This window comes from Hemicordylus capensis, chromosome 6 (assembly GCF_027244095.1).
Source record: "Hemicordylus capensis ecotype Gifberg chromosome 6, rHemCap1.1.pri, whole genome shotgun sequence".
NCBI lineage: Eukaryota > Metazoa > Chordata > Lepidosauria > Squamata > Cordylidae > Hemicordylus > Hemicordylus capensis.
In genome coordinates, this window is record NC_069662.1 from 166,499,458 (window position 1) to 166,642,324 (window position 142,867).

General features: G+C 47.7%; 3 protein-coding genes across 12 annotated transcripts; 1 reads left to right on the forward strand and 2 right to left on the reverse strand.

Moving 5' to 3' along the window:
- Nucleotides 1-6,923: 6,923 nt before the first annotated feature.
- Nucleotides 6,924-35,024, reverse strand: SNAP47 (synaptosome associated protein 47). Of its 2 annotated transcripts, none has more exons than XM_053262350.1 (6): nucleotides 34,938-35,024; nucleotides 34,688-34,788; nucleotides 25,797-26,346; nucleotides 22,026-22,513; nucleotides 11,744-11,880; nucleotides 6,924-8,205 (listed from the first exon to the last, which is right to left on the reverse strand). In XM_053262350.1, exons 3-6 carry the CDS (start codon nucleotides 26,297-26,299, stop codon nucleotides 8,059-8,061), a joined length of 1,275 nt encoding a protein of 424 aa, XP_053118325.1. In that variant the 5' UTR covers nucleotides 26,300-26,346; nucleotides 34,688-34,788; nucleotides 34,938-35,024; the 3' UTR covers nucleotides 6,924-8,058. The 2 variants fall into 2 exon arrangements, with proteins under 2 accessions (XP_053118325.1, XP_053118326.1); XM_053262351.1 differs by lacking the exon at nucleotides 34,938-35,024 and adding an exon at nucleotides 34,898-34,922.
- Nucleotides 34,771-49,192, forward strand: JMJD4 (jumonji domain containing 4). Of its 2 annotated transcripts, none has more exons than XM_053262347.1 (7): nucleotides 34,771-35,095; nucleotides 37,969-38,668; nucleotides 40,878-41,043; nucleotides 43,034-43,159; nucleotides 44,541-44,808; nucleotides 45,652-45,798; nucleotides 46,778-49,192. In XM_053262347.1, exons 2-7 carry the CDS (start codon nucleotides 38,404-38,406, stop codon nucleotides 47,087-47,089), a joined length of 1,284 nt encoding a protein of 427 aa, XP_053118322.1. In that variant the 5' UTR covers nucleotides 34,771-35,095; nucleotides 37,969-38,403; the 3' UTR covers nucleotides 47,090-49,192. The 2 variants fall into 2 exon arrangements, with proteins under 2 accessions (XP_053118322.1, XP_053118324.1); XM_053262349.1 differs by lacking the exon at nucleotides 34,771-35,095 and adding an exon at nucleotides 35,158-35,312.
- A 1,430-nt stretch (nucleotides 49,193-50,622) lies between these two features.
- On the reverse strand, nucleotides 50,623-120,933 carry ALS2CL (ALS2 C-terminal like). Of its 8 annotated transcripts, none has more exons than XM_053265393.1 (26): nucleotides 120,913-120,933; nucleotides 89,173-89,281; nucleotides 88,905-89,082; nucleotides 86,611-86,676; nucleotides 81,964-82,129; nucleotides 80,709-80,837; nucleotides 78,920-79,039; nucleotides 78,564-78,631; nucleotides 76,849-76,915; nucleotides 75,775-75,971; nucleotides 74,445-74,510; nucleotides 73,822-73,920; nucleotides 73,128-73,289; nucleotides 71,911-72,022; nucleotides 69,847-69,924; nucleotides 69,558-69,685; nucleotides 67,662-67,835; nucleotides 65,684-65,774; nucleotides 65,089-65,246; nucleotides 63,143-63,205; nucleotides 60,291-60,464; nucleotides 58,578-58,620; nucleotides 57,058-57,119; nucleotides 55,448-55,597; nucleotides 52,764-52,860; nucleotides 50,623-52,173 (listed from the first exon to the last, which is right to left on the reverse strand). In XM_053265393.1, the coding sequence occupies exons 1-26, from the start codon at nucleotides 120,916-120,918 to the stop codon at nucleotides 52,105-52,107; spliced, it is 2,832 nt and encodes a 943-aa protein (XP_053121368.1). In that variant the 5' UTR covers nucleotides 120,919-120,933; the 3' UTR covers nucleotides 50,623-52,104. The 8 variants fall into 8 exon arrangements, with proteins under 8 accessions (XP_053121368.1, XP_053121369.1, XP_053121371.1 ...); XM_053265394.1 differs by lacking the exon at nucleotides 120,913-120,933 and adding an exon at nucleotides 115,556-115,571; XM_053265396.1 differs by lacking the exon at nucleotides 120,913-120,933 and adding an exon at nucleotides 114,332-114,516.
- Between the last annotated feature and the right edge of the window lie 21,934 nt (nucleotides 120,934-142,867).

Below are 142,867 nucleotides of genomic sequence, written 5' to 3' on the forward strand. Positions count from 1 at the left end.
ATCCCTTCCATTTCCCAACACGCCATCCATTAGTATGCCGTCTGCGTTCCTGGGACATCTCTGAGCCACTGAGGTACAGCTGGTTCGTATTAAGACCGTCTCAGCCTGTTGATGAGAGCCAGCTTCAGATCTCGTTCCTCATGTGCAGCATCTCCCTTCACTCGGCTCCAGTGTCACATCTCCTGCTCTTCTGAAACTAACACCTTGGTGTCTTCTTTGGACAGGTCCATATGGCAGCTTCCCATGCTCTCTTGTACAGTTCTAAACTGGAAGAGTGGAAAGCCTCATGGAAACCGGTGTGGTGTAGTGGTTAGAGTGCTGCACTAGGACTGGGGAGACCCGAGTTCAAATCCCTGTTCAGTCATGAGACTTGCTGGGTGACTCTGGGCCAGTCACTTCTCTCTCAGCCTAACCTACTTCGCAGGGTTGTTGTGAGGGCTCCTTGGAGGAAGAGTGGGCTATAAATGTAATAAAAATAAAAATAAATAAATAAATAGTTTGTGCAGATTCCCCTTCTGAGGTTTTCCTCTAGGCAGGTTTCTTAATCTTGGGCCCCCAGATGTTGTTAGACTACAACTCCCATCATCCTCAGCCACAATGGCCATGTCTGGGGATGATGGGAGTTGTAGCCCAACAACATCTGGGGGCCCAAGGCTAAGAAACCCTGATCTAGGGACCATGCTGTTTGCATGCAAGGAGGCAGTCCTTAAGATACTCTGGGCCCAAACCATTTGGGGCTGCAAATGTTCCCTGCTACACATTTCATATGATCACATATAGCCAGCAGTGATATGTTTTGTTTTTTAAGCACCAAGGTAGTAATTCTGCTACAAGAAAAGAATTTTGCAATTTGCATACTTTTGCTGCGCAATTCATTCTGATTAGGATAGTCATGGACAACAATAAACTGTGTGGGACACCCAAACCCTGCCGCTGGTCAATGGAATAATTATTCAGTTGCCAAAGACCTCATGAGGCATTGCCAATTTAGGGAAAGGACTGTTGTTCAGTGGTAAAACTACCATTGCTTTGCATGAAGGTTCAGTCCTTGGGAGCATCTCTAGGTAGGGCTGGGAAAGACTCCTACCTGAAACCTTGGAAAGTTGCTGCCAGTCAGTGAAGATGACTTGATGGGCCATGGGTCTGGCTCAGTATAAGGGAGCTTTTAATGTCATCTATATGTCTACATATATAGTTTATCTTCACAGCCATTAAGGACTATCAAGTTGCTTTTAAAAAAGAAGTTTTATAGATCCTGAATTCTCCATCCAGAGTCCCACATTCTGCAACTTTTCCTGCAGAATAATGGCATTCCCTTACCAGTGCTTGTGCGCCATCTATGGTGGGAAGTGTGGAGGACGAGGGTGTGCACTTTATGGCTCAGAAGCACAACCCGTGAACAGTTCAGTCAGCAAGGATCCTCCCAGCCTGATTACACCGAGTAATTCAAGTCATACCTTTAAGCCTCGGGACGTGGTTAGCTGAAAGACTGCCTGGCACTAAATCTGATGGCTTTCTGGTACCAGGAGACCTTTTTCTGGGCCCAAGCCATTTCGTTTTTATCTAATACTGCTGCTTGGTGAAGTTTTAGATGTAATTTTATCTGCTGCTCTGTTACATTTCAAGGATTTTTCCTTTTAATAGTGTTGTCTTCTGCAAAACTGTGCGCCACCTTGAAAACTCATTAAATCCTACGGCAAGACAGAAATTCTCGAAACAAGAGAACAATTCATTGCTGAGCTTTGCTCACTGGCAGACGTTGGACAGGGAAAGCCCTGCATAAGCTGTTTGGAGAACATCGGCCCCTTCCGTTACATTTTGCATGACACTCGTGGTGTACATTCTGTCAGAGGGCTGTGGCTAGGGATACCGACAGTCCTCCAATCCCTGCGAGCACTCCCATGAGAAAGAAAGAATCCACTCTTCTTCCAAAGACATTTAGCCATTTTAATAACAAGAAAGAACATGTTACCATGGGCCAACCGCATACCCAAATACAAACCTGGAAAATAGTACATAATTCTTTTGAACACATTCTAATTTCGATTTGTCTGGCAAGCTCAGGCCACCCCCAAAAGTCAAGAAATCCAAATTGAATCACACACATGGTAAAAAAACAAATGCAATGATACAAAAAAGAAAAGCGAAAAAGACCCTTTTAAAGAACAAAGGTCAGCTATCTAGTAAAAGTGCAATTGAAAGGTCACCCCTCCTATAATGGGTGTGCCAATGCAATCTGATTTCATGCAAGGACTTTGGAAGCTGCCTTATCCCATGACAGCCCCTTGGTCCAGCTAACTCAGTACTGCCTACTCTGACAGGCAGCAGCTCTCAGGTCTCATTTCCCAGCTGTACCTGGAGATGCTGCCAGGAATTGAACCCAGGACTTCTCCATGCAAAGCAGATGCTCTACCACTGAGCTATGGTCTCAAAATAGAAGAGAGAGACTAAGCCTTCATCTCTAATGCAAAAGTATGTCTATATATTTCTATTTAGCATCATTACCAAGAGGCTTAGAAACATGCATTGTATTGCTGTAACACACTTATTAGGGAGATTTGTTTACATACAATTTTGCTAATTATTTCAATTGCGAAATGTGAACGCTTATTTTATTTTTTACATTTTATATCCCACTCTTCCTCCAAGGAGCCCAGAGCGGTGTACTACATACTTAGGTTTCTCCTTACAACAACCCTGTGAAGTAGGTTAGGCTGAGAGAGAAGTGACTGGCCCAGAGTCACCCAGCAAGTCTCATGAGGCTGAAGGGGGATTTGAACTCAGGTCTTCCTGGTCCTAGTTCAGCACTCTAACCTTTTGGTTTTGCAATTCAGTACTTCTTCCTTTTAAAAAATCCCTAAATAAGCAATTCGTTGATACTTTTAAAACTTATTAAATTTACTGCTGATTTAATGTTAATTTAAGTAAATGTTCAATTTAATCTACTGTTATGAGTGATAGACCATGTACACACCCAATTCTTCATATAAACATCCTCATCTCTCTTAAGATCTTCAGGGGAGGTCCGTCTGAGGGTGCCACCAGCTTGTCTGGTGGCAACTCAAAGGCGGGCCTTCTCTGTGGTTGCCCCAGGACTATGGAATGCATTTCCTGCCGAGATTAGAGCTGCTCCATCCCTGTTGGCTTTTAGGTTACATCTCTTCAGCCAAGCTTTTTATTTAGCTGGTGTTTTTATGGATATTTTAATCTGGTTTTATGTTTTAACTGTTAAATTCTTGATTTGTTTTATGCTGAAAACCACTTAGAGATTCCATTAGCAGGCAGTATACAAATTTATTAAATAAATAAATATAATAAGAGGGCAACAATTGTATATTGAGTAGAAAGTCCCAGGGATTTCAACTTTTATTTATTCCTGGATGTAAGTTTGTGAAGCTCAGACCTATGTTTTGTATCTTTAAGAGTGAATTTCCTGATTGATTACTTGCATTTATCTGGACTGAGAAACTACTACTACTACGAACATTTATATGCCGCTTTTCAACAAGAGTTCCCAAAGTGGTTTGCATACTGTAATAATTAATAAATAAGATGGCTGCCTGTCCGCAAAGGGCTCATAATCTAAAAAAGAAACTTGATAGATGCCAGCAACAGCCAATGGAGGGATGTTGTGCTGGGGATGGATAGGGCCAGTTGCTCTCCCCCTGCTAAATAAAGAGAATCATCACTTTAAAAAGTAGTTTGAGCACTACGCATATCACTTCTCTGTATTTTGGCACTCAGTTATGTTTGTTCTCCAGTCATCATTCATTGTATTTTTTCCCACTAGCATCTTTGTTCTTCCTTTTTGTTCAAGATACATTTCTTTTATGAAGCTGTACCTCAAATTACATTGCATATAAATTTTATAATACTGGTACTCATTGTTTCTCGTTCTTGTGCCGCCTTGTTTGGGTGCCACCCCTCTTTTGCATTCATTGCATGCAAAAGATCAAAGGTTCAGTCCCTGGCAGCATCTCCAGGTAGGCCTGGGAGAGACTTCTGCCTGGAACCTTGGAGAGCTGCTGCCACTCAGAGTAGACAGTACTGAACTGAATGAACTGATGGTCTAATTCGGTATTCATTTGAACAGCTTCACGTGTTCAAATTCCTGGAAGAATGTACCGAGTGAGTTTCTTCAAGTATTTCTTACAGAAATACAGGTGAATGTTTTATCCAAAAAAACAAAAACAACAACAACAAAAAGGCCTTTCCTCCCCAAACCCTACAACTGGTTGGGAAACTTAAGAACAAAGCTTGGATGGTACTCTCATTGTTCCACAGGTATCTTAAGTACCCTGCTGTTTTCTAGGAAACCTCAAGCCATTTCTATATTTGGCAAATGTTTAACTGTTTTTGACCTCTCTGTAGCAAGCACACACCACGGTATCAGTGAAAGGCCTCCTTCATTTTGGCAATTTCAATCTGTGCTCATTCAAGGACCAAAAAAGCAATTCATCATCTTAACCGTATACCGCATGGCAGAATTTCCCATCAGTGACTCGTAGAACTCCTCTTCAGATTTCTTGTTTGTATTTTGTACAAGCCACTGGAAAATGTGGCATGGCTTCTCTGATCTCCTTACAAAACACACTCAGCTCTATTCAGGATGGCCCTCCGGTCTGCAGAATCACACCACAGCTGCCACACATTGAGAGTGGTGAGCAAAATGGCTAGTCTGGGCTGGGTTTGCACACTCTCATCAGAACTAACTGGCTAGTAGCCACAATTAGGGTGATTACTGGCATGAGGGTAGAGGTGCCTAAACAACATAATTAAATCCTATGAAAATCTGGCCCATCCTTATTTAACACATTTGCATGAGCCATACACTAAATATTCCCAGTAAAGAACCTTGTAAACAGACATACTTCTCACATTAAGACAAAAGTGACTTTATGGAGTACAAAGCACCAATGAAGTACTTAAATGGCATCACCGACCACGCTGTATATAAACGTATATTTACTATGTATAGGAGAATGTTCCAGGTTACCAAATGCATGCCAAAAGGCTCATTATGTGGCATACAAAAGCCTGACAAACCAAAAGTCAAAAAGGTTTGGAAAGCCAGAATGGATATTGCCACCACTTAAAGCATTGACAAGTTTAGGCTATGACTTGGGGTCATTATGTGGTTTGACTTATGAGCAACAATCACCCACCACTAACGCGTGGAGGATGTCATGGTTGTTGCGTTCCCAGATATCCCACTCAATGATAAGTGTCTGACATTTCTTCGAAGAATGGAAGAAATTCACTTTTCCTTGACCAAATGAAGGCAGAATCCCCAAAAGATCCTACTGTATACTTGCAGAAGAGAAATTCCACAGTTAGCCTTTCTTCTTCTTCTTGCAATCAAGTGAGCATGATGTCGTGGGATCAAATGGCATCTGTGCAAGTTGAGAGTTAGCTCTACAGCTAATGAACTGGGTGCTGGTCAATGAAAACACATGCCAGAGTGACTTAATCTCTAATGTGCCTAAGCACTTTTTTCAAGTGCTCAGCCAAAGTATGTCACCAAGACTTTTGCTTCTGGTTTTGGGGGGCATAACTTTGCAAAAGAAGGTAAAACTGTCCGCAAGGGGGCAGAGGATGGGAGGGAGAAAGGGAACATGGTTCTTCTGCCAAGGCAACCAGGCCAGTTTTCTTTGATCCCAATCCTGGAGTGTGTAGCTAAGGCAGAACATGGATGGGACCATGGCTCTGTGGCAGAGCATCTCCTCCCATGCAGAAGGTCCCAAGGTCCACTCCCTGGCAGCCTCTCCAGGTAGGGCTGGACAAATCCCCTGCCTGAAACCTTGGAGAACTGCTGCCAGGCAGTGTAGACCATACTGAGCTAGATGGAACAAGGATCTGACTTGGTATAAGGCAGCTTATACCATCCACAACCGGGCATGCATCCAAGGTCACCCTTTCATATGGAATTACTTTCCATGGGATGTCTACATTCCTCCTCATCCTTGCCATGCATTGCTTCATGTGACTAGAGCTGATGTGAAGGTGCTGACGATCCATGAAGCCCTCAGTACAACCAGGCATGGAGCATCAGCCAAATTGCCTCGGCAAGGGAGAGGGAGGTGTCCCCTCTTTCCCCCACCCCACATTCTGAGGGATGGAAACAAGAGGGCTTCATTTGCTAATGATGTTGTCGTCACTTAGCCAAACCTGATTTGTTACATGGCTGTGATGGCACACAATGGAAAAGCTTTTCCAAGTTGGTTGGTTTGTTTTAATGGCACCGAAGCAGCAGCAACAAATTAGGGCAGGGGTTCCCAAACGGGTCACCAGATGTTGCTGGACTTCAACTCCCATCATCCCCAGCCTGGCTGGGGATGATGGGAGTTGAAGTCCAGCAACATCTGGGGATCCAAGTTTGAGAGCCCCTGGATTAGGGCAACAACGGTTGTGAAAAATGCACCAGTAATGTAAAAGATAGGGTTCTTCACAAATACTTTTGCCCTCCTGAAATGGAAGTTTTTGCACTGAAAACCAAAGCCTCATGAATATTCAGCCTAGCACTAATTTCCCTTTTAAACCACCCTTCTGAAGTTTGCTGTACAACTGCAGTTAGAAGACAATGCCCTAGGTTAATAAGAACAAAAAATAGGATTTTGTCCATGATCAGAATTCAGTGATTCTCCCAAGTAGAAATGCAAACAACTTAAACTTCCATTGCACCTAAACTTGAATTCTGTTCCCTAATCACTTAATCCAGGACTAGGATCCAAATCTTGCTCCTTGATTCCAAATTTCTCATCAAGTGTTTCTGTTGCTAATAGTTCTAAATCTGAAAAGTTTATCTGCAGCCTGACCCTCAACATATGGTCATGACAAGTTAGATACAGTAAGATAGCACAGAACTGCCACGTTCAACACTATAGAGACAGATGAAATAATGGGATCCTTCAAGGGCACTATGCTACGTGATATCATGATGTTTAATCATATTTAGTTATATATGTTCTAACACAACAAGACCCATGAAGTTCAGGTATTATTTATAGTCATTCCTTTTTCAACCATTTTAAATATGTTCTCAAACTTGGGTCCCCAAATGATGTTGGACTACAATTCTCATCACCCCCTGACACAATGAGATGGGAGTTGTAGCCCAACAATACCTGGGGACCCAAGTTCAAGAACCCCTGTGTTAAGGTGCAACCTAGGCATAAGACTGGCTTTCTCACTCCATTTCTTAAATGTCTGTACAGAAAAAGCAGTAGTGCTAGAAGAGGATTTCAGTTCTGGGTTACCAGATGGAGTTGACCAGTCAGCCCAATTACGTTAACAAACAATTTGAACAAGTGCAGAAGGCTTTGAAACGAGAGGAGGCAAAATGGTCCATCAGAGGCTGTGGACCGTATTTGCCAAACGGAACCTCCACGTTCAGAGGACCATGGTCTTCGCCCAACTGATGAGTCTTCCAGGAACTCCTTGATGGTCACTGCTGGCAACAGAATGCTGGACTAAGTGGGCTCCGGCAGGACTGCTCTTAGGACTAAATTGGGTTTTGGTGGTTTGTTAATCACATGCGATTAAAGCTGGAACATGCCAGCCACTCCCTCCCTAGAACTGTGTAAACAAAAAGTGCTATTTGAATGATTTGAATTATTAAAGCAGTCAGGCCAGTTAAGGATGAGAACTGCAAATCACAGTTTGCCTCCATTTCTGGGAGTGGGCTTCAGAAGACCCTCCGATGTGCCATGGTCTAATCCAGTACTGCATGCGACTAAATTGCTTGTGCTGCAGGACACAATTTCTTTCCAAAGCTCCCAACGAGCATGCAGCATGGTGGTCTCAAGTCTTTCATTCACATTATTGGACAGTTTAGCAGGAAAGATGATGCTTTTACCATCACCATATTGTAAGAGAGCATTCCCTTCATCCAGAAACAGTCTCCCAAAATGGCCTCCATTGTGGAATCTTTTCTCCTTCTAACCACGAGCCCCTTTCAAGAGCTTTACGGCAGCTGGCGCAATTAACATGAGGCCACACGGCTTGCGTGCCAATCTGCCATTTGTGCGTGCGTGGCTGCAACCAGCTTCTTGTGGAGGGCTACGTCAGCCTCTTCATTCGGCGGTTCTGCTTGCCAATGTTCATGGTGGCTCGGTCCACCGAAGAGGTGATGACATCAAGGGATTCATCTTGCCTTTCCAGTTCCGTTTCAGTTTCCAAGGCCAGGCCCTTGAGTTTCCGCAGAATCTGACAGGAAAAGGAACTCAGAGGTGAATTTCCAAGACTAAGCACATCAGAATCACACGATTAAGTTCTCATTAGCAACTTAACACAAATTCTGCATTCTCCCTAACCCCTCCTGAAAAATCTTCCAGATTCTCTACTCAGGATAAAAAGCAAAAAAATAATATAGCTGGAAGACAGTAACACTCACCTAGCTACTAGGTTGCATATCCCAAGGACTCCTACTCTGGGAGGAAGGATAGCACAACCCATTTGGAATACTATGATTAATTGATATAAACATTTTCCCCCTGTGGTGGGTGAGTGTATGCAAATCAATCTGTTGCTTGATTAATGTTTTGTGCTGGATGGTAGCATAGATTGGTTGATTCTGTTGATTAAAAATTAAGATCGTAGGACTAGAACCATCATCATATGTATCCAAAGGCCATCTAGTTCAACCCGTCTGTTGAATTTTAAAGTATGACACAAAGGAACAAGACATGGTCTACTGCATGATGGATTCTGGAGAGAGCACCCATGGAACTTTTCCCCAAACTTGGCTCCTAGAAGATCTGGCTTGCTTCTAATATATTGACACGAACAGACCACACACACTTGCAAACTGGTGGTCTTATTACTTCTACCCAAGTGCAATTAAAACATATTTCAGTCTTCTAAAGACAAACTTTCAGATTAAAGAGTCACTAAAGCATCACTTCCCTTTGCTATGCTTATTTTTCCATCAGCACCATAAAGGCAACTGAGGCACAGCCATAAAAGGGGGAAAACACATACAAACTGGCTGTAAATCCCTGTATTTTTCCAGCAAGCGGTCTGACAGCATCAAGATTAACTTGTGCTTTCCCAACAGTTCTGCAAATGGGGACCATTTTGTGCGTGAATGAGGTCTGCCTTCTGCAGAGGGCTGAGCCGGTCCTACAGACTGCTGCATCTCAGAGGTCTATCCATCTTTGAGATACTTGGAGACATGACTGGGATTCTGAGGTCAGGCCAAGCCTTAAGCTGGGAGGAGGGAGGCCAAGGGAGATGGCTATTTTGGCGGAGCAAAACGATGACAAGATGTCTAGTCACTGATGTTTGGGTTCTGCCAACTTGCTAAAAAGTTCTTCTTCTTCTTTGGCTAAGCTTTACATTTGGGCATCATATTGAGGGATTAGAAGTCAAACCCTCATTTTCCTGAGCAACATGATAGCATTCATCAGTCTTGCTTCTCAGAACCAGATTATTCACTGTTATCCACGGCAGCAAATTTCAGCTGTCCAAGGCAGCTAATTATTTGGATATACCACGTGGCCCTAGTAACAAGTGTAACCCAATGAAAAATAAACTCAGCTTTATCCTCACGCTGTGCACCCCACCACAAACAGCCCCCAAATCTTCTGGACTCTGCTCTATTACACCAAATTATTTGCCAAGTCCAGAACTTTGGAGCTGAAAAACAAATTTTGCTAGAAGAACTTCCAATGTGCTTTGATATTTGTCCAAATATTTCAGGAGACAAAAACCACTGAAAAACTGATGCGTCCATAGGTGCAAGCTGAAAAAGGGGAAAGGTATGGTCTCCTAGAAGGTCCAAGACTAGAGGTGAGGCTTCAAATGGCCGGCAGGGAGGGTAGTCTTTTCCAGAAACCTAAACTTTCCTCCAGTATCTCACGAGCTCCGACTACATTTTAACTATTTTAAAATTAGACCCGATTAGCTAGCCCAACATTGGTGGCATCCTCTGTTTAAAACCACCGCCATTTCTGCTGCAGCTGTATACAGTCCAAGCCCACAATCTAACATGCTACTTTCACCTTTATCCTGGCAAGTGAAGATTGCACTCTGCAAGCACAGACCCGGGTTCCTGGCTCCTAAAGGATCCCCCCCACCAACCAGTGTTCCCTGCAACATGGATGCCCAGATGTTGACTACAACTCCCTGCATCCCCAGCTGCAATGGCTCTTGGCTGGGGATTATGGGAGTGGTAGTCAACAGCATCGGGGAATCCCCGTTACAGGAAACACCACCTGCCACCCCTGCTGTTTCAACTCCCAACATTCAGGGTTCTAAGCTTCAGGCGGTTTTGCTGGGTCTACACCAGTGCTTTTCCCTCTACTGGGAGGCAAATTCTGTTGGAGATGCAGTTCCTGATGGCATCGACTCCTTAGCAGCAGCAACCCTATTGTCCACTAGGGGCACTATGGGTTGAGATAGTGAGCAAGGGAATCCCCCCTCTGATTGTTTCATTCTCTCACCTGGAGAGAGAGTCTTTTCCCTTCCCCTCTTCCTGTATGTAGCTAGCAGCAAGGCATGTAGGCCTTGTTTATCTCCCTGATGGGTTTCCTAAACAAAACTGCTTTATTGAGAACCTGAACTCCGTGCCTTAGTTAGCAGTGTTCTCCTGACCTGTGCACTTGGGGCAGATAAAGAAACCTCCCTTCCAAAGCTCTTTATCCAATTTGACATCCTAGAATTGAGGGAGGGGAAACTGTGGTGGGGAAAGCGTCACTTGGGCTCTATGGACAGGAGAGGCTGCTGGCAGGGAGGGAGTGAATGGGGAAGGGAGTGCTGGTGCCTGGAGGAACAGAGGAAGCTGCCATAGACTGAGTCAGACCCTTGGTCCATCTAGCTCAGGACTGCCTGCCCAGACTGGCAGCGGCTTCTCCAAGGTTCCAAGCAGGAGACTTGGAGATGCCAGGGAGGGAACTTGGAACCTTCTGCTCTTCTTACAGTGCTCACACATGCAGTCATAGGAACACAGGAAGCTGCCATAGACTGAGTCAGACCCTTGGTCCATCTAGCTCAGTATTGTCTACCCAGACTGGCAGCGGCTTCTCCCAGGTTGCAGGCAGGAGCTCAGCCCTATCTTGGAGATGCTGCCAGGCAGGGAACTTGGACCCTTCTGCATGCAGGTGCTCTTCCCAGAGCAGCCCCATCCCCTAAGGGGGATATCTTCCAGTGCTCACACACGGAATCTCAGCAGTGCTCACTATGCAAATGCAAACCAGGGCAGACCCTGCTTAGCAAAGGGGACAATTCTTGCTTCCTACCAGAAGGCCAGCAATCCTCCAGTTATGAGCCTGGGAAGGCAAGAGGCAGGACCGCCAGAGATACAAGAATACCCAAGAGGCAGTGTGTGCAACACAGTAGCAATGAACTGGGGTTTATATGCGTCCAGGTGAGACCTTTGGGTACAGCTTGCATGTACTTCTCTCTCTCGCCTGTGTGTGTACACATTCTGATGCCTTAGGGTGGGGTTCTGCAGTTCCAACTTCCCATCAACAAGGGCCTCTACTTCCCATCCCCACGGCCCAGGCGTTAGAGCTGGCTAGATCCTCCCTGAGCAATGCAGGCCGGCGGGACAATCCCTGTCTGCCACCCAGGTGTGTTCATGCCGGGCTCTGCAGAGCCAGAAAAGGCAAAGCTTCTAGACGGAAGACGGGGCCACCGTTAGCCATGACGCTGACGTATGGGCCAGGCTGGCATTAAGGAACCGATCCCAGGCCGAGCAGGCCGGCTGGCCAACCTGCTCCGGCCACCCTCTCCCTCGAGGTACCTGTTTCAGTTCTTGAGCCTCGGAGTCAGAGACGACCGGCTCTTGCATCTGCACCTGAGCCTGCTGGCCAGCTCCCGCTCCTCGAGAGGACGAGGGTGCCGATCCACTTTGCACCATGCTTCCTATCAGTCCGGTTGCTGAAAGAGGGAGGGGAGAGGGGAAACAAGGTTAGAAGCCCGGAAGTCCCCGCTGGCTATGGCTGCAGCTACATTTCCGGGGAAACACAGGAGCCCTCTGCCGATGGACTTTGTCAGTGGCTGTACTGGAGTACAGCAGTCAAAAGCAGGGCCAGGAGCCCTGCCCCAGCACTCACTGCCTCTTCCGTGCCACGCATTCAGCTGAAGAGGCAGGCGCTTCTGTGATTGGGAAGAGAGCTGGTCTTGTGGTAGCAAGCGCGAATTGTCCCCTTTCCTAAGCAAGGCCCACTCTGGTTTGCATTTGAATGGGAGTCTACATGTGTGAGCACTGGAAGATCTTCCCCTCAGGGGATGGAGCTGCCACTCTGGGAAGAACATCTGCCTGCTTGCATGGAGAAGATTCCAAGTTCCCTCCCTGGCAGCATCTCCAAGACAGGGCTGAGAGAGAGAGACTCCTGCCTGCAACCTTGGAGAAGCCGCTGCCAGTCTGTGCAGACAATACTGAGCTAGATGCACCAGTGGTCTAACTTGGTATATGGCAACTTCCTATGTTCTTATAAGGCTCGAGTACCCCAGCCCCCTGATCATGCAAGTGCCCACCATCACGGGTTCAGCGGTCCCCTCAGCAGATAAACACCGGCGTATCCATGAGCAGCGCGGAGGAGGCTTGTGCACGATGGGCTGGGACGAGATTTCTGGCCCCACATTGGACCGCTGTAGGCAAGTGCAGCCTTTTACAAAGAACGTCTGGATAAGACTAGGGTTGCCATCAGTGTCCCCTCAGAGAGGGATTCCCAGCCGTTGTGGACTACAACTCCCAGAATCCCCAGCTGCAATGGCTTTTGCTTGGGGATCATGGGAGTTGTCGTCAACAACATCTGGGAATCCCTCTTAAGAGGTGACAATGGTTGCCATCCAAACCTGCAGCTGCCTGTTGAGTCCTCCCCGCCTCTTCTCAACATCCCGGAGAACTTCCCTTGTATTCCAACATCATTTTGTCTCTCAGCTCCTGCTCGACATCACTGAGTGCTTTGGAGGGGGAAGGCAGGGAAATGCTCAGCGTAGCCATGCCAGGATATGGAGTGAGCGGTGCGACACTTTACAGAGGGGGAGCTCCTGCCACGGGGCTGAACAGGCTTGTGCCCCACCGAAGGTGCCATCCTGTAGGCTCCAACTGGGTCCTCTTGCACAGGGAAGGAGGAAAAAAGGCCACACAGTGACACCTGCTGGGAGATACCATTAACTGCAGAATAAGCCGTCTTGGGCAGCCAGGGGGACATGAAGGCAAGTCAGTCACTCCCATCACCAATCCAGGTAATGGTCAGCGGCTTAGAATGGGCGAGATCCGCCATGCATGGGAGAGGCTTCCTTCTTGACCTCTTTGAGCATTTCAAAAGCCCTGGGACTGGTCACTGCTGGAGACAGAATGCTCCACTATTAGGGACCTTTGATCTGATCCAGGAAAGCTGGTGAGGGGACTTGTGTTCTTAGTCACAGATGGCAAGGACTGGCAGCCACTCCCTCACATCACTTAGGGAAAACATGGGAGTACTCTGGATGCACACCTGTCTAGGACAGACACACATTTCAGTCTGAAAGAGGAAGGACACAGCTTCTTCTTTAACCTCCACAGTGTGCATCAGCTCTGCACAGAACACAAAACTGGCATAGGGACATAGAATATAGGCAGCTGCCATATACTGAGTCAGACCCTTGGTCTATCCAGCTCAGTATTGTCTACACGGACTGGCAGCAGCTTCTCCAAGGTTGCAGGCAGGAGTCTCTCTCAGCCCTATCTTGGAGATGCTGTCAGGGAGGGAACTTGGAACCTTCTGCTCTTCCCAGAGTGGCTCCATCCCCCTGAGGGGAATAACTTGCAGTGCTCACACATCAAGTCTCCCATTCAGATGCAACCAGGGCAGACCCTGCTTAGCTAAGGGGACATGTCATGCTTGCTACCACAAGACCAGCTCTCCTCCCTAAGTATTCCCCACCCAGCGGCTTATGCATTCGAGCAGTGGTCCCCCACCTGGAGGCCTCCAGAGGTTGCTGAACTACAACTCCCATCATCCCCAACCACAATTAATTCCAGCTGGGGGTGATGGGAGTTGTAGTTCAGCAACCTCTGGAGGCCCCCAGGTGGGGAAGCACTGCCTTCGAGGCCAGGAACTAAGGAGGAGGAGGGAGGGGAGAACATGAGGGAGTCCAAACCACCCAAAACAGAGCCTCAGAGGCTCTCATAGTTTCTCACATGCCAGAAAAACAAGTGAGCTGCAGCACGATTCTCACGGGGAGCTGGCCAGCTCTCGCTCTGCACTCCCATCCCTGCCGTGCATGGACAGGGCCTGGAGCAAACAAGCAAGCTCAAAGTCCAGGAGCCTGAGGAGGAGGAGAGTGGCACTGTCCTCCCTGGAGGCAGGAAAGCAGGGAAAAGCTCAGCTCCCATCCAGGTAGAAATCCAACCGAACAGCCTTGCCGCCTCCTGCTGAGGACTGGGGAAGGACGAGGCACATGTTGCCAGAGACCTGTGGCATCTCTCAGCTTTCGGTGCACCATGGAAGGCTGCATTTCTTTCCCCGAGGTGCCCATGCCGATGCCCTTCCTCCCCTCTCCCACTGTGCCGATTAATCAAACCAAACAACAGCTTGCAGATGCCCTGGGAAGCACCCACAAATGCAGTCACCAGCCGGCCTCGGGACAAAAACACGAGCCGGACGATCCCGGGGCACCCGGAGCGAAGCGAGGCGGTGGCAGCGCCCGGCTGGCGACTCCCGAAACAGCAAGCCACCTGTGGTTTATTTAAAGCCCTGGCTCCGGCCGCTGCACCCGATCCCGGCTAAGTGTGGCAATTAAAGGCCATTATTTGCAAGGCGGAGAGTGGTGGGTGCTTAGCACCAGGCCTCTCTCGTGCTTGGGATGCTCCAGACGCTCTCCCTGCGGTCCCGGCTGGAAGGGGAGCGGCCGGGAGGGGAAGCGGCCACGGCTCGGTGGCACGCCCCACCCCTGCGACAGCTGTGGGGCACCGGGCCAGGAAGCCGGAGCTTGCTGAGGGCTTCGGGGGCGCTGTGCCAAAGCGCCTGGCCCTCTGACAGCGCCTGCTCCACTGCTCTGGATTGGGTTACTTCCTGTAAAAGGCAGACACAAAAGCAAAAGCTAAAAATACCAGGCTCTAAATCCCCACAGGAGTAATTACTGCAAACTCTTAATCCCCGGGAATTATTTGGTTAGCGCAGCCCGAGCGAGGAGGCAGGCAGCTTGGCTACAAGAGGACTATCCGAGCGGGGAGAAGTCGAACGGGGTCTGAAATCATCAGCTGGTGCCCAGCGACTCAGACTGGGGGAACCAGTGCCGTGGGGGACGACGCTACTGGTGCCTGGAACAGGAGGGCTCTGTAACCACCCCTTGGGGAAGCACCTCCTCTAACCCCCCCCCCCATCTGCACTGTACACAGTCCACAGTGGGATGCTAGAAGCAGGCATGGTCATGAGCCCAGCGCAAGAGGAAATGGTGGCCCAGAGTGAGCTGCTCAGCGCCTTAAGAACGTAAGAACAGCCTGCTGGATCAGGACCGAGGAGGCCCATCTAGTCCAGCATCCAGTTTCACACACTGATGATTATTATTGTTGTTACATTTATATCCCTCTCTTCCTCCAAGGAGCCCAGAGCGGTGTGCTACATACTTGAGTTTCTCTTTCACAACAACCCTGTGAAGTAGGCTAGGCTGAGAGAGCAGTGACTGGCCCAGAGTCACCCAGCTAGTCTCATGGCTGAATGGGGATTTGAACTCGGGTCTCCCCGGTCCTAGTCCAGCACTCTAGCCACTACACCACACTGGTTCACTCCACCAGTGCTGCTGAGAAGCCCACAGGCAAGTGCTGAGGGGCATGCCCGTTCCCCTGCAACTGGGATTCAGTGGCATCCTGCCTCTGAGGCTAAAGCCTCGGACCCCCACCTTGTGGTGGTCAACTGGACTACTGGCTTAGGTTGGTGCTGATCCCACGCGGCCAGGTGGCCAAGTTAAAGCCCCTGCTCTCAACAGAAAAGTTGCCGTAAAAGGAACTTGTCCCCAGTCTGCAAAGGCAGAAGGGAAGGATGCGCTGCCCCGAGGCAGTTTCCAGCCGCCTTCTTCCGTTGGGCTCCTGCCAGCAGAGTCTGGAACAGGCCTGAAGAAAACGGAAGACATCCAGCCCTGGCCGGACCCCTAGAGGCATTGCTCCCGCCACACTTGGTTACCAGCACACCTCAAACAGTCAGTATGCATATCGGGCGGCCTGCCGTTTACATGTACATGCTCCAGGGAACCAGGGTTGACTGTGGCTGCCCAACACGTGTCCGTGCAGGACCAAACACACATTTGCCAATTGTGCGAACATGTTGCGCTTGCTGAAGAGGTGCTTGTTCACACAACGCATAATTAACCTATGGAATTCTCTGCCACCAGCTGTGGTCCTGGCCACCAGCCTAGATGGCTTTAAAAGGGGCTTCAATAAGTTTATGGATGACAGGTCTATCGATGGCTACTAGTCTGCGGGCTATAGGCCACCTCCAGCCTTGGAGGCAAGGTGCCTCTCAATAGCAGTTGCAGGGGAGTAACAGCAGGAGAGAGGGCATGCCCTTAGCTCTTGCCTGTGGGCTTCTCAGAGGCATCTGGTGGGCCACTGTGGGAAACAAGATGCTGGACTGGATGGGCCCTGGGCCTGATCCAGCAGGGCTATTCTGATGTGACTCCTTAGGCATCCACTCTCAGCACCAATAACTCCTACAGACCACTGGGGACATTAGGGGTAGAGGCAGAGAGTGCAGGACCGTTCCCTTGGTCTCTCTTCTTTCTAGGATCTCTGCCCTAAGACTCTTGGGATCAGTAGACTGATATTCTTAAGACACTGCCTTCTCTCTGCTTCTTTCTTCTTCCTTTCACCATGAGGCAGCTGGTGCAGGCTTTCTATCTGACTTTCTAATCTCTGAAAATAAATATTTACTTATTTTTGACCTTAAGCAAATATGCAGAAACACAGGAAGCTGCCATATACCGAGTCAGACCCTTGGTCCACTTAGCTCAGTATTGTCTACCCAGACTGGCAGCGGCTTCTCCAAGGTAGCAGGCAGGAGTCTCTCTCTCAGCCCTATCTTAGAGATGTTGCCAGGGAAGGAACTTGAAACCTAGATGCTCTTCTCAGAGCGGCTCCATCCCCTGAGGGGAATCTCTTCCAGTGCTCACACATCAAGTCTCTCATTCAGATGCAACCAGGGCAGATAGGAACATAAGAAGCTGCCATATACTGAGTCAGACCCTTGGTCTATCTAGCTCAGTACTGTCTTCACAGACTGGCAGCAGCTCCTCCAAGGTTGCAGGCAGGAATCTCTCTCAGCCCTATCTTGGAGATGCTGCCAGGGAGGGAACCTGGGACCTTCTGCAGGCAAAGCAGATGCTCTAGGGAATGTACTAAAATGAACGACAGGGAATGCCCACTGGAAAGCCCCGGTTCCTTCCCAAGGGCCACAGGGATGTATGCAACTTCTGAATGGCCGTTGGAAGGAGGAACACGGGACTTCTAAGCTGCCTTCTCCCGAGCCAGACCCTGGGTCCATCCCACTCAGTAGTGTCTACACAGACTGGCAGGCGGCAGTCTCTCCCAGGGAGGGAGATGCCAGGGAAGGAACTTGGAACCTTCTGCTCTCCCCACCCCCTCAGGGGAATATCAGACAGTGCTCACACTTCTAGTCTCCCATTCAAATGCAAACCAGGGCAGATGCCACTTAGCAAAGGCAACAATCCATGCTTGCCACAAGAAGACCTGCCCTCCTCCCATCCAACTTTTCCTCAGCCCATGGATGCTGCGGGGAATGGTGCAAGGCTATCCATTAGGGGAGCACAAGAGCCTGAACCACTTTGCGCATCCACTCACCCCCGTGATCTCCGGGCATCTTTCTTTGTGGCCCTCGTGCAGCAGGGATGCCAGCCAATACATGTCGATGTCCTTTCCCTGGCCTGCATGTCTTGTACATCTTGGGGGCCTGCCGGCAAAACCCTCTGACTGGCTTTCAGAATCATGCCAAGGCCCACGGCTCCTCCGTGGCAGGACATCTGCGTTGCAGGGAGAAGAGCCCAGCTTCCGTCCCAGGGCCGGAAATCTCAAAAAGACGCTGCCAAGCCAAGTGGACCGTGCTGGGCTAGATGGATCTGTGGTCTGACTCTCCCTATGACAGCTCCATTTGTCCATGGGGCCTTTCCTTAAATAAACTTTAAAAGGATGCCATTTACGTGCAATGTTGCCTTAGGCAGCTCTGACGAATCCCGCGTGGCGGAGGCTACCCGAGCAAATCCTGGCCTGCATGGGGCCGAAAACATCCCTGGCAGGACAGATGGTGGCTGGACAGCAAACGGAGCTGCCAAGAGCAATTGTGGGCATGCCCTAGATTAGCATCTGTCAGGCATTACCCAGTCCCAGGGAACTGTACTTTGGGACAGAGGTGGAATCAGAGAGCCCACGAAGCCACAGTCTGGTGCAGCAGGGAGGCCGACTTTCAACTCTGGAGAGCCAGGATCAAAGCCTTGCTCAGTAGGTGGCCATCAGCAGCCCCCACCCCACCCGCCCCACAGTCTTTATGCATCCGTACTGTGCTACGGGTCCCTTCAGCAAGCTCTGAACTGTTTTATGGTGGCAGCAATGCGGAGATGTTACAAAGCAGCACCGCAGAGCACAGTATTATCGGAGAAAAAAGAAAGCCCATCTTAGCATCCCAACACCTTTAACATGAATCAAATGGGGACAATCCCACAGCATCTCAGCTCACAGGCTCTGCCTCAAGAGCCTTCCAGCTCCACGCCCGAATGCTGCAGGTCTCTGTTGCTTCCCATGTGAAACTGAGAGCTTGACACACCCGAGGGCTTGACACAAAGCGGGGCCATGGTCTATTTCAGCTAACTGTGGCTAGTGTGTATGTCTGGATACATGCCAGCCAAAAAAAACCCCCCATCGTTTATCTCAGGCTGACAAGCCACAACCGGGAGAGGCTCAGACAACATGTGGAACACAGGTTAGATCTTGGTTCCATGAGACATCAACTAGCCTCAGGAAGACACAGGCCCCAACCTCAGCCTGCACGCAAGTCACAATAATTCATGGTTCATAGGAGAACATCAGAATAATAATTGCCTCCTAGAAAGAAATTAAGATCAGTCATGACATCTGAACTGACCAAACATGGTCTATTGTAACTGAACTGAGATATGAAACCCACTTCAAACCCTGGGTTCAGAATGAGGTTTTCTTAAAACACTTGGGGGGTGGGTGGGGGGTGGACATCAATTGATTCAGATGTCACAACTAGTCACAGCTGGAGCTGGATCTCTTCCAATCCACATGCAGACGGGGAGAGGCAGGCGTGCACTCCTCCCAAGGCTAATCCCAGAATCACAACCCCCCCCCCCCCAGTTTTGCATGATGTCTGCATCCATGATTTGGAGTTGGTTTGCAACCCATTGTTAGTGCTAACTGTGAATTCACAACCCACTGATAAATGACAGAACGGTTGCACCTTGCACCAGAGCCTCAGGAGTGAATTTATGACTATATGAAGCAGACTCCTAGCAGATGGGAGACAAAACCAGGCAAGCAGCTCTAAATCCTAGCTCACTTGCTGTGTATCTGGAGGCTCAAACCATGGTTTGGATTCTCGACTATAGTGAGCCAAGCCATGCTTCGCATGATGCCTGAAGCCAGCCACAGGGATTGTAAATACTACCAGATACTGTTCAATACCAAATACTTTGAGATGGCAAGACTTTCGGGGGTGGGTAGATAGCCACCTTCTAAGCTACAGGCCTTCAGCTTGGAGGCTGTGATTCACAACCTGAAGCACCACTGCCAATTTCCTGTTTAATAGATAGGCAAAAGAAAGACTAACATATACTGCAACCCCCCCCCCCCGCCCCAAGAGGGTCCTGTGTTGCAAGGTTGCCGAGAGAAGATGCTCCCAGGACTGGAAAGATTTAAAACTACTGTAGAATATGGATCTCTGTCAAAAGTGACAGCACTTATTATTATTATTATTTACATTTATATTCCTCCAAGGAGCCCAGAGTGGTGTGCTACATACTTGAGTTTCTCTTTCACAACAACCCTGTGAAGTAGGTTAGGCTGAGAGAGAAGTGACTGGCCCAGAGTCACCCAGCTAGTCTTATGAGGCTGAATGGGGATTTGAACTCGGGTCTCCCTGGTCCTAGTCCGGCACTCTAACCACTACACCACGCTGGCTTTACACCTAAACTTGTGGATCTCTCACTGACAGCCAAACAGAACTCGTGAGTACAGTACTATGAACTACCCTTTTAGGTTATTCAAGTAAGAAGTCTGTGCTCACAACCCATGGCTGCCAATCACGGTTTTCGGTTCCAGAACGGTAGGCTAAAATCCATCTGCAATACCCAAAAGCGCATCACCAAGAAGCAACACTCCAATATCCAGTCTTTGGGCTCAGCCATGACTTTATTTCGAGTCTTTCTTTTACTTTGTTCCATGAATCAAAATCAGGCACATGCACCCAAGAGACATTTGCTTGCTTCCTGGAACAAGACGGGGAAGAAGCGACGCTGTCCGAGAAAGCGCGGTGGCCTAGCGCCATCTAGTGGCAGAAGCATTCGTGAAACTGGACACACAGAATGAAAGGACAAGGCAAGTAACTGGAGAAACTTTTGGTGGAGCTGCAGAAGTCAGTGTTTCCACCACCTCCTGTTTTCTTTTACGGATGTTTCCTACTTAAACAGTAAAAACTCCAGTGGGGGCAGGACATCAAACCCTTCAGCTCCCAGGCTCAGAAGTAAAAGCCCCGTGTGGCAAGGAGGAAGGAGTCCAAAACAGGACCACAAAGGCAGTGCTTTATGTAAGTGGCAGTTAAGTCACATCAGGCACTGAGTACCGGTTGGCCTCAATCTAAGGCAGTGCTTAAAAACCAGCAGGCTGTTTTTCCTCCAAGCTGTTACGCTAACATTTTACCACCAGGCGCCTCGGAGTTATTTCCTTGAAAATTAACAAGCTTTTCCAAGCACCGGACCTCAGCAACCGGTCAACAGGAGAACATCTTAATCCCTGCTGGAATCTAATTTTAGCAGGGAGCAGAACAGAACACCGTTTCTTAAGAGGCTGGCTTGTGATTGCATTGTAGGTGTTCATGTGTGCTAGAAGATGACATGCAAAATCTGCATCCTCCCATACAGACCCTCATCTAGACTGGATGCTAAAACATCCAGAGGCTGAGGCAGTGGAACTCCAAGGCAAGCAAATGCCAAGCTGAATTTCACAAAGTAACATGCATAATTTGTACGCATTTGGGGATTTTTACAGAACATTTTTGGCAGGAGCAGTAGAAGAAAGAGAGAGAGAAAACTCGCAGGAAGCGCAGCAGATAGACAGAAGCAGGGGGGAACTAAGGCAGGAAGTTCAAAGGAGAGGCGTCTAGCACAGACAGATATCGTTGACTTCTGACAAATGGAGGTCCACTAACTCCTAACCCAAAGAGGTGAAATGAAGAGTACACCAGAAGTTCACAGGCCTAGAAGAAAGAATACCAGTTGCAATACGGAGACAGAAGGGTGGAGACACAGATTGCGATTTTGCACGCACTTGGGCGGGGTGTATATGTATCTCCATACTGGAAAGCAGAGTCCCCAATTTAGCCAGGCTATTGAACACAACACACTCATCCAGAAAGATTATGACCACAGAACCAAGTTCTCTGTTTCAAGAAGTCCTCAGTGCCCCTGCCCCATCTAGAGTTATAAGCTAACCCTTTTGCCACAGTGAAAAGGTAACTACCAAAAGACAGTTCTTGACAAGGGTAAGCGTTTGACCACTCTAAGTCTAGAAGCCCATAGACCAAATCTCACTGCAGCCACAAACTCATTAGGAAGTCTTAGACAAACTGCCTTATTCGCCCCTAGGGCTGTGGCTGAAATAATACTACAGATCAGCCTCTCAGAACAGCCTTCTGATTACTGAGATAACGTCCACTGAATACTCTAACGTGCATTCTCAATGCCAATTAGCATTGAACCATTCATAAATAAGTGTCCTTTATCAATGTGGTGCAGGGAGTGAGTTCTGATTACTCAGCATGACGAGAGGTAATTTTCGTTCTGCCCTTTACCTGCTTGCCAAATGGAAGTCCCCACTGAGTCTTCCCGCTGAGACTTCCTTGCCCCAACAAACCCCAGAGCATCCTCCATGAACTGTATTTTCTTGCTGAACTGCATCTCCAAGATGGGGATGGTTTCCGGCATCTTTGCCGACAACAGTCGGTAGCTGATGTCTGGCTTCCCGATGAACCTCTGGCGGATGCTGATTTCATACGGCGTGTGAACCTTGACATCATCAACATCCTTCTTGTCAAACCGGTGAAGGAGCTGAGAACTGGAGTCGTTGATCTCCAGACCAGAAGCCAGGAGGGTGAGTTTTCCTGGCTTGACGTTAGAGTCTGTCCTTTCAGTGATAATAACCGGGATGCACATGATGACTCCATCCTTGTTTCCAGAAACTGAAACTGATGGAGCCTCCTTTGGCTTGACCTCTATTGGTCCCTTCAGCTGCTTGCCACCAAATGGCCACCAAGCTGGTGATTCCAGTTCCGACAACAGCCTAACAAGAAAAGAGATGCAGGAGGTTCAGAAGCAGAAAACAAGTATTTTTTCATTCAACACACTGTGGACTCGCCCTGGAAAAGCCAAGCTTCATCTCAGCATCTTAAGAACACAACATGGTCTTGCTGTTATCAGACCAAAGTCTGGCTGAACAGCAGGCAACCAAATGCCTTTGGAAGGCTACAAACAGACACAAAGATACAGCCATCCCCTATTTGTCCTCAGCATGTCGGTGTCAGAGGTTTACTACTTATGAATGTGGAGGCTTCACTTTATCATAAAGGTCCTGGAACACAATCTAACTTAAGGGCATATTCATGATACAGCCACCTCACTGAAGCTAAGCAGGCCTTGGTGTGGAACATAAGAACATAGGCAGCTGCCATATACTGAATCAGAACATAGGTCCATCTAGCTCAGTATTGTCTTAACAGACTGGCAGTGGTTTCTCCAAGCTTGCAGGCAGGAATCTCTCTCAGCCCTATCTTGGAGATGCTGCCAGGGAAGGAACTTGGAACCTTCTGCTCTCCCCAGAGCGGCTCCATCCCCTGAGGGGAATCTCTTCCAGTGCTCCCACTTCTAGTCTCCCATTCGTATGCAACCAGGGTGGACCATGCTTAGCTAAGGGGACAAGTCATGCTTGCTACCAGACCAGCTCTCCTCTCCTGGTTAGCAATAGCACTTAGCAATAGCAATAGCACTTACATTTATATACCGCTCTATAGCCGAAGCTCTCTAAGCGGTTTACAATGATTTTAGCATATTGCCCCCAACATTCTGGGTACTCATTTTACCGACCTCGGAAGGATAGAAGGCTGAATCAACCTTGAGCCCCTGGTCAGGATCGAATTTGTAACCTTCTGGTTACAGGGCGGCTGTTTTACCACTGTACGACCAGGGGCTCCGGTTAGTGCCTGGGTGAGAGACCCATTTATGCCACCTTTTGGAATGGGGCCGTAGCTCAGTGACAGAGCATCTGCTTTGCACGCCGAAAGTCCCCAATTCAATTTCTGGCATCATCTCCAGGTAGGGCTGAGAAAGATCCCTGCCTGAAACCTTGGACAGCCACTGCCAGTCGGGGTAGACAACACTGAACTAGATGGACCAAGGGTCTGACTCAGTAGAAGGCAGCTTCCTATGATCCTGAGCTAATAGCTGTTAAAAGACACCACAAAATGAATGTGTCTACCTCATGTTTAAAGCCATTGACACTAGTGTCCATCAGCACCACTGGTGATAACCTTTTATTTCAACAGCCTATTGCGGACACCTTCACTCTCAGAAACCAGAGTGTTTTTTAATATTCCATGATATCAAAGATACTCAGCCAACAGCTGGAGAGCAGAGGGTCTGTTCACAACAACCCTTGTTGGTCCCTGTTATGTTCATTTTACCAGTGATGAACCAAAGCTAAGACGTTATTTGTCCAGGGCCCAAGTTACATAATATTCTAGCAAAGTTCCCATTTGAAAGTCAGCAAAAGGAGGAAGCTTGCCAAAAAAAGATGAAACCAAGTATTTCTTTCATCTTGAAGAATCTAAATTAATTCATAGCACCACTGTTAAACTCAAATCATAATAGAACTAACTGATCTGAAGCTTGGAGACTGTTCAAGAACACACAGGAAATAAAGGTGCACTCACTGTAAAACATATCTGACTTCCGCTTAACAGAATGTGCCAGCAGTTTCCAGTTTCAAAAGCCAATTAAAAATCTCACTCGGACAGGAGCTTGAAAAAATAAATCTAGCAAGCTACCAAGTCAAACCATAGGGCAGACGAATGCTTCTGCAAACAGAACCCTTGGGCATATTTCTGGAGGGAGCAGCAGAGGAAAGGGAGATCTCTTCTCCCACCTCATGCAAGCAAAACATTGTCCGAATGTAAAAGGAACTGATATGAATGTGCCCATAAAGCAAGGGTTCTCAAGGCTTGGTCCCCAGATATTGCTGGACTTCAACTCCCATCCTCTCAAGGGAGCCTTTGAGAAACTCTGCCATAAAGGAATTGCTTTCGAGGCCATTTGCGAAGTGATACAGTCATTCCAAGCTTCTGTGAAGGAAATGGAATGAAATTTTGTGTTTGTATACACACCTGTTAACATCATACTCCCTGGCCAAAAAGTCACTTCCATATATGTTCTCCCCTGACCTACATACCCTTGGAAAACATATACACACCCTGTGACACCATGGTGAAGTCATTGCCGTAAGAATGCCAGCCGACAACCATTTCAGTGGAGGCAAGCAATTCTTGCATGTGTATGCCATCACCTGTTTCATTCAGGTGACTCTTTGGCCTGTCATGAACGCCCATCCCTCCTTTAGGAACCAGTATAATCCAGCAGAAAGTGCTTTGGATTTGGGAAATCCTGGGTTCAAAACCAAAGAAGAGGGGAAACATTCCCAAAGATTCTGGTCAATTATTAATAAATAGTTTATTCAAAATTGTCTAACACGTTTGGAGTGTAACACAAAAATTGTCTAACACGTTTTGATGATCTTCTTCAGAGGCAACTATAAAAATGTATGAAATGTGTTTATGCACACACACAAGTACGTGTGTGTGTGTGTGTGTGTACAAACACAAAAATATATATGAGCTAAAACTTCAACAATATAAACACATCATTATCCAATGTAAGTTAAAATTGAATATTTTACACATTTTTTGTATAGTTGCCTTTGAAAAAGAGCGTCTGCTTCGCATTCAGAAGATCACAGGTTCAATCCCTGATCGCATATCCAGACAGGGCTGGGAGAGATACTCTGGTCTGAAACCTTGGAGAAGCCTCTGCCGGTCAACATAGACAATACTGAGCTGGAGGAATCAAGGGTCCAACTCAGTTTCTTATGTACCATTCACTGATATTTGTCCTCCAGAAACAGCTATCCAAACCTAATAGCTATGAGATTCTATTGAGCTATCAGACTAAAAATCAATCGCTCACCATAAATTTGCTCAATCCCCTTTAAAAAAAATTTAGGCCAGGGCTGCACAACTTCAGCCCTCCAATTGTTCTTAGACTACAACTCCCATACTCCTCAGCCAATAGTCAGGAATGATGGGAGTTGTAGTCCGACATCTGCAGAAGGGCTGAAGTTGTGGAGCCCTGACCTAAGCCACGGCCATCACCACACCTCATGGCAGCAAAAGCTGTAAGTGGATTGTGTGAAGAATACCACCAGGTCTCCCGCTGAGCTTTGCCATCACCTCCCTGCAGATGTCCACATCCCATTCCAGTTACAATCATGGCAAAATCAGCCCCGCGTGTTGCTGTACCTGTCTGCAACATCCATCTCTGACTCAATCTTGTTCAGTCCCTTCATGATGTTATCGAACTGTTCACCCTGGTGCTCCAGCACCTTTGCAGTGTCTTCCAAGCGTTTCTGAGATCCTGCCAGCAAGCCTGTGAGCTCCTTCCCCTTGGATGTCTGGGTAGAAGAACAGGCCTGAGATCCAGCCCCATCAGAGGCAAACAGCTGCTCCCTCCAAAAGTGTTCCAGGATGTTGAAGACCACATTGCGGTTCGGCTGAAGAGAACTGAACCAGTGCTTGGTGTTCTCCTTCTCCAGAATAGTGAGGGAACTGAAGATGAAGTTGGAGGACTCCTTCTTGATCTCGCTGATGCTTGTAAGAGGGAAGCTGGCCAGGAGCTCCCCAGATTTGTCAGCTGTGAATCTGACGGAAACGGGCGTCAGTGAGAGCTTGCCGGAAATCCATCGTCTCTCCGCGGTAAGGTAGTAGGAGCAGGGCCACGTGTGGATACGGATGTCCTCATTCATCACCTCCTTGCTTGGTTTCTTAAGGCCAACAGAACTTTGAAGCAAGCCTTTGAAACAAGGAGCAAATCATGCAGTCAACAATTAGCAACTATTTTAAAGAAACCTTTGGAAGTTGTTACGCATGGTTTTTAAGCACAACCTTTTCTAAGCTCAAATTGAGACTTTTACTGTGTTTCCCTTGCTCTCATGCAGTTTTAATCAGAAGATATTAGGAGTCAGTCGTAATATATAAAATATGTAAGCATTTGTTACATAGGCTTAAAAAGATTCTTAAGAAGAAGGGTTGTCTTTCCCCAGCCTCCCAGAAAGGCGAATGTCTTTCACAAGCTAAATTTAACAGTCTTTGACAAGGTGACACAATTCTGACTTCCTAACTTCAAAACCTCGAGCTCCCCACGCTTAGCTCATAAAGTCACAGCAATCTCAAAGCTTAATATCTTTACGATCAGATATACGATCTTGACCAGAGATCGCTATCTGATGGCTTGAATTCCTGGAGAGAGCTTTTGACCAATCAGCTGCACGCACAGGATCTCTTTGTTGCCATGGTGGGCTGAGAGGCAACTTCTGAGAAGACCCTCAACCATTTACACTCCAAATTCCAAAGGGGAGTGAGCGCTTTGGGCAATTGTGAGCCTCGCCCTGGTTTCATCCATCTTGGGTAATTTGGGGCCCTGCAGAAAGGGATTGAGGGGAAACAACCTTCTTACCCTAAAAGGTTCTCTTGGATTTCTTAACAATTCCTCCTTGCACCCTGCTTCTAGCCGCACACTCCCTTCAGGTGCACAAGTCATGTTAGCTAATGGTGGTCACACTCTCAGCTTCATAAAATGTCAACCATCTCTGACCATAAACAGATCGTTTCAGCTCACAGAGAGTTGTGTGTCAAACAAGGCTAACTTGGAATCGTTTTCATAGCAACACCAAGTTGCTATAAACAGGTCATTTCAGTTCATCATCCATACAATTTGCAAAAAGCCCCCACAAATTCAAAACCATATCACAGCAAAGTATACTAATTATACCAACCATATCCCTGGGGAACAAGCTCCTCATGGATGTAAGGGGACTGTCTTCCTTGGAGGCCTTCAGGAGAGCCTTAAAGACCCATCTCTTCAGCCTGGCTTTTAATACTATCTAGTTTTAACCTTAATTTTAATGATAGTTAATCTGGTTTAATTGTTTCTTGATTTTAATTGTTTTATTCTGTGTTTTTGATTTTAATGTAAACCTCCCTGAGCTACTTCTGGAAGGGCAGTATATAAATTGAATGAATAAATATAAATAAATAAAAATTGCTTTATAACCAGCTTTTGTCCCCAAAACAATGCTAGGAAATTAGTCTCTATCACCTCTGTTTTATGAACCAGGGAACACTTTGTACATCACTGCACTCCAATGTGGAGTTAAGACTATACTTGTTAAATATTGCCAGGTGTCTAATCACACATTACAGAACTTAGTGATCTAAGTTGAATTGGTGAATTGTTTTAGTCACAAACTCTCCCACAGGGATGCAACAACAACAACAAAAATTGAACTGCAGACTTCATCAGCATGAACATATGCTCACTACAGCACACACAGAGAGAGAGATTATCCCTATACTCATGATTCGTTCTACCATGTATACATGTAAATAAGGACTATTTTAGAGTTTTTGGAAGCTGGAAGGGCTGTTTGAACACAAACCGGCTTGTTAAGCAGGAAAGAGTCTAGACAGTCTAGACCCAGGAAGGAAATCAGGCAGTGCCATCACCCCGGTTTCTGCCAAGTTATAAGCAGATATGTGTGTGAAGGGTAGTTCCTAGGATCTTGAATGGGTGTCTAGGATCCCAAAACAGGGCCGTCACCTAAGATGGCTTTACAGATGGCCACCTTTTGGAGGAAAGAAGATAGAGGGATCAGGAGAGAGAGAAGGATGAAGACTGTCAAAGAAAGAGGAAGAAAAGGGAAAGGAGAAATGGTCTAGAAAGACAAGATACAATTAGTGCAGACTAAGACAGAAAAATTAATTGCATCCCATCTTGCAGATGAGAGTTAAAAGTGGTAGTACAGGCAAGGGACAAGGGAGTAGCTGAAAAGTTCTAACTTAAATATAATGGGACTGAGCTTGTACATGGGCTGGAAACTTTTCAGTCACCTCTTGTCATATAAGTCTTTTCCATTCCTTCTTATTACTACTTCTAACAGGTTTTTAACATGGTTTTTATATCGCCAAATGACTAATTAATAACCGTATTCATTTATTCATAATATAAGAGCACAGAAGAAGCACTTCCTTTTATCTGACCTGAATCTACTGGGAATCAATTTCACTGGGCTACTTTGGCGCAGCAGGGAAGTAACTTGCCTAGGGACCAACGCGTTGCTGGTTCGAATCCCCGCTGGTATGTTTCCCAGACTAGGTTTCCCAGACCATGGGACACACCTATATCGGGCAGCAGCGATATAGGGAGATGCTGAAAGGCATAATCTCATACTGCGTGGGAGGAGGCAATCGTAAACCCCTCCTGGATTCTACCAAAGACAGCCACAGGGTGCTGTGGTCACCAGGAGTCGAAGCCAACCCAATGGAACAACTTTACCTTTACTTATACTATCAGTCTCTCTCTTTCCACTATGGTAAGCATTTTCCCAATGGTCTGTATTATCCCTCTCACCACACAAAACTTGAATTTGCAATAAATCTTTGTGGGTCTGTAAATGCAAATTAAAACTCTAATTGCAACTTGATAACAATTTCCCAAGAAACCTCAAGGTTCTTGTCTCTGCTTGCAGAATGTCCTTGTTAAATATGTCCAATATTTAACACTGAATAATTGTGCTGTGAAACTTTATAAGCCCTTTTAAATCTATTATAAGCCCTTTGACGAATCATCACAAAAGGCTGTGATTTACATGCTGTACTGGCTGAAGACCCACATGCCATGTATGTTCCACACATTCCTAAGTTAATTTCATTTATTTAGCAATTGCAATAGCAATTTAGCTATTATGGGTAACCTGAGCTGACAACAGGAGTTAATCATATGCATTTTAATTGGCTAAATCTACATATTTGCAAATGAACAAGGCAATGAATCTGACAAAAGCCGATAAAAGCAGATTGATGATGTTGGTTGGCAAATGTTGCAGTAGGCAACAGCTCAGAAAAAAATTCTGCCCTGCAGGAGAGGAGGCTGCTGCCTGCCTCTAGGGCTGACACATGAAACAGCTGGCTGCCAATTATCTGACCAGAGTCCAATATTCCATGAAAGCACGATATGCTGTTGCTTGAAGGACTGGCCTGCTGCCTACTTGGCACGGTTGCCTTTGAAGACTGGCTTTTGTTTTTAATACGGCTACTTTGTCTGTTTCTGCTTTTTGTTGTTCAATTTTGTAACTGTGGGCTGCCTCTTTATGTTCCAGGATCAAAGCCAAAGACAATTACTGCTCAGTGACTCATTCACATTGACAGACACCTTATCTAACATTGCTAACAATTATAAAAGTTCCTTATAATTTTAGGCTACTTTGTTCTAGAAATCAGCATTTTAATGTAAAGGATTCACATTCTGCCTTGTGACTGAATGGTTTTCAAGGTGGACCATTCCACAATGGATTGCAATAAACTAATTTTTTAAACAAACAAAAAGCTTTTTACACACACACAACCCTTATGGCAGGGAAGGGCAGAAGTATCAAATCTGTTGATGATTAAAGTATTTTAGCTGTTGTTCTAATACATACTTACATACATAAATACTTGACTGGTCAATTGACCAAATGGGGAAAGCAAGGGAAGAACTACAGTTCCCAGATGTCCCTGGGCACTTTCCCAACATCCTGTTTGTGTCTTCTTGGTGAACCCCTCACACCTTCCTCATGACCTTTGTCTGCAGAGAAAACAACCCACCCACCCCCAGCATGGGAACCTGCAGATACTGTGTGCAACTGGCCGCACAGGGAGCACCCACCTCCGCATGGCAGACACCAGGGCTTGGGCACGTATTTGTCAGAATCAGGGATTCTGGGACACACAGGCCGAACACATATAACGCCACATAAGTTCTTTAGCACCACTTCCAGTTCTTGACTCTCGCTTTTTAAAATTTTATTGGTTTTTACAATATCTTAACAATCCCATTACATCTAATTAAGTAAATATTGACTTCCCGCTCACCAATCTGTGCAATTCATTAACTATACAAATCAACCATTGCTATAATAATTCAAAGTTCTTGACTCTCCAGTAGAGTCACTTCACATATTCAGCTACTGACCATCAAAAGCCCATGTGATGTAAACTCACGTGTGAACTAGGTCCAAGACGCATAAAACCAGAAACACTGCCATTTTGTCCTCTACAAACAGCATCCATTTATATTTTCCAGATGTTTCTCAATTTACCTTCTCTGTCTGTAGCTTCAGGCTCTTCAAATAACCTGCCTGAGGTTGCCATCTTTGAAATTTTCACAAAGTTACGGATTGAGGCCTCTCTTGATTTGATAGTAAATTTTAAAAAGGCTCACTCTCTGTCAACACACTAGATACCAAAGAAATGCAGAACATGCAGCACAACCTCCCTCACACAAATCTAAAAATAAATAAAATCTATTTTATTGCAAAACAGATACATGCTAGCCTGTCCATAACAAAAGAAAGCCAACACTCACAGGAAACTACTGGACTTTATGTACTCTTGGATCACATGATTTACGACACACCTGTGAGCCACGCAGTTACTATTCTATTAGTAATTTTCTCATCACAGAACTTAGGATGTTATAATTATTGAGGAGTCACATGCTGAACAATCCACTATATTCATGACCAAGTTACGAAACTGCATCTTACACCAGAAGAGAAGCCCCAATCACCCTCTCCCCACATACAGGAGAAGGCCACTGAGACTGCACCCAGCACACAACTTAAAAAAGGAAAGACGCACCAAAATAGAAAGACAGAATTCTCCCCCACTGCCACCCACTGCATTTGCATGTTTCCCAGGACACCGGATGAGAGGGATGTTTCATGTCTGGCATTCATTTTAACTCTATTTACCTAAAGGCACTTCATATTTTCATCTCACTCACTCCAAACTGAACCCCAAAGGGAAACTAGCAAAGAAGCTATATCAACAGCATCTCAGTATTTTGGTACTTTATTGGTTCCTTCCTTCTACCAAATGCAATAAAACTCCAGATGATATACCAATATGAGTAACAGTGACCAAACAGCATGCATAGATCTGGAAAAAGCTGTTCCTGGTGGGAGAGAGGGAGCAGCAGCAAGAGGAGAAACATATAACCCTAGAGCAGTTGAAGGCAGAGGACACAAGGCTCCCACCATCAGCCTGCTGGGTCTACCAGCTATCTGGTCCTTCCCATTTTGGGCTCCTTCAAGGTCCACCAATAGACTCAGACTCTTTTGGGTATACCAAGATTTCCTGAAGCCATGCAAGTTGCCCATTTTTATTACATTTTTTAAAAGGCGGCGAGTCCCTTGGGAACAGGACTATTAACATTTATGGGGAAATGCTGTAGGCCACTCTGAGCCAATGGAATAGAGCAGGATATAAATAAATGGGCTATCAAGTGGAGGACATATATGTGCAAGCAACATGTAGCTTGGACCCAACTCCCACCCTGCCCCAGATTCTCTAAGCACCAATTGCCTTTATTTTTAACCTCTGCAAGGACACTGCTCCTTGAATGCCAGAGTACCAGCTATGTTAGTCTGCTGTGGCAAAAACACACAGTAGTCCTGGAGCTATTGTGACATGAGCTTCTGTAAGCAAGGCTCTGCATCATCAGATGCATCACAGAAACCACTTATGAAGCACATACCACAAGGAGTTTGTCAGCTTTTGAGCTGCCACAGGGCACTTCGTTGTGGCAACCAGAATGGACAACTAAGAGCCAGCTTGTTCCAGGGCAATTAGGAAGAAACTTCTTCACAAACAGTTCAGTACTGGAACTATCACTAAAGTGGCTTGCCATTCACACACCTATGGTAGTTTTAGTCATTGCTGGAAGTTCAACCATAGATCCAAAAATGCCAAGAGAGCCACTGTTTAAATGGCAAAGAGGGACAGTCCCAAATTCAGATCCCAGAAAAGCAGTGGTGGGCTATCCTTTGCTAGAGGTTTTCGAAGAGACACTCAGCTACCATCTGTCAGGGATGCTGTAGCAGCTGCCTGCCCTGGACGAGGCTTGGTCTAGAAGACCTTCAAGAAGACACTTCCAGTTCTAAAATTCTACAATAAGCCCTGCCCATCAGAAAAGGGTGGCTACAGCTTAAGACAGGACTGCAGAACTTCAACCTTCCTGCAGATGTTGAACTACAACTCCCACAAACCCTTATTGGCCACTGTGGTGGGGGATGATGGGAGTTGTCAAAAAACAGCTGGAGGGCCAGTTGTACAGCCATGACAAGTCTAATCCTCTTGATACTCACTCTCACTCTCTCTCTCTCTCTCTCTCACACACACACACACACACACACACACACACACACACACACAAAGAATGGGACTGTCAATGCCTGTCAGTCATGACAGCTACGTGGGCCCTCCAGATGCCTGTTAACAACCTTCAGCCAGAGAACAACAGCAAGGAGAAGGCTGTTGACCCCATGCCCATGTCCCATGCTTTCAAAAGCTGGCCAATGTAAGGGGAAAGAAAGCTGGACCAGATGAGCCTTTGAGCTGATCCTTCAGGCCTCTCCTTATAGAAGAACATAAGAAGCTGCCAGATATTGAGTCAGACCATTGGTCTGTCTAAGTATTGTCTATCCAGACTGGCAGCAGCTTCTCCAAGGTTGCAGGCAGGAATCTCTCTCAGCCCTATCTTGGAGATGCTGCCAGGGAGGGAACTTGGAACCTTCTAATGCTCTTCCCAGAGCAGCTCCATCCCTTAAAGGGAATCTCTCCCAGTGCTCACACATCAAGTCTACAATTCATATGCAACCAGGGTGGACCCTGCTTAGCTAAGGGGGCAAGTCATGCTTGCTGCCACAAGACCAGCTTTCCTCTCCTGGACCCTTGGTCCATCTAGCTCAGTATTGTCTACACGGACTGGCAGCAGCTTCTCCAAGGTTGCAGGCAGGAGTCTCGCTCAGCCCTATCTTGGAGATGCTGCCAGGGAGGGAACTTGGAACCTTCTAATGCTCTTCCCAGAGCAGCTCCATCCCTTAAAGGGAATCTCTCCCAGTGCTCACACATCAAGTCTACAATTCATATGCAACCAGGGTGGACCCTGCTTAGCTAAGGGGGCAAGTCATGCTTGCTGCCACAAGACCAGCTTTCCTCTCCTGGACCCTTGGTCCATCTAGCTCAGTATTGTCTACACGGACTGGCAGCAGCTTCTCCAAGGTTGCAGGCAGGAGTCTCGCTCAGCCCTATCTTGGAGATGCTGCCAGGGAGGGAACTTGGAACCTTCTAATGCTCTTCCCAGAGCAGCTCCATCCCTTAAAGGGAATCTCTCCCAGTGCTCACACATCAAGTCTCCAATTCATATGCAACCAGGGTGGACCCTGCTTAGCTAAGGGGGCAAGTCATGCTTGCTGCCACAAGACCAGCTTTCCTCTCCTGGACCCTTGGTCCATCTAGCTCAGTATTGTCTACACGGACTGGCAGCAGCTTCTCCAAGGTTGCAGGCAGGAGTCTCGCTCAGCCCTATCTTGGAGATGCTGCCAGGGAGGGAACTTGAAACCTTCTGCTCTTTCCAGAGTGGCTCCATCCCCTGAGAGGAATATCTTGCAGTGCTCACACATCAAGTCTCCCATTCATATGCAACCAGGGCAGAGCCTGCTTAGCTAAGGGGACAAGTCATGCTTGCTACCACAAGACCAGCTCTCTACAGGGCTAGAATTCAGAGTATGCTTTGCGTATGTGAGTAAGCATGACATACAGGGCTGCGGACTCTCACAAGTGCTGAACCAGGGGTGGCCAACCTGAGGCTCTCCAGCTTTCGACTACAACTCCCATCCTCCCCAACCCCCATTTACTAAAACTAGGGATGATGGGAGCTGTAGTCTCACAACAGCTGGAGGGTTTTCAGCTCAGTCAGCCGTGTGCCATGGAAGCGTCAAGGGCTCTCGCCCAGGGGCTCCCATCCAGACGTACTACAGATGTTGCTGCTGTTGTGGCGGGGGGTGATGGGAGTTGTAGTTCAGCAGCGTCTGAGCACGGCAGCTTTAGCAAGCCCTGGGCTGGTCAAGCCCCTTTAGCCGCTCGCCATGGACGATCGGGAGCTCAGGCCAGGGGCGCAAGGGAGGGCTGGACTCGGGCTGCTGCCCCTTCGGCTTTCTAAGGCTGGGGGGCTCACACCTCCCTCCAGGCACGGCCACCTGGCCCCACTGCAGCGCCAGCCCGGTGTGTGTGGTGGGGTGGGGGACGCTCACCTGGGCGGCGCAGCGGCTCCTCCTCCTCCTCGCGCTCCCCCCGCCCCTTAGCGTCGGCGCACTTCCGGTGTCTCCTTCCGGCGCCGTTGCGATGATGCCGCCTGAGGGAGGGAAGGAAAATAAAGTTGACCAACAGCTTCCGTCACCCGGCCAGAGCCAAACCGGCTCCTGCGCCCTTCCTGGGAGACACAGCGCCGTAGCGGTGCTTACAAGAGCGGAGCTCAGCCCGTCCCCGGCCTCACTCACTCACTCATTCACTGCGCAGGCGCCAGCTCCTAACAGGCTCCCGGCGGCGGGCGGCTCGCTGCTCCCCGCCCACCGAGCGGCGACGCACTTCCGGCGCCTCCACGATGACGTCAACTGAGGAACGCGCCTTCTTCTGTAGCCCGCAGGCCGGGAAGAGTCCGGGTGAGTTTCGGGTGGCAGCGCTGCGGGAAGGAGGCAGGGGAGCCCCTGCGGGCGGGCGAGGGAGGAGAAGAAGAAGGAAGCGGTCCTCGCCCAGCTCCCTTGGGCTCTCCTTCAGAATGGTTGCCCGTGGCAACCGAGGCAGTCCTCGAGGAGCAGGCGAGCCCTCGCTTTTATTTATGTATTTTCCTATTGAGTCTCCTCACCACAACCCTGCGAGGTAGGTTAGGCTGAGAGAGAGAAGACCGGCCTAGAGCCACCCAAGGAGTTCCCTGGCCGAGCAGGGGCTTGAACCCTTGTCTCTGGTCATCAGGACAGTCCTGCGGCAGGATCAGGCGCCAGGAAGCCCGATGAAGCCATCCAGGTTGTTGGCTGTCACCACATCTCGTGGCAGAGAATTCCGCAAGTGGATTATGCGTTGTGTGAAAAAGTACCTGTTTCCTGGTCCTAGATTTCCCGGCAGTCAATTTCATGGGATGACCCCTGGTTCTAGTGTTATGGGAGAGGGAGAAGAATGTCTCTCTATCCACTTTCTCCACACCATGCATGGTTTTATATAGACTTCTATCATGTCTCCCCACAGTTGTCTTTTTTCTAAACTAAATGGCCCCAGGTGTTGTAGCCTTGCCTCGTAAGGAAGGTCCACACATCCATTTAATCGGGTCATCCCAAGTTCTAGTAATGGGCAAGAAAGAAGCCCTGTTCACACATTGTGCTCAACACATGTACAGTCTGCTTACGGTGTACTCAGGCATGCAGATTTGGAAGCAGTCCCCTTCCTATCTGTAGCCAGCATTAGAGGGGGCCTGTACCCAGGTTCCCCTATGAGCTGGGCACAGGTATAGTCATTCACACAAGAACATGCATCAGCCTGCAGGACTTGTTCGCAGTTCCTCAGCTGAGCCCCCCACAGTGCAGCTGTTGAGTTTCTTAGGGGAGCATTTGCTCAGGGGAGTTTCAAGGGGGTGGAGGACTGGGGCTGTGGGAGGGTGGTGGATGTGGAGGGCATGAGGGGCATGCTTGCCCTGCCCTCTGCCTTGCTTTTCAATTGAGTTGCTGCACCTGCTGTTTGCTTCCGAAGGAGACTTCCGTGCCTGGGAGCGTCTAAAGCAGGGGTGGCCACCTTGAGGCTCTGCAGTCATCACTGTGGCTAGGATTGGTGGAAGTTGTAGCCGAACAAACAGCTGGAGAGCCTCCAGTTGGTTGTGTCTGGTCTGAACCTTCCTTTTCTGTTGGTGATAGTTTGAGGCCACCCTTTGCCAAATCAGAAGTCAAGGTGGGAGGGAAGCCCTGGACTATATCTGCGCTAAACCAAAAAAAAAAAGTGTTTGGATCTCCCACGGTTCTCCCCTCTGCAGAGGGGGAAAAATTGAGTAATTCAGGTTGGGAAAGTGGCATGTAAGGGCAGGGGATGTGCACAAATTGATTTTTTCATTTCAATTTGTACCCAAATTGAATCCTCCCCTATTTGTTTTGGGTCCAAATCTGCCCCACCCGAATCACCCCAGATTTGATTTGTACCTGAATTTTCTGAATCTGAATCAATTTGGGGCAAAATTTGGGGTCATGGGGGCTAAAGAGTGGGGTGAGTGGTAGTGCCCAATGGGTGGAAGCTCCCACCCAAATTTCAAAGAGATTGGGCAAAGGGGTGATTTTTAAAGAATTTCTAAAGTTGGTGCATCTTTAAGCTTTCAGCAGCCCCATAACTCTACTTGGGGGGGCACCAGGGGGCCCAGAGCAAGTGGTGGTGTAGTGCACATAGGTTGCCAACCATCTGCAAACCCACAAGCCCATGGGGCATTGGGTTTTGTTGTTTCTGAGGTGTTCTTCTGAGAGTAGATTCTCTGGTAGGAATGAGAGTGGATTCACTGTTTGTCAGTCCAGTGCCCCATGGGTTTGGGAGTGGTTGGCACCCTATGTGCACTACACCACACCCTGCTCTGGGCTACTCTGGTGCCCCCCACATGGAGCTATAAGGCTGCTGAAATCCCCATTATTCCCTATAGGGAAAAAGCTTAAAGACGTGCAAACTTCAGAAATTTTTTAGAAATCACCCCTTTCGCCAATTTATTAGAAATCTGGGTGGTGGCAGGCACCCATTAGGGCACTGCCACTTGACACACTCTTCTGCCCTTGAAATCCCCTTTCTGCCCCAAAGATGTGCCATCCTCAAAAATTATTTAAAATCACCCCTTTGCCCAATTTCTTTGAAATTTGGGTGGTAGCTTCCACCCATTGGGCGCTACCACCCAACCCACTTTGGCCACAAAATGGAGGTCCAAATCTCCGAATTTTGGGGGTATGAATCTGGGGTGATTTGTTTTGTACCCGAATTTGGGCAATGGAGGACAGGGGTGATTTGTTTTGTGCCTGAATTTGGGCAATGGAGGACAGGGGTGATTTGTTTTGTCTACAAATCACCCAAATCGGCCAGATTTGGGTACAAATTGTTTTGTACCCAAATTGTTTTGCACATCCCTAGTAACTTCCGCTCCCCCTTCCCCAGCACAGCCTCTTCAGTTGAGTCCTAGAACTGCTGTAACCCAATAAAAAGTTGTCAGGAGATCCGGCCATGGTTTGCCCACTTCACTTTGAATGACTCATGCTTTGCCATCTCTCAGCCAGCACAGCATGAGCAGCTGTGTGTCCTCTACCTGTGGTGTGATGATCCCTACAACGCAGCTGCTTTTAAAAATCTTTCTTTTGTAAAGAGTTGGATCATGGCTGCCTGACTCGTGCTACTTGACACAATTCTGTTGCTATTCATAGCGATTAAAAATGTCAAAGGGCTCAGGGTTTTCTAAAATGGGGAGCTATTTCAATCAACACATTTGGGAGATGATGTTTGAAATGAACATGTATCCATTTGTTTCTAGAAACCAGGAAGAGGCTGTTCTCTCCTGCTACTCTCCATGAAATGCCCAAGAGGAGCGTGGAAGCAAATTAGCCCAGTGGTGTTTCCAGATGGTGCAGTGCTGAAGAGTAACAACTTTGTGGGGGTAAATAGGCTTTAGTTACTGCCCTTTCATATAGCCTTTCAAGCATTCTTGTCCTTAAGAACCAACAGCAACAAAAACAGTATTAGCCATATAGAGTACAAGCCAAATGGGAAGATTTTCCAGCAAAATTTGGAACTGGACTTTTGTATACTATTGTCTTCATCTTTCCTGACTCTTCCCTCCTTTTTTTTCCTTTTCTTTCCCTCCTTTAAAAAAAATCTGCTGGCCGTATCATCCAGCTATTTATTTTAGAATAGTTTAATTTTGTCTGTCACCTGCTAAGTTAGGTGTTGGACACTTGCTGTCGCCTGAATGGACAGGGACACTTTTGCCTACTCCACTAAGTTTTTTCGCGATTATAGTGCCCCACCTCGGGGTGCAAGCTGCCAAGCCCACGAACATGTTGACTACATCGAAAAGCCAGAAACATTCACTTATGCAGACTTTTTCAAGGATTACTTGATTCCCAACGACCCCTGTGTTTTCTCAGCTAAGTTCACCGAAGGCTGGGGCAGCAGGAGGAAATGGGTGACTCCGGATGGGAAGCCTAACTTTGACTACCTGCTGAGGACTTTTGGTAAGTCAGCTTTAAATTACAAATGCTAGATATTGGCCGTGATCTGGCTCCTGTTGAAGTTAGGCACTTTCGGTTTGGCTTTCACACAAGATCTAATTTGCAGTCACTCCCCTCAAGTACCAATAGCTTGCTTGCTTTCTTCTTTTTTAGCTCAACCTCTAATCAAGTTATGTTGTGCCCTCGACTGACATCCCAGATGCATTGTTCCATGTTAAAAACTCGGGGAACTAGTACAACTTTCTGTGTCTCACATTCACAGACTCAGCCTTGATGAGCTGGAAGTTTTCCATAGGATTTTAGAATGGGAAGGGGTCTTGGAGGTCATCTAGTCCAGCCCCCTGCTCAGTGCAGAAAACTCCGACAGCATCCCAGGTTAGGGATGTGCACAGAACCGGTGGGGACCGGTTTGATGGCCGGGGTCGGGGTGGTGGTGGCTTTAAGTGTGGGGGGTGGGTGCACCCCCCCAACGGTGTTTTCCCCGCTGGTGCACACACAAGTCCTTAAGAACCCATAGGGGTGGCAGCGTACTTCCCTGATGCCCTGTGCTGCCGTTTACCAGAAGTAGGAACAGCGTGCGACATGCACAGTTGCCATTCTGGGTACATCCGGTAAACGGCGGCACAGTGCAGCAGGGAGGTACGTTGCCACCTCGATAGGCTCTTGAGGATTCGCACGCCAGTGGGAGAAACACGGCGGGAGGGGGTAAGTGCACCCACCCCCGCCCTTAAATCCATCCCCACCCCCTGCTGTTGAACCTTCGAGCCGGTGGGGGTTCGAACGGGTTCGGAGGCCCGTAAAAGGCTCCGGTTCATGCACATCCCCATCCCTGGTATGTGACTCTCCAGCCTCTGTTTAAAAACTTCCATCCAAGGAGAGCCCGCCGTTGCCCAAGGCAGCCTGTCCAGCTGTCGAACAGCTCCTGCAATTAGGCAATTGTCCAGCCTAAATCTTCTGCCTTGTATTTTCAACTCATTAGTTGTCCTCAGGAGCAGCAGAGACCAAGTCTCCATGTTATATGTGACAGCCCTTCAGGTTTTTAAAGACTGCTCCTACAGCTTCCCTTCTTGTTTGTCTTTTTTGCAATTTCTTCTGAAGCTTTCCAGAGAAAGTTGAACAAGCCTCTGTTGAGTGTGCCTTAGTTATAGCCACAAATCATATACATTTGCTTCTTTCACAGTCTTTCACAGTATGCATGTAGTGTTGTACCCTACTATTGAGTAAAAAGTAAATTATAATCTGTGAAGCAGATTTAAGTCATTAGTACTTCTGGTTTCATTCGAATTAATGATGTCCACCCCCCCCATACCATGGGGTATTGGGGGAGGGGGTTAATAGAAATTATTGGCATTTATATAGCACTTGTGAATGTTGAAGATGCTTCACAGATGCTGTCTTGTTGTTGTTATCCTTATAACAATCCTGTAAAGTCCGTATTACTCCTATACCATTATTATGAAAAGAGAAGTATATAATGCTTTTCAAGTACTGTATATACCATACTTGATAGTTGTACTTGAAACTTGTCAGAGCAGTTTACATAACAAAAAGTCTGAGAAGAAGAAAAAACAATTCCCTATCCCAGAAGGGCTCACAGTCTTAAAAACGCACAAACATGCAGATACACAAGGAGACAACAGCAACACTAACTAAAGAGAGACGATTCTGGGCTGAATAGGGACAGTAGCTCTCCCCCAGCTGTGCGAGAGAGACTCACCACTTCCAAAGGTGCCTCTTTGCCCAGCTAGCAGGGAATACCTTTACCTTTCACTTTAAAGTTAAGCAGGCTTCAGACTTAAAAGCTAAGCATCCATGCTTAATGTAAAATGTCCCACAATAATGCTTTCTCCATGAGGAAGAGAGACTAAGAGATCTGAGAACTTAATGCAAATGATAGTATTATACAAACCGTAATGGTAAGTCGTCCTGGTTACAAACTGGCAGTTGTAACAAACCAGTGTGAAAACAATTGCACTAGCTATTGTGTTCTGGTCCGTTTCTCTGTGATTCAGGTCTCCCAGCACTGAATCAATTGAGCAGTGGTAGAAGGCATCCCCTTCTGTGTTTCTGTGGGCACCCTGCACAGCACTTAACAGACCCACATAGATGAATGCTCAAGCTGACGGGCTCAAGGCCCTTCTGCTCTTCTATTGGTAACCCCAACAGTGCACCAGTTAATCTCCCAAATGGGCTCAAAGAGTTTATATTTCAGGGGAGGCTGTAGTACCTGTTGCCAACTGTGATGTCAAGGAATACAATTCTAACCCAAAGGAACATCTCAAACTCAAGGAGTACATAAGTTATTGGAAAGAGCACATTAAAAAGAGCTACCGCTCACCCCGGGGGTGCCTTTACCTCAAGGACTGGCACTTGCACAGGTAAGCAAAGCCTTGGAACTCCTCAGCATGCTCCTATGAAGCCCTGGCATGCTGCTGCCTTGCACCCCTTTTACTCTTTGGGAAGTGTCTCCCGCTGCTCTGGTCACTGCCTGTTTCAGAACTATGCATTGTAAGAGCCTAAGGCTTCGACTGCATGGTAGGAGGTCCTGGTGCTGCGCAGTGCTGGGTTTGGTCTGCATTTCTTACAGTGCATTTGGCTGGCATTGTCTCTTCCTTCTGATGTCAAATGCACATGTTTCCTTTCCCCCCATGTCTGCACGCATTTGAGTTATCAAAGAGTTATACTTTGGGCTGCATGGGAGGGGTTTCCTTCTTGGTCACCTTATGTTGGTCTTTGTTATGATATGGTTGCATAGTTACACTGTGGCTATCAAAGACGCTGCTGGAATCAAAGACATGGCTGCTTTCACTCACACCTGGCAGGTGCAGTAATACAGTGGATAGGGTATATGCCTTCCAGCATCTCTCTCTCAGAGCAGGTTGAAACAGGAATGTTGGTCTATTTTAAAACGTGTTTGGCTTGATGATATAGTGTCTACACCAATTCTTGGTTTTAGAGAGCCTAAGGTGCTTTAAAAACAGCATGGATGCCATTAAATACCTAGTAGAGGTAAGGCTTAAGAAGGCCTGGGCAAATAACTCTGTGCAGGCTTATAATCTTGCTTTCCTGCCAGTGGGTCTGCCATGTTCCTTAAAACAACCTGGTGGATATTGGCTTTTGTTTGTGGTGTTGGGGTCCCATTTTAATCGGGAGCAGCTTGTCCTATTGAGTAGGGCGAGGGAGAAGGTGCAGTTGCCTCTGCTTCCCTGCAGCAGCTTGGGTTGCTCCTCTCTCTCTCCCCCTCTCCCACTGCCTGCAGGCTGGCCACTTGCCAGGTAGAGCTGTGCAGTTAGCCTCTCAAACAGGCAGTAGAGAGAGGAACAACCTGAGCTGCTGGGAAGCAGAGGCAGCTGGGTCTCCTTTGGTCCCCCCCACCCCACCCAGCCTGGCTCACTAGAACAAGCCACTACTGTTTTAAATGTAGTCTGCAAGTTAGTGCACTTAGTATATCTGCATGCCTTGAAGTTTCTGTCATAGACCCGTGCCCCTTCACACTAATTCAGGATTGTTTGCATACTGCAGTTTTGCCGTACATCAGTGTGGTTCCGCAAAAGAGTTTCTCCTTCCTCACCTTCAGTTTCTTGTGGATCAGCTTTGAACCACTTCAGACTGTCAGTCAGGCATTTTGTTGATCTAGTTCAGTGCTGCTGCCCTGGCTCTCCAGGGTCTTGAGAGTAGAAGTAGGTTTCACTCTGCTGTAGGAGATCCTTTAGACAGAGGTGCCAGTGATTACTCTTGCACATGTTCTTCCACTAAGTTGTTGTTCCTACATGCATATGCATAAAAGCAAAGCATGATGAAGCTCCTTTTTGCATTACAATATCTTGACACACAGCTCCCACAGCTGGTGGCAAGTGGAGATAAGAGAAGCCATTGGATCGTGTGGCTCCCGCCCCCCCCATCCCCCCCCCACCACCCTGAACCCAGCATTTCAGGCTTAGGAACAGAGCCTAAGGGCCAGGCCAGGTGTTACTTTAGGCAGCTCCTTGTACCTCTGGTTGGCTATCTGACTTCTCCATTTGTGTGAGCAGTGTAATCATAAATCAGGAATACATAGGTCTCAACTGTGCCATTTCCCATGATTTCCAGATCCACAACACTGATCTCAAAAGGTCTTCTTTTAAAGAAGCTACCATGGCTCAGGTTCTTGAGCTCTTGAAGCCTTGGCTTGACTCCCAAGACAGTAACGTCTGGCCCAGCCCTGAGATTATTTCATTAGTGGCAGGTGATGTGGTAACAAGATCCTGTGTTTCAGACTAGCGATGTTAGGCCATGATCCAGCCTTTGGCATGCTGCTGGGCAAATGCTGAATGAGCCTTGAGTATCTCTTGATGTCTGAGCTGCCTCTTCCAATGCTTTCTCCTGAAGGGCTTTCCCAGAGCAAGATGTTTACTCCACCCCTATCTATTTTTCATCCGACTGGCTGAACGAATACTGGGATGCCATCGCAGTGGATGACTATCGTTTTGTCTACATGGGACCCAAAGGCTCATGGTAAAGCCAGCCGGATGCTTCCATACATTCTCCTAGGGATTCTCATGCGTAAGATGGAGAAGGTGCACCTCGGCTCACTGGGATTTGCTGCCAAATAAACATGCATATGAGTCGGCTGTAAGTGGGGTGCATGTCTTAGAGGAAGGAGAGGCTATGCACCAACTTGGGAAAACAACATTCTCTAGCTTTAAACATGGCACCTTTTTCTACCTTTGGAGAAGTGATGAGATCAGGCAGGGTGTAATTCTCTGTGTTGTAGATTATATAGTCCGTCCATACCATGGTAAGGGAGCCAGTTACAAAGATGCTTGGAGCCTCCTGGCTCTGGGGAATTGTCCCCCAAGAATGTGAAGGTACCAAGGAAATTCTGAGCTTCTCTCAAGAAAAGCCAGTCTGAGTTTGGGATCTGTTTGTAGAAAGCTGTAGATGTGTGCACCTGTTGCTATCTTGGAATTACAGTGTGCATGCGTGTACCTGCAGATGAATTTGGTTAGAGACAGCAAAGCATTGCTTCAGCCAAAGAGTGAGTGCGTGTAAGGGACAAATGGAGTGACAGCTGCTGCAGACTAACATCTTGACCTCAGCTACCCCCTGAGTCTATCTAGCTAGATTTGCATAAACACCTCTACAGGGCCCCCACCCTCCCTGTGGGTGCACACTGCTTCCCCCTCCAGAGACTACAGTTTTAGCTTTCCCAGCAATGGACACCACAGGGGGCCAGCAGGTACCCAGCTGATCACAACAGAGGGCAGCAGCAGTGGATCACCTCCTCCTCCAGTGTATGTGGGGCATTTTAGATTTTCCAGATGCCCTGGTCCCCTGATGTAGCATCCAGCGTGAAGCATCAGAAATTGAAAATGGCCCTGTGCTCTAAAGGAGGAAAATGTTGTTGTTGTCGGCTGCTGCTGCCCCCCACCATCACCTGGTAAGATTCCCATGGCAGGGTTCAGTAGGGAGGCTAACCGGTTGACAGTGAGCAGCAGTGGATACTGGGGCTTTAGGGGTCAACCAGGTGGGGCTGTGCACCTTCAAGCCTGTGCTCACCTGGCTTGAAGATGCACAGATGAAGCTGCCTCTGAAGTCTTCCGTGTTTAAATTGTTTGCTGCTTTGGGAGCCTCTCCTGGTTTAAAAGCAGGGTATGCATATAATGGTCTGTGTGGATGGCCAGCTCGGAGCACCTGATGGGTCTCAGTGCTGGAAAACAAGTGGATTCCATTCTTGGGTTTGATCTGTGTTTCCTTGAAGTAAAACAGCAATCTCTTATGACACTGAATGTTTGGGCACCCTGAGGCAGTGGTGGGAGGGTGAGCCTAGACCTTCTGTCGGAACAGTCCTGCATCTCTCTGGCTGCATGCTCCTAACTCCTGGTTTTTCTCGCAGGACTCCGTTTCATGCAGATGTCTTCCGCTCCTACAGCTGGTCAGCCAACATCTGTGGGAAAAAGAAATGGCTGGTCTTCCCCCCAGGGCAAGAGGAGTTCCTCAGAGATCGCCACGGTCACTTGCCATTTGACATCACTGCGCCTGACCTGAAGAAGAGCAACCTTTACCCTCGTTATGCCCAAAGCAGCCCCCCTGTGGAAATCATACAGGAAGCTGGGGAGATCGTCTTCATCCCGAGTGGGTGGCACCATCAGGTTTACAATCTGGTGAGATGTTTTGGAGAACTTCAACTCCTGGGTACTTGTGGATATTCCTGGCTCAGCTGCCTTAATACATGGACTTGTGGAGCTGAGTTGGACTGATGTACAGATACATGCATGAATACCCATTGTTCAGTGGTAGAGCCCATTAGGGGTGTGCATGGAACCTTCTGGCCTGGTTCAGTTCGAGGCCGAACCTCCAGGCCGGACCGGTTCACACATCCCTAGAGCCCATGCTTTCCAAACAGAAGGGCAAGACGGATTCTCCAGTCTCTCACGTAGTGGGGCCTCTTGCCTGAGACACCTCGGGAAGCCCCCAGATAGTACTGGGCTAATAGAACCTTCGATCTGACTGGGGGTAAGGCAGGTCTTTATATTTGAATAAGGGAAGTCCTGCAGAGGTGAGAGAACAGGTCAATTTGCTTATGAAAGATCAGAACTGAATTAGCAGGTGGAACAGCCGTATGCTAGATAGGTGGCTGACGAGTTCAACTCTGACTCTTCAGAATCCAGCTCAGACAGCCAGTCTATCTCCAGGTTTCCTGATGTTCACATTCCATCCCCTGCCCTGGTCTGGCTTTCCTCTGAGCAGCTGGAATGTTTGCTACTATTCCGTGGCATTGCATCAGCTCAGCTAATGGCTAGGGAGGATGGCACAGTAGCTGACGGACCATAGCTGTGTTTCTGTGGTGTTAAAGATAAAAATTTGGAGAGCATTCCGGATCACATACAGGTTCGTTGTAGGAGTCCAATCGTATAGCTCAGCCGAAGATGACCATTGTGTTCTTCCAGCCCTCTGCTGGTTATGGTTGGAGGGTTAACCATTTGGGCTGTCTCTCCTTCTTTCAGGAAGATACCATCTCCATCAACCACAACTGGGTGAATGGCTGCAATGTGGCCATCATGTGGAGCTTCCTCCAGGATGAGCTAGCTGCCGTCCAGCGGGAGATTAGAGAATGGAAAGACACCATGGAGGATTGGCACCTCCAGTGCCAGGTATAGTAGCCAGACAACAAGGAGGTTCATCCTGGAGGTCGACCCTCTCTCGCCTCTCCAATAAGACACCGCAGCAATTTGAGTAAAGCAGCAGGGACTAAAGGCAAACTGCTTGCACAGCTGGGATGGCATATCTGGTTACTGCAAGCCTAGCTGCAGCTCACATGAGGTTTTGCAGCACATCAGCTGACTGACTGCAGTGGCCAGGAAGGAGACAGGACAAATAGGAGTGCATTCCACCGGGGTGTGTGTGTCTGTGTGTGTGTCTGTGTGTGTGTGCGTGCTGTGGTGAGCAGCCAAAGGCTGACTGTGCAGGAGCTGTTCTTCCCTACTGCGTCTTGGGAGGAACATGCATATTCTGTGGTGCTCTTCAAGAACAGTGAGTTCACATGAGCGGCATCCTCCTCCACTCTTATGGTCAGCACTCTTCCCATCATAAAAAAACCATTATACAGGAAGAATTTAGTCACCTTCCTCACCCCTTCAGCTCAAATCTTAGTCATGACTTTGCTTAGTGTTTCAGTACTTGTGAACATAAGAACAGTTCTCCTGGATCAGGCCCAAGACACATCTATTCCAGCACCCTGTTTCACACAGTGGCCCACCAGTTGCGTCTGAGAAGCCCATAGGCAAGATCTGAAGGCACATCCTCTCCTGCTGTTGCTCCCCTGCAACTGGTATTCAGAGGCATGTTGCCTCTAAGGCTGGAGGTGGCCTATCGCCACCAACTAGTAGCCAACCTGTCCTCCATGAATTTGAGCCCCTTTTAAAGCCATCCGCGCTAGTGGCCACATCCCATAGATTAATTATGTGGTGTGTGAAAAAAGGACTTCCTTTTGTTGGTCCTAAATTTCCTGGCCTTCAGTTTCATGGACGTGAAGTTAAATACTCTCATTTCATCTAACACAGACACTTGTGTTGTTTGCCAGAAATTTAGTGGAATAGCTATGACGCTTGACCTGTTCTCTCACCTGTGCAGGTGTTGATGAAATCTTACACAGGCATAGACTACAAGGAGTTCTACAACTTCCTCAAGATCATTGCAGAAAACCGGATTTTTGTCCTTGAAAAGCATCATTCGGAGGAAGATGCCTCCAAGCATTCGTACAGGGCTGCCATCTCTGGTTTGGGGATGCTGCACGCTGTCTTTGATCTGAAAAGGACAGTGAAGGTGTTGACCTCTTTGAACGCCAATGAGGAATTCAAGAAGCTGAGGCCAGAGTCCCTTTCTCCCCCTCCTCAGGCACTTCTGCACCGCCTGAAAGCAGCGATCGATACAGCCCTCCTCTAGTTCCCTCTCTTATTTTGACCAGGTGCGAAAGTGCTTCATTTGCAACCTGGGTGCATGCAGACGAGTTATGTCTATCACCCCATTTAGAAGTCTTAAACACTGTTAATTTCAGTGGTGAATGGGGAGTACAGCACCGGAGGAAGGTGGTTAAGGAATTTAAGCATGTAGGAAACTGGTAGGAGCTGCAAGCGAAAACATTCCTTTGAGTTTCAGCTGGGATGATGGTGCATTTGCTCATGGAGAACTAACCAGAGGAAGAATCTGATAATTTGCATCAGTCATTCTAAGCTAAGTCACTAACGGCTTTTTTTTTTGCCTACTGAAAGGCATTTGAAATGCATTTGATGCCAGAGTGGTGTCGATTTTTTTTTGTGTTTAAAAAATTATTATGGGTCACTTTTCAGATTCATGATTTCGTAAGGTGGCTTATAATCTGATGAAAAATGAGAACACAAAGCATTCATTTTCTTTTCTTTTTTCAAAGTGGTGGGGTGGAGTAGGAGAGAAACAGCAGCCAATAGAAAGATTAAAACCTGATCTTTTAAAAGCCTTATCTAACTCAGATGTTTTTAAAAGCTTCTTAAGAGCAGCTAAAGGGAAGGGGCCCACTGAATGTCCCCCAGAAGAGTTCTGCAGCGTCAGAAAAGTCCCTCTTGCGTCCTCGGTACCACGCCTGAGACTGCCTCCAGCAACTCGGGCAGGGAGATTGCTGAGCAGTGGGGGTGGACAAGGGCATCTACAGAATCCCAGTCCTGTCTTGTGGGATGCAGTTAATGATGGGAAGAAAAGGGTGTGTGCCAGTTCAGATGATCTGCAACATTCACCCGTCCATACCCCCCGCCCAAGCTAGTCCCCACCCCCTTTCATTGCATGAAAGAGTAGGAAGTAGTTAGGGGTAGCCAGTGCAGGTTCGGTACTACATATTCACGGCCTCTAGGCAATGGCGGCCCAGTGGGCCTGCTGAAGTGTGGGGCACCCGCTGCTGTGATCAGCGGTGCCAGTTGTGAGTGACTGGGTGGCCGCTGCCTGGGACCACTCTAGTCGCCTTCACATTTCAGTCGTTGCCAGAACGTGGTCTAGGAATAAGTGTTGAGTAGTCTGTGTGGGTGGTTTTTTTTAAAAAAATGTGAAATGGTGGCACATTTCAGTGTGTCAGATTTTGTGTAGCACAATTGCTTCAAGGGGGGGGGGGCAAAATCACTGTTTGAGGCTTGTTTACATGGCAGCCGAGCTGCAAGCCAGTGTTGACTGTACAAGGCAGCAGGGACTCTTCCTCAAGAGCAGTCCTGCTTTCGCTTTCTCCAGGTCCCTTCCTTTTTCCACTGCTTTTCCGGAGGGATTTCTGGGCCTGTGCACAGTATTAATGGGGAATAGAGTTGGCCCCTAAAGCCATTGGTGGGGGCGGGGGGAGCTGGTTGGAGAGGAACAGCTTTGCATGGAATGGTGACTATCAGACGGAAGCTCTTCTAGCCATGGGCAATATTGAACAATCCAAAAGAGTGCCCTCTCTGTGCCCCTCAAGGGCTTTGTTGGCCAGTGGGAAATATATCCTCCTTTGAAAAAGTAACTGGAGTCTATCTTTTCGTATGGAGGTGAAAAGGGGGCCAACTCTATCTTTCAAGGCAGGGGTAGGCAGTGGGTGGCTCTTTAGATGTTGCAAAACCACAACTCCCATCATTCCCAGCCACAGCGTATTGCAGCTGGGGAGGCTGGGAGTTGTAGGTCAGCAGCCTGCAGAGACCACAAGTGGCCAAACCCTGTTGCACGGCATGCCGCAGCCCCCTCAAGAGCAGTGGATTTCATGTACCAGCAGCAACATTCTCGTTCCTGAGCACAATTAGTCATAGCACCATTTGCGAGTAAGGGCTGGAAACTGTACAAGCAGCAATTCCCTTGTTCTTAGCAGCAGCAGAACTGCAGAGGCTTCCTTCTCGGCGGACTGGCTGGGCAGGATGCGGTCCCGTTCCTTGCTGCCTCTTTGACTTCTGCTTGGACCCTGAGGAGGGGGTTGAGCTGAAGCTTATTCAATCCTAGACTGTTCTGCCAAGTTGCCCTAAGACCTTTCTGAAACTACACATTAAAAAAAAACAGTATTTAAGTGTCCTTGGCTTCCATCTCATTCTTTCACATGGACAGTTCGAGGTTCATCCTGAAGGTGCTTTTAGTACTAAGAGAAAGCTGGCTGCACCTGTCTGGCTGAATCGCTTCGGTGCTCTTTCTCCCTGCTGGCAAGAACTTGGAAGGAATCGGTGGATGTTGCCATTGTTGGTTCATGTGCACTGGCTTCTTGTGGTTTTACACAAGTGTTTTCTGTTCTCAGCTTTCTCTTTTCTGTGGAATGAGTACTGTATCTATCTGGATAGAAGGTGATTCTGAATTTAAAGTGATGCCTTAAGAGATGGGTTAAATACATGTTATGCCTGAACTTACCTAAAAGAAAGGAGGCTCTGGTTTCAAGATGGAACCCCACCCCCCACCCCATATTTAACTAGAAAGCATAAGGTGGATGGGTGGAATATATTTGGGTAAATATGATAGTTCTAGATATAAACATGCTTTAGGAGCTTTTCCAAAGGGAACATTCAGTAGATTTCATTTGGCTCACTCACGCAAATAGCAAAATTGGATTAAGTCAAAGACTTGTTGCCCAACAAGGGCCAGAAATACTAAGATCGTCTCCCTTGGATGCTGCAGCATCAGAGAGAACCACCCATCCCACTGGCTGAGAGCCTTCCGCTTGGTTTCCCTTGAGGATGACTGGTTAGGAAGCCCCACACCACTTGGCTCTCTGACCTTCCTTGCTTGTAAAAAGTAGCAAGAGAGTTGAAGCGCTTCTTGACAGGAAGTACGTGATTGGCCTAAGGAAAGCTTACTCTGGAGTTTGGCATTGCCTAACATCCTTTCACTGGGACTTCTCCTTTTGAGTTATTTTACTCATGTCAGCCACTCTTGGGGAGCAGAGCAAGTTCCTGCTTTCTGCTGCTTTCAAAAATCAAAGCCCTTGAGAAACCATGGCTTTGTGGCAGGGCTACACCACTTCAGCTCTCCCACTGGTGCTGGACCTCTGCTCCCTTCATCCCTGACGACTGGGCACTGGCTGGGGATTGTGGCAGGTGTGGTCCAACAGCCAAGGGCCTGAAGTCATGCAGCCCTGCTTTTTATTGGGGTGATGACTTCCTTCTGATCAACAGTACGGTTCTTCTCTAGTCTCCTAGGTCAATCGTAGGTGATCAGATTCCCTGCTTAGCTGGACTGATGTTAGGCAGAATGCTCAACTCTTCAGGGGGAAACGCAAACAGCCAAGATGGAGAGGAACTATACTTCCTTAGTATACACATAGGATATCTCTTCAGCCCTAGGCTCAATGAATGGCTTCCTCGGTGAATAGGATCTGGGCAAAGCTGGGAGAACCCTTTGCATGAGAACGTGAACAGCCATGGCCAATAATAATGCTGGCTGGCTGGCATGATGGTCTAGCGAAGTTAAGGCCGCTAAACGTATCTTTATGTGCCGTACAAATAATGAGCAGTCTCCAAAATATACCAATTTATTTCAATACAAAGTCATTTATAACAATCTCAAAATTGGGATATTAAATATTTTTATCCAGTGTCTTGATACCATAAGGCATTGATGTAAAATTATGTAACAGTCCATTCAGTTAATTTTTAAAAGTACACAAGCTTCAGTCTTGCGCTGTTCATTTAAAATTAGTGTTCTCACTTCCAGTTGCTTTCTGCCATCAAGATCCACAAGAGCAAGGATTCACAGTGACCTCCCTCCTCTACAACCAGAGGACAGACTGGAAATTTGACTTCCTAACACGACCATACATTTTACAATAAAATTTGCTATCTCCCTTATAAGAATTTCATCATGCCAGATCTGTTTTAGAAGACTTTCATTTAGAACTTGCATTAATTTTTTAAAGAGCAATTACATAGTTGTCAGTTCAGTCCCAGAAGAGTTTCAAAATCTTACAATGGCACGACTCTTACGGTTTGATCCAAAGATCAGTTTAAAGTGTTTCAAACTGCCTTCATGCAGATCTGTGGAGTCTGATACCCAATCCTGATACCCAATCCTCCTATCTGAAATACAGCCAAGGGTAATGGTGTTCAACTACAGCTCTTGGCGATAGTGACTCCCTCTCAAAATGCCACACTTTGAGGTGTACTTGCAGAAGATTGGGTGCAGAAGGGAACCAAAGCAGGAAATCTACTGTCCTTTTACTTTTAAAAGTAGGAGAGGGAATGAGGGCAACTAACTAGGCATTAATTTTTTTTTTAAGTCTAAATCAAACTGAATGTGTAATGGAAGAAGGTTAGCTGTAATAGTTTCTCTATTCTGCCATTAAACATATTTCTTCCTTGTGATGGAGAACGGCTCAATACATTTGCCATCGCTGAACTAAGGAGACTTTAACCTCACTTCTTCACAAGTTCACCAGCAGCATAGTAACACCCAGCCAAAATTCTGAGCTATGTACATGCCCATCACACATTCTACCATACTGTAATGGCAGTGTTCACAATAGTAGGACTAATACATGCATCAGCATGAAGACTAAGAACTGCACAGCAGGGAGAATAGCAGTATCTCAAGGAAGCACCGTGAGAAATGAGACTGATCAGCTCACAACAACGTTCAGTTAAGAATTCCACTGATCAGGGGAAAGATTGAAGATCTCAGTCTTCTGGTCTTGGTAGTACTCACAAGGCTTTTATTCTGGCTTCTGCACAGCCAGGATTCTACCTCTCTACCCACCCACCCCGCCCATTTCTGTTCTCTGTGTAGGAATTAAAAAAGGATACCTCTCTTCCTTGGACACTGGAAACTGGGTTTGGCCCATGCAGAACGCAAGACAACATTCTTGTGCCCACAAATCTACTTCCATTCAAAAGAATCCCCACATCGAACTTCCTTCCCACGGGAAAGGCATAGAAAAGACAGCAGCAACTGTGACAAGTCCCTTCCATCTTCCTCATGAAATGATTGGTCAACGTGTGAAACATTCAGGAATCGTGTGACCCATGCCAGTTCTGGGTGAGTCTCACCTCTTTCTGGATAAATGCATAGCATGACTGGAAATGAAGGGGATGAAGCATCAGTAATTGTAGTTAGGACTCAGTTCCCATTAGAAACCCCAAGATCAGGAGAGGCCAGCTATTGTTACAAAGTTTTATATACCAGGGGTTCTCAAACTGCAGTCCCCCATGTTGGGGGGGGGGGGGTTTGCAGACCTTTTTTTGTTTTTTAAAAAATTATGAGTTGTTGGGGGGGGGAGTCCGCCTGGGCCACGCAGAGGCAGAGGTGCGTGGCCTCCAAAATGGCCGCCGGGCTGCTGGGAGAAGGCTGGAAACTGTCCGAAGAGCGCCTGAACGGGGAGGAACCTCTGCGGAAACACACACTCCACCCCCACTGCCTCCAGCAACTCCCCAGAGGGGAGTAAAGGTAATTTTTTTAAAAAAAATGAAAAAAGGTCCGAACTTCCCGAACATTTGAGGGTGTTCGGTCCAGGGTTGGACCGAACAGGGGGTGGTTCGGTTCAACCCGGAGCCGTCGAACACGAATGGGCTCTATGTCAAATTTGAACTGGCTCGATGTCGAGCCAGTTTGTATACCCCTAACATCTATACTGCAGCCCCTGAATAGGTCCTTCCCTGTTGCTTACCTCCAGTGCTGTAAGCAGGAAATCATACATGCCTCCTTCATTTACAGGGTCCATCATATCTCTGATCAAGTGGATCTCTGCTCCTAAATGTTGAATTCTAAAAAGAGAACAAAATATACCAACTTATCTGAGAAACTATAAAAAACAGCTTCTGAGAGATTTATAAGCTTTGTGCACAACAGTTAATCTTATGACCAGAGATTTCCATCAGGCACTTGATGGAAATCAAGTGATTTGAAATCATATTTTGTAAACCCAACAGGGGTTTTTGTGGTTGGATGAAGTTCCTTGAATAGTGTGTCCTATGTGATTCCTGGCCTTACCCCACAACCAGATTATATTATGCAAAATAGTTAAAATATGCATGCCCATGGGGTGCAGAAGAAATTGAAAGTGTGACTGATCAGTTTCTGTATTGTTCATTCTACTGGGACAATCCTGTTTCCTTTATTGTCCTTTCTTTTACTGAATATACCAGGCAGAGCAGATGAGACTGATAACTCCTTGCAGATCAGAATTCAACAACTTTTAGTCCATCACACAATCAAAAACTGTGTTCTACCCGGGTTTGGGAGCTGTGTGGAAGCAAGGTAAATGGGGAAACCTAGGTAGAAGTGATTGCGTGGGAGCAAGGGAGGAGGACAAGCTTCTCAGGTTTCTCCTTCTCCCCTTGCTTCCACACAACTGGGAGCACGCACAGCTCCAAAACCTGGGTAGAACACAGTTCTTGACTGTGTGAATGACCTCACTGCATCACAACCTGCAAGGTCAGGCAAGAGTGATTCAAGATCTGAATTATCATTAAAATTAAAGACAACAGCATTTTTATTTAGATTGAATGTCCTTGTGATTAATACTTTGTCTATAGATTTATAAGATGAATAAGGGTTCTTCACATGACCGTGGGCAGGTGGGTGGGAGGGAGGTTCAACCTACCTTCCCCCCAAAGATCACTCTTTGTCCCCACGCTGTTCCCAGCAATGCAGATCAATGGAAACCGGAACTCATTTCCCAGACTCCAGGGGAGTCCCCCATCAGATGGGTGCTCTAGGCACCTGTCTCTGGGTCTCCTTGGACTCTAGTCTGGAGCCCAAGGAGACATGAGCCCAGCATCCAGGTTAAGAAAGCAAGTGCTTCCTTAACCTCAGCTAAGAGCTGGGCTTAGGAGCAGGGTTGGGCTGAGCAGGGGGGCCGGAATGACCTCAGCCAACATTCTCCTCCTCCAGACCTTCTCTTTCCCCTCTCAAGTAGGTCTATCCCCGCTCTCAGGTAGGTCTATATGGGCAGAAGTCTTTCCCAAGACCCCTCAGGCCATTTGAGTCTTTATTTGTTGATTTATCGTATTTCTACACCAGCCCATATAAAGTTTTTCAGCAGTTTAGAAATTAAAACCCAACAACAATTAAAACCTAAAATCATATTAAAAACAACATTTAAAAATCATCAATAAAACTTTGAAACATTATCAACGAAAACCTTGATAAAATAGGTGCACTTTCAAAAGTTACTTTAAAACAGAGATGGGGGAGGTTCTGAATTCATTTTGGAGTGTATTCCACAGCCCTGGGGCAACCCTAAAGAGGCCCGGTTTGGGGTCACCACCATACAAGCTGGAGGTAACCATAATTGGACCTTACCCAATGATCTTAATAGGTGGTGTGGTTCATGAAGAACAAGGCGCTCTCTTAAATACCCAGGGCCCAAGCCATTCAGGGCTTTATAGGTAACCACCAGCACTTTGTATTTTATCCAGAAACTAATTGGCAGCCCATGTAGTTCTTTTAAAATAGGAGTAATAAGGTCTCTTCGGACAACCCTGGAGATCAGCCTGGTTCCTGCATTCTGCATCAGTAGTTTCCAAACTATGCACAAAGGCAGCCCAGTGTTGAGCATATTGCAGTGGTCAAGCCTAGATTAAAAAACTGTAAATAGGGTACAGCTTTGAACTTTAGGTCAAAGTCCTATGATATTTTTAACTTATTTTAAGAGAGTTTTTATAACATATTGTATTTTGTGTTTTCTTTCACACACACACACACACACACACACACACACACACACACACACCCCGACCCCTTTTGGTCTGTTATGATTTAACGTGTTGTGTGCTTTTATTTCATGTTTTATGCGGTGAGCCACCCAGAGAACAATTTGGTTTTGGGCAGCTAACAAATAAAGTTTATTAGCAGTAGTAGTAGTAATGAAGTCGCAAGATAGAAAAAGCATTGGTGCTTTTGAACTTAGGTGCTGGAGAAGACTCTTGAGGATACCATGGACAGCCAGGAAAACAAACCGATAGATCATAGAACAAATCAATCTAGAATTTTCACTCCAGGCACAAATGACCAGGCTCAAACTATCATAGTTTGGATACATTATGCAAAGACCCAGCTCCCCTGAAAAGTCCATAATGCTAGGGAATGTGGAAAGGAAGAGAAGAAGAGGACGGCCAACAGCAAGGTGGATGGACTCGATTACAACAGCAATGAATGCACCACTGAGAGACCTGAAAGGCCAAGCTGAAGACAGATCATCCTGGAGAGAATCTATCTCTGGGGTCACTAAGAGTCGACACCAACTTGATGACACTTCATCAATTAATAATAAAGCCAGCACTTGGGCTGGGCTGGCAGTCACCCAACAGGGTCCTCCAAAACCATGGAAGAGAGGAAGCCGTGTCCTACCTGGCCCGTGTCACCACATACATCAGCAGCGGCAACAGGTCATCCATTGGCAAATTATATTCCTTCCCCAGCACCCGAGCTACGGTTTTCTCAATTTCCTCATAGGTCTTTTGCAGGATGTGCAGTTTTTCCAGGGGGTCAATTGTTGTCCTGCAAAAGGGAAAGACGTAGCGCGTACAGAAACAAACCCTGGACTCAGGCTAGAAAAGATCAAGGGGAAGTTCAACATGAGAAGAGAACACTTCAGAGAATATCTTCTTCACTAGGAGACCCTTCGCCCATTCAGATCATCCAAGGTCCATCTGCAGTTCCCACCAGCTCGTCTGGGGGCTACTCAGGGACGGGTCTTCTTCATTGCCACCCCGAGGCTTTGGAAGGCACTCCCTGCCAAAATAAGATCCTCCCCATCTCTGGAAGCTTTTAAAGCACCCTCAAGATGCATTTACTCACCCAAACTTTTTAACGAGAATTGTGGTCTTAAATTATTTTAATGTTTTAATTTTTGTTTTAATTTGCTTTAAACCGCCCAGAGACGTATGTTTGGGACAGTGTGCAAATATAATAAATAAATAAAATAGTATTGCCTCTCTTATGGTTCCACAGCAGCACACAATACAGAGTTCTGAATCGTGAGTGTCTTGGCTTTCATGCAGATGGAAAGGCAAGTTGCTACCCCTGGCTTGGAACAGGGAAGGCTGCATGGGCAAGGACCAGTGGGGTCTCAGAAGCCAGAGGGGTTCCATCAGCCAGGGTTTCTGAACCCCAGCCTCAAAGGCAGGATGCCTCTGAGTACCAGTTGCAGGGGAGTAACAGCAGGAGAGAGGGCATGCCCTCCACTCCTGCCTGTGGCTTCTAGCGGCATCTGGTGAGCCACTGTGTGAAACGGGATGCTGGACTAGATGGGCCTCCTTGGGCCCGATCCAGCACGGTTCTTCTTATGTCCTGCACCATGATGAGCAGAAACACCATACATTTTGAAAAATCAGTAGCAAACTAAATCAGATTTCAGCTTCAGTCAGTGTACAATTGGGGAAGGAGAGCTGGCCTTGGAGTTGGAAGCAAGCATGAATTGCCCCCTTTGCTAAGCAGGGTCCACCCTGGTTTGCATTTGGATGGGTGACTACATGTGAACATGGTAAGACATTTCCTGCAGGGGATGGGGCTGTAGCTGAGGGGTAGAGCATCTGCTTGCATGCAGAAGGTCCCAGTTTTACTCCCTGGCAGCATCTTCAGGTAGAGCTGGGATCGATTCCTACCTGTAACCTTGGAGAACTGCTGCCACTTAGTGTGAACAATACTGAGATAGATGGACCAATGGTCAGACTCAGTATTTGGCGGCTTCCTGTGTCCTCATTGTAGTTAGCTTGGTAGAGAACCTTGATTTCATTTTAATATGGGTCCCCTGTGAGGAGTGAACTCACATGCACTGGCCTTTTCCCAAAAGAAATGTTTTTGACTTCACATTGACACAAAAGTTAAGTTTTGAGAACGTTCCACACAGCATAACCCTGGGCTTCTGATCTCATTAAACACAAGGGGATCCGCTTTCAAGGGGATCAGGAGGTTAACATCTGAAGTGACCCTAATGCTCACAGAGAGGAGGAACTTACATTAGCTTCTGCAGGCATTCAGTAGCAGAAAGAAAACACTGGTCCTGAATGAGGGAGTGTCTCTAAAAATGGAGGAAAAACATGTTAGCATTCTTGCGGGAGGCTGGAGAAACTCAAGATAGATCCTGGGGCTGCGTATATATATACGTGTACTCTTCCTAGGGTCACTGACATCAAGACCTAGAAGGGATTACCAGTTGCTGCTCTGATCCTGTGTGTTGACTGGCAGAAATTCCCAGACTGCTTGCTATGGAGCTTCATGTGGCTAAAGCCTGCCCCGAGATGGAATTCTATGGAAATGCATGCATGTCTGTCTGGGGGCCTTCAGGGCATGCGTAGACCAGCAGAATGAGGCGGTAGGAAGAATCACCACCAACCTTTCTATCATGCCCTTCCTCCTAGGAGCTCAGGAGAATATACACACCTCTGATCCTCACAACAGCCCTGTGAGGAAAGCTAAGCAGAGAAAGGACAACCAGTTCCTCACTGAGGTTCTTGAAAAAGTGAGGATCGGGACCTGAGGTCTCCTTTGTCTCAGTCCAATGGGTGTTGGTCGCTCCAGTCACAGAACTCTAACCACTACACAAATCCGTAATCTGTTTGGCCTGGCCTTGCAGGGTTTTTAAATTGTAAATGGTGTTAACGTTGCCACCTGGTTTTTCAGCATTTTCAAATTGTTTTGAATGTTTTGATTGTTAATTGTTTTATGGTGTTTTTGCAACCTCTGGTTTTAACTGCGAATTGACTTTAATAGTTTTGTTTTAATGTAAACCGCCCTGAACCATGTTGGAAGGGTGGTACAGAAATCAAAAAATACATACATACATATACACACACAGGTTGACCATTATCACTTCATAAAACTGACTGGTATCACCTAAGAATGCCGGTGGAGATAGCTAGCTAGCTAGCTAGCTAGATAGATAGATAGATAGAAAGATAGATAAAAAGGTTTTTACAGTAGGGAACATTAAAAAAAAAAAAAAAAACCACCACCCTTCACCTGTAGTGAGATATAATGCAGTTGATTTTACCACCTTATTCTAGGAACAGGGCCATAGCCCCATGGCAGACAAGCTGCTTTGCATGCAGAAGGTCCCAGGTTCGATCCCTGGCAGCATCTCCAAGTAGGGCTGGGAAAGACCCTTGCTTGAAGCACTGGAGAGCTGCAGCCAGACATGGATGCATTTTGTAGAATTCCATCTAGGGTCAGGCTTTAGCCACGTGAAGCTCCAGCTCTCTCTGGCAATCTTGGCTTTCCAGCCATCATTGAACTCCAACTCCCATCATCCCCAGCCCAACAACAGCTGGAGTGCCGAGGTCTAGACCATCCTGAGCGAGATGGACCAAAGTCCAAAGCAGCTTCACAGGTTCAGGTATAAGGCATATTGGTTATTTATTTATCATATTTATATACTGTCCCAAACTTGCGTCTCTGGGTGGTTTACAATAAAAACAACATAAATTGTTATTTAAGCATATGCAGGTCCAAGGCAGGAGAAAATGGAGGGATGTCTTACCTGGTTACGGGTTAGTTTGAGATCTTTGAGGGGCCACAGATGTCTGAAATGCAAAAAAAAGTTAGAAGCTTCTGAAGAATGCAAGAGAAACCTAAACTCATACTTGACAACCACAACTTGGGTTTCCAGATGGTGTCGGACTACAACTCCCATCACCCCCAGCCACAATTTATCCTTGAAAACATGTTCTGCACAGGGCTAGTGGTGCAAACCCAGGACATCATTTAGGGAATTCTCAGGATTATTATTATTATTATTTTATTACATTTATATCCCGCTCTTCCTCCAAGGAGCCCAGAGTGGTGTACTACATACTTGTGTTTCTCTTTCACAACAACCCTGTGAAGTAGGTTAGGCTGAGAGAGAAGTGACTGGCCCAGAGTCACCCAGCAAGTCTCATGAGGCTGAATGAGGATTTGAACTCGGGTCTCCCCGGTTCTAGCCCAGCACTCTAACCACTACACCACGCTGGATGTGGCAAGGACCATGGGCTTAAAAGGCACTGGACAAATTCCTAGAGGAGAAGAGGGTCTATCATCAGCAGTTAGCCATGATGGCTGTGTGGTAGCTGTATGGAGCCTCCAGGTCCAGAGGCAGTATACCGCTGAAGCCCAGATGCTACTTAGGGAAATAATGGGGAAAGCGGTGTATGCCTTCTCCTGCTTGGTCATTTTGGGACTGGAATGCCGCAGTCCTTTGGTCTAATTGACCAGGACTCCCACTTCTTGTAAACTATTTACACACACACACACACACACACACACACACACACACACACAGAGAGAGAGCTGGTTTCATCATGTCTCATTTTCAAGCTTTGTTCCAGCCCTGAGAAATTGGGATAGATTAGGACAGGGTTTCTCAGCCTTGGGTCCCCAGATGTTATTGAACTACAATACCCATCATCCTTATCCACAATGGGTTTGGGCTGGGGATGTGGTTGCAGATGATAGGAGTTGTAGTACAACAATATCTGGTAGGTCTGTGTACTTTAGGGTCCAACATTCCGGAAATGGCCCAATACGGGCCATTCCAGATGGTATCAGAGATAATCCACATACGAAATAGGGATGCCTATTTCGGTCTAGAACTATCCAATACCATTTGGGGATTTCCAGAGCATTCCAGAGCTCCAAATGGCAGTGGGAGTCTGCATTATCCCCCCCGCCCTGGTTGCGGCTGGGAGGGGGGCAGGAAGCCATCATATCTGCCCACCTGGTTACACATGCATTTATTTCTTAATAATTTTTAGCTGGTTATTTTTACTTACAAATTAAGAAAAAAAAAAAGCAGTAGATTTCCTGATGTTACATCATTTTTCTTCTGCGATTCTCTGAGATCACAATTTAGGGGTTACTTTGAAAAAATAATTTAAACACAGTACATGGTCGGATGCACTTATAATTAAATACGCAGAGTCTGGCCATCCTTACCTACTTGTGTCAGAAGTCCTTTTCTAGCCCTTGTCCCCCAGCATTTTTTTTAACTTTCCAAAAGCCACGCTTAAAAAAAAATCAGATTCAGAATCCAATACCAGAATTCTGAAGGGTCCAAAAGACCCTGAACAGATATCTGTGGTTCAGGATCGGCTCCGACTCCTACCCAGAATTTGAAATAGTGCACAGGCCTAATTTCTGGGGACCCAGAGTGGGGAATCCCCGAGTTAGAACATTTACACAAAACAGAAACTCTCCATCACCCAGAGAAACTCACTTCTGCACATCCAAGAATTCCAGCAGCTTAACGTCTGAAAACCGACTCAGGTCAACAATCCCCTGGCAGTAGAGCTCATCCTCCTTTTCGTGGTAAAGCATATACAACATCGAGAGTTCCGGGTAGAAACATGGCAGAATGAGGGACAGGATGATGCCAGGTCCATTGAGGTTGCTGGATAAGTGGCGGAGAGAGGAAGTGGGACGAAAGCAGAGAAAGAGCACCCGTTGGTCAAGCAAGCTACATCAATTAAGGTGGAGGCAAATCAGAGCTGAGGGAACTGAAAGCCAAGTGAAGGCATTGGTTCCCATGAAGTATGCACATTTCTTTGATCCACTGTTGCCTCTGGTTATACAGATTCTTGGAAGTTGTTTACCACAGACAAAAGTGGGGCAAAGCATACACAACACAACACGAGCAGTAACAACCCCCCTTTCAAATTGGCCTTCAGCTCCCTGAAGAAAACACCCGCCCCATTCACACATAACACGGAACCAAGGCTCCAATGGACCCACAGTTCTGCTTGCCACCCACCCTGTGTGCTCCCCTGTCCGCATTCGGACGAAAGAGACAGGAACTGAACAGCAGTCAGGGAGACTGCGGAGAGGAGGGGGACCTGGCTGTCCGGGCTTCCTTCTGGCATGAAGGATAGCTCCGACAGCCAATCACAGCCAGAGAGAAGGAGAAGCTTCCTCCCTCAACTCCAGTTACAGCCAATGCAGCCTGCAGTTCAGAATTCAGATGCACAGCAGGCGGCTGTAAATCACAGGCAGGAGCAGCAAAACTCACTGCAGCCCGAGGTTTCCAATTGGAGTTTGGGACTGGGAACCTTAGGTCACTTTTCTGAAGGGACTGGGGTTTCACAAGTTCAGACATACAGGAAAGTGAACCTCAGGCTCCTTTAACTCCGGTTTCCCATGACGTGTGAATGGGGCCACGATCTTCAGTGCCCACGTAAGGCTGGCCATTACTGCTGCTACTACTACAAATATTTATAGGCCACGTTAGACAGCCAGTCAACTGAAAAAAAGCTGTAGAAATTTGCTGAAGTTATGCTCATTTGCTGGGCATTTCAATTAGAACCTTGGTTTCTCCAGAAAAACAGGATCTCTCAAACTTGGGTCCCCAGATGTTGTTGGACTACACTTCCCATCAAGTCCAGTCACAATGGGCAGAAACAAAGCTTACAAGCTCCCCCCCGCCCCCCCCCCCCAAAAAACCACTATCATTTTCAGCAAAGGGGGGGGGGAGAGATGACAGATGAGGTGGCAATGAAGGCTTAGATAGGCATCTGCATCATGGCAGGACTGCATCCGAGTTGAGTGGGCCACCGTCCAGGCTATACCAGCGATGGATCATCTTCTCCTGCACTAGCTGAAGCTTCATTTCAAGCTGGGAAAATGTCACTTTTGACAAAGGAGACAAAAGGAGCCCAACCAAAAATATAATTCAACTAGAAAAATGTTCCATGATATAAAATATAAAAATATGAACAATAAGTATCTCTCTCTCTCAAGATTTAATATAATAACCTAAGTAACTGAAAGTAATCAACAAGAATGGTGCTCATGAAATAAAATCCAAAGAAATAATAAACATGTCTATCTGTAAGGTAGAGCCAGAAAGGGTTTTGTGAGGAGAGCGGGTTCACTCTCCCCGCAGACGATCAGAGAGCACTCCTTGGGTGGCCAAATCAACCACCCAGACGATTACCAGCTCCATCATGGAGCCGGTTGGGAAAACAGGGTTCGAGGGCCCCCTGGCCCCCTGGAAGTTCCGTAAGGCACCGCACGAGTGTGTAGAGCCTTTTGGGGAAGCCTCCCGACGCAGCAACACACAACCACGGAAGCCATTTTTCAGACACCCTCGCACCCGAAACCTGGGTTTAGCGGCGGGCTCCATAAGCGGGCTTGCTGCCACCCCCAGCACTGGGAGCCTCACGGTGCCTGTTGCTGCACACGAGCAGCAGAAACCAGGCTGGGCTCCCTTAACCCAGTTTCTGCTGCTCATGGGAACTGCCTCTGTACCAAGCTTCATTTCCTTTCCTTTTGTGTCTTTTATCCGTTTGGCTGAACCTTCTTAGGTTCTTGTTGTTATTCCAAGTGTGGCTTGTGGCCAGTGGTAATGTCCAGTAGAAGTGAAACAGGGAAGAGTCTGAGTGGTCACGGAAGTGCTTGAACGTGCACATGCGGTTTTTCCAGTGATGTTCACTATTTTTCCAGCGGGGGCCACATTGGCAAAAAAAACCCTTCCGTGCGAGAGCCATTTCCCACAGCGCTGACCTCTGTGCAGTGCTGGGCTTTTCTCAGGGCCGGGAGGGCCCTTTAGGAGAGACGGAGCCCTTGCTTAAGGCTCTGTGGGGAGCGCTCGGAGAAGGACTACACTTCCTAGCATCCTGTGCATGCCTTCCAAGATGGCGTAGGGCCTCAAGAAGGCTCCGATTCCCTTAAAGGAGCTGCCACCCAGTGCTGGGCAAAGTGCAGTCCCGCCTGGTGAGCTCTGCATGGTGCCAGGGAGACTGTGCAGAATATTCAGCGGCACACAGCTCCAAACCATGTGTCTGGTGGGGCCATACTTAGGGTTGTTGGGGGCTGCCACTGGCCTCCGGGCCTTAAAATGAAGAAATCTGCCTTAGCCTGTAAGCTCCTTGTGGCAGTAAACCACCTTTTGCCCATGCAGCTCTGTAAAAGTACTCCGGGCATTGATGGAGCTCTAGAAGTTGGCAGAACCACCAACTGCAAAAAGAGGGACCCTGCAATGACAGCAGAAGCATGACAGTATTTCCATGGGGTGGGGAGGGATAAAGAACACACACACACACACACACACCCTATTAATTCCACAATCCCTACCTCTGCTGTGTGGCTTCAGGATCCAGCAGACCTTTGACCTCCAAGGCAAGATGCAGCAAACCCCTGGATGGTGTGAACAGTACAAAAAGAAGAATAAAAAGAGCGCTCCTACACACCACACTGGCTAGCTGGCTGGCTTTCAGACGTGCACGCAGCACCTAGGAATTGAAGCATGCTTAGCAGACACAATTCCTGGGCGTCGTGCCATTAGCAAATCTCTTTCTCCGACTCTATTCTAAGCAAGAGGGATTAAGGCGAATTAAGAATGGCAAGGGTTCTGAAAGCGTTGGCAGGAGACTGAATGTCTAGTTCCAGAATCTCAGAAGCACAAAGGAGAGATCTTGTTGTCATTTTAATGCTTGCCGTCAAGACCATGAAGAAGGTACAACTCACCACTCCAAGCTTCAATTCCATTTAACCATACTGCCATAGCATCCAAAAAAACACTGGGAATTGCAGTTTGGTGGAGACCCTGAGAAGCCTCTGTTAAGGATTCTACAGCCTCTCATAGATCTCCAGTTCCCAGAGTTCCCTGGGAGAGGGAAAGTCTATTAAGCCACTTTTAAATTCATTATTATTATTTATTCGATTTCTATACCGCCCTTCCAAAAATGGCTCAGGGCGGTTTACACAGAGAAATAATACATACATTAGATGGCTCCCTGTCCCCAAAGGGCTCACAATCTAAAAAGAAACATAAGATAGACACCAGCAACAGTCACTGGAGGTCCTGTGCTGGGGGTGGATAGGGCCAGTTACTCTCCCCCTGCTAAATAAAGAGAATCACCACATTAAAAAGTACCTCTTTGCCCAGTTAGCAGGGGTCTGGCTATGCTCTCCAGCCATCTTCCAACGGATACAAATGAGGGGCAGTGAAAAGCAGGCTGCGAACCTCTGGATGGCAGCCTGAAGGCTATAAAGCATTTAACCCAAAGAGGTATTGATCTTCCAACACACCCCTACCTCCAGGGTCTTCGCTTGGAAGCCAAAAATGATTTAGGAAGGAAAAGCCTAGAGAAGGGGTAGGCAACCTCCTTGGCTCTGCAGCTGCTGCTGAACTACAGCTCCCATAATCCCCAGCCACAGTTTAGCGTGGCTGAGGTTGAGGGGGAGTTGTAGTTCAACCACAGCTGGAGTGCCAAGGTGGCCTACCCTGGTCTAGAAGGAGAAGTGAGAAGAGATATAACCTCTGACTTGGCATTTCCTAAAAAATCAGGAAGATAAAAAGGTCACATCTGTGTACTCTCCCAAGCAGAGATGTCAGGCACAAGGGATTTGAGAGGGATTTCTTGCACTAACACCACACTGTTGGCATAACCACCTTCTCTCGCACACTTAAAACATTACCGGCAACTTATCATAAATTCTGCTTTGCAAGAGTTCAGATACCAGACTCCCTCTTCACAGCAAGTTGAGTGAAAGCAACTGCCCAGACAGCCCCCCTGTGTGCAATATGTGTTGGAAGTTAAAGGACTTTGCGCTGTCTCTTTGTCTCAGACAGTGGAGGACAGACTAGTAAGTCAGAGGGCTAGAAGGTCAAGACATTGGTCATCACTTCTCCACTGCTCTGATGCTATCCCTTTGATGTGTAGATTGCTAATCTCAGGGACTAATTTCCTCTTCCTCTCTCTCTTCCCTACCTGCCCTTCTACCTTGCAACATGGCAAGCCTCTCTCCCTGCACCATATGTGCAGAGAGGATGCAGAATCCATCTGCATCCAGCTAGGTAGATAGATTAGAGATCCTAACTCCTCACTTTCCTATCTAGAATGGAGTTCCTTAATAAATGCCTTTTATATTGATTTGAAACTATGAATTGGCTCCAAGTTACTTTACTCTCAGCACACACGCATGCCTAACTAAATTCCGCTGTGTTGTGCCTCTGTGCACTCTGCTATAATGAGAAAGGGATTCTCTCACCACAGAAAATTTCCAACAATACGTACTGGTAGAATTCCCAGATTCTCTTTGCATAATGCTTGACCTCCTCTTGGGCCATGCTCAGAAGGTGTTTGTTGGCGCCAATCCCAGAGTAGGTGGCCTGGAACGCCAGGGTCAGAGCCTTCAGCAGTTTCCCTAAGGGGTGCAGAGAAGACTGCAGAGCCTGCGAGACGAAAAGACAGTGCTTCTTAAAATTTGCAAGGCACAGCTGAAAAAGAATGGCAAACATTTCCAGTTCCTTTATTACTAGGAGAGACAGTGACCCCCGTCCGGCAATATGATCTAGGCAAGTTAAAAGCAAAGAACTCCTTTAGGGGCTCTCAAAGTTGGGTCCCCAGATGTTTTTGGACCACAAAACAAAAATGTGGTCCCAAAACATCATGCTTTGTGCCTGGCCCATGAATATTTAAGAACACCGATAGGTCTCCTAGCAGAGAAACAGCCTGCTGTACTGGGAGGCTCAACATTGGCCCAGGAGAGCAGAAAGTGTCTGTCAAGTGTACTGAAGCCAGGAAATGCAGCTGGCCCCCACAGAAGCTCAAAGGTGCCCACTGGCTTCCACAGAGCATCCTGCAAGTGCCACGTTCACAGCCACCATACCTGTTGCAGGTATCCTTGCAGGGATTCCTCCGCCTGGTTCTCAATGAGTTCTTCCAAGAGGTCTACTTTCCCAGGAGCCTCTTCAGTCCCTCTAAGGGGGAGAGAGGAACAGAACAAGATGGTCGGGGCGCTGCTTTCATTGACAGGTGTAGCGTTACCTGGTTATACAGACATTCGCAGGCACCAAAGGCAGCAATCACAGTTGCCATTATTTATTGATCATATTTCTATACCGCCTGATATAGCATCTCTAGGCAGTGTACAAAGTTAAAACATAATGAATGAAAAACAATACAAAAGTTTAAAATTCACAAAACAAAACAAGTAAAAACAATCTCAGAAGATAAAAACAGTACATTTTAAAAAAAAAAATCAGTTAAAAGCCTGCGGAAACCGGTAGGTCTTCAGGTTCTTCCTAAAAGCAAGCCGAGAAGGAGATGCTCTTTTTCCAAAAGGGAGTGTATTCCAGAGCCCTGGGGCAGCCACACCAGCGCCATCACCCATCACAGATTCATTCATACAGGCCAGCAGTTTCCTTTACTTTCCTTGCAACATAAGAAAGTGGTATTCACGGGTTTCATAGTTCATAGAGGTAGGTAGGCAGAGTGGAGATTCTTCGCTAGATGTTAGGCTCAATGGCGCCTAAGCCATGTTGAGACGCCCATCCCAGGAGGCCCTTCCATCACAAAATGAGGTCGTGCATAAAAGGGTTTCCTTAGGCCCACTGACATGTTGTTATGTTCAACACTCCGACAACGAGTGTACAGTGCACACAGGTACAGATCTGTACGCAGGTGCTGTCATTCACATGTTCTGCTGAACACAGGTACAGAAGCACTCTTCCTATCTGTAGCATGCATTTGGAAGGCCTGTATCCAGGTTCACTTTTAAAAGGAACATGGGTAATTGTAATTTTATTTACAGTCATTGACCAAACAGAGAATAAAGACTAATAAACATTAAAATGTGTATACATATATATACAGTTTAAAATTGGGATGATGTCCCATTATACCTTTTAAAAGCAATATAACTAAACTTAGCTACAGAAATAGAAATTAAAGCATCTTTATCTGAAAGCAGATGTTTTACAAGGTTATCATCGGATTGATCTGCCAGTTTACATATTAAAAGAGCAATAAGACATTCCCTGGGATATAAATGGAGTTTACAGTGGAGAAGGGTAAACTTCATTCAAACAAACACATGTACGAGTCTACAGACATCTACACTTGTACAGCATAATGTCTGAATTGGGCATTTTTGGCTGCCAGAGCTAAGATTCCCCAAATCATAAAGAAGACAAAGACAATCAGGCTATTGTCTTAATGTTTATAAAGAAAATATATGTATTAACATATCCCACTTTTCCATCTCATACAGGACGCCCAAAGCAGCGAACAAATACAAGAAGAAACAGAGTTTACTCAGAAGTGAAAACAGACCAAGAAACACAGGAGGTATAGGTGACCGGAGGTGGCTGGGGGGAAAGAAGGGGGAGTAGCCAGTTCCAGACTGAGCCAGTTCCTATTTTATCCAATGGGGTATACTCCTAGGAAAGGGGTTAGTGGATTCGGAAGTGCACTGCTGAACCAGTGTTCAGTCTAATGTGTGAATGACCGTATCTGTGTACACGTTGTTTGCTGGTCAATGACCGAATAAACTTATAACTAACACTTGTTGTATGAGCCCTGAACATACCGTGTGAACTGGCCTCAGCCGTCTCCAGAAACCAGTGCCGACTCCAGTCTTGGTCCCTGTCCAGGCACACGAAGCACCTCCCTGCCGTGACTTCAGCCCAAGCTGGTTCCCATCTTCCTCCCACCTCTACAGACTATGACTGAGCCTCCGAAATCATCCCGCACAGTAAAAGGTGTCCTTGTACATGTGAACTGGATGGGAGCAAGAGATCCTTCTTGCCTGTGACTCGATTGGCCTTTTCAACTGGGTGAGCTGCCAGTGCTCCATTCCTGCTCACCTGTGGCAGAAGAGGTACTCCTGCGACTTCCGCAGCTCTCGGCTCGTCTGCACGTGGAACCCCATGAAGGACTCTTCCATCTCGCTTCGGCCCCCTGAGTGGATGAACTCCAGGAAGTGGCTGTAGAGACCTTTCCATCTTTTCTCCACTGGAAATTCTTCCTGACCCAGCTGGCTAGACAAAGGAAAGAATTGGGTCCTTGGGTTGGAGTTCTAAGACACAGAAACCTTCCATCCTTTAATGACTGCAGAACGATCGGTTTCCAAATGAGAATAAAAGGAGTTGGAAGAAAAGACTGCAGAAGTCTGCCAGCAGATGGCGCTGAGAATTTTACTTGGCATCTTTTGGAAAGGTAAAGTGTGTCTTCGAGTTGATTTCGACTCCTGGCACCCACAGAGCCCTGTGGTTTTCTTTGGTAGAATACAGGAGGGGTTGACCATTGCCTCCTCCCACGCATCTTTTGTAGGGATGTGCAAAAACATTTCAACGTCGAAACATTTCTACACGAAACGAGCCGTTTTGAGTCTCTCAAGCTCCAAACAAAATGTCCTTTAAATAAAGGGCATGTTTTGAGCTTGGCACAAAACAACCCTGTTTCAATTCAAAACATTTTGATGTTTCAAGTGCCATTTTGGAGGCCTGCTTTCCCCTTGCTGATTCCCTGGCTTCTGATTGGCTTGCAATTCTATGGGGGTTTGGGGGAAAGGTTAAAAACCACCTGCTTGCCCATTTCTTTTGTGGGTTGGCTGGTAGGTAGTACCTATCATGCCCTACCACCCAACCCACTTTGATGTCCCTAGGAGTTGTCCATGGGGAACAATGGGGTGTTTCGAGTTTCCCCATTGTTCCCTATGGCCCAAACACGCAAAACGTTTTGAGTTTTGCTCCGTCAAAACAACTGAGTCGACCATTGTTTCGACGAAATGTTTTTGGCCATCTGCATTTTGTTTTCAGCTCAGAATGCAAAATCTGTTTCGTGTAAATCCCTAGTCCTTTGTAGTGCAGATTTATAGCTTGTTGTTTGTAGTCATCTGTGCTAAAGTTGGGATAGCTCAGTGTCTGAAAGAGGCCCAAACCCATAGAACAGGGGTTCCCAACCAATTGTGGCTGGGGATGATGGGAGTTGTAGTCCAGCAACATCTGGAGGACCACAGGTTGGAAACCCCTGCCTTAGAACAGACACAGAATCCTCCCTGCAAAGGACCATTCCCAGCCTATCAGCACAAGGACACACATGGGAGGTTGGGGGTCTTTTAGATGGGCCAGGCCACAACCAGATTTAACACCAGGCCCCTCTTCAGGCCTCTCTGGGGACAACTCCAGCCATTAAGTAACTGGGGGCAAAACAATACATTCTTGTTAAACACAGTCTGGTTCTTGTGTGTTTGGAAGGTGTGGGTTGGCTAAGATAGCAGCCCCATGTACAGTTTGGACCACAGTGGAAAGAAAGGGTTAGAGCAGGGCTGGGCAAACTTGGCCCGCCAGATGTTGTTGGACTACATATCCCATTATCCCCAGTGGCTGAGAATGATGGGAGTTGTGGTTCAACAACATCTGGAGGGCCAGGTTTGCCCAGCCTGAGTTAGAGTCTCTTTCTGGCCCTGCTATGGTCCCAGTCCAGATTAGAGCCCACACAGAAAACAACTGAGGAATGCAACAGGCCTGGACAGCATCTGGATGTACTCTTTCCCCCACCCCACCATGTAACTGACGACAATTTTATATGCAAGAAAGGAGCTTGGGAGGAAAGAATCTCGGGGTCCCATACCCCTAATCTTCAAAACGAGTCCCACTGGTTTGCTAATCAGCCAAACAAAATTAATGGGAGATCTCCTAATTGGGGATCCTCCAAAGAGGCCCATCTGGTTCGACTCCCAACCATCCCCTTCCACTTACAGTTTGGTTACTGCATCAACCGTCTGTTCTCCGGACGTGTTCAGGACCCCTTGGGTATGCAGCCCTTGGCTGGATTTGTTGCTGAAGGTGCCCTCCAAAGTGAAGCCATTGGGGAAGGTCAGCTTTCCCTACAATCATTCCCAAAGGCAAGGAGTTAATATCTAGCTCTCTTGAGCAAGATCTTGAGATTATATTCTGAGAAGGGCATACCTTCCAGTCCCAATTCAAGCATGCAAGTTCCCAGCACAGACCTGGAGTCTACAACACCACACAAGGGCATCGAACTCACCTTTCCAACAAAAGTCAAGTCACTTGTGAAGTTCCCCTCATAGATGGAATCATCTTCTAGGAGAAGAACCCCAGAACCCTACAGACCACAGGAGAAACACAGACAGCAAGGGATCAGCAAGGTGGCTCTCCGTTTCAAAGCCCCTGGTCCAGATGAGAGGGGACGTCAGAGTTCCAGGGTTTGGATTCCCAATGGCTCTTCCCTTTTTCAAGAGACAGCCACGAGTGGAGGCCAAGGCACACACTGGGTAAGGCCTGCAGTGTGGTGGGAGGGAGGGACTAGTTCTTGCCCCCTGTGCTGTGGCAGCCATTCAGGCCACCCCTTCTGAAGTCGCTGCTCACTAGGATCATAGGAAGCTGCCATGTACTGAGTCTGGCCCTTGGTCCATCTAGCTCAGCATTGTCTACACTGACTGGCAGCAGCTCTCCAAGGTTAGAGGCAGGGGTCTCTTCCCAGCCCTTCCTGGAGATGCTGCCAGGGACTGAACCAGGGACCTTCTGCAGGCAAGCAGATATTCTGCCACCGAGCTGAGGCCCCATTCCCTAAAGGGGGCCTAAATAATGAATAAATTATTCTCTAAATAACACTTTCTAATACAATATTTATATCCTGCCCCTCAAGGACAGTGCTGCTCAGGGTTTCTCACAACAGTACATTAAAAGTAATTTTTTAAAAATTAACAATAAAGCAACTAAAAGACAATGGAGAAACAACTAAAACAAATCCAATTAATAATTAAAAACCCATCAAACAGTAGTAAAACATTAAATTGTCTCTTTAGAACAAGCACGTTTTATTTGTTTAAGATCTTTTTTACAGCAGACAGTGTTTACAAGTAGCCACCCATCCAAATGCAAACTAGGGCAGAGCCTGCTTAGCAAAGGGGACCATTCATGCTCGCTGCCACAAGACCAGCTCTCCTCCCAAAGGAGAAAGCTTAGGGGCAGCAAAGCAAGGACTAAGGGGGGCACTGAAACCCACCCTTGACCACTGGAAATTGTTTCAAGTAAAATTGAAAACCTTGCCTTGTAGATTTTGAGTTCTAAAAAGTTATAAAATTGCTTTGTATTCTATTTTGTATTTTCTTTTTCCCCTTTCGGTCTACTATGATTGAATGTGTTGTGTGTTTTTATTTCATGTTTTAATGTTGGGTTGTGAGTTGCCCAGAGAACAATTTGTTATGGGGCAGCTAACAAATAAAGTTGTTGGTTTTTCACGGGAATCTTCACTCAGCCGCCTCCCACCCAGCTCCTGCGACTTCAGTAGGCATTGCTACCCATTCTCCAAACACATCAAGAATAGGAAGGGTGAGAGACCGGCTTTTAAAAGAAGGAGCTTGAATGGCTCAAGTCTCCAGCTACAAACTCCCTACATGGCCTTAAGCAAGCCACTCTCTCCCCACCTCAGTCTTCGCCTGAAGAATCAGAAAAATACTGGCCTGATTTACAGCGATGTTGCAAGGATTGTTCCATCCTCCAGTGCAATTCTGCTCAGGGCCACTCTCTCATACATACACAAAGAGCCGGGTCTCACGATCAGTGAGATCCGGTTTGTGAAGCTAAGAGAGGAGAGCGGGCTAAGCCCGCTCTCCCCACACACGCGGCCCCCAGAAGCTCCAGTATGCCCTGCGTGCGCAGGGCATACTGGAGAGACCCCCGGAACTGGGAGGTGGCACCATGGCTACTCACAATCAGAAAAACTGAGTTTGCAGAGCGCTTGCTTCGCAAAGCTGGTTTAAGGGGAGGGGTACTTTGGCAGGTTAACCGCCGGGAGGCAACCAGGCTCGGCTGCGAGCCCGGTGGCTCCCACGATCAACCGGAATCGGGCTAGGCTCCCCTAGCCTGATTTTGGATGATCGTGGGAATAGCCTCAAAGTGTGGTGGGCCACTGGATGCTGGGCTAGAGAAGCCTTGGGCCTGATCCAGTGGGGCTGTTCTTATGTAAAGTGCCTTCCAACACTGAAAGATAAAAGCTAAGCCTTAAAGAATCCCTGCAGAGTCACAAATATGGGACCCGCAGGGGAGCTCAGAGTTTCTCCTGCTCACACAAGTTCATGCTGCTTACCACCATCTTATCCATGTAGTATGTCCTCCGATAGCATACTCCGGACTGCATCACCACAACCCCTTGCCCATACCGCTGGTCTTCATGCCACATCCCGATGTATCTCTCCCCTCTGAAGTACATGGAGAAGACCAAAAGATCACTCAACTTAACTAAGGGAGCTTTTTTTAAAAAAAAAATTAAGAGAGGAAAGGTCTTGCCATTTTGGTATTCTGCTCTGAACTTAAAAAAAAAACTTTTGAACAGTTGGCTCAAAATGCTTGAGGTTGATCAGATGAATGCACATTTTGGACACATTTGGTAGACACATTTGGTAGACTTCATAAGGAAGTTTTGGGAAACTTGTGGTTTCACAATTATGGTCATTACATGTCATGAATTACTTCATAACAACAGAAACAACAAAAACAACAACTCTTTGTCAGCCTCCCCAGAACAAATTGTTCTCTGGGTGGCTCACAGCACAAATCCAAAAACAATACTGCTAGGACAAAAGAGATGGGAAATAATACAGCAGCACAGGGGGTCTCAAACCTGGATCCCCAGAGGCGGTTGGACTTCAGTTCCCATCAGTCCCAGCCACAATGACCTTGGGGAGTTGATGGGATTATGGGACTTGAAGACCAACAACATCTGGGGACCCAGGTTTGAGACCCCTGCCGTGGATTTTGGCTCCTCCTCTCTTTTCTCAGGCTAGCAGCATATGCACATCTACATCTATCTAGCTAGCTAGATTTTTTTTCCCCTCCAGGTTTGTAGGATATAAAGTTTATTCTTGTTATAAAATTAGTCGCCACTAGAGTCTGTTTGCAGTAAAAGGGCGAAGAAGACGTCCACATTGGGCCTGGCTTAATCATTCATAAACTCCACATGGACACAGCCATGCCAGAAGTTCTGAAGCAGAATGGAGAGAGAGTGCTGACCACCTCCTCAACATTCTTTACTTCTGGCTTTTGCTCCAGCCGCCCTGTGGACAACAAGGCAGAAGGGAAACTTGATGGCTGCAAAACCCATAGCCACATCTCCTGGTCAGACTCTTGATGGCTCCACCTTCACAAACAGGCAAGGTTTCGAGTGCAGCAAGAACAGACAGTCTAAGCGCAACCCAAAGGAAAGCTCATTGACTATTTTCACACACCTCCCCATCTGCATAACCATGATCACAGAAGTTTCTCCACTGGTTGGAGCAAGAAAGCCATCCCGTTTGTTGGACTTACTTCTCCCTGTTGTCCCAAACACCATAGCCGCTTTTCTTGTTGTCTTTCCAGTGCCCTGTGTACTTAAATGGCTGGTCAGTGGCTGAAGGGTTTTCCAAGATTCCGAAGCCATGGCGCATGTTGTCCTTGAAATAGCCTTTGTAGACCATCTCATTGCCGTACCTGGGACAGAGAGAGAGAGAGAGAGAGAAAGAGAATGCCTCATTTAAAAACAAGAAAAATGATGGACTACATTTCCCCCCTCCCCAAACTGGGATTGCTTGTTCCCATGGTTTGATTCATACCGGCATGCACTTCACTTGCTTTCTCTCTACCAGGGCTGCAACCTTTAATCCATCTAAATACAATGAAAAACTCTTCTTAATCTAAGAAAGCAGGTGGCTGAGTCAGCCCTGGCTTTAAAAAGTGTTGCCAGTGGGAAAGAAATGTGAAAAACCACAGGCGGCTTGTGCTGGCTCAGAAGCAGGAAGGCGTCTCTCTTGTACCGCCGCAACAGAGGCACGCAAAAGGAAGCAGGCTTTCCCTTCAGCACGGTTGACTCACAGGCACCTTCACGACATGCTCTTCACTTTCATCTCTCAGACAACACAGGGTGGGTTCTTCTGGCCTGTCTCCCCTGTGATGCGTTCATCAGCCTCTGGCTTTGAGGGCGGAGTTTCCCAGAGTGGCTCTATGGTGGGATTACGGTACTTACTCGCAGATGCCATATCCAGCCATTTTGCCTTCCCACCAATGGCACTTGTAACAGTCGTAGCGGTCCTCAGAAACACGGGGCATGAGGCATATCCCAAACCTGTAGCCAGGAAGAAGAAAGGTCTGCAAAAGCTACATTGGAGGGCACCTAGTGCCTAATATATATTAATCCATTTTCTTAGTCCACCCCTCATCAGGGATGCCAGCGTGGTGATACACTATCAGATCTCACTTGCTATCAAGTCCACTAAAACCCGATTTCCACATTACAGAGTTCTCTATATTAAGACTGGACTAGAGACAAGTTATGCTGGGATAACCACCACCCTGATGTGTTCCCCAGTGGCCCACACAACATACAACCCATACAACAACCCTGTAAGGCAGGCCAGCATAATCATCACATTACAGAGCGGAGAAACAGTGGCCTACCCTGGTGGACCCAAGATCTGAAGCAGGGATTTGGGGCTCACAGCTTGCACTCCTAACAGCTATGCTCCATTATCCCCAAGTCTAGTTATGGGCTGTGCAGGGTCAGTGTTTGGAATGCACAGAGTGAGAGGCCATTTTCCATGGCAGTAGCATGACAGAGAAAGCTTCCAGCCCAGAACCTGTCCTCCTCACCCATGCTCCAAGCCTCCTTGGAAGTCTCCCACATAATTGCGACCATCCGGCCAAGTCAGCGTCCCCCTGAAAGGCAAGGAGACCTGTTAACAGTGCACAGAATCCATTTTCAGCCATTTTAAACTGCAACATGGAGGAGAGGTCTATCAATGGCTACTAGTCGGAGGGCTATAGGCCACCTCCATCCTCAGGGGCCAGATGCCTCTGAATCCCAGTTGCAGGGGAGTAACAGCAGGAGAGAGGGCATGCCCCTCACCTCTTGCTTGTGAGCTTCTCAGGGGCATCTGGTGGGCCACTGTGTGAAACAGGATGCTGGACTCAATGGGCCTCCTTGGGCCTGATCCAGCAGGGCTCCTCTTATGTTCTAACTTAGCAGTCATGGGAAGGCTTTAAGAAGGGTTTGGATAACTTCATGGAGAGGACCATCAATGGCTACTAGTTGGAGGGCTGTGGGCCACCTCCAGCCTCAAAGGTAGGATGCCTCTGAGTACCAGTTGGAGGGGAGGAACAGCAGGAGAGAGGGCATGCCCACCTCTGCCTATGGGCTTCTCAGACCCATCTGGTGGGCCACTGTGTGAAACAGGATGCTGGACTAGATGGGCCTCCTTGGGCCTGATCCAGCAGGGCTGTTCTGATGTTCTGAATAGAAGCTGGCAAGAGGGCAAACAGCCGCAGCAGCAGAAGCCTTCTGTCTGGAGCCCCTCAGCCCTCCCACCCCCAGAGCAGAATCAAATCAGTTGCCAACTATAGCCCGATTCAGACAAGATGCTGTACGGGTGTGCGGATGCCTGTATGCTCATACATGTGTTTGTGTGAATGACAGTAGCTGTGTTCATTGTAAAAGTGAACCTGGATACAGGCCCTTCAAATGCATATTACAGATAGGAAGTTGACTTCTGTACCTGCATTCAGCATAATATGTGAATGGCTGTACCTGTGTACACTGTACACTCATTGTATGAGTGTCGAACACAACGTATAAATGGACCTTATATGGCACCCGGAAGCTCTGTTGCCAGATTTGGCTTTTTTAAAGCCAAATTTTGGGTTACGGCCCATTTGACTCATGAGTATACCTCTTAGGTTCCAGGGCCGGAAGCAGCCAGAGGGACAGCAAGATCTGGAAGCAGTATAGTCTGACTCCACCACCTCTGCTTTCTACCAGTGCATCTGGTTGCACGTCTAGACTGAGGTGGGTCACATAGCCAAGAGCATTTTTCTAGAGAACAGGGTCGGTTCTGAAATGACAGGAGCAACTGGGCCACCCTTGACCTAGAGATCAGGAAGGAAAAAAAGAGACTGCCCTTCCTCAGCATGGCTACAGACTTACTGGCCATGCAGCTTGCCCAGGTGCCACTCTCCTTCGTAGGCGGCATTCTTCAGTCTCCCCTCTGCCTTGAAAGCAAAGGCGAAGAAGCGGTCGGCAGGAGGGTCTCTCCCTTCACCAGCCTTGCCCCACAGGGGGAAGTCCCTCTTCCCATTCAACGCCTGGCGCACGGCCTGGTTGAGCTTCCATTGCCACACAGCCTGGGTGAGCGAAGGACACAGCTGTGAGCACATGGCAGGCAAGGAGGTCGGGAGAAGCAGAGGAACATCACTAACTCAGGCTAGAGTACTTTCCAGTGGGCTTCGTAGCCGAAAGGGGTGGGGTGGTAAGTGAACCCAAGTCTCCTCGATTCAAGATCCCTGCTCTAACCACTACACCATACTGGTTCTCAACCAGGATCTACCCTGAGGAACTCAAGGTCACGAGACTCAGGCTCTGGGATCCTTCTGACCAGGGGATGAGGCAGAAAATTCTGGAGACAGGCCTGGTGGAAAAGCTTAATGGACCCCCACCCCCTAATCAGACCTAGTCCCCCCACCACAGCTGGAAGATATACCCTTGCCTTCATCTTCAGATGGATCCTTGGAGGACCAGCCCACTGCAGTGGAAGCCTCCTCCTGCTGGAACCAATGTCTGCAAGACTGGACGCTGGCCCTTTAAACCAGAGGGATCCTGCTATAAAGGAGTGGGGAGCACTGATCCCTCTAACAGGGACTCCCAGATGTTGTTCACTACAACTCCCAGCATCGCCAGCTGCAATGGCCTTTGGCTGGGGATTATGGGAGTTGTAGTCAACAACATCTGGGAATGCCTGTTAGGGGGAACACGGTGGGGAGACAAAGCTAGCACCCAGCAGGCAGGCCTAGTCAAGGTTTCAGCCAGCTACAGGCCCTTGCTGAAGCCACATCTACTCTCCTTGTGGTGGACATTCTCTACCCAGCGCTGCAGTCCTTGGTCCCAGTCCTGAACTCTTGCCCTGGCCGCTCTCCAGGGTCCTGAATCCCTCTTCATCTCCCTGCCTGGCTGGAGGCCACACCCTCTCTGCCTGGAACAGAATACTCTGAAGTCGACACTTACTCGTGCTTCTGGTTCCTTGGCCAGGAGGAAGAACTCCTCTTCTGGGGTGATGATGTGGAGAGTGTGTCTGCGGAAAAATGCCAGGCTAGATGGTGAACATGTGATTCCCACCCACCAAAAACAGACCCTCACATCTCTCCCCTGCTGGAGACGGAAGCTGATCCAAGTGATGCTACAGGACAACCACAGCCAGGTCCAAAATGTTCCAATTTTCCAGCAATGGCCTCTTCCTTCTTGAGATAGGGATAGTTTGGTAGTGAGCCTGAATTGTTCACTTTGCTAAGCAGGGCCTTCCCTGGTGTTCAATTGGATGGGAGACTAAATGTGAGAGCACTATAAGATAAGATATCCCCCTTAGGGGATGGGGCCGCTCTGGGAAGAACACTTCCAGGCTTGCATGCAAAAGGTTCCAAGTTCCCTCCCTGGCATCTCCAAGATAGGGCTGAGAGAGTTAGGGCTTCTGCAGTGTTGGAGAAGCTGCTGCCAGTCTGAGTAGACAATACTGAGCTAGATGGACCAATGGTCTGACTCAGTATATGGCAGCTTCCTGTTCTGAAACCCTTTATAGAATAGCCTGTGTTGCGTAATCTCTGCTGGGCTGTAGGAAAATTATAAAAAACACCCATTAGCTCCTCCAGCCTCAGCTGTCCAAATGTCTCCTGCTCAGAGATGACTCCACCCCTTTCCCCTTGCTGCCCCTTAAACCTGGAACTGCCTCCTAAGACACTTGCCACCTCTCTCTCTCTCTCTCTCTCTCTCTCTCTCTCTCTCTCTCCTACTTAAACTACTCCTCAGAACTTTTCCAAGAACTCTTCACTTCAAGTCCTTATTTACTACAAAAACCCACTACAGAAACTAAGCTTAAAGTAAGTTGAATGGCACCCACGTATATTCCTCCTGTGACACGTGCCGTGGCCTGCCTCCCACCCAGTGGTCTTCTCTTGGTCAGACTGTGGCCTGGTTCACACAATCATTCAAATACAGGTTTAATGTGGATTATGAATGTGACGAATATTTATATACTGGCTTTCAGCAAGAGTTCCTAAAGTAGTTTACATAGATATAAATAAATAAATAAATAAATAAATAAATAAATAAATAAATAAATAAATAAATAAATAAAAATAAAATAAAAATTAATTAAAATAAATAAAAATAAAATAAAATGGCTCCCTGTTCCCAACGGGCTCACAGTCTAAAAAAGAAACATAAGAGCCCCAGCAACAGCCATGCAGGGTCCCACTGAGCAGATACGGTGGCCTCCAAAAATGGCCACCGCACCAGGGAATTGGTCTGGAAAGGGCTAAAGACACCTGAACCAGGCGATTTTTACAAAAAGAAAGACCGGCGGGCGGAGGGGGAACTTCCATGGACCCACCACCACCACCTTGGAGAAGCCCCCTGGAGAGGATAAGTTAAAAACAAAGGGGGTATCCAAAAATGTTCTATGACACACACACCCCAGCCCAGTGTGGTTCGGGTCTGGTTCAAACTCGAACCGAATTGGGCCAGGTGGTTTTGTGCACACCCCTACACACAACCACACCAACACAGATAACCCACATTAGATTTGAACAATTGTGTGAAGGACCAGGCCTGTAAACTGTAAACTCCTTGGGTCAGGGAATCGTCTTTTGGATTAGGCTCCTTTTTAAAAGTGTATAAAACTTTAAACTTTACATACGTATATGTAATTATAAACATATGTAACTTACTTTCCTGTTTCCTGAGAGGTTGCATCTACCCACACGTGCTTCAGTTCAAAACTCTGCAAACTGTGCCCCTGAAAAATGATACAGGAAACTGAAAAAGACCCAGAACTGGGTTCCCAGACAACCAACCAATTTACAAAAGAACCTAAGACAAAACATTTTCAAATCATATTGTCACAATATCATTTGAAAAGGTACAGCTTTGAGTTCTTTTGTGAACTGATTGAATAAAAAGCTACCAGACCGAAGCGCTCTCAGCAGGGGGAGTCCAGCTCAGCATTAAGGCTCCAGTTCCTCCCACCCTCAGCAACCACAGTTTGATGCAGACGCCCCCATCTCCAGGGTCCCAGCCTTCTCACCTGGACCAAAACTAGGATATCATCAAAGAGCAGAATGCGGTCAGATTGGCCTGTACTGGCATAGACGGTAAGATCTCGGCTGTCTTCCAAGAGTCGCCGCTCAGGCATGCAAATAAGATCCTGCCAAACAGAGCCATAACGTTGGTTTCATCACTACATAGGACATTTTAATTGCACAGCCGGGGAACTGATGTAGAATCCTGAAAATGCCTTCTTGCATTCTTAAGCAAAAGGCAGTCGAAGTAGGAGTGGTTAAGCAGTGGGCAGCATCTTCTACAGGCTCAAAAGCCGAGTCAAGCTTGAGATAACCCCTTTGTGTCAACTAAAGCCTTCATCACCCATCCTTGCCGGTTAAAAATCCCCTGGAGCAAGTCAGATGGGTGCTGCCAATGACCTAAAATGGAATGTTATGAGAACATTCCGGGATTCTATGGTGTACACGTCAGTTGTAGCAGGGAAAAGTGACTTCTAAGTTAGTTCAAGATGTAAGCTAGCCCAGTCTCCTTGATTCTCTAGGTCTGAATGCTTAAGATTCAACAGGTCCTCAACACGTTGACTGGTAACTGCACTAAGCAGCGTTAAAGAGGTGTAATATTCTTGGTAACAGACATCTTGCTGGCAACTTATTATCCCTAGGTGGTTCAGCTCACTCACAACATCTGGACTCTACTTTCAGGTATATTCCTTCTACAATTTATATATACACATTAAAAGATCTTCCAGACAGAGGGCTTTGAAGGGCTGGTCCACTGATCCAGCATCCCTGACAAATCCCATGGGTGCTGTAACAGCCACTGAGCTGATTCCTGCAGTACTGGAAACAGCAACCCAGGAACTAACACCATCGGTACAGTCCGAAAAGGTCAGTGGACTAAGAATTGGGGATGTGCACGAATCGAGATCTGCTCTCCTCACTTTTAAAGGTGCCGAATCGGTGCTTCGAATCGGTGCATGAATCTCGATTCGTACACACCCCTGCTCAATGTGTGCGCATCTCTGCAAAGACCTGTCGATGAACAGAGTGCATCTCCCCCAACTGCAAACCTTCCAGTCAAAAGCAACTCATCCTGACGCCAAAGGAGGCCTCTCTTTCCCGGGGCTCTGTTTGTTCCTCCCTCTCCCGACCCACCCCAGTGTTAACCATCCAGCTCTACCTGAGGAATGGCCAGCCTGGAGGCAGCACAGCTCTCATTAACACTGGGGCAGGTTGGGGAGCAAACAGAGCCCTGGGGAGGAGCCCCCTTTGGAGCCCCTCCCCAACTCACTAGGAGGGGCTGCTCCTGATTCCAGTGCAGCACTAAAGCCACTTGGGCTTGCCAGAAAGAGACCCCTGCAGTACCACCTTCCTCCACAAGAGGGAGCCAATCTGTTGCTTCTCCCATCTTTATTCCACTTTCCCCAAAGAAAATTTCGGACCCCACTTAGATTTTATTTATTTATTTAGTATATTTGTCTACCACCCAAAACTCACATCTCTGCGTGGTTTACAATAAAACACTACAGGTTAAAAACAAAGTTAACAAAATTTAAAACAATGATAAACCCTAGAAATCTAATTAAAAGGTTTAGCATCCTCTCGCATGATTGCTGTGCCGGTGCTGAGCGATTTAGGGCAATTCGGATCAGTGCCAAGGAGGCTACTTGAGCAATGGCAGAGATTCCCAGAGAGGGGCACTGCTGAAGAAGAACAGCTACAATGCAGGAGGATAGGGCTACCAGCAAAACCCCTTTCCTACCTGAGCTGCAGATCGGACAGGAGATGGCAGTCAAAATCCCCACAACAACATACCGTGAATTTATGCCCCAAGGACTTCCACAGGGATCTGGTGAGAGAGGCTTCGTCCAAGGCTTGGCTGATGAAGGCCTGCAGCTTCACAAACTCCTCAGCGGCTTCAGCTACTGCTCTTTTCTCTGGGCACTGTGAGGGTGAAAAGGTGCTCTGGTTTATTTCCCCCCTCCCTGCAACTTTAGGCTGAGCTACATGATTTTTTTAAAAAAAAAAGACACCCTGAAGTTGGTTTTATTCCAGCCAGACTGTCAGAGATTCCCCTGAAGATTCCGAGTTTGGTGAGGGCACCAAGAATGTTTAGGAGTCTCCAGTCGACGCCTGCCCCTCACATTCACAAACTTCCAGAGCAGCAAGTGAGGAGAGAAGGACAAGTACATCCACTTTGTTCTGGCAAACATGCTTTTTTAAAGTTACAAAAATATAATGCGGAACCAAAAAGGGGGCCGTGCTCTCACACACAGCTCTCTTCTACATTTTTTAAAAAATTGCTTTGAACGGTTTACCTGTTCAGGAAAAAAACACTGTCCTCACTCTGAACTGACTTTCTTTGCCCTCAGTGGTGACAGCATGTAGCAAACCCATTCTCAAGACCAAGAATTATAGGGAAGGAGGCAGTAAAGCCTGCTATTATTGCTGCTCTTGAGAACCTACGGGACTCCTACCTACGTGGCCCATTCAAACCTTGATAGCCTGACATTTTTTTAACCTTGTTTTTTACTGAAGTAGGACAAAAATAGCAGCTGTCCTACCTCGGTCTTGAATCATGTGGTGAAATCGCCAATTTAAACAGTCCCCAGCAGCCAGAGGCCAGGTTTGTCAGAGAGTGCTGCAGCTAGAGGGGCCAGAGGAGAGCTGTTGGTGCACTGAGGACTTCCTCTCTTCTGTGAGTGCAATGCATTCTGGGATACCTCCCTCAATCCTTGGAGGACCTAGCTCTCTTTTTCCAAGAATGGAGCCCACGGCTGCCATGATTGTCTGAGTGGCAAGTTTGCAGATCCAAATGGAGGGTCTGTGAGGATCAAGGTAGGAGTTCTTCCCTACCATCCCCAAACTACCCCAGAGGATGGTGTGAGAGCCTTTACTGTGTTATGTAGCCTGTTGGATTTGGGTGCCATTTCTATACACAATTCTCAGTTGCCCAAGAGTGCCTGTATGACTAATTGGGGAGAACAGTGATGCAGCAGCAAAGGGAGTAGGGCGTCTTTCAAGCAGCCGCCAACGGCGAAGCAAGCCGATGGCATTTGAGATCTAGTACCTGACTGGTGCTTTTCTCGAGCGTGGAGAAGATCAGGCTGTACTGCTGGAGGTGATCTCGGAACGGCTTGTTCAGCACTGTATGAAGAGCCACCGGCATCGTCGTGTCCAAGGAGAAATCTGCAAGGAACTGCTGCAGGACCGGTTTGTGCCGCTTCCAGATCTCACTGCAAGGATTCAGAGCCAGCAAGACAGACGCGTAATTGGCAGAGAGCAAGAGAACCGAGTGCTGGAGAAACTCTCCTGGAGGCCCGGCGGGGGCGGCAAAGCAGAAAGACATCTCACCCCAGCAGCCAGTTTAGGGCCACTTTGAACCAAAGGCGCCTTCAGGGAGGAAGCAAATCCAGCATGCGTGGGACAGACACGTCTGTGTTGAGAAGCTAGTGGGAGGAGAGTCGATGACACAGGAAGCCGCCATATGTCGACTCCGATCCACTAGCACAGAACCGTCTCCTGCAGGGCTCGCCCCCTGTGGTCCTCCCGGTGCTGCTGGACTACAACTACAGCTACAACATATTGGAGGGCCACAGGTTGGGGACCGCTAGTCTGCACTGACTGGCAGCAGCTCTCCAGGGTTTCAGAAAGAGGCTCTTTCCCAGTCCTACCCGGAGATGCTGCCAGGGATTGAACCTGGGACCTTCTGCATGTAAAGCAGATAAGAACGTCAGCACATCAGAGCAGCCCTGCTGGATCAGGCCCAAGAAGGCCCATCAAGTCCAGCATCCTGTTCCACACAGTGGCCCACCAGATGCTCTGCCCCTGGGCTACAGGCCAGCTTTCCAAGGTTTCAGGCAGGTTTTTATCCTGGGAAGTTCTTTTAATGGTTTCACTCCATGAGGAGCTTTTAGTTGTTTTTATTCTGTGAAAGTAGATTGTGTACACTGCCCAAAGGCAAAGTGTGCCGAAGAGTTAGTGTCGACTCCTGGCGATCTCAGAGCCCTGTGGTTTTCTTTTGGTAGAATACAGGAGGGGTTGACCATTGCCTCCTCCCTCACAGTATGAGATGATGCCTTTCAGCATCTTCCTAAATCGCCGCTGCCCAATACAGGTGTTTCCCATCGTCTGGGAAACATACCAGCGGGGATTCGAACCGGCGACCTCTGGCTTGCTAGTCAAGTCATTTTCTACTGCACCACTAGTGGCTGTACACTGCCTAGAGAGATATATCGCACAGTATATAAAGATGATAGATAAATAAATAAATAAATAAATAAACCTCTGTTATATACTCATCCTTAAACCAAAATGAAAACAGATCTGTGTAACTGTACTTGTACACTTTCATCCTTTCCCTCTCTTGTCTCAGTCCACGGTAGCACTTTAGACTGGATTCTCCTTGGGGCAGGGACCTACCCCCCCCCCCCCGCCTCAATCTCTCTCTCTCTCTCGGCTGAAGTTACCCTGCAACCATTCTAGCACATGAATAATGCTAAATACACAACCGGCAGAGCCAGCTCAGTTCCTCTGTTCCCAAGCGACTCTTCATATCTGCAGGGCTGGAGACGGGCTACTTTTAAAGAGAAAGCAGCGCTTCTCACGATCAGTGGGAAGAGCTCCGTGGCAGTGTGCAGGGAGAGCGGGTTGGACTCACCCTCCCCGCAGACGACTGAGCTCTCCTCCCGGGACAGGCGGATCACTCGCCCAGATGACCGGCTGCCCTCCCAGCAGCTCTGGGGGTCGGGGTGCTGGGAGACACATCTGCGTGTTGCTCCAACCCCCCCCCCGAGTGCCAATAATGGACCGCACGGGTGCGTGGTGCCTTATGGGGGTCCCGCCTCCGCCCAAGTGTGCCACAGACACACCATGATAAAACTGAGATTAAGGGAGCGCTCGCTCCCTTCACCTCATTTAAGAGGGTGGCTACTGAGGCGGGTTTGCCACGGTGTAGGCGCCGGGATCAGGCTCGATCCTGGCAGTTCACACGAGCATGCAAAACCGGGCTGGGCTCCCTCCGTCTGGCTTGGCACGCTCGTGTGAACAGCCTCAGAGAGTCTGCAGGAGGGTTTTGAACACGGATGCACACTTCTGGCCAGTTGGACAGAACAATCAGTGTCTGCCGGTTCCTAGGTCCTCCGTTTCAAAACGGGGAGCAGGATCTTCATCTGATGGACCAAGGTCTGACTTGTTAAGGCAGCTTCCTATGTCCCTATCGTACAGAGATCAAGTCCCATTCGCCGCTGGGCCACAATTAATCTGCAGGGCTGTCTCCAACAGCCACACCTCATTATGCAAGCCCTTAAAAAAAACAAAAACCAGTCAGCAGATCAGGTTTTGGCTGGCTGCTGTCCCACCGCGCACCTCACCCTTTGGAGAGATTTAGCCACACTCTTCTCTGCCAAAAATAAGGCTTCACGGCAGAAAGCCAGGCGATGCTAATCTATGCCAGTTGCAGGGCAGCCACAGCAGGAGAGAGGACCTGCCCTCCCCTCCTGCCTGTGGGCTTCTCAGGGGGTTCTGGTGGGCCACTGTGGGAAACAGGTTGCTGGGCTGGATGGGCCTCCTTGGGCCTGATCCAGCAGGGCTGTTATGTTCTTAGCTCATAAGGTGGTTCAACAGGCTTGCCCAGCCATACGGGGGCAGGGCTCAACAGGGCTGAGTTAGAAGACGCCCCCAGAGGCCGTTTGACCCACTCATGAGGCCAACTTCTAAATTGGCTGCCCAACTTCTGATGTGGACCTCCTGCAGATGTTGGCCTACAACTCCCATCCTCTCTGACCATTGGCCCCTCTGGCGGGGGGTGATGGGAGATGTAGTCCAACTTCAGCTGGAGGGCTGCAGTCATGCTGTCCTGTTCTAGATCAGGGGTGAGCAAACTTGGCCCTCTAGCTGCTGTTGAACTACAACTCCCATCATCCCCAGCCACAATCAAATAAAGATCACTCCATCAGGAGAAAGCCCTTGTGTGAGCCAAGGTTGAAGACTCATATCCTAATATCTTATCATATTAATGGAGAAGTGATATTCATGGAAACTGGCATGCAGGCATTGTGGGTTGCCTTTAATTAGATGACTTTTCACACACCTCCATATTTAGATTAGCTTTAAGCTACACCAGGAAACTGCAGGGCGTGCACAGTTACAGCTTTAGAAAATTCACCTCTTTGTGCGTTTGCGTTCACAGGGATATTGTACTGAGGTTATCAAAGATGTGAACTTGAGAGGGAAAGTTCCTATTCAGGTTTAAGATCCTATTCAATTTCTATTAGGATTCATATGAAGATTGAAATCCCTTGTGTTTGAGGAGCAGAGAATGAACTCAATTAACTAGCTAGATCTTTAACGTATCCTGAAAAACACAAGCATGAGATTTCCAGTGAGTAAGTGGGCTCAACTTTTCCTGGATCCGAGCTGAATCAAATAAAGGAAAAAAGGGGTGGTTTTATCCCCAATATCCATGGCACAGGCCACACCCTATATGCCAGGAGAGGGTTAAAGGAGCGAAGTCAGACCTGACCTCAGTCACTCATGCATTGGCAACATCCAGACTGGATTACTGCAATGTGCTCTACCTTGAAGACTGTTCAGAGGCTTCAGATGGTCCAGAACGCTGCTGCAAGGATGTTTGTGGGTGCTAATTACTCCTCAAGGATCACACCTATCCTGTGGCAGCTCCACTGGTTGCCAGTTTGCTCCCAGGCCAGATTCAAAGTGCTGGTCTTGACCTTTGAAGCCCTACACGGCTTGGGGCCAGAGTATCTGTCGGACCACATTTGCCCATATGACTCTGCCAGGGCCCTTTGTTAATCATCTCAAGCCCTGCTCACAGCCATTGACTGAGATTCATGGTTGGTGAAGACAAGAGACAGGACCTTCTCAGTTGTGGCCCCTTGGCTGGGGAATGCCCTCCCAGAAGAACTTTGCCACGCTCCCTCCCTTAGAGGGTTTTTTTTTTTTTTTAAAGATCTTAAAATCCATCTGTTCAGAAAGGTTTTTTTAAAATTGTAAGTTGATGGGTTTTATTATTTTATTATTAGTTTTTAATTAATTTTATTCTATGCTGTATTTTTTTTATTGTTTTAAACTTTACATTACTTTTACAGTTGTGAGCCGCCCCGAGCATTACGGTACCGGAGGGATAGAGTGTAAATGTTTTAAATCAATAAATAAAAATCAGTGGGGGGAAGGAGGCCAAAATAAAGGTTTTTGAGTTTCTGGAGCCAACTAGCAAGACGCCAGCTTAGAGAGTTACAAGGCCGTGCTGTTGCTTCGGGTGTGTGTGTGTGTGTGTGTGTGTGTGTGTGTGTGTGTGTGTGTGTGACACTTTACCTGTCCCTGGGGCATGGGTTTGGTTTTGTTCTGTCTGTTTGTTCTGGTAGCTTAGCTCCCTTGCTGTTGCCCTAAGAACTTCATGCCTGCCTCGCTGACCAGCCCATGAAACTCCAGCCTTCTCTTTCCAGCCATGGTTGGCTGGACACCTTTAACAGCTACAAGCAGGACAGAAAGGGACAGGCAAAGGCATCCCAGGCTTGACCGGAGTTCCTAATGGTGTGCTTTGCGGCTCCGGTTTTGCTTGACACATTCTGGGGCCACGTGAAAAGGAGGGCTGCCCTTCTGGCAGTCGGTTCGGCTTCGTGGATTTTCCGCCACTCCCGGCCTTACCGCTCTCTGCTTGGCAACAGAGAATTGGTCACCCAGATGAGCCACTCACCTTTTATTCCTGGCAGCATGCTCAAAGCCCTGGACAACAGCAAAGCTGGCAAAAGTGGAGAAGTACCTGTTCGTTGTTGAAATAAAAGAGCAGAGCAAGCGTTAGGTCACATGGTGGAGCTTTACTGGATTTAAGCAATCCCAGAGGAGGAAAAAAAACCCAGCATAGTGAAAGCCAGAGTATGCTTCGTACATAGAAGGTCCCCGGTTCACTCCCTGGCAGCATCTCCAGGTAGGGCTGTGAGAGACTCCTGCCTGAAACCTTGGAGAAGCCACTGCCAGTCTGTGCAGACAATACTGGGATAGATGGACCAATGGCCTGACTCAGTATAAGGCAGCTTCCTAGATTCCACAAAAGCAGCATGGACCATGGATCTTCTCTGGAGGTCTTCTCTGGAGGGCAGACTAAAGTCTTCTCTGGAGGGTCTTCTCTGGAGGGCAGACTAAAGGAGCAAAGGACAACAGCCCTCTCTTCCATACCCTTTGCCTACACCAGGGCTCCGGCCACAGAAACAGGGTTGCTTCTAGGGTTCTGTTCCATATTTGTTCCCCAGACTTTTAATTAGATACTGTTTTAATTGTGTTTTAATAGTTAACTTTTTCATTTTAATTGTTGGAATGTTTTAATCTTTTATTAGCTGTTTTTATTGTTTTGTAAACTGCCCAGAGAACTTGCATTTTGGGCAGTATAGAAATATATTAATTAATTAAATAATTTAAATATTTTCATTCCTTTATAGGCCATTCGTCAAAAATGGCTCATGGCAGCTCACAGTCACAAATAAAGCCATTTAGAATATTAACACAACTCTCATTAGGAACCATTAAAATGATTCCAAAATGATTAAAAAGCAAGCTAAAAACAGTATGTCTTTACAGCTCTCTTGATAGTGTCCAGGGATGATAGACCTCAAATGCTGAAGTTCCAAATTATCTGGCCATGTTTCCAAAGCAGAACCGAAGTGTTAAGCATCAGTTCTTAACATTGTATTTATTGGTTCTCTCATTTTATTTCTGAGTTTTGTACAGTGCTCTGCTGCTTTCAGCACAGCTTGATAACTGCAAAAGAGCAATTTTAATGCAATCTCACATACTTGCATCCAGATTCTCCTTGTGTAGCGCCTTGTGCAAATGTTAAAAAAAACCCAAATAAAAATAGAAGCCAAGGACTGCACAAAATGAAAACTTGGTGCAAACATGTCTACACGGACTGGAAGCGGCTCTCCAAGGTTCCAGGCAGGAGTCTTTCCCAGCCCTACCTGGAGATGCTGCCAGATATTGAACCTGGGATCTTCTGCATGCAAGCAGATGCTCTTCTATTGAGCTGTGACCTAATTAGGTAACAAAGGGACTGAAAGCTGAACCACAACCCCCAGCTACAATAAACTGTAGCTGGGGATTCTGGGAGCTGTAGTTCAGCAACATCTGGAGGGCCCGGAGGTAGGGTACCATTTCTCTAGCAGTTTCCAAGGGGCTGGAACCTCCAGAGTTCCTTCCAACTCTAAACATTCTGTGGAACATCAGAGTTCCATTCACTGACATCACCACAACCCTTGATTTTAAGGAATTGCCACTGGTTTCAAAGATGAGAGGTCAGACCCACTGGGTCCCAGACCCACAACAGTGGCACCAAATGAAGGGGGGAGGAATCAATATATCGAGGCGGTGGCCAGGACCACATAACACCGGTTTTGAAAGAACTACACTGATTGCTGATATGTTTCTGGGTGAAATACAAAGTGCTGGTTATTACCTATAAAGCCCTTAATGGCTTGGGTCCAGGCTATTTAAGAGAGCGCCTTCTTTGTCATGAACCCTGCTGCCTAGTAAGATCATCTCGGGAGGTCTGGTTACGACTGACACCAGCTCGTCTGGTGGAGACTCAGGAGTGGGCTTTCTCTTTGGCTGCCCCAAGGCTTTGGAATATGCTCCCAGCTAAAATAAGAGCAGCTCCTTCTCTGTTTGTTTTCAAGAAGACCCTCAAGACTTTCCTGTTCTCGCAAGCTTTTAATTAGAATTTTAATAATTTTAACAATTTGTTATATATATTGTTTTTAGTGTGTTTTAACTTGTGATTTTTAATACTAAAATTTGTATACCACCTAGAGATTTACATATCAGGTGGTATAAAAATATGATAAATACATTAAATAAATACATATATAAGATCTTCACTCAGAATTTTAAATAGTTGTGCAGATCTGAAAGCCTTTGGGATAGGGAGGGTTATCAAACCAAAAACAGGACAGGGCCTCACCGCCCACCCCAAAGTCTTAACGTCGCTGCTGCACTCACTGGATGTAGGCATCCTGGAACACGTCTGCTTTCCAGATCAAGTAGATATCTTGGATGCAAGCAGATTCCGAAGTACTGAAGGTTTGCTTCAGGGCTCTGTAATTCTCCTCTGCCAAGTCCCAGAGGATGTGAAAGTGGTCGTTCAAGAGGAGGAAGAGCTTCGAATGCTCAAAGGAACCTGAGAGGTGGAAAGGGGAGAAGCTACCAAGTCAGAAGGAGAAGGCGAGCATCTCGGGATAGACAGCACAACTGGAGAGGTCGCCCTCACCTGACTGCAGCAGGGGCTTGAGGACAACACTGTTGATCCGGGCAAGGCATGCAGAGAAGGTTTCTTCTGACCGAAGCAAGGAGGCAGCCGCTTCTGTGATGCTCATGTCCTATTCAACACAGGGAGGAAGAGCAGAACTTTAGAACTGGAGGCCTAAAGCTGTGGAGGCTGGGCCAATCCCTTGCTTTCTCCAAACCAGCTTCAGAGCTGGGCCATAGGAACATAGGAATCTGCCATAGACTGAGTCAGACCCTTGGTCCATCTCGCTCAGAATTGTCTTCACAGACTGGCAGCGGCTTCTCCAAGGTTGCAGGCAGGAATCTCTCTCAGCATCTCCTACCTTGGAGATGCTGCCAGGGAGGGAACTTGGAACCTTCTGCTCTTCCCAGAGTGGCGCCATCCCCAAAGGGGAATATCTTGCAGTGCTCACACATGTAGTCTCCCATTCAGATGCAAAGCAGGGCAGACCCTGCTTAGCAAAGGGGACAATGCATGCTTGCTACCACAAGACCAGCTCTCCTCTCCCCTGGCTTGCATAATCAACTAGGCAAGCGTCCTATCCGGGTTCGGGAGCTAGGCGCGCCTCTGTTTTGCGATCATTTGCAAGTAAAAAGCAAGCTAGGAGCTGGGGAGAGAGATCATGCATCAAGCTCCTGCTGGGTGGGAGAGCTTTCCCTCCCACCTCGTTAAACAGCTGGGACAGCACTATCCTACCCTGGGAGAGCCTCACTGATGATTGCTTTCCCCACCTCTTACCTTGCCTTTTACTCGCACATGATCACAAAACAGGAGCATGTGCAGCCCCCAAACTTGAGCAGGATGCTTGACCTACCCAAATAATGATTGTGTGAACTAGCCTGCTATGGTTAGAGTGTGTGTGGTGTGGGGGGAGGAATGCACATACACAGACAAGAGGAAAGGAGGTGAGGAAATGGCATGATCCTGTGCTCTGCCCCAAATCCTTTAGCCATGGTTAAGGAGGAACATAGGATGCTGCCTTCTACTGAGTCAGACCATTGGTCTCTCTAGCTCAGTATTGTCTTCACAGACTGGCAGCGGCTTCTCCAAGGTTGCAGGCAAGAATCTCTCTCAGCCCTATCTTGGAGATGCTGCCAGGGAGGGAACTGGGAACCTCCTAATGCATGCTAGCAGGCAGGCAGGTGCTCTTCCCAGAGTGGCCCCATCCCCCAAGGGGAACATCTTCCAGTCATCTTGCATGTCATCTGCAGACAGACCTTGCCGATAAGGGGCAGAGGCCCCTGCTCAATCACAGGCAGGATACCTTGCATGTAGAAGTAATCCTTCCTCTGGAGACTGAAAGGGAACATGCAGCACAAAACTGTTGGTCCACCTGACGCAGTATTGCCTACACCAGGGGTGTCAAACTGCAGCCCTCTGGCTGTCTTCCGCCTACAACTCCCATCATCCCCAGCCACAGTGGCCAGTAGTCAGAGATGCTGGGAGCTGTAGGCCAGTAACAGCTGGAGGGCCACAGTTTGACTTCCCTGCCGACACTGACTGGCAGCAGTTCCCCAGCGTTGCAGAGAAGGTCATTCCCAGCCTCTGTTGAGATGCTGCCAGGGATGGCATCGGGGACCTTCTGCATGCCAAGCCGCCGGCCTTCCACTGGGTCCTGGCTTGCACACCTTAGCTTGTGCTGGCAGCACTTTTGGCGGCTAATGCTCAAACCCAGACTAGCCGGGACTGTGTGGAGTCTGTACATTTTAAATACTGCAAGCCAGCCCACGATTTGCAGCTGGTTCAATGGGGGGGAGCAGAGGCAGCACACGCCACCCTGCAGTCAGTGTTCTCTCTGATTTTTTTGCATCTGTGTGTGCATGTAAATTCAGAGCGGGGCCTTCCCGATTCAAACGGAAGCCCTCTGAGCGGGATCTAAAATTTACTGAGCGGACATCCAAAAACGCACGTGCCTGAGAGGGAACACGGCCTCCCCGTCAGAGAGATGATGGATGTGACCAACAGGAAGCCTCCGTCATTTTGTGCTGCGGACAACCGGATTTCCCCCTCTTTGTCACCAACAGCATATTGGGAAGTACACTGTGAGACCAGTGAGTTTTACCCGCGTGATGATGTGGCTGTTCCCAGCACATTGTGGCGGAGAAAGCCCAGTCGAATGGGAAAACCACGTGTCTGCCAATTCAGGACACCAGCATTAAGAGAAGGGCAGTGGAGTTCTGCTGCATTTTCCCCCAGGCAGAGCAACTCTGCCTCGTGGGTGACAGGCCCTCCCAAAAAGGGGAAGAGTTTCTCCTTCCTGATGATAATAATTTTTAAAAAGCACAGAAGCTTCTTGCGGCAAAGGAGGGGGGAACCACCCCAACAGGCGGTAGTGGTTGCTGCTGCTAATGAGCCGGGTGGGGGGGGGCTCCAAAGGAGGCAACTTGGGTTGATCCTCTTCCCGCCCCCCCCATCTGAGAGCCACGGTGCCTGTAGGCTGGCCATTCATCAGGTAGAGCTGTGTGGTCAGTGAGCAGCCTGCAGGCAGCGTGGCTCGTGGGCAGGGAGGAAGAGAGAGCCAGGAGCATCCTGAGCTGGTGCCCGGCTTTGGTGCCCCCCTGGCTGTTAGGACCAAGTGCTGTCGGTACTGCCGACAGGGAGCAGGCCTATCCAAGCCAGCTCTGAGCATGACTGCAAGAAGGAAGCCACCACCAAGTGTAATGCAAGAGGAAATGCACACGGGGGAGAATAAGCACACAGTTCCTTCACAAAACGGGGAACTTTCAGAGCAACCGTCATTTCGCTAGAACTGTTGGATTATGTCCTCCCCCTTCACGATCACGTGAACACCTCAAGTTTTGACCTTTTAAAAGAAAAGTATCCTCCAAGAATTCCCAGTTGAGGCATTGGAATCTGCATTAATTTTAATTTTTCAAAAAATAAATTATTATTATTATTATTATTATTATTATTATTTTAAAGAAACAGGACAGGGACAAGACACACCAGAGCAACATGCTGGGCAGAGGATCTTTCATCAAAGAAGGGCGTGAGATTGGACTTCTGGCAGTTTAAAAACATTTATATCATGCTGTTGGGCGTTCAATTGCTTCCCATACTTCATTCTAATTGCAGACCTTACATGGTACCTTGCAAGGTAGACCAGAACATCAGAACAGCCCTGTTAGATCAGGCCCAAGAAGGCCCATCTAGTCCAGCATCCCATTTCACAGAGTGGCCCACTAGATGCCTCTGGGAAGCCACAGGCAGGAGGTACAGTATGTGCATGCCCTCCCTCCTGCTGTTACTCCCCTGCAACTGGGATTGAGAGGCATCGTGCCTCTGAGGCTGGAGGTGGCTGATAGCCACCAGACTAGTAGCCATTGATAGACCTGTCCTCCGTGAATCTGTCTAAGCCCCTTTTCAAGCCCTCCAAGCTGGTGGCCAGCACCACATCCCGTGGCAAGGAATTCCATAGATTAATTACGTGCTGTGTGAAAAAGTACTTCCTCTTGTCGGTCCTAAAATTTCCTGGCCTTCAGTTTCATGGGGTGCCCCTTGATTCTAGTGTTGTGAGAGAGGGGAGAAAATTTTCTCTCTGCCCACTCCCTCTACTCCATACATAATTGTATACACCTCTCTCATGTCTCCCTGCCCCATTTACTGTAGACGTGCCTCATACGGAAGGTGCTCCAGGCCCCTGACCATTTTGGTTGCCCTCTTCTGCACCTTTTCCAATTCTACAATGTCCTTTTTTAGATGTGGTGACCAGAACTGTATGCAGTACTCCAGATGAGGCCACACCATAGATTTGTATAAGGGCATTATAATATTAGCACTTTTATTTTCAGTTCCCTTCCTAATGATCCCTAGCATGGATTTTGCCTTTTTCGCAACTTCCATGCACTGAGTCGACACTTTCAATGAGCTGTCCACTATGACCCCAAGATCTCTCTCCTGGTCAGTCACTGACAGCTCAATCCTCATCACCGTATATGTAAAGTTGGGGTTTTTTGCCCCAATGTGCATCACTTTACACTTGCTTACACTGAACTGCATCTGCCATTTTGTCCCTCACAATCTGTTGTGGATTTCTGTACCCTAAATAGTTTAGTGTGATCTGCAAATTTGGCCACTTTGCTGGTTACCATCTTCTAGAGCATTAACTAAGTTAAAGAGCACTGGTCCCAGTACAGATCCCTGGGGGACCCCACTTCTTACTTCCCTCCCATGTGAAAACTGTCCATTTATTCCCATCCTCTGTTTCTTGTCCTTCAACCATTGACCAATCCACACCTGAACCTGTCCCCTTATCCCATGACTGCTACGTTTACTCAAGAGCCTTTGGTGAGGAACTTTGTCGAAAGCTTTTTGGAAGTCCAAGTATACTATGTCAACTGGATCACCTTTATCCACATGCCAGAATTATCCACTTGCTGCAGATGCATGACTGAAGCAAGCCACAACTCTCTCCACCTAAGGCCACCTAACTCCTATCCAGACATTAGGCTGAACACTTGTATGATGAGTGTACACAGGTACACATAAAATAATCACAGCTAAAGGAGGTGTAGATACAGGTACAGATAACCACAGGTTAAGAGATCCATACATTATGTTGAATACAGGTACAACAGTACACTTTCTATCTGTATCCTGTGTTTCAGGGTGTCGGTAACCAGGTTCCCTTTTATCGAGAACACAGGTACAGTCATTCACACACAAAGTATGAGTATACAGCTATCTGTACACTCATACAACATAATGGCCTGGTTCACACAATTGTTTGAATGTAGGTTAAATGCAGGTTACCAACCTGCACGATTGTGTGAACCTGTGCCAAGGTAGGATTTGTCTTAGGCCATTAGCCACCCCGGCATGGATTCACTCTATTACACTAATGTTGGTAACCCACATTAAACCTAGATTTGAATGCTTGTGTGAACATGGCCAATGCCTGAACAAGGCTCTAACGAGGTCATGGAAGAAGTGAGATGGACATTTCCCAGTTCATAGCACAGTCACTATACTATCCCAGCTCTTGACCCAACAATTCTGCCTGCTGTGAAATCATATGAATTTCTCAGCTTCCTTCCTTAACTCACAGGACCACATCGACCCATTTCATTTAGAACAGATTCCCACCAGTTTAATGCTTGCATTCAAAAATGGATCAACATAGGACTTCCCTGCAAGGTTGATTAACCTCACCTGGGCTTAAACTCAAGAAACAGTTTATGTCTCGGGGTTTATTCTAAATGCTACATGTTGGCCTGGAAAGATGTGAAACAACGGAGGACAGAGTGTCTCTGAGCATACACGGAGTACCTTCATTCATATTCACATAACTAGAATAAAGCAAACCCTTCCAGGAAAGGGTGAGTCCTGGCTCTAAAGACACATTCGGGCTAATGAAGGGGCTCTGCAACATTGCATCCCCACATGTCACTGGATTACAATCCCCATCATATCCCAAATGGCTGAAGGGGGATGATGGGAGTTGTAATCCAACATCTAGGGACCCAGGGTCGGAAACCCCTTGGCCAATGGCAAACCAAGCCTGAGATGTCACTTCCTTCTTTGCTGGGGTGTCTCCTTTGCTCTTGCATGGCAGAAAGAAATGTTATTATTGGATTATTCTGAAAAGAGCCCTTGTTATCATTGTGGGGAGTGTGTCAGGCCAGGACAGGGGAAGCCTGGATTCAGGCTTAAGAAACATAAGAAACATAAGAACAGCCCTGCTGGATCAGGCCCAAGAAGGCCCATATAGTCCAGCATCCTGTTTCGCACAGTGGCCCACCAGATGCTGCTGGAAGCCACAGGCAGGAGTTGAGGGCGTGCCTTCTCTCCTGCCATTACTCCCCTGCAACTGTTACTCAGAGGCATCCTGCCTTTGAGAGTGGAGGTGGCCCACAGCCCTCCGACTAGTAGCCATTGATGGACCTCTCCTCCATGAAGTCATCCAAACCCCTCTTAAAGCCATCCAGGTTGTTGGCTGTCATCACATCCTGAGGCAGAGAGTTCCACCAGTGGATCATGCGTTGTGTGAAAAAGTACTTCTGTTTGTTGGTCCTAGACCTCCTGGCAATCAATTCCATGGAGTGACCCCTGGTTCTAGTGTTGTGTGAGAGGGAAAAGAATCTCTCTCTCTCCACTTTCTCCACGCCATGCATGATTTTATAGACCTCTATCGTGTCTCCCCGCAGTCGTCTTTTTTCTAAACTAAAAAGCCCCAGGTGTTGTAGCCTTGCCTCATAAGGAAGGTGCTCTAGGCCCCTGATCCCAACAGGGGTTGGTGCAAAGGAAATTGCCTCCTACTGAGTCAGCCTCTTGGTCCACTGAGCTCAGCATGGTCAACTCTGACTGGTAGCAGCTCTCTGAAGTTTTAGGTGAGGGTCTTTCCCAGTCCTAACTGGAGGCGCTGCCAGAGATTGGGCTGGTGCTCTGCTACTGAGCCATGACCCAACCTTCCTCCAAGCAGCTCAGGGTAACATGCATGGTCCTTCCTCCCATTTTGTCTCCCCAACAACTTTGTGAGGTAGGCAGGTCAAACAGAAAGAGAGAATGCCTGACCCAACGTTACCCAGGGAGCTTTGTAGCTTGGCGGGGATTTTAAAGTAACAAGGATACTTTGCTTTGCTTTCTTCAGCAATGAGCTGCATGGTGGCAGGAATCCAACAGGTAAAGCTTTCCCATTGCTAAGAAAGATACTTTTGTTTTTAATAATAATCATTCTAAATATCTTCCTATCTGCCTGTCCAGAATGCTAGCTTTGTATTTTAGATACCTTTTAACCCACCCTTCCTTCCAAGAATGTACATGGTCTGTTTTCTCCCCTTTTGTCCTCACAACAGCCCTGCAAGGGACATTCGACTGAGAGATGGTGATTGACATAATAATAATAATAATAATAATAATAATTCAATTTCTATACCGCCCTTCCAAAAATGGCTCAGGGCGGTTTACAAAGAGAAATAACAAATAAACAAGATGGCTCCCTGTCCCCAAAGGGCTCACATTCTAAAAAGAAACATAACACACACACCAGCAACAGTCACTGGAGGTCCTGTGCTGGGGGTGGATAGGGCCAGTTACTCTCCCCCTGCTAAATAAAGAGAATCACCACGGTAAAAGGTGCCTCTTTGCCCAGTTAGCAGGGCAAACTCTTTCGCAGCATCCTGGCCGAGTGGTGATTTGCACTCAAGTCTCCCTGAATGTGAGTCATTTGTGCATGAAATGGATGAATCATGGAAGGATGGAATTCCCCCCACCCCCATTCTTTTCCCTGAAGAACTAATACATTTGTTTGAATTTAAGACAACCTGGAAACTCTGGTCTATAGTGAACAGTGTTTCCTTCCTAAAATCTCCGATCTGGTTTAGACCTGCTCCATAAATGGGTAAAATTCACCGTACCACATTCAGCAGCAGGTGGGTGGGGACACATTTGTTAATGCTCCCTACACGAATTTATTTATTATTACCACCTTAGCATTTATCTACAAATAAGAAGCTGCCTTATACTGAGTCGGACCATTGGTCCATCTAAGTCAGTATTGTCTGCACAGACTGGCAGCAGCTTTTCCAGGGTTGCAGGCAGGAGTCTTTCTCAGCCCTATCTAGAGATGCCAGGGAGGGAACTGGGAACCTTCTGCTCTTCCCAGAGCAGCTTCATCCCCTGAGGGGAATCTCATGCAGCGCTCACACATCAAGTCTCCCATTCAAATGCAAACCAGGGTGACCCTTGCTTAGCAAAGGGGACAATTCATACTTGCTACCACAAGACCATCAGCTGTGGAGGCGCAGCAGGGAAGCAGCTTACCCAGGGATCGAGAGGCTGTTAGTTCAAATCCCCGTCGGTGTGCTTCCCGGACTGTGCCAAGTAAATATATATTTGTAGTCACCTATATTGGGCAGCAGCGATATAGGAAGGTGCTGAAAGGCATCATCTCATACTGCGCCGGAGATGGCAATGGTAAACCCCTCCTGTATTCTACCAAAGACAACTACAGGGCTCTGTGGTCACCAGGAGTCGACACAATTATTTACTTACCACAACACCAAGACTTCTTCCTCTAGAAATCTAGAGACAACTCTCTGCAAATAAATAGTAATCTAGAAAGGGGTTCCTGACCTTGGGCCCCCAGATGTTGTTGGACTACTCTGGCCATTGTGGATGTGGGTGATAGGATTTGTAATCCAGCACCATCTGGGACACCAGGTTAGGAACCTCTGGGCTGAGCAAGCATTCTCTCAGTTCTGCCTTCCCACCTGCATCGCTGCCGGTTCCAGGAATGCCACTCCTTACTATGACTAACTTCCCTGGCATCTGTTTACGCCGTAAACTGTTGGACGACAGACTTCTGTGATTACCAGCCCCAGGAGAAAACTGCTCCCTGCACATTTAAAGGCTTCTTTCATTCATTCAAGGGAGACTTTTCAACACAGGCAAGGTCCCGCCATACTCTGCTAAGGAAAAACACCCGAGTTCAAGCTATAGGCGAATGCCAGGTTGATTCATGGCAGCAGTCCTGGGATTTGGCTGAGCTATCCGTGTTGTGATCAGGATGGAAAACTGGAGATCAGCTATGCAGCAGGACGACGACCTGAGCAAGAGGGGTGGTTGCGGAGCAAATGACTCCAGAGAAAGTCACACTCACACACACACACACACACACACACACGTCACTATACAATCTAATCTACAGGAAATCCTTTTCCAATTCAAACACAAGGATCAGAGAGAACCAGATCAGAATACATCTGCCGCAGGAGTTCTCGAATGCTGGCCCCCAGATGTTGTTGGACTACGACTCCCATCATCCCCATCCACAATGGCCAAAGGATGATGGCAGCTGCAGTCCAACAACATCTAGGAAATAAATATAAAGACCCCCTGATTCTACTGAACCATCTCAAAAGAAAACTTTCCTCTGCAATGCTGTTATCACCCAGCTTCCCAAACGCCACAATCTAACAGTCCAGAAAGGTGGGAATCCCTTGCCTGATCCTGTGGAAAAAAGGATGGGGGGGGGGAATGGAAAACATGGAGCCTACCTGATCCCTGAAAACCCCTACCTGATCTTACATCTGTGGCAAGAGCCACAGTTCAGAGATCTTTCATCCATGTAATCCAGAGATTCTCCAACTTGGGTCCCCAGATGTTGTTGGACGACAGCAACCACCATTCCAGTCACAACAGCTGGCCATTACAGCTGGGGGTAATGGGAGTTGTAGTTCAGCAACATCGGGGGGGACGACCCAAGTTGGAGAATCCCAGTCAATTCGACCTTGAATCCAGAGAGGTTCTTTGCACAATAGCTTTAAGATCTGGACATCTCGAGAGCCCCACAGCCAAACTGTCCCAGGGTGGACTTTCTAATGTAGCTTGGTCATCTACATTGCCTTACCAAGTGGCAAGGAAGATGCTTAGAGGTACAGTTACTACTACCGTGAATATTTATAGATGTTTGACCAAAGGAGAGATACAATTATGGGTAAAGTGTGCCATCGAGTCGATGTCAACTCCTGGCAACCACAGAGCCCTGAGGTTGTCTTCTTGGGTAGCACAGAAAAATCTTTCGCTTTTTCTCCAAGAATACTCAATTCCAGGTCGCCCCATAAAAACCAGAAAGCAGTTAATTCAGACAAGAGATAGGACTTCTTCTTACAACACCTAGTTAACATATGGAATTCTCTGCCACAAGATATTGCGAGAGCTACTCGCTTTTATGGCTTTAAAGCAGGAGACAGGCAAGTGCATATCCATCTATAGTGGTCTATAGCCAGGGAGGTCTATAGTGGTCATTAGCCATCATGGATATAAATATAGAACCTCCACATTCAGAGGCAGCCTACCTCTGAATACCAGCTGCTGGGAGGGGGCAGCAGGTGGTGAGGGTTCTTCATACCCTTGTCATGGGCCTCTAGGAGTATCTAGTTGGCCACCATGGGAACTTGGGAAGCAGCCGGGTGCTGGATTTTGGCTCCTCTTCTGTTCTAAATGCATATGTCTGTACAGCAAGGGTTCTCACAGGCCAATGTTGCAGGGGATGATGGGAGCTGTAGTACAACAATATCTGGGGACCTAAGATAGAGAGCCTCAGCTGTACAGACATCTGTTTACAGTAAGGAGAAAACAGGCTTCCTTCAACCAACAGTCCCAGGAGAAACCAGTGGCCACAGTCAATAATCCAATTTCCTTTCTTGAAAAGGCCCTCGTAAACAGTCTGTGACCATTAACATTTGGACCCAGGACTTTCTTCCCTTCAGTCTACAGTCTTATCACTTCAGTCTACAGTCTTATCACAAAAGGGCAAACCCTTTTCTTCCCCTGCAAACTATCTGCAAGGTTTGTGGCACGACCCTGTGGAAGTTTACTCAGAAATCCCAAAGCAGTTCTGGAGAGTTAAAACAGACTATTTTTAAGGCAACTCTTTCACTGCAGCAACCCCATTTAAAAATCAGTCAAAACAGAACATTTGGTTTTTAAACAGTCCCTAAAAAAAGAGAGAGAAAGTCTACAAAGAGCCTACAAAGTCTACAGAGAAAGCCTACAGAGAGCCAGCGTAGTGTAGTGGTTAGAGTGCTGGACTAGGACCGGGAAGATCCGAGTTCTAATCCCCATTCAACCATGAAACTCACTGGGTGACTCTGGGCCAGTCATGGATCTCTCAGCCTAACCTACCTCACAAGGTTGTTGTGTGGATAAACATAACCACGTAAACCGCTTTGAGCTCCTCAGAGGAAGAGTGGGATACAAATGTAAATAAATAAACAAACAAAGTCCGGAGGTATTCCAGCCTGCCTGGCCCCTGCATCCCGGATGGTGCATCTCTCACACTGCGGAAACTGCAGCTCCTCCGTGGTGAGCAAGAACTACATGCTCCGAGGCACTCTTTCTTCCCAGGAAGCAGGCTGAGCCAGGGCTTGAAGTCCTTCCAGCCCTGTTGCTTTCAAGAGGGCGACGCTATGTATGGACAGAGATGGTACCCTTTCACCGAGGGACCCATGGATTCCAGCCTGCTGTCGACGGCTCAGATTCTAGCGGTTGGAAAGAACAAACTCAGAAGTCTCACCTTTTGTAAACTCCACCATCCTTTCTCCGTGGGGTTCTTGCTACTGCCTCCGAGCCGTTCTGGGCAGCCTTTTCCTGAACGAGTGTGCTCAGAGCTGCGGACGCCACGCCACACCCACCGTCATTAACCTCCTAGGCCACAGCCAAGTTTCCCTCTGGGTTCAAACACAGATCCAAGCCTGCTGCTTCCTGGATGACACATGCACAGCCAGCCCCAAGCACTCTTATGCAACCTTGCTGAGCACAAGGGCGGAGAGAAGCCAGCTCTCCCATTCAGTCACCACTTTCAACCGGTTGGGAGCCAGGTGTCCTCTCTGGGGACATGGGGCACATGCCACAGACCTGGGAGGTCAAGCAGAGGGCCAGGATTTCAGGAGGAGGACCTGGGGTGATATGGGTTCAGGCTGGGACCTTTGACACTCCCCCCCACAACCACCAGAAAAGGTGTGAGACCTTAGGAGTGCAATTGCTTTGCTTGAAGCGAAATGCTTGAGATGTTGGAGCAAAATGCTGGGAGAAGCAAGACAGAGAAAAGGAAATGCTTCTTTACGCGACATGTAATTAAACAACGGAATTTGTTACGAACACAGGAACGTAGGAAGCTGCCTTCTACTGAGTCAGACCCTTGGTCCATCTAGCTCAGGATTGCCTACCCAGACTGGCAGCGGCTTCTCCAGGGTTGCAGGCAGGAGTCTCTCTCAACCCTGTCTTGGAGATGCTGCCAGGGAGGGAACTTGGGAGGCTTCTGCGTGCAAGTACGCAGGTGCTCATCCCAGAGTGGCCCCACCCCCCTAATGGAATATCTTGCAGGGTTTTGCAAACCAGGGTGGGCCCTGCTTAGCAAAGGGGACAGTGCATTCTCACTAGCACAATTCATGCTCGCTACCACAAGACCGTGCCTTAAGTGGTGCAGTGGGGAAATGCTTGACTAACAAGCAGAAGGTTGCCGGTTCGAATCCCCACTGGTACTATATCGGGCAGCAGCGATAAGAAAGATGCCAAAAGGCATCATCTCATACTGTGCGGGAGGAGCCAATGGTCAACCCCCCTCTATTCTACCAAAGAAAACCACTGGGCTCTGTGGGCACCAGGAGTCGAAACAGACTGGACGGCGCATTGTTCCTTACCACCAGACCAGCTCTTCTCTCTCTGAGCCAACGGATGTGGTGGCAGCCACTCATCTAGAGAGTTTTTAAAAGGAGATTAGATTCTCCATGGCTACTGGCCTTGGTAGCCATATACTTCCATCAGGATCGGAGATGTCATGCCCTTGAACACCAGGCACTAGGAAATACCAGTGGGAGGGGACGGATTCTCTCTTCTCCCCACTTGTGGGCTTCCCAAGAGCACCTGGTTGACCATGGCAGGAGGCAGGATGCTGGACTGGTTGGGCCTCATCCCTGGCCTCATCCAGCAGAGCTCTTCTGACATTCTTATGCTTGGTGGAATACCTAGTGCTTTCTTGCATGTGCAAATGGACAACCACAGGCAGAAATTGCAAATCGTCCAATATTCTCTTCCAGCAGCTTTTCAGAAACAAGCAGTTTCCCCCTTCCCCAGCATGGCTCTATAGGTCCAAGGTTCTCAAACATGGGTCCCCAGATGGTGCTGGACTACAACTCCCATCATCCCCAGCCACAATGGCCAAAGGCCATATTTGGAGCATGTCTAAAATTAAGTTCTGGTATTGGCCCACACACAGCTTGCTGAGGATCTTGCTTCCTTTATTTCCTCTACATTTTCCCCCCACAGGGACACCACAAACACTGTGCATGGAAGGAACCGAAAGCTGAAAGCCACACATGAGTAAGCTGAGTGTGACTATTACCAAATCTAGAAACCACCCACAGAAGGAAAAGACGGGTCACAAATGGATGGGTGCTACTCCCGATAATTCAGAACCCAGTCCTCTGGGATGGAAGGAATGCAAGCCTTCTAGTGCTTTTCAAATGGTCTCCAAACAGCTTCCAGTGTGGAGTAACTCAGCTATGCCTGTGGACACGTGACCCACCCTAAAATGTGACTGGAAAATGTTTGCTTCACTAGAGCCATTTCTGCATCCCATCAGCACATCAACACAGCCCTGCTGGATCAGGCCCAAGGAGGCCCATTTAGTCCAGCAGCCTGTTTCGCACAGTGGCCCACCAGATGCTGCTGGAAGACTACAGGCAGGAGTTGAGGGCGTGCCCTCTCTCCTGCCATTACTCCCCTGCAACTGGTACTCAGAGGCATCCTGCCTTTGAGGCTGGAGGTGGCCTGTAGCCCTCCGACTAGTAGCCGTGGATAGACCTCTCCTCCATGAAGTTCTCCAAACCCCTCTTAAAGCCATCCAGGTTGTTGGCTGTCTCCACATCCTGTGGCAGAGAGTTCCACAAGCTCTGGCCTCTTGGGACAGCCACATCTTCAAGCTAGCACCACACATGCCCCCGGGTGCATGATTCCTACAGTGGGGTGGAGACGTACAGGATTGCCACCATTGTTTTCTAGACCATGACCACCAACAGTTGTGCAACAGACAGCAGTTCAACATGCAGGTGAAGGAACTGGGAAACTTCACCTGTTGAATTTTCCCATGATGCAGGTTTTGTTTCTTCCTTTTTTTTTAATAAGTGGGAAGCCTAGAGATAGGAAGCTGCCATATACTGAGTCAGACCATAGGTCCATCCCACTCAGACTGGCAGTGGCTTCTCCAAGGTTGCAGGCGGGAGTGTCTCTCACCCCATCTTGGAGATGCCAGGACTAAGCACCATTGAAATCAGCGAGACAAATTCGCCATGAGTAGATTAAGTCCCATTAATTTCCATGGGGCTTAGTCATGTCTAACGTAGCCTCAATGTGACCAGATACTTCAGCACCTTTTTATGAACAACACCATTGTATATCAAAGCCAGGTCATTGGTCCATCTGCTTCAAGTGGCTGCAGATCTCAGAGGTCTCAATCAGGGTTTCGACACAGATCCTTTCAAGCAGGTATTCTCAGCCTTGGTTCCCCAGATATTTTTGGACTACAACTCCCATCATCCCCAGCTACAAAGGCCATGATGGCAGGGGTGACGGGAGATGTAGTCCAACAGCCTCTGGGGCTGCATGAAGGGCAGATGCTAGTTTGGAACCAGGGGCTCCACAGTTTAGACTGCTAATCACCTGGAATATTGAAGAACACCCCAACAAAAAGAAGCCACTTAATGGCGCAGTGAGGAAACGCTTGACCAACAAGCAGAAGGTTGCCTGTTTGAATCCCTGCCGGTACTATATTGGGCAGCAGCGATACAGGAAGATGCTGAAAGGCATCATCTCATACTGCGCGGGAGGAGGCCATGGTCAACCCCTCCTGTATTCTACCAAAAGAAAACCACAGGGCTCTGTATAGGGTTGTCATCTGTTCCTCCTTATGCAGGACGTCCCTCATTTCAGGGATGAACTGTTGGTCCCTATAGGGACAGCATTTGTCCCTCATTTTGGTGGTGGAGCAAACAGCTTCTTATTTTGAGAAGTTTTTGGTTGAAAAGTGGTATAACTTGAATATGTTCTAAATAACAACAATGCTGGCTTTATTTAATAGCATATAATTCAGTTGCATATATGTCAATGATACTGAGGCTCTTGATTACCATGGCATACACCTCCTGTCCCCCCCCAGCCGTTCCCCCCCCCAAAAAAACTTGTGTCCCTCATTCTGGCAATGAAATGTTGGCAAGCCACGCTCTGTGGGCGCCAGGAGTCGAAATCAACTTGACGACACACTTAACCTTTTACAACAAAGAGAGAAAACCTGAATTTCTGCAAGGGAATTAAAACACTAGCATTTGCCCACACAACTCCACTCCTGCTCTACTAACCCTCCATGCGACAGCCGTCTAGACAAAAGCCCTACTGTGGGTTGAAGGCAAGCCACCAGTTTTCAAAGAATGCGGAACCTCTTTTCTCCTCAGCAGCAGTGGTCGTTGCAAAAGCCTCTCATTGTTTCCTTCTGCTTCATGGGATTGTGGAGAGCACTAACCAAAGTTCTTTTCTTTTTGCTGATACTCTCACAGGCGTCAAGACCACACCGCTCCTCTTTGGCGTTACAAAGCACCTACGACTAAACATTCTTGGGCCGTCCTGCCAGTACGAAGTATGAACTGGGACATAGGATGGGACAGAAGTGAGAGAGAGAGAGAGAGAGAATCCTCAGCACCTCTGTCAGAGCAAAACTCCAGGCCACGTGCTCATAAAACGTCAAAGCTGGGGCATTATTTCTGAAAATTTCACAAGGTATTGCCAATTTATGTGCATCAATTCCTTCCCACACAAGTAAATCGCTTCATATGTACACAGGAAGCAGTCGCCTTCTATGGAGTCAGACCCTTGGTTCTTCTTGCTCAGTATTGTCATCACTGACTGGCAGCAGCTTTCCAAAGTTTCAGGCAGGGGTCTTTCCCATCCCTACCTGGAGATGCTGCTAGGGATAAGACTGGGGACTCCCCCCCCTAAAAACTAGGGCCCTGCCACTGAGTTACAGCCCATCCCCAAACAGAAGTATAGCATCCAGTATCCTACTGTACATCCTGACCACTGTTCCCTCTAAAGCATGCGCATGCTCACAAGTTTTTGGATGTCTGCTCAGTTCATTTTAGATTCCGCTCAGGTTGAATCAGGAAGGCCCCACTCAGAATGCAGGTATGCACACAGTGCCTCGATACTGCCGCCCAGAACAAAGCTCATGCCTCACACAGATGGACAAGACTAGAGGACCACTGATCCTGACTGAGACATACCTTACAGCACTTCCCAGATGGAAATGTGGACAGAACTGCAAGGCCCCTGCCCTGCTCCCATCCCACGCCAACCCCCCCCCCCTTGCTCTGGGTCCTCAAAGCAAGCTCTGAGAGTCGCCCCGCTGCACTGACAGCAGTTTGATTCTCTTCCTCCGGGAAAAGGGCAGAGGGGGCAGCTGGCAGTGCGAAGAGCTGAAGGAACCGTGTCCGGTCAGTGAACAGGAACAGCCGGTCCACTGAGAACAGGGAATGACCTTGCAGAGGAATTCAGCCCTGCCTCAATTCAGCAAATTGAGCACTCTCTACTGGCTGCTTTCTGGGACCAAGAAGCAGGAAACCGCGCCATCCTAGCAGTCTGCATCCAGACCGATTAAGCCAAAAGAAGCAAAACCCACACATGGGGACACGCACATGCTCCACACACAAGCCGCAAGGCAGGCAGGCAAGCAGGCACCGCCTCTTAAAGGGCATTGCAGTATTCCTACACACAGTCTGGACAGGGAGTTTGGAGGATTGTTGGATTCTGCTGGGTTGCGGGGCGGGGGGAGGCTCTAAGGATGCCTGGACATTGTGGCGGGGGGAGACAACAAAGCATTGAAATAATCGACCCTCCCTGTAATGAGGGGTGTGTGAACCTGCACATCCTTCATGCCATACAAGAGCCAGCATAGTGTAGTGGTTAGAGTGTTGGACTAGGACCAGGAAGATCTGAGTTCGAATCCCCATTTAACCATGAAACTCACTGGGTGACTCTGGCCCAGTCATGTATCTCTCAGCCTAGCCTACCTCACAGGGTTGTTGTGAGGATAAACATAACCATGTACATAACCATAACCAACATAACCATAACCATGTGAGGATAAACATAACCTCTGAGCTCCTTGCAGGAAAAGTGGGAATTAAGTGTTAAAAATAAAAATAAAAATAAAAGCAAAAATAAAAATAAATAAATACTTGGGAAAGGCCTGGAAGGCACTTTGTACCTGCATTATAGGAATAGGACAGTAAAGACCGGCTGAGCCTTGGGATTACTACAGCTCCAGATCCCAGGTCACTACAGCTCCATACTTTGGCTAGAACTGAGACACTCAAACTACTGACAGAACAGGCTGTAAGTGCAAGTACTGATGGCTATTTGGATACGTCCACAGATTTACCAGCAGTCCCTATTCTTCACTTCACTATTAGCGTATTCACATGTGCATGCACGGAACAGTCTGTTCACAGTGTATGTACATGCAGCTCTGTATGCACATGGGGCCCATTCACAAGTTATGTTCAACACTCATACAAAAAAGTATACAGTGTACACAGGTACAGTGATTCACATGTTATGTTGAACAGGGGCGGAGCCACAATTGAGCAACAGGGTGCAGAGAACCCGGGCCGCCGCCCCTCAGGGACCACGCCTCACCACCCCAACATGCCTCCTGCATCTGACATCTGATGTATTGAGCAGGATGAGGGAGGCCGCAGTGATGGCCCAACACAGGCCGCCCCTGGCCTCCCTCCACCACTGATGTTGAAGGCAAGAATAGCAGTAGGCCTCCTGTCTGTACCATGCATCTGAAGGGCCTGGATCCAGGTCCACTTTTTAAATTGGCCCTGAGCAAAGAGACACCTTTCAAAGTGGTGATTCTCTTGCATTTAGCAGGAGGAGAACAACTGGCCCTACCCAGCCCCAGCACAACATCCCTCCAGTGGCTGTTGTTGGTATCTGCCTTGATGTTTCATTTTAGATTGTGAGCCCTTTGGGGACAGGGGACCATCTTATTCATGCATTATTTATTTTTCTCTGTAAAAACTGCTTTGAGAACTTTGGTTGAAGCACAGTATATAAATACTCATCGTCATAGTAATAGTAGTAGGTACAGTCATTCCCACAAACACGTGTACAAGTGTACAGAAATTTGTATGCTTGTACAGCATCACGTCTGAATCAGGCTACAGTTATTCATATATTACTTGCTTAACCTGCACAGAGCATCTGCGTGCTAGTATTTGAGTACTCCCCTCACCCCCTGCCACAGCCCTCCTCACAAAGATCTCTCCACCCTCACCTGAGCTGCACTCCTGCTCCTCCTCCTCCATCCGGTTGCTTCCACCCCCTCACCCCTCTTGGTCACTGCTGCAGCGTTGCTGGCGCCTGTCGTCCAAGCTGCAGCCCCCTATCCCCACCTTCACCCAAGCCCTGCTGCTCCCCACAGGAGCAGCAGCAGCAGTTGACCAGGTCCTTCCTCACTGCCACCATGGCCGCTCGATCCCCTCAGGTCACTGACAGGCCCGGGCCTGTCCCTCACCCTTCATTCTTTCTCTCTTCCTCTCCCTCCTTTTTCTCTCTCTCTATCTCCTCCACTCGCTCTTCCCCCCTGTCTTTCTTCCCCTCCTTTTTTTTCTTTCTTTTTCTCTCCCTCCCTCCCTGAGTTAACAGATCTTGTTCATCTTGTTTCCTCATCTAATCCACACAACGGCAGCCTCCTTCTCCTGAAGGGGCTCTTTCCTCCTTCACAATCCCTCTCTTTGCAGACCACTGCCCAATATCCTTGTATATCTATCTATTATTTATTTCTCTTAGATGTACTCATCGCTAATCCCATTTGTGGCTGACCTTAACCATCACAGGCTCCTCCTCCCTATCTGCATATGAAATCTCCACTGCCCAATCACCACACTGCTAATCCCATGTGTGGCTGACCTTAACCATCACAGGCTCCTCATCCCTATCTGCATATGGAACCCCCACTGCCCAATCACCATGCTGCTTCTGCTCCTGAACTCTCGCAAGAGCTGCCACGCATGGGATTAGCGATGGATACATCTAAGATAGATAGATAGATAGATAGATAGATAGATAGATAGATAGATATTCAGGGCTTGTAGAAGAGTATGCTTCCTATCTGTACCCTACATTTAAGTGAGGGGCAGCTATATGCAGCTTTGCTTTTTAAATGTACACATGTACAGGCATTCATGCAAACACATATACATATCCAAGTTCAACTCTTCCTCCTGCAGTTCCATGAGTGCTTTGGGAATGGAGAAAGGTTGAAGGGGGTCCTCTTCCCTCTCTCTGCCACAAAAGCAACTCCAGGAAGTATATGTTCCACCTCGCCCCACCCCTATTTCCTTCCACCCACAATAGCCTGCAGGTTTCCAGTTAAGATGTGTGCATACCTCTAAAGGAGAGATAATGCAGGATTACTGATGATATGTTTATACAGTGCAGTACGCTGAATTCTTCTCTCTGCCTCCCTCCACCCCACATTCTTTTTCTGTCCGCTCCCTGTTCAGTTTTCTGACATTTCTTTCTTGATGTTGTTTGCGTAACATACACTTTCTTGTTTTGGATAACCGTCAAGATTGCTTCAGTCAACTGTTTTAAGACTGTTTTGCACCCCAGTCTCTCCCACAAAAGAGGAACTCACACTTAACAAGGGAAAAACTGAAAGAGGAGGTCTCCTTCCCCTCCTGACAGAGAGATACTGGCAGTTTGGTGCCTGTTCTGTCAAGTCCAGGTTCCTGGGATTGCACGCTGCTGTGTTATCAGGATCTTTTCTCCCTGTCTGCTGCAGAAGGCAAGACATTTAGCAGTCCAAGAAAGGGTCTCTATAGCAGACCAGTACCTTAAAGCAAATCTATAGCAATGTAACTGCAGAGTGGGCTTCTTTTGATGGCTACTTTAAAACAAATTAAGTCAGATTGCACTTGTTTAGTTTAAGTTACTGTTCTTCACCTGAAGAATTATTGTGGGGGTTTTTAATTCCAAATGTCTGTGCATGCAGCTTTCTGTTAATTCAGTGGACATTCTCAAAACAAAAATTAGAACAGCAACATCATCAGGGTCTCATCCTCCAGTGCAAGACACAAGCCTGTGAGCCCATGAGCATCAAGAAAACGACAGGATTAAGCTGATGGTCATGCTTGCAGAGGTTTATGCCAGGTTTTGACCAGTTTTCTTTGGATCTAGTAGTCAGCCTCAAAATATTTAGGAGCCAGACAATGGACACTTGACAAAGTTACCAAACTTAGTGATGGGAAATTCTTATTAACTCTACTTCTGGATATCATAGGAACAAAGGAAGCTGCCATATACTGAGTCAGAACATTGGTCTATCTAGCTCAGTATTGTCTACACAGACTGGAAGCAGCTTCTCCAAGGTTGCAGGCAGGAATCTCTCTCAGCCCAATCTTAGAGATGCCAGGGAGGGAGGGAACATGGAACCTAAAGATGCTATTCCCAGAGTGGCCCCATCCCCTAAGGGGGGGATATCTTACAGCACTCACACATGTAGTCTTCCATTCAAATGCAAACCAGGGTGGACCCTGCTTAGCTAAGAGGACAATTCATGCTTGCTACAACAAGACCAGCTGGGGTCTACTTTGCTGCTTGTGTTTCTTTTTTGATAATGAGCCCCTTGGGGACAGCGAAACAACTTTATTATTTATTTTTTCTATGCAAACATCTTTGACCTTTGTGTAAAAGCAGTATACAAATATTTGCAGTCAGAGACCTGGAGGCAAGTCTCACAATCAGTGAGACCCACTTTTGCCGGCTACACACGATCCCCCAAACCCGGTTTAAGGAGCGGGCTACTTGAGTGGGTTACCTGCTCAAGAACCACCAGGCTCGCAGCTGAGCCCGGTGGTTCTCACGATTTTCCACAATCATGTGAATAGCCTCCTGGTCTTTAAGCAGCTCTGTTGACAAGTCTGGAATTAGAAGCCCTAATCCAGGGGTTCTTAGTGGAGATGCAAGGGGACCTTCTCCATTCAAGCATGCAGCCCCATCCCCGAAGGGGAATATCTTACAGTGCTCACAGGTGTAGTCTCTCACTGAAATGCAAATCGGGGCTTAGCAAAGGGGCGATTCAAGCTCCCTACATCTGGGATTTGTCAAGCCCTGGTTTATGCACATTTATTTCTATGTCTCTACAAGTGGCATCCCGGAAGATTTGCTGCAGCTAAACATCCTGGAGAGCCAGCTGCCAGTTGAGACCCTCCTGGAGAAAGAAAGGAGAATGCAGAAGGACACACATGGCATGGAAGCTTGTATGGTAAAAAATGGGAGACTCTAGGGAGAGAAACCAATGTGTACATCCCGATACAATCTGTTGCCTACAAGTCCCAGAGTTGCTCCTGGCATTTCCTGGGCACAGGAGGGCAAGACAGCAGGAAGGAGGGAAAAATCGATGCCAGTACCTGGAGCCAGTCAGGAAGGGTTGGCAAATGGCAATCCTAACTAGGACTGTCTACTCAGAGGAAAGTCCCACTGGATTCAGCAAGAATCCAGGCAAGTGTGCACAGAGTTACACATTTGTCATTTGTGGATAATCATTATGCATGCATACCATAAAGTCACAAAATCCTAGAACTTTAGAGTTCAAAAGAACCCTGGAGGTCATCCAATCCAGCCTCCTGGAGAAGGAGGAGAAGCATGTGCCACTGTGTGGCTGGTTTTGGTAGCAATTTGGGATGAACAGTCCACCCCCCCACCCCCAAATTCCACTCCTTTGTTGTTCCACAATTCCTTCCTGCCCTGCCCTAAGTTCCTCAACTGTGGTTTCACTTAGACAATTCCCAAAATGAATTCAAGAACTGGAACATGTCAATTTGCTACAGCTCTCAATTCCTTCTATTCCTTTTCAAGCTTTCTGTTGCAAAAACAGTGCAAAAAGGCAACCTTGGTGTAATGTGGCATCAAATTGCTTTTTGTTTAGTGTTTTACTGATGCTAAGAATGTGCAGAGGTATGTGTGTACACACACCACACAAAAGAATATTTTGGGGATTTATTTCCCATCAAGTTTCAGGTGAAACTTTTAAACACTAAAGAAGGTCATTGAAAAAACTTTGCAGTGGGGAAATGCATATTTCATCGCCCTTATACTGTCTTAAGAAGCAATTTTAAAAATGACGCTTTATATATCCATATGCACAGCCACTGCAAAACTACTTGTTTGCTGTGTTTTATCAGTGCACATCAGGCAGCAAAAGGAATACCAAAAGCTGTGGCAAACTGTGAATGTACAGTGAGACATTTCAATACTTAAAATATATATATTGAGACTTCCCAGTACATCAGTTCCACTTTAGAAATAAGACTAGTAACAGACCGACCTCCAAAATACATGGAGAAATTTGGAGGAGGATAATTTCAATTCAGAAGCATTCCCGAGGTCCAATCCCAGCTGTAGTCTCTCTACCTACCAAGAGCCATACTCTGGAGCCACTGCAAGAGTGACATCTTGTGGCCAAAAGTACAACCACCATCACAACTCTTGAGAAACTTGTGCACAGAACAGATCAATCCCACAGCAGGCAAATGTGCTGGAGAGTAGAGCATACTGGCAAGAGGCCCATTCACACGTTATGTCCAACACTCGTACGAGTATACAGGTACAGATCTGTGCTCAGGTGCAGACTTTCACATGTTATGCTGAATGCAGGTACAGAAGTGCACTCCCTATCTGTACCATGCATTTGAAGGACCTGTATCCAGGTCCACTTTTATAATGAACACCTGTACAAGTGTACAGACACCTGTACACTCGTACAGCATAATGTCTGAACTGGACTAATGACTCTAGCCCACATAGTACCATGATAGGTTCCTGCTTTCCTGCAAACTAGTAGAGATGTAAATTTCCTTCATGAACCCCATTGCCACCTATTAAGATCAGAGGGAGGTCCAGTAGTGGTTGTGATCCAAAAACGGGCCTTTTCTAGGGTTTTCCTGAGGCTCTGTGACACACACTCCCAAATGAAATCAGAATCTCCCCATCTCTGGTTGTTTTTAAACGGCTTTTGGAAACACACCTGTTTCATCAGGCTTTTAGTTTAGGACGTTGTATTTACTTATGGAACTATTAATCTGTTTTATATGATTCGGGGGTTTTAGTTGCTGTCTCTTTAAATTGTAAACTGCCCTGAGATTTTATATAGGGCAGTAAATAAAGGAGCTCAATCAATCAATCAATCCTTGAACACAGGGGTTTTTCAAAACTCAGTCCCCAGATGTTGTTGGACTACAACTCCCATCATCCCTGGTCACAATGGCCTTGTGTGGCTCACTGTGGCTGGGCGTTATGGGAGTGATAATCCAACCGCTGGAAGTTTTCCACAATCGGCTTTTAGCACGCATCTCCTCTGGAATAGAGGGTGTGTGTTCACATATTGGCCAAATTCCCCCCCAAGTCCATCTAACCTATGAGGGAGCAATTTACACACAATTTGGGTTTTTCATTGCACATTTGAGTGTAGCCCAATTTATATCCAGGGTTTAAAAAATTCGCTTTTTGCATCATCCCCCCCCCCAACTTCAGACTCACTGTAAAGCCTTGCAGTAAACTCATGGTGAAACCTGCAGCTTGGGAAGGTTCCGGGGGGCTCCAAGCCGCAGAAGCCCTGCTTTCAAAAATCCACCGTGTGCCTGGACTGCACACTGGAGTGCCCTCTGCTCTGAGGATGTCCCGCCTTCTATTGACCTTAATGGAGAAACTGAAAGCAATAACTCTTTCTTGCTTTTGTGATATAACCCCCTCTAAAACAGAGATGCCCTACAACAAGGGTTCCCTTTCCCAACCTGTGGTACTCCAGATATTCATGAATTGCAACTCCCCTCATCCCCAGCCACAATATATTGTAGCTGGGGATGATGGGAGTTGTAGTTCAGCAACATCCGGAGTACCACAGGTTGGGAACGTAGGAAGCTGCCATACACTGAGTCAGACCATTGGTCCTTCCAGCTCAGTATTGTCTACACAGGCTGGCAGCGGCTTCTCCACGGTTGCAGGGAGGAGTCTCTCTCAGCCCTTTCTTGGAGATGCTGCCAGGGAGGGAACTTGGGACCTAGATGCTCTTCCTAGAGCGGCTCCATCCCCTGAGGGGAAGATCTTGCAGTACTCATACATCAAGTCTCCCCTTCATATGCAACCAGGGCAGACCCTGCTTAGCAGAGGGGACAGTTCATGCTTGCTACCACAAGGCCAGGATGCTGCCTGATCAAAATGACTTATTCCATTGCTCCAAGAAATGAGTAAGAGACAGGAGAAATTGCAGAAGCCCTCATAAAAGATCAAAATGCATTGTGCAGTCTTATTGGGCGAGCTTTTGGACACCTCCCACTATACTTTCCTTTCTGTTTTTGACAGCCACAGAAAGATACACCGAGCTAAAGTTTCCAGGAGTCGCCATTCACACCACCCCTGCCCCACCTCAAAAAGTGATCAAAACCCTTTCTCGCTAGCCCATAAGCAAAGCTCACCAGCCACCCTCCTGGAAGAAGAGAGTTTCCTGGAAGGAAAACATCCATCATTCACGTCTCGGCGTCAGCCGCAGCCCAGCTCCACTTAGTTCTGCTCTGTAAACACCACCACCTCTGCCCTAATATGCCCTTTCCCAGATCTCAGCCTAAGCAGAAATTCGCCTTGCCCGGCTCACATGCCTTTCCCACTCACATGTCTCAGCAACAGCTGTTGACGGAAGCCGCTCAGTTTCTGCTGCTGCTGCGGCGGCCGAAACTCCACTGGGGAGCCCGCTCGGGGTCCCAGCCCGAAAGAGCCACATCCCTGTGTCCCAGCATGCCTTGCTAACACATTCCTGGCGCTCATGGAGACTGCTTGAAAAGCAGCCAAACCGGCCCGTCCTGGCAGAAAGCCACACTGGCCTTCCAGCTTCAGAGGGCAGATGTTCATTAGGGAATTAAGAGCAGGAATACATCCAGGCAGGCAGACACCACGACCACCTGGACGTGTGTGCTGGAGTCCGAAGGAAAACTAGAGCCCCAGAGGCACCAAGCTCTTTGCAAGAGGTAAACCAGTCCCTGCCTCAAGGAGTTCGTTATCTAAATATAGATAAAAGGGAGGTCGTGGGAAAGAAAGGCAATTAGTGGCACACGAATTAAATGGCTATTTAAAAATAAAACTATTTAAAAAAACTTTAAATAGGGGTTTTTTTTAAAGCAGTGTGGTTTATACTATCAGATACTCGTAAGAATGTAAAAGTTACTTGCTCGATAAAAGAGGTTGCTCATTCAGTGTGGCGGTCAACTTTTCTTCCCCCCGACTGAGTTTGCCAGAGCCTGCTCTGTCCAGCAATGCAGCATTGATACAGGCTCGTCAGCGTTTGCTCACATTCTGCCCTCGCAGGGACCTGCAGTCAAATGTCTTTTTGGCTGGTTAATTCAGATCGGAATTGTGTGTCCTGCTCTCATGGCCCCTGAGCAACCTTGCCCAATGGTCTCTCCCCCCACCCACCCACCCACCCACCCCGCCCGCCATATTAGAAGAAAAGGAAAGCAAAAGATCAGCAACGGTCTTCCAGTTTCAATGAGCTTCCCAGCCTGTTCGCCTGGAGGTAGGAGTTACTCACCACAGGGAACTAGGGAAGCGACTATGCACAAGCCTGCAGAGACCTCTTCATTAGGGCTGTTCTCACAATCTTCGGGAAGGTAGAGATGCACCCAAGTTCAGGAGCTGTGCTCTCATTTTGTGATTGTGAGTAAAAAGCAGCTGTACCCAGCTGTTGAATGAGGCAGGAGAAAGTGCTCTCTCCTCCAGCCTGAGCCTCTCATATGACAATCACTTCCTTCCTCCTCACCTTACCTTGCCTTTTACTCACAGACAATCACAATAGGACTGTGAGGATGAGCCTGTTGAAGCAGTCTCAACCAGAACCTAGGAAGCTGCCATATACTGAGTCAGACCCTTGGTCCATCGAGCTCAGTATTGTCTACACAGACTGGCAGCGGCTTCTCCAAGGTTGCAGGCAGGAGTCTCTCGCAGCCCTATCTTGGAGATGCTGCCAGGGAGGGAACTGGGAACCTTCTGCATGCAAGCAGGTAGGTGCTCTTCCCAGAGCGGCCCCCATCCCCTAAGGCAGGGGTGCCCAACACAAATGCCTCAGTGGGCCAGAACCAACCATGACTTGGGCAGGGGCCAAAGTCAATTTCCAGCACATTAATTATTACATTTAAATACATTAAATAAAAAGATTAATGACTGTGAGGAGGCAGAGGGTTGGAGTCAGAGAGAAAGGTGAGGGGGAAGGGGGATTATGTCAGCGGGCTCCGGCCCACGGTGGGAAAAATCTGCTCTGAAGAAGCCAGCTTAATTCAGCTGCTGCTGGTGGTCAGCAGGACAGACCATGAGCGCTTCATGGCACCTGCTGGTGCAGCAGGATATTCCTACCTCTGGGCCAGCAAAAAAGGCCCCGAGGGCCAGATCTGGGCCCCGGCCCTTATGTTATGCAGGTCTGCCCTAAGGGGAATATCTTATAGCACACATACATAGTCTCCCATTCAAATGCAAACCAGGGCAGACCCTGCTTAGCAAAGGGGACAATTCATGCTTGCTACCACAAGACTGTCACCTGGTGCAGTGGGGAAATGCTTGACTAACAAGCAGAAGGTTGCCGGTTCAAATCCCCACTGGTACTATGTCGGGCAGCAGCGACATAGGAAGATTCTGAAAGGCATCATCTCATACTGTGAGGGAAGAGGCAATGGTAAACCGCTCCTGTATTCTACCAAAGACAACCCCAGGGCTCTGTTGTCGCTGGGAGGCAAAGTCGACTCAAGGGCACCCTTTACCTTACCATAAGACCAGCTCTCCTCCCATCCTCCTCCTCCTGCCATCAGGGGTGGCCTGTTACTGAGGCTAGCGGCCAAGTGCTGCCTCTCTCTACAGTCCTACAGGGGAGGGCAGCCCCCTTCCAAAGCTCTGAAAGAGGCACCCAGAAGGGGAAAGAGGGAAGGTGTCCAACAGCCTCCTCTCCTCTCCTCTCCTCACGCTTCTTGCCAGGGCCAGGCTGGCCCTAGAGAGCCGCTCTCCTCCCTGCAGGCAATAATCCCCTGCCCGAGGCGGCTGCCTCACCCGCCCCATGGAAGGGCCGCCCCGATTCCCATGTCCACAGGCTCATCCGTGCCATCGAGTGGAGGAGGAGGAGAGAGACAGGGAGCCAAGAGCCGTATCACATGCATCCGCTCCAAAGCTAACAGGTCTCCTCTAAGTCAATCACCCTGCTCTCGAGGGAGTGAGGTCTGGGCTGCAGCAGCCTCTTCCCGGCCAGCAGCCTCGCCCCACTGCAGCCTGGGCGAGGACAGCTCTCGTCGGCTCCTGGCTGCCTCCCGGGCCCAGAGCTGCCTGTAAGCGAAGCCGGCAGCCTAATGAATTAATTAATGGCTCCCCGGGGCCGCCTCCGTGGCTGCAAGAGAAGAGCGCCCGGCCGGGAGAGGAGGGTGCGCGGCCATGGCTGGCAGATGTCGGGGAGGGTGACAGGCCAGCCATCCGTCACCCAGCCCAGCAGGCTCCTCCGGCTTGCACAGCGGCGGGGACGAGGGAGACACCGAGGAGGCGGAGGAGGAGGGAGAAGATGGCGTGGGACCAGCCCTCGCGGCATCCCCTGTGCCAGTTGGGGGGGTCGCCTTCCCTGCTGCTCTGCTACTCCCGGACGGCCTGGAGCCAGCTGATCGAGGTAAGGAGAGACCTCTCCCCGGAGGCCCGAGGAGAAAGGAGCCTGGTTTTTAATGCAGGACGCCGAGTCCCTGGCAAGCCCAAGGCAGCCTGGAGAGGCACTGAGGAGCAAACTCTCCAGGCTCCAGCGATCGATCAGTCCAGCCGGCCAAAATGGCTGGCCTGGTCGGATTCTCCCAGGCTGGCATTCCGATTCGGGGAATTTCAGCTCCCCACCTCAACCCCTGCCCCCCAAAATATCAAGTTTCTAGCCCTCATGGCAGAGCTGCACACAGAAACTCCCAGAAGTGCCAGAGTGGTGGGGTTTTGTTTTACTGAGGCTCAGACAGAGACATTCTGCAAGCAATGAAGAAAAAAAGAGCACCTTTGAGAATATGCAGAGGGCATCCCCTTCACCGCCATGTCACAGCCTGCCTCAGGGAGAGGGTGGGGCCTTTGGGATCAGTGGGGATGATGAGATGGGTTTGTAATCTTGGCATCTTGTTTGGAAAAGAGAGACTTGTCCTAGATTCCTAAGTCGGAGAATGTACTTGTGGTAGCAAGCATGACTTGTGCCCTTAGCTAAGCAGGGTCCACCCTGGTTGCATTTGAAGGGGAGACTTGATGTGTGAGCACTGCAAGATATTCCCCTCAGGGGATGGAGCCGGCACTCTGGGAAGAGCATCAGAAGGTTCCCAGTTCCCTCCCTGGCAGCATCTCCAAGAGAGGGCTGAGAGAGGTTCCTGCCTGCAACCTTGGAGAAGCCACTGCCAGTCAGAGCAGACAATACTGAGCTAGATGGACCAAGGGCCTGACTCAGTATATGGCAGCTTCCTATGTTCCTAATCTTGCCATAGCCCAGGATGAGCTCCAGGCTTCAGGGGAACCCTTGGCTATGTGCTCTCCAGTGCACCCTTATTTAGGCTCTCTAATGTTTCAGGCAGGAGTCTCTTCCAGCCCTACCTGGAGATGTCAGGGAGGGAACCGGGAACCTTCTGTATGCAAGGCAGATGTTCTTCCAGAAGTGATGGTCCCCGAGGGGAATAAACTGCAACACTCATACCTACCATCCCATCCAAGTGCAAACCAAGGCAGACCCTGCTTAGCAGTGGTGAACCTGCTAAGTGAGCAAAGAGATACCTTTCCAAGTGGAGAGTCTCTTTTATTTAGCAGGGGGAGAGCAACTGGCCCTATCCAACCCCCAAACCCCAAAACACATCACTCCAGTGGCTGTTGCTGGTGTCTACCTTAGGTTCCTTTTTAGATTGTGAGCCCTTTGGGGACAGGGGACCATCTTATTTATGGATTATTATTTTTCTATGTAAACTGCGTTGGGAACTTTGGTTGACAAGTGGGATCTAAATATTTATATATAAATATAAATATAAAGTACCCTGCAATTTTATGCTCTTGTCAATATACCTTGTCACAGTTCTTAGTACACTTATTTATTTGATCTATATACTCCCTTTCCAAAAATGGCTCAGGGCGGTTATCCCACCTGCCTGGGATATGCATCCCATTAAACTCAGTGTGGAATTTGCTTCTCAGCAAATAAGCTTAGGATCAGGTTGTCAACATGCAGAGGCACATAGGAAGCAGCCTTCTACTGAGTCCGACCGTTGGTCCATCTAGCTCAGTATCGTCTGCACAGACTGGCAGCGGCTTCTCCAAGGTTACAGGCAGGAGTCTTGGAGATGCCAGGGAGGGAACTGGGAACCGTCTGCTCTTCCCAAGGCGGCCCCATCTCCTAAGGGGAATATCTGACAGTGCTGACATATGTAATCTCCAATTCAAATGCAAACCAGGACAGACTCTGCTTAGCAAAGGGGACAATTCATGCTCGCTCCCAGAAGACCAGCTCTCCTCCCAGTATAGACGGGACCTAGGGCAGGTCTCCCATGAGGTGATATGAAATGGTCGCCTCAGAAGGTGGTCCCTTCTGTTAAGCAGCATCCACCTTGGTTTGCATTTGGATGGGTGTCTACCGGTGTAAGCACCGTAAGAGATTCCCCTGAGGGGATGGGGGTGTAGCTCAGTGGGAGAATATCTGTATGAGGGAGGTCAACAAGACCAAGTTCACCGAGACCATCACCTCCAGGCAAACAGGCTGGAAAGCTCATCTCAAGGAAGGGGTAGGAGAGACCGGCCATCAGACTAGAACTAGGCGGTTTTAAAATGGGATTTGACAAATATCATAGAGCAGGGTTTCTTAACCTTGGGCTGCCCAATGTTGTTGGACTACAACTCCCAGAATCCTCAGCTACAGTGGCTTTTGCTTGGGGATTCTGGGAGTTGTAATCCAACAACATCTGGGGGTGCAAGGCTAAGAAACCCTGTCATTGAGGATAGGGCTCTCGATGGCTACATAGCTACATCTTTCCATCAGGATCAGAGAGGGCCTGCCCCTTAACGCCAGGTGCTGAGGAATACCAACAGGAGCGGGTGTTGTCTTCTTAATATCAGGCTTCCCAGATGCATCTGGTTGACCACTGTGTGAAGCTGGATGATGGACTAGATGGGCCTTTGGTCTGATCCAACAGGGCTGTTCTCACGTTACGTAGGAGAGCTGGTCCTTGTGGTAGCAAGCATGACTTGTCCCCATAGCTAAGCAGGGTCTGCCCTGGTTGCATATGAATGGGAAACTTGATGTGTGAGCACTGCAAGATATTCCCCTTTGGGGATGGAGCCGCTCTGGGAAAAGCAGAAGGTTCCAAGTTCCCTCCCTGGGGGCATCTCCAAGATAGGGCTGAGAGAGATTCCTGCCTGCAACCTGGGAGAAGCCGCTGCCAGTCTGTGCAGACAATACTGAGCTAGATAGACCAGTGGTCTGACTCAGTATATGGCAGCTTCCTATGTTCCTACAAGACTGTCTGGCCTGAGTGCCTGAATCCCTGGAAAACCGCTTCCAATCAGGGTAGACAATACTGATCTAGATGGATGGTCTGACTCCGTAGAAGGAGTCATGTATGTTCCTAGGCATGCAATCAGGTTTGGAAAGTGAATTCAAAGTGCCATCTTGAGAGGGGAAGTGAGCCTTATCAACAAGCAGTGCAAGAAACTGCAAACTGCACAACATGCTAAGTTTATTCAAGGGCAGCAACATTTACTTACTTATCTGACTAAGGATATTTCCATCCTGCCTTCCGGCCAAAATGACCTCAGGGCAGCTTGCAATAGTACTAACAATGACATCCATGCAAAAGTTCAAGAAAATAAGAGAAGAGAAAGGGGCCATGCAAGCTGGAGACGTTTCAATCTCCCTCCATTCACAGTCGTTAACCTTCCTCGTAGTAATGGGCACCAATGCAGATCCAGAAAAGTTCTGGGCATTATCAAACTGGGCAGTTCTGAAGACTTTGTGCTGCTAACATTCCTGTGACAAATGTTTAGCCCCAACAGGTTAGTAGGACTGCCATGTACAAAGGCAGTCTACCTGTGAATGCTAGTTTTGAGCAGAGGAGGGCCGGGCACTGGTTTCATATTCTGCTTGTGGATTTCTCAAAATACTTGGCTTGGCCACTATGGGTAGACAGAATGCTGGACTATGGACCCTGGGCTGATCCAGCCAGGCAAATCTTCTACGCCAGTGTGGGCCGGCTTCAGGCTTGCAGGTTCCTTTTTTTTTTTTTTTTACTTGCACCCCGAGGCCCACCAGCCAGAGTAGTTGCAGCTCAGGCAGGCACCCTCTTAGAATCAATGTGTTTGCAGTAACTCACGGTCCTTGCACAGAGAAATCCACTTCTGGTTTCCCCCAAAACTTTCTTCATTTCATCAGTCTAATTTAGCAAAAGAAAAGAAAAACCTTTTGTTCTTGCAATCCTTAGGCTGTTGGTAGGGATGTGCAAACTGATTCGACCACAAATCTGATTTCGGTCGAATCATGGGCAATTAGATTATTCTACCCCCCCCAAAAAAGGGGCTAGATTCAGGGTACAATAGAATCACCCCCAATTCAACCCAAATCAATTCAGGCAATTCGGGTGCCATTTTGAGGTCCGTTTTGCTGGAAAAAACAAGACTCAAAATGGCAGGGAGAGTCTACCAATTGGGATCCACAGTTAGACCAGCTCTCCGAAGCGGGCTGATGCATCAAGTCCTGAGCAGAGGGTTGGTCTACCCTCTGATCCCAACTGGTGGACCAGCTCTCCCCACCATTTTGAGGCCCGTTTTCCCAGCAAAATGGGCCTCAAAATGGCGCTGGATTTACCCAGATAGATTCGGGTCAAATCAGGGGGATTCATCGAGGCAGCTGACCAAGCCAGCTGCTTTTGACAGATCAGTTAGCGGATCTGCAATTTGATTCAGCCTCAAATAGAATTACATAAGTTGAGTCGTGCACACCCCTAGCTATTTGGAGTCAGAAATCCTTTGCTGATCTGCTGCAAACCAGCTACAGATCCACCAGTAGACTGAACTTACACAAACTCTTACCAAACAGAACACATTTCAGTCACATTCATTTTTCCCCCTAGCCTGTTTGAGATGGCAACATTTTACCTCCATTTTTCCTTGACTCCTGGTAAAATCCTGCTACTCTGAGCCCAGTTTTCACTGAAAGCAAGAAATCTGAATTTTTAAAAAAAGATTCCTCTTTTTAAAAAACAAGACAACCACTCTTCAAATCAAGCTTGTTTCCATTTCCTCCCTAAATTTCCTTTATCAGCACATTCCTGTTTTTTTGAAGCTAGCAGGGCACATGAAGGCAAGGAGCCATTCATTGATTGATTGGCTCAAAGGGTTCAGCAAGCAGGTTTAGCCCTTTGGCAAGGCAAAGTGACAATAAAGACGTGCAGATTTTAAAAGGCACAGATCCATTGGGAAATCCCTCACTAGAAGAAAGGAAGTTGATGTCCAGGGAGGGGGATTTTCTGCATGAGTCTCCTAAAGCTAGATCTTTATTCAGATTTGGGAGGATGGCCATTAATTGACCATAGGAAACTGCCTCATAGTGTGTCAGTCCATTTGCCCATCTGGCCCACGGTTGTCTACACTGACTGGCAGCAGCCCTCCAAGGTTTCAGGCAGGAGTCTTTCCCAGTGCTACCTAGAGATGCTGCCAGGGATTGAACCTGGATCCTTCTGCATGCAACGCAGAAGCTCTCCCACTGAGCTACGGCCCCCTAAAACTGAGAAAAATTAAAGGATGGGGCTTGTGGGTTTCATTAAGGGATCTTTCCTTTGAGCACTGGGCTAGTACAAGGTTGCCACCATTTTTCACTAGGAGAGCTCCTGTGCTTTTAATATGTGGTTGCCAGGCAAAATCACAACTTTTCTCTGCATGGAAAAATGGGAGGGAGGGATGCAGAACCACGCAGAAATATTTTGTGCCCACAGGGGTAGTTCGGACTCAGAACACCTTGTTTTTTTGTACTCTTTCTGTGTGTGAATATGCGTATGCCACTGTGTCAATAATGTGCCTATCACTTAAAAAACTTTCACTGGAAGTCTTGTTCAATTGATCTTTTAGTTATAACAGGTGAATTTGAAATATCTAACCCCAAAGCCAATGTCTAACCCAAAAACTAGATATTTAACCAATATTCCAAAGATTGATTTGAGATCTCTCTCTCTCTCTCTGAGCAGAGACAGACCAGCCCAATTCCAGTGTCACAAATTTAGATCCTTATTCCAAAGATCTGTCCAATTAACAGTGAATGCAGAAGCTGTGGTAATCCAGATGTTGCTGAGCTACAACTCCCATCACCCCCAGCCACAATAAACTTATCGGGGATGATGGGAGTTGTAGTTCAGCAGTATCTGAATTACCTCAGGTTGGGAACCCCTGATTTAGTTAGTTAGTAAATTTGTATACCTCCCCTAACTTTTGAATCTGGGCAGTTCACAACACATAAAATATAATTAAAATAGCATTTAAAACACTGAAACAGTTGAAAAACAAATTCACACTAAAATCTAGTTAAAAGCCTGGGCAAACAAATGTGTTTTCTTAAATGTGTCTTCTTAAAAACTGTCAGAGATGGGGGGGGCTGTCTTGATGGGGAGACCAGGAAGCAGATTCAGGCTAGTACATTAAGGAGAATTTCTTAACTGTAACAGCTGTTTGACAGTGGAACAATCTGCCACATGAAGCAGTGGGTTCTCCTTTGCTAGGGGCTTTCATCTGTCAGGGACGCTGCAGCTGTTTCCTGCACTGAGCAGAGGGTCGGCTAGAAAACCTCCAAAGGTCCGTTCAGCTCTAACATTCTCTTAAAAGGAGCCATTTTTCTTTTTTCTTTTTCTTTACTGGCTTTCATCTTGTGCCTTAAAGTCAGCTGTGAAAAGATTAAGCAGGTGAAGCATTTTCCCCTCATCACTTTCTCGTCATGCCAAAACAATCTTCATCTGCTGCATTTCTGCCTGGCAGGGTGATCTGGGAGGCACAGGAGCAGGGCCTAGAAAAAGTTGGCAACCCGACTGACAGAAATCCAATACTGAAGCTTTTTGTCACTGCAGTTTCAGTGCTGGGGAAAGCAATCTCCCTCTCTGCAGAGCTGTAAGAAGAGCTTGAAAACCCTCCTCTTTTGAGAGGCATTCAAATCAATTTTCGGGTTTAACCCATTTTAGCCTCGGGTCCTGCTTTCATTTTTGGCCACTCTTCTTTGTTACGATTGTGTTGATTTTTACTGTTGTTCCTTTTATTTATAAGCTGCCTCGAGCAACAGTGCGCAGAAGGGCAGGATAGAATTGTTTTCAATAAAAGAAATGAATTTCCAACAACTAACAGCTGTTAGGGACACAGCAGCCATGAGCAGATGTGGGCACTTGATTGCCAAATGATTAGGGGGAAAAACCCAAGCCTGCTCTTATGCCTTTCTACAACTCAATCTACAAAGACATCAGCAGGTGAAACTTTTCTTGGCATAGAGCAGCAGTTCCCAGGCTGGGGTGCCTAGATGCTGTCGGACAGCAATGATCGTCATCCCCAGCATTGTGGCTGGGGATGATGGGAGTTGTAGTCCAACAATATCTGGACATCCGCGGCTGGGAAATGCTGGCTTAGAACATATCGCTTCCTAATTGCTGGGGAGCACGTTGCTACTAAAGGCACAGCTACAGGGTCTCTTTTGAAAAGCTGGCAATCCTTGTGAGGCCCCCCCACCCCAGTTTCTCCAGCGAAACGGGCTGCTGTCTGTCTGGGAGAGTTAGAGCAAACATGATGTGGTAAATGTTTAAGCAGCTACATGAGTGTCAGTTCTGGGCGTCTCTCCCCATCCTTAATGACAGCCAGGCCATATTCTGAAGGGAGGGTCAGACACCGTGAGAAACATAATCCTCCAGAAATGGGTTGTGAGTGGAGTCTGTTGGGGGTTCCTGTCACCTAAAGATGCATGATGAGTTTGCAGACAACAGACACCAGCCCCCAGCCCCGGCTGCTGCTATCTTCTTACAGCCGGGCCAGGACTGAGCTGTCATCAACCCACGATACAAAGCCAGCACAGAAGGTCACATGATATCGGCATTGTAGAATTCCCTAGAAAGTCAGAGGCCTCATGCGCATCTTTCCCCCTGGCTGTGCTATGCAGGGGGCATCTGGTTTTTCCTTTAAAACACACAAAAATGCGGGAGAAACCAAATCGGCTCCTGGTCCTTCTAGGCAGGGCCTAGAAAAAGTCCTCAGTCTGTCTGCTTGTGATGCATGTCTGTGAGGGTTTTCCAAAATGTAGGCTGCGCTCCTGCACACACTTTCACAGGAGCAAGCCTCACAAAAACCAGTGGGGTATGCTTCTGAGGGCACCTGCACAAGACTGCACGGAAAAGGTGGCTACAGACCAGGCTTCTTGGTCCGAGGGATCGTGCTTCTTGGCATATCGTGGGGTGGAGGGTGGGTTGTGGGTGTAATTTCCAGGCCATGCTATGGAGGAAAGAGGTGGTGCTGGCTGACCTCCAGACTAGGAACATAGGAAGCTGCCATATACCGAGTCAGACCATTGGTCCATCTAGCTCAATACTGTCTACACAGATCGGCGGCAGCTCCTCCTGAGTTGCAGGCAGGAGTCTCTCTCAGCCCTCTCTTGGAGATGCTGCCAGGGAGGGGACTTGGACCCTTCTGCATGCCAGCAGGCAGGTATTCTTCCTATAGTGTCCCCACCCCCTAAGGGGAATATCTCACCGTGCTCACACATGTAGTCTCCCATGCATATGCAAACCAGGGCAGACCCTGCTTAGCAAAGAGGACAATTCATGCTTGCTACCACAAGACCAGCTCTCCCCCACCAACAAAGGGCATGTGCAATGAGCGAAGTTTCTCTAGTGCAGAAAGATGGCAGAGCACACTTTTTTGCATGAGCACAAACATTTGCACTAGACTCCATGCTGACCACGCAACCATGCATGTGCAGAGGCCATGTGCATGCTGGCGTTGTGCAGGGGCAGCTGGGGGAGAGTACTACGGCACACAAAGATAGCTGAGGTGGGGGCCACATTTGAGGAAGTGGCGGCGAGCGACGGAGGAGCAACTATGGACCTGCTCTCCTCCGTGTCGAAGGGATGTGCTGTGATACGGCATCTGAATCGTGTTTCATGCATATCCCTAAGCCAAGATGGCCACTTGGTCGACATGGCCAAACACGAATGTCAAATTCCTCCAAAATTGCACTGATACGTCACACAATCCCCATGCATCAAATGTCAAAGAGTAAACGGAGTAACACCACACTTTGTAGCCAATCAGATTTAGTTATGTCATAATGCCACTAAGGGAAAATGAAGTCAATTGAAAGTCAGAGCAATGCTTTCTGGCAAGAGTCATATGGGTAATCCCCGCCAATCAGGGACCACGTAGTAAACAGACGGACATCACACTAGTGCATAGGCAGTCAAATCTGTCAGTGTCATTAAGGACAAAGAAGCAAGTTCAGAGTGAGAGCAGTATTTCTTGAATTGGAAAACACTTTGAAACCCCACTGCAGCATCCACAGAAATAATGTCAAAAGGAGGGAGGTCGACAATGTTCATAAATGCTCTTAAATGTTCATAAAATCACCCATCCCTTTTGCCTCTCAACCTTACTTCAGTTTCAAGGTGCTTCTCTGGCGAGCACAGATTATTTTCCTGATTACAAGCTTCAAAGCCTTTTTAGTGCAACTTTCCCGCTCTGCTAGTGTTCTACTTTCACATTCAAGTTAGGAAAAAAGGGCCACACACTGTAATAGGTACTTGGTGAAAGCATCACATTTCTTCCATCCCTGTGAGGGGACCAAATTGGAATTCAACTGTGTAAAAGGGTCATTTAAAGGGCGGGTGGGGTGCCTGTTCCATTCCGTGCCCCCAAACTACAGCAAACGAAATTACATTATACTCTTGGTGCTCCCTGGCTTGCAATACAGCACCTGACCAGTAGGTGGTGCTGCACCCTTCCTCATAAGGAGGCATTGTGCAGGATGCAAGGAGAATGTTTTTTGTCCGCTTCGTCCAATCCTGATTCCATTACGGTCCCCTGCCGAGGAGAAGATCTGAGGGCAGCACAAGCGCCCTTCAAAGGCGTTGCGCACTTTGAAGTTCGACTTTCAAAAATCAATTTCTTTTGGATGGATGAAACTCAGGCCTTGCTAGAATTGCCAATGTTTCTTTTTCCTTGCCCGGTGTGCCCCCTGAGCCTTTGACCGGAGCTACATGCGCAGGCATTAGCACCTGGTCATGCTTCTCTCCACATGGCAAAAACCTTCACTGGCTGATTTCTGCACATCAGCTTGGCTTGCTGTTCATCTCTATGAGGCCACTTTTCAAACACTGGCCTCATTTGCACATAACATGGAACCGCCGGTCCAATGGACCAACGGCTCCACTCCCACCCTCCCTCTGCTCTCCCGTCCGGATCCGGGCGTCATGGAGAACTACCTCCCTGCAGTCAGCGACAGCAGACAGGAGGGGTAACTGGCTGCCTGGGCTTCCGTCTTTAATGAAAGGCAGCCCCAACAGCCAATAGCAGCCAGAGCAAGGGAGGAGTTTCCTCCCACGACTCTGGTTGCAAAGCAAAAAAACCAGACTGCAGAGCCTGCATTCGGATGTAACGCTGGCACCATGGAACCAGAGGTCTAGCCAGCAGACCTCACCACAAACCGAAGGTACAAATCTCTGTCCCGGGAGAGAAACCGGGAGTCGATTTTGCAGCTAAACTGTGGTTGCCTCCATGCAGATGTCCGGAAATTGAAACTGGAGGAGCCTTCACCTCCGGTTTCGTGTGACGTGCGAATGCAGCCACTGTGTGCATTCAGGCTGCCCCATTCTAAAAGGGATATCATAGAGCTAGGAAAGGTGCAGAAATAAACAGAATTATCAGGGTCTGGAGCACCTCACCTGGTATAAAGCACCATGCTCATGGAGGGTGCTATATAAATCATGATCATCAGTACACACTTGTGGAGTTCATAATACTGATCTACCTGACAGGGCTGTTGTACAAGCCACTAAGAAAATGGGCTTGAACAGTGAAGAGTGTTAAATACATGCTCAGAACCAGTAGGACCAGAGGACTCCAGCTTTTTTGGCCTTGGGTCCCCAGATGTTGCCAGACTACAATCCCCATCATCTCCAGCCACAAAGAAAGGGGATGATGGGATTTGTAGTCCAGCAACATCTGGGGGCCCAAGGCTGACAACCCCTGCCTTAAGAGAAAGAGCCCCTGGTGGTGCAGTGGAAAAACTGCCGCCCTGTAACCAGAAGGTTACAAGTTCGATCCTGACCAGGGGCTCAAGGTTGACTCAGCCTTCCATCCTTCCGAGGTCGGTAAAATGAGTACCCAGAATGTTGGGGGCAATATGCTAAATCATTGTAAACCGCTTAGAGAGCTCCGGCTATAGAGCGGTATATAAATGTAAGTGCTATTGCTATTAAGGAATTTGTCATGTTTTGCTGTGCTATTCCTGGCCCTTAAATCCACTTTCTTTTCTTTCCGTCCCACCCTGCTCCTCTTCCTCTTCCCCCTACTCCCCGCTCCTCTGTTTGAACTTTAGGCCACCACAGAACCACCAAAAAAGAAACCGGATCCTGTTACGTCAGAGACTGTGGTGATCTGGGGTTTGCGGCTTTGGCAAGTGGTCGGGATTTTTGCCATCTTCGTCCTGAGCGTTAGTAAGTCCTGCCTTCCATATCAGTCCTGTTCACACGTGAGTAGAATGAACATGTGGAGCAGGGTGCAGGATGGCACCTTCTGGCTCTATCCTTGACCTTCATCTAGAGCGAGGGTTCCCAATCTGTGGGAACAATCCATAGGAACATAGGAAGCAGCCATATCCTGAGTCAGACCCTTGGTCCATCCAGCTCAGGATTGTCTACACAAACTGGCAGTGGCTTCTCCAAGGTTGCAGGCAGGAGTCTCTCTCAGCCCTCTCTTGGAGAAGCTGCCAGGGAGGGAACTTGGAACCTTCTGTATGCACGCAGGCAGGCATGCAGGTAATCTTCCCAGAGTGGCTCCCTCCCCTAAGGGGAATATCTTACAACACTTACACATGTCACCTCCCATCGAAAGGTAAATCAGGGCAGACCCTGCTTAGCAAGAGGGACAATTCATGCTTGCTACCACAAGGCCAGCCACCTAATGGCGCAGCGGGGAAATGACTTGACTAGCAAGCCAGAGGCTGCCGGTTCAAATCCACACTGGTACGTTTCCCAGACTATGGGAAACACCTATATCGGGAAGCAGCAATATAGGAAGATTTTATTTTTTATTATTTTATTATTTTACATTTATATCCCACTCTTCCTCCAAGGAGCCCAGAGCGGTGTACTACATACTTGAGTTTCTCTTTCACAACAACCCTGTGAAGTAGGTTAGGCTGAGAGAGAAGTGACTGGCCTAGAGTCACCCAGCTAGTTTCATGGCTGAATGGGGATTTGAACTTTGGTCTCCCCGGTCCTAGTCCAGCACTCTAACCACTACACCACGCTGGCTCTCCTGGGGACCAGGAGTATGCAGTATGACAAGATGCTGAAAGGCATCATGGGAGATGGCAATGGTAAACCCCTCCTGTATTCTACCAAAGACAACCACGGTGCTCTGTGGGCACCAGGAGTAGACACCGACTAGACAGCACACTTTACCTTACCACAAAGCCAGCTGTCCTCCAGATGTTGCTGAACTTCAAACCTCCTCACCCCACCAGCTACAATTTATTGTGGCTGGGAGTTATGGGAGCTGTAGTTCAACCACCTCTGGAGTACCACCAGCTGGGAACCCCTGATTGAGAGGTCCGAACAGAGTCCATGAGTCAAGGGGAGAAGCCTGTGGACCCAGTTCCACTCTTCCAGCAAGGGTTCTCAATCCTGGGTCCCCAGAAGCTGTTGGACTCCAACTCCCATCATTCCAAGCCATAATGGCCTTTGGTCATTGGATGATGAGAGTTGAAGTCCACCAACCTCTGGGGACCCAAGGTTGTGAGAACCCTTGTCTTTCATGGAGGCTGGGAGCAGAGCCAGAGGCTACTGAGGCACCCTTGGTGGAGGCTTCCAAGACGAAGAAAAGGTACTGTATCTGTGGGAGAAGGAGCTCTTCTGGAGAAGGAGGACCCAACATTAGGGAACCTTACTCTAAAGAACTGGAGCTGCTGTGACTGGGCTGTGAATCAGGACTTTCTTGGTTTGGATCCCATCTCTTCCATGATCCCACTAGATGTCCTCAGGGAACTGCTGCCCCCTCTCAGCTCCCCAGCTATGGGGAGAATAATGGCCTTATTCAGACATTATGTTGCATGGGTGTAATAAGCTCCCAGAAGCTTCTGAAGACCCTCCGGAGCATGCTTCACTTGTTAGTTAAGGAAAGGGGGTGGGGAACCCATGACACCCTTCATACAGGTGTCTGAACGTGCATGTGTATGAATGACTGTGCATGCGTTGATTTTAAATGTGAACCTGGGGACAGACAGATGCAGGCTACAGATAGGAACCAAACTGCTGTATGTGCATGGAACACAATGTGTGGACTGAGCTAAGAATGCTTATCTCACAGGGTTGTTTGGAGGATTACAAGAAGAGACTTAATGTGACCTGTTTTAAAACTTGTCAATGCTAAGTCTTAGTGTTATTGATTTTGATTAATTCATTGAAGGGGTGGGGGTGAGTTCCAGAGCCAGCAGATTCTGGCCCTATGCTAAGCAGCTCAGGCCCTGCTCATGACCTTTCCTGCCATGAACAGATATCTGGTTGGGGCCTAGAGACAGGGCCTTTTTGGTTGTGGCCCCTTGGCTTTGGGATGCCCTCCCTGAAGAGCTTCACCATGCTCCCTCCCCTCGGTGGTTTTAAAAAACTATTTAAGGTATCCTTTTAGAGAGGCGTTCAAAAGCTTTGTCTGCAGCTTATATCTGGTAGGGGTTCTTTTTAGCTTTTTACTAATAACTCTTTAATTTGAATTTTTTTAAAAAATTATAATTTTAAATGTGGTTTTAGCCTGGTCTTTTAACTTGTATTCATAATATTGATTTTTAAAAATTGTTTTATATTGTATCTATTTTATTAAATATTGTGAGACATCCCGAACAGTAGTATACTGGAGGGGAAAGGTATAAATATTTTTTAATAATAAAAAAATTAAAATAATGTTTACTCAGAAGTAAGACCCACTGTATTCAATAGGGCTTATTCCCAAGTAAATGTGCATGGGTTTGCAGCCTTCTTGCATCCCATTCCTATGCAGATTTACACAGAAGAAAGCCCCACTGGATTCACTGGTGCCTCTTTCTAATTAAGTATAATTCTTCATTCAGCCAGGAGCTGAGCCTAAAGAATCCTTATTTAAAAGTAATTTAAAAAGGGACAGACTTCTGCCTTCAGGGAAATGGCAGCAAGCACATCAATCGGCATTCCTTCTTATGTAGATGTTTGCAGCACCAGCTACTGTAATCAGCTCCCAAGGAAAGATGCATCATAGAGCTGTTCTGCTTTTTCCATCAGGGAGCTCTGGATGCTGCAAAACCCCTTGGTTAATAGCCAGCACACACTCTCTCTTTTCTTTTAAAAAGAGTTCACAACCCAGCTTGCCCACAGAGGTTCATTTCAGTGCATCTTTCTAAAAACCAGAGCACAGAACTTAAAAACAACAACAACAACAACAATGTAAGAGATGTACAGACATAGAAACACTCCTTTAAATCTATATGTTGCCAAAATAAATACGCTTCAGTTATTCCAGGATGCTATTATTAAAACAGTTTCGTAGGCCACCTGATCTTTCCCCACCTTCAGTGTTTAGAGACATTCGAATCATACAAATTTAGGTTTTAGCCATGATACTTAGTGGAACCTCCAAATTTAGAGGCAGTCTACCTCTAAATACCAGTTGCTAAGAAACAGCAGCAGAAAAGAGCTACTTCCTTCCTGTCCTGCTTGCGGGCTTCCCCTTGGTTGGTCTCCTCCTCTTATGTTCTTGAATGTGTGCACTTTTATTTATTCTTACTAACTTCAAAAGTAGTTTGGGAGTTAGGTCTGAACAAGCGCAGAATGCCTTTCTCTCACCACGGATTTACCACAAGGAGCCTGAACAATATGCATGTCGCATGAAAGAGAATAATTTCCTCAGCAGGCTGCAGACAAGCCTGAGATCAGGGCTGTATGTTGTTGGTTAGAGAGTCTTCTAAGTTTAAACTAATAAAAGCACGGTGTTTAAGATCTCTTTTAGGAGACAGCTCTGCTTGCTTGAGTTGAGTACACAGTTCTACACAATCCTGCATTTACCCACTCCCACATACTTCTGCTGGGCCCAACTCAGAGAGTTCTAATCAATTCTCTCCTAAAAGAGAACTTCAATAAAAAGAATTGTGTTTAAACTTAGATGACTCTCTCCTTTCTTATGAACGTTACAGGCTGAATCATCCATGATGCTCCATTATGAACGTAAGTCCACCAAGCATGACAGATCACAACACATGCTTGGTAGGCTTAGAGTTGCCAACTGACCAGGCAGAAACCAACCTGGCCTCTGTGTGTGTGTGTGTGTGTGTGTGTGTGTGTGTGTGTGTGTGTGTGTGTGTATATATATCCAGAGCAGCTGTTCTCAGCATGGAGATAAGCATGGCCTCCCTGCTAAAATCTACTTATCAATCTGCTGTTAAAGGCACTGCTACAGTGGCTGCTTTAAAAGTTGGCAACCCTATACAGTGGATGGAATTTGGCTTGGTGGCAGTGTTCCCTCTAACAGGGATTCCCAGATGTTCTTGACTACAACTCCCAGAAGCCCCACCAAAAGCCATTGCAGCTGGGGATTCTGGGAGTGGTAGTCAACAATACCTGGGAATCCTTGTAAGCGGGAACACTGCTTGGTGGGTCTGAAATAGTGCAAGACCTTTTTGAGAAATGAAGCACCAGAGCCATCTCTCCGGTATCAGACATCAATGATCAAAACAAAAGCCACCAAATTTGCCTTCTGGGAGTAAAAGCAGCCTTCAAAGGTTAATGGGCTAAAGCAGGGATTCTCAATGTTGAGTCTCCAGATGTTATTGGACTTCAGCTCCCATAATCCACAGCCGCAGTGGTTCTTGGTTGGGGATTATGGGAGTTGAAGTCCAATAACATCTGGGGACTCAACGTTGACAATCCCTGGGCTAAAGCTTGAGTGGTCTAAAGGGGCTGATTTATTCTTTATTAGAACTAGATTAGCAGTCATTCACACCCTTGTGTCTCCAGATGTTGTTGGACTACAAATCCCATCATCCCCAACCACAATGGTCTTGGGGTGCAGGGGCTTGTAGTCCAGCAACATCTGGGGCCCTGAGACTTTTAATTCCAAACTTGCCAGCAGGGCTGGCTTAAAGACCTGGTCTACCACTGCAGATATCTATATACTGCTTATATACAGCTTCCCGGCAAAGGGCAAAGGTGTTTGCATAGAAAAATAGTTCCCTCCCTGGCATGTACAAGATTCAGTCCTTCTGAAAGTAGGATTCAGTGTTCTGCTGCATTTACTGTACACAGATGGAACGTGCATGTGTGAGTAGAGAGGAGAGCTGGTCTTGCGGTAGCCAGCATGACTTGTCCCCTTAGCTAAGCAGGGTCTGCCCTGGTTGCATCTGAATGGGAGACTGGAAGTGTGAGCACTGGAAGATCTTCCCCTCAGGGGATGGAGCCACTCTGGGAAAAGCAGAAGGTTCCAAGTTCCCTGTCCGGCAGCATCTCCAAGAGAGGGCTGAGAGAGATTCCTGCCTGCAACCTTGGAGAAGCCGCTGCCAGTCTGTGTAGACAATACTGAGCTAGACGCACCAATGCTCTGACTCAGTACAGGCAGCTTTCTGTGTTCCTAATCACAGATGTTGTGCTGGGCTGGGATAAGGCCAATTGCTCTCCCCCTGCTAAATTCAAGAGAATCACCACTTTAAAGGGTGCCTCTTTGCTCAGTCTCCAGGGGCAATCAATGAATTTTCCTATTTTACAGGTGAGGAACACTCCGGATGAAAGCTAAGCCATTAAAGGCCAGCCATGGCAAAGATTTATATATATATATGCATTTTTATTGTTAAAATATTGGGAATCAGAAAGCGCTACCAGTCTCCTGCAAATCACACAGAGACCCACCACATCCTGACCCACTTCTCCCCATCCCAGATTAAACCTATAACACTTGCAGCAGTAACATTTAGACCCACAACTTACCGCTTTGCGGCGCAAAGGAGGAGTTCCCATCTTCTTAAGAGTTCAAAGAGGCAGCGATCCCTCGATCGGTCCCGGACTCCCAGCCCTTGGTGGGCAATGCTACTCTTCCCTGCCTGGAGAGCCTTTCCTTCCTATGGCCGGGGCTTCGGTTTAGAATCTACAGCTCGCTGCTGCTCTTCCACTGTCAGCAGAATCAGTCCTTCTCCGACTGGGATTCAGGGGCAGAGTGTCTTTAAACTGGCTCACCAGCCAAGCAAAGCCCCTTGCAGTTCTGAGCCCCCAGATCAGGGGAGAAAATTAAAGGCAACACAAGTGTCTTCTCTTATCTTGTCCAGGTTACCTTCCTTCCTTGTAGTTTTCCTAAAGGCGGGAGAGGCATTCAGGACTGCCCTCTGGCTATTGCTATGCGGCTGAGACCTAATTCTGCTGGAGAATTAGGACTACAAAGAACGCAGGGAATTCTTAACTCTGTCCTATTCTGCTTTGCTGGTTGTCACAGATGGAGATGGACACACCTTAGCCCAATCATCATAAGAACTTCGAGTCTAGCCAGAACAAAGTGGTGTGGATAGTTTATCTTGGTAATCCTTGAAACACCCTAAAGGGTAGACTGGAACCATTCTCCAAATCTGGGGAATCAGAAACCCCCTGCAGCTAACCTGCAATGTCATGTTTGATTAGGGCTGGCTGACGTCTTGCACCTTTGCAGGGCCTTTAAGACAAAGCAGTTGTCCTGTGCAGGAGACAATTGGGGTGAATTCGCAGTAATTTAATCAAGGGTCTCCCCACCCAGATAATAGCCACTCTCTCAACAATTCTTTAAGAACGATTAACCCACAAGGCAGGCAGAGCGAATGCTTTAGATCTGTTTCAGAAAACATAGACAGGCCTTAATCAAAGAGCTTTCAGTCAAAGCATAGGAATATAAGATGCTGAGTCAGACCCTTGGTCCATCTAGCTCTGTATTGTCTACCCAGACTGGCAGCAGCTTCTCCAAGGTTACAAGCGGGGATCTCTCTCAGCCCTCTTTTGGAGATGATGCCAGGGAGGGAACTTGGAACCTTCTGCTCTTCTCAAAGCGGCTCCATCCCCTCAGGAGAATCTCTTCCAGTGCTCACACATGTAGTTTCCCATTCAAATGCAAACCAGGGTGGAACCTGCTTAGCAAAGAGGGCAATTCATGTTTGCTGCCATAAGTCCAACTCTCACATGTGAAAAGCCTTATTCAGGCATTCTGATGCATACGCATACAGATGTCTACACACGAACAAGTGTGTGTGTGTGGCTGACTGGACATGCATTCATTTAAAAAGTGAACCTAGGTGAAGCAAGCCCCTTCAAATACGAGCATTGTTGTATGTGCATTGAATAAAACTTGTGATTCACTGTGCATGTGCACAGATTTGTCTGTTTGCTGTACACAGGTGGAAAGTGCATTGAACATAATGTGTGGATAGGACTAAAAGGGAAGAGACAGCAGGATTTTGGTAACCTAAGAATATTAATGTTAGTCAGAGTTTGCATGGTTTTTTAAAACTAGAATCCCCATTCAGTTTTTAAACAAGCCGTGAATTTGACTTGCAGTCAGAAAAATGCTAAGTATGATCAAGCATGCTTAATAAAATAATAATAACTAATAATAATGAATTTTCTATACTATTTTTAAATTTACCTTTATATCCACTCTTTCTCCAAGGAGTCCAGAGCAATGTACATGGTTATGTTTATCCTCACAACAACCCTGTGAGGTAGGTTAGGCTGAGAGAGAAGTGACTGGCCAAGAGTCACCCAGTGAGTTTCCTGGCTGAGCAGCGATTTGAACTCGGGTCTCAGCTGTGTAGGAAATCAGATGGCTTTGGGGTGCTCTTTTGAACGGTGCTGATTAATGGAGGGAGGTAGAAAAGACTGCCTGAGAACCATTGTTGATGCTGGTGTGTTACCTGTGAAGAAAATGGCAAATCTGAAAAGGTTGCAAGGGGGGGGGGGATCATCCTGCCTGCCTCCAGCATGGCCAGTTGCCCTACAGGCTAGTTCTGCTCCATCACATTCCACACTCAGTCCCATTCCGCACTCGCATTCCGCCTTTCATCACTCCACACTGGCAGGACTGATGGAGGTAGTTACTATTAAGACGGTATTTACCTGAATAGAAGATGACTCTGAATTTAAGATGACCCCTTTAAAAACAGATGTTCAGATCAAATCTTTATTACAGTCATTGACCAGTATACATCGCAATAAACAATATACAACATGACAGAACAATCTGTATTGATCGAAATCAATGCAAAAAGCCTTATTCATCTTGTATACTAAAATTATTCCTAACATATATTACCTTTACATTTATTTACTTGTTTACTACAGCTTCAGTGAGCACAAGCAAAGGGAGCCTTTATAATTTTGAGGCAAGCTGTATGTGCTATAGCACAAAATTTAGCAAGACTGTAAGTTATGTGTGCATTCTTATCAGATTTTTAAAAGATGTTGAATACCTGTATTTACATGAAAGGGAAAGGACTCTGAATTTAAGACAACCCCCTGATTTCTAATATCCCTGGGGGAAAATATCTAGTCTGGGATTAAGGTAAATATGGTAATAACAATAATTTATTTCAGCAGTGATGTATCTGGCAGTTAACAATTGAGTCAGTGGAGGAGATAAAAGAGAAGGGAGGAAAGAGACCAAGGGAGAGAGAATGTGCATTCAGTTCACCTGCTGATTTATTTATTTTCAGATATTTTGGTGCAGCGTCTCCATATTTAAAAAAAAATATTCAAAGCAGCTAACACATTTTATGAAATACAAAGCCACACACAATACAGAAATATCGTTACCGCAAGAAAAAGGGCACATCATCCAACAACAGAAAGAGCATTAAAATATGATCTGTTGGTCCAAAGACACCACAAAAGCACACTGGAATAAACAGGTTTTCGCTGACTGATGAACGGCAAGCAGAGATGACCCCAGCAACCTTCCTTTGGGAGAGATTTCCATAATCTGGGCATTGCCACTGAAAAAAGCCTGTCTCTTGTACACAGCTGCCATACCTCTGATGGCAGAGGAGTCCAAAAGTTGAGGTAGACGACAACGTCTATGAGACAAGAGCCTGATTCAGACATTATGCTGTACGGGTGTACAGACGTCTGTATACTCGTACACGTGTTTGTGTGAATGGCTGTACCAGTGACGGAGGGAGGCTGGCGGCGGCCCCTGGCCCCTCCCGCCACGTCCGACATCAGATGTGGGGGCATGATCTCCCTCTCATGGGGCCTTTAAAGGCAGGGAGAGCCGTTCTGGCCACGCTGCCAACGCAGTGGCCCCATTGGGGAGGGAGATCTGTCCCGCTGCGTTGGCAGTGAGGCCGGGAGCAGTTTTGCTCCCAAACATTCGCCTAATGGTGGCTCTGTCCCCGGACTGTACCTGCCTTCATTGTCAAAGTGAGCCTGGATACAAGCCCTTCCGATGCATGCGACTGATAGGAATTGTACTGGTGTGCCTAGAGAGGTGTGAACAGGCTCGATTCCGAACCTGTTCGACATCGAACCGGTTTGGTCTGATATCTGACTGAACCCCCTGGCCTGGCCTGTTTGTGGGGTTCTAAGTTTTTAAAAATATATATGATTCTAAAAAGAAAAATAAGCCACTGCCACTGCTCTGGGGGGCTTCTCTGAGGCCATGTGGGGGGGGATGTCTCCCGAGGTCCCCCTCCCCCCACTGGCCTCCATTAATGACCAAATCTTCAGCCCATTCCAGGTCTGTCCTCCATAGCAGCGGCCACCACGCATGCCCAATGGTCCACGGATTAAAATGGTCCATGGATTAAAAAAATATTTTTTAAAAAAATTTGCAAACCTCCCAAACCCCAACCAGGCAGGGGTTGGGGTGCACAAAACTGAACATGCCTGGACTGGTTCAAGTCTGGTCTGGATTCAAACCGAACCGGGCAACGCGTTTTTGTGCACACCCCTAGCTGTGCCTGCGTTCAGCATAACATGTGAATGACTGTACCTATGAACACTGTACACTCAATGTACGTGTGTTGGACATAAGATGTGAATGGGCCTAATTTTGTTCACAGAAGCTCTTAGGAGATCCTGGTCCCAGGGCCTAGGCAGTTCAGCGCTAGTCTTCGAAACAAGATCGGTTCCCCTTTGCAGCAGGATGTTCTGAAAGTCCCCATTTTGCCAGCCAGCTGCAAATTAATTTCTTTTCTCCTTTGCTGATTATACTCCAGTTGCCAAAGAAGGAACGTAGGAAGCTGTTGTCTACTGAGTCTGACTCTTGTACCACCTACCTCAGTATTGTGTACTCTGACGGGCAGCTGCTCTCCAGAATTTCCCCAGCCCTGCCTGCAATCAGCAAGCACCTTTAGCTTCCAGCCCCCAGAAAAGCCTTGAAAGAAGCTCACTTTGCATAGCCAAAGAAAAGGCTTACCCAACCCTATGGAAGTTTGAAGAGAGAGTGGGGCGGGCAGGGAGAGAATGCAGAAATGCATTTAAAAGATAGAATTTAGAAATGCAGAATTTTGAGAGACTTGAGTTTTGGGTGGCATATAAATATGCGAAACAAATAATTAACTGCCTTGGTTTTAGCCAATTAAGCAATAGGTTAAATTTAACTAAATCTGCATATCATCAGCAAATTGCTGCCTTTTTTCAGATATTCAAAAAGTGTGAGATAATTTACAATGCTGTGAAGCAAAAGCTATTGCTCACTGTTTCATTGAAAGGTCAGGCAGGACCCAATTAATCATGATGACTAAATCCCATTGAAATTAGAGGGATTTAAGCTCATCATGACTGTGTCTTCATTGATTTCAGTTCTGCTTAGTCATGAATCATTGCTGAATGTTTTGTGTTAAGTTGAAAAAATATCATATAACAAGTTTAAGGGGAGGGGGGCAAATAGAAAAACCTGGATTAATACTGTATATAACAATCCTTGAGTGACAGAAACTATTCCACTGCTTTGAGGAAAACAATTAAAATTAGCCAGCAGAGAAGATGAAGAGTGTGTGTGTGTGTGTATTTTGAGAAACAAGGCAGAATGGGGAAGTGCAATGGAAAAACATTCCCAAATGAATGATATCTGAAGTGCAAAATAAATCCACCGTCCCTCCCCCTCAGAATATGATGGATACATTCAAGCATACAGGATAAAGGCACCCAACTGATGAATGACTATTTGAAATGGATTCCAGAAGGCAGAAAGGAGAAATAAACCACAGGCTGTTCACAGAAATATTACACAGTGGAAACTTTTAATTGCTCCAAGAGTGCTTTATGGCTTCTGCCTCTTACCTGAGAGAGGAGAGGATTACAATTCGGTCTGTACTGCACACGTCCTGTTTGTTTGTTTGTTTGTTTGTTTATATTTTACATTTTTTTTACCACCTCAAACATGTCTCTGGACAGTTTACAAGAAGATAAAAACAGAAGTAGAACAGTAGTTAAAAACAAAGTTCCATCCGCTTCTGATGCAAGCGATAGTGCTTTGCTAGAAGGACCAAATAATAGTAGGCATTTTTAAAAAAAAATTAGAATGCTCTCCCATGGGATGGGGGGAGCCTTGGCACACAGAAAAGCGGTGTGCTAGGGAGAACCCTTCTCCCTGGTGTGGTCGCTTTCTACATGCAAGGAGAGATTGCTGTGTGAGTCAGTGAGGCTGTTCTCACACGCAGCCTCACCCAGGCTGGGATTCCAGCCCAGCCGCACACAGAGACGGCCGCCTAGAGCGCCCGTCTCCAGGGGGGATTCCCCCAACGCACTGCATTTGGCACCTGGTGCATTGTGGGATGCCCAGCCGCCGGAGCTCCATGCTGCAGCCCGCAGTGACGATCATCTGGGAGAGCAGCCCCCACTCCCAGAAACAACCAGCACACATCTTCGGCGGGGGGGGGGGGAGAATACAACCAGCCTCCCCCCAACCCCACCTGACAGCTGCTCCACCCACCTGGTTGTATGAACCACCTTGGTGTTTAATGCTGCTGAATGCATTTGCTTATTGCTTTTCTATACCACCAAAACCTTAATTAATTAATTAACTTACTGTTTGGTTTATATACCACCTTTCATAGAACTTATCCCAAGGCACTTATCCCGAATGCCTCCTGGCAGTTTACAGGAAAAAATAAAACCGTACGCCTCAGATTTAACACCAGTTAGAATAATATACAATTGGCCGCAGCAGCCCAAGCTAGCGGCAGGGGGTCAAAGTCTTGGTTAAACAAGTGTGTCCGGAGAGCTCTTTTACAAGCTGCTAGAGAAGGCGACGCTCTTGCAAGAGCAGGGAATTCATGCCGGAGGCTGGGGGCCGCTATAGAAAAGGCCCAGCCTTGAGTTGCCATCCAATGAGCTGGTGGCAATGGCAGGCGGACCTCTCCGGAAGACCTTAACAAGCAGTGGGAATCCTGAAGGCCCTCTCTTAAACGGATGCATTCGAACTGGCCCGAGGAACAGGTGGGGAGGACGTTTCCCTACAACAGCCCCTTTCTCAAAAGCCTTTTGGTGAAAAACGTTGTCAGGCACACTTCACAGGGCCAGAGGAGACCATCATGGTTGCCACTCAGAGAGGCTGTACTCACAACCAACCTAACCCTGTCTGGGCTGCCCCAAGTTGGGTTGGGCTGGTTGTGAGAAGCGGCGGGATCCTCGCGGACCGCTCCACTCTCTGCCGGCTAACCCCCTTACCAACCCGGCATTTAGCTAAGTTTAAGGGCACTCTGGCATCCTTACCCGGCCTCCTGGGTATCATGTGACTCTTGGGGGTGCATGCAGGATTCCTCATGAGGGGATCCCGAATGCAACTCACGTGTCATGCGTTGCATTGAGGGATGCCCGGAGGCCGGAACAAGAAGTTCTGGCCCTGATCCCTCCACCCTGTGCCGTGCTTCACAGAGCTGCACAGAGCCAGGCTGTCCGTGTGGGCACATGGGAGGCGTGCTGAAAAAGGACAGTTTGGTTGTCTGGGGGGAAGAGATGTTAAGTTCAGCCTTTCCTTCGCACCCTCCCAGATCACCTAGGATGATCATGTGAATCACCCCAGAGGCTTTTGAAAAGGTCCTGTAGTCTTTGCATTGCAAGGACTTTACATAAGAACATAGGAAGCTGCCATATAGTGAGTCAGACCACTGGTCCATCCAGCTCAGTATTGTCTTCACAGACTGACAGCAGCTTCTCCAACATTGTAGGCAGGAATCTCTCTCAGCCCTATCTGGGAGATGCTGCCAGGGAGGGAACTGGGAACTTTCTGCTCTTCTTCCCAGAGTGGCTCCATCCCAGTGCTCACACTGCTAGTCTCCCATTCATATGCAACCAAGGTGGACCCTGCTTAGCTAAGGGGACATGTCATGGTGGCTACCACAAGACCAGCTCCTGGTGACTTGTCCCAAGAGGCCACAGGGAAAATGTACAACCACAAAGCAGGTTTTATTTGTGTGTGAGCTCACAAAAGCAAGTTCAGCATGGTATCCATCATGGGAAAAGACCTCCAACCCCAGGAGCATGCTCAATTCCCTTTTGCTTTTATTTATTTATTTATTTATATTTTATTTTTACATTTTATATCCTGCTCTTCCTCCAAGGAGCCCAGAGCAGTGTACTACCTACTTAAGTTTCTCCTCACAACAACCCTGTGAAGTAGGTTAGGCTGAGAAAGAAGTGACTGGCCCAGAGTCACCCAGCAAGTATGATGAGGCTGAATGGGGATTTGAACTTGGGTCTCCCCGGTCCTAGTCTGGCACTCTAACCACTCTAACCACTACACCACGCTGGATTAGGACACACACACACACACACTCACACACTCCTCCCTTATAGCCATGAAATCCCAAAGATAGGTCCCCCGGTGTTGTTAGACTTCAGCTCCCATCCTCCCCAGTTACAATGGCTGACATTCTAGTTCAACAACATCTGGGGATCTGACTTTGAGAACCTTTGACTGTAACACAAATGAAATGTGCAGAATCTTACAACTTGGAAGTGTATCAAATGGGATGGCATGAGCTTGCGACTCCTAACCTAATCCAACACTGCTAAATGAGCAAAGAGGCACCTTCTCTAGTAGTGACTCTCTTAGATTTCACGGGGGTGGGGGAGCAACTGGCCCTCTCCAACCCCAGCACAACATCCCTGCAGTGGCTATTGCTGGTGCCTACCTTATGTGTCCGTCCCCCCCCCCCATTCTGCGCCCTTTGGGGACAGGGAATCGTCTTATTTGTTCTTTCTTTATTTTTCCTTTTTTGCAAAAGCAGCCTATAAATATTAGTAGTGGTAGTAGCAGAATGTTACGGGCCAGGTCTGTCCAGGGTGGCCCACGAGGCCAACTGACAGTATCCATGTTGGTCTTGCAGCTTAGGGGTGGCTTTGCCCACTGGGTTTGCTGCTAAGGGACTGGAGAACTGGTGGTGCAGGAGGGTTCAAGACTCCAGAAATCTTCCTGACACACCAGGGGCCAAAATGAGGTGCTGGAATAGGAGAGCTGCCAGGATAACCACCACCACCCCGCCCCGGATTTGCAAGGATCTGTACAGTCCCTCCCACTGCTTCCATCAGGGTGCATGAAATTGCCTCTGAGAAATGCTGCTCATCCCACTGAAATCCTTTTAGCTCCACTCAAAATTCTCACAGATGTTTCAGCTGGGCAGTGTGATATGGATTTTTTTATCTGCAGTATTTTATATCCTGCACTTAGGCCCAAAGGGACCCCTCACATTGACTTACAAATAATTTTTAGAAGCAGTGGAAAAGAAAATGGGCAATTTTAAAATAATCTAGAGAGGGAGGGAGGGAGAGAAGGAAGGAAGGAAGGAAGGAAGGAAGGAAGGAAGGAAGGAAGAGCAAGCTGTAGACTGTGGCCAAATTCACATGTAATGGGGAACCCAAGTTACAGGGGCCAGAGGTTTCCATACTGCTACACCTGAATCTGTGCAAATCTGGTCTCATTCCCTCAGTGACCTGAGATTTCACTCTGGAGACTCGAGTTTGAACCCTTGGTTTGTAGTGAGTTTCAGTGCTCAAAACTGGGGTTACCTTCTGTGAGCACTGGAGGCTGCATTTGCTCCAACCAGAGTGAATGTGGCCTGTGTCCAGTATCTGCCTGATATTTCCTCTCCCCAGGTAAAGGTAAAGTGTGCCATTGAGTCGGTGTTGACTCCTAGCGGCCACAGAGCCCTGTGGTTGTCCTTGGTAGAATACAGGAGGGGTCTACCATTGCCTCCTCCCACGCTGTATGAGATGATGCCTTTCAGCATCTTCCTATATTGCTGCTGCCCGATAGAGGTGTTTCCCATGGTCTGGGGAACATACCAACGGGGATTTGAACCGGCAACCTCTGGCTTGCTAGTCAAGCCATTTCCCTGCTGTGCCATTAGGTGCCTTCCCTCCTGCTGCCTTCCCAAATAGCCAGTTTTTCACTGCCTCCCCAAAGGTGAATGGTGACTAAGTGAACCTCTCTCAGGCAGGGATAGGGGTGTACATGAACCGTCCCCCACTGATCTACAGCTTAAACGTCCAGCTGCACAGAAATTATGTATGCCGTTAGAGAGCTGTGTGTGAGGCGGTGGGGCTGACATCGCCCCCTGATGGTGATGCTCGGGTCATGGAGTGTAGCCAGTATTGCCTCAGGCAGTGCCACCCCTTGAGCCAGCTTTGCTCTCAGCAGAGCATTCTGGAATACTGGGGCTACGACCGAAAAGACCCCGCCACTTGTGCCTTCCTGGCTGGCTTCTAAAGATGACAAAAGCTGGATATTGACTTGAGCTCGGGTAGTACATGTGGCCGTCCTTCAGATATCTGGGACCGAAGTCATTTGGGGGTGTGAAGATTGAAGGCCAGCATTTTGAACTGTTCTTGGGAACAATGTAGATCCAACA

Excerpts from the sequence above, each read along its gene's own strand:
- SNAP47 (XM_053262350.1), bottom strand. The coding sequence starts at position 26,299 with ATGAATGAGGACATCCGTATCCACACGTGGCCCTGCTCCTACTACCTT. Across the intron at positions 22,514-25,796 it reads GAGATGGATGTTGCAGACAG|GCTGTTGTCGGAACTGGAAT; the intron begins GTACAGCAACAC and ends TTTTCTTGTTAG. Across the intron at positions 8,206-11,743 it reads AGGCTCAAGAACTGAAACAG|ATTCTGCGGAAACTCAAGGG; the intron begins GTACCTCGAGGG and ends TTTTCCTGTCAG.
- ALS2CL (XM_053265392.1), bottom strand. The coding sequence starts at position 113,276 with ATGATGGATGTTTTCCTTCCAGGAAACTCTCTTCTTCCAGGAGGGTGG. Across the intron at positions 73,921-74,444 it reads CAAGGAGGCTTGGAGCATGG|GTTTGGGATATGCCTCATGC; the intron begins GTGAGGAGGACA and ends TCCTGGCTACAG. Across the intron at positions 72,023-73,127 it reads GTTTGGGACAACAGGGAGAA|AGGGGAGAGATACATCGGGA; the intron begins GTAAGTCCAACA and ends CATGTACTTCAG.
- JMJD4 (XM_053262347.1), top strand. The coding sequence starts at position 38,404 with ATGGACAGGGACACTTTTGCCTACTCCACTAAGTTTTTTCGCGATTAT. Across the intron at positions 41,044-43,033 it reads AAGGACTGGCACTTGCACAG|GGCTTTCCCAGAGCAAGATG; the intron begins GTAAGCAAAGCC and ends TTTCTCCTGAAG. Across the intron at positions 44,809-45,651 it reads ACCATCAGGTTTACAATCTG|GAAGATACCATCTCCATCAA; the intron begins GTGAGATGTTTT and ends TCCTTCTTTCAG.